General features: G+C 40.0%; 1 protein-coding gene and 2 long non-coding RNA genes across 12 annotated transcripts; 2 read left to right on the forward strand and 1 right to left on the reverse strand.

Annotated features, from left to right (window-relative positions):
* Positions 1-3,442: 3,442 nt before the first annotated feature.
* On the reverse strand, positions 3,443-86,919 carry SMAD2 (SMAD family member 2). Of its 10 annotated transcripts, none has more exons than XM_086372386.1 (11): positions 86,675-86,917; positions 54,010-54,298; positions 28,459-28,548; positions 27,219-27,412; positions 26,066-26,200; positions 23,766-23,840; positions 11,588-11,641; positions 10,174-10,386; positions 7,681-7,818; positions 7,220-7,364; positions 3,443-4,157 (listed from the first exon to the last, which is right to left on the reverse strand). In XM_086372386.1, the coding sequence occupies exons 2-11, from the start codon at positions 54,243-54,245 to the stop codon at positions 4,034-4,036; spliced, it is 1,404 nt and encodes a 467-aa protein (XP_086228512.1). In that variant the 5' UTR covers positions 54,246-54,298; positions 86,675-86,917; the 3' UTR covers positions 3,443-4,033. The 10 variants fall into 10 exon arrangements, with proteins under 10 accessions (XP_086228512.1, XP_086228510.1, XP_086228511.1 ...); XM_086372384.1 differs by lacking the exon at positions 86,675-86,917 and adding an exon at positions 86,039-86,116; XM_086372385.1 differs by lacking the exon at positions 86,675-86,917 and adding an exon at positions 85,604-85,827.
* LOC147346236 (uncharacterized) lies at positions 86,537-89,608 on the forward strand. The gene is made up of 2 exons (XR_015153496.1): positions 86,537-88,561; positions 88,665-89,608. It is a non-coding gene; the product is annotated as an uncharacterized LOC147346236 (long non-coding RNA).
* A 38,661-nt stretch (positions 89,609-128,269) lies between these two features.
* On the forward strand, positions 128,270-129,657 carry LOC147346237 (uncharacterized). Its single transcript, XR_015153350.1, has 2 exons — positions 128,270-128,369; positions 128,802-129,657. It is a non-coding gene; the product is annotated as an uncharacterized LOC147346237 (long non-coding RNA).
* The last annotated feature ends 14,522 nt before the right edge of the window (positions 129,658-144,179 follow it).

Raw genomic sequence — 144,179 nt, forward strand, 5'->3', positions numbered from 1 at the left:
AGTTCATGAAGGAAAGAAAATAGGCAGTTATTTGTTATGTCTAAACCTCAACGCGTTGCACCAGAGTGAGAGACAAGATCATGGGTTGCTTATGTCCACAGACTACTTAATTATCTAAAGAGATACTGGGGGAATGGTGGAGGGGCAGCAATCTGTGAATCAGAACCACTAAGCTATGAAAGTCAAGACTGTACATAAAGACAGATGTTAAGAACAGTGAGGATTGTCTTGCGTTATATTACATCCCACCATCAACCAGACCAGGAAGGTGCTGATTATTGAATAAATGCTCAAAGTATTTAATTTTTTTTTTTTTTAAAGATGTGAAAGATATATTTGGACAGTTTTTGGAAGAGGTAGAGAAACGAACTGGGTACATATACTCTTTTATTTGATTTGAACTAGCAAGAGACTAGACTGATTGTTTTTCACCTTCAAAATCTTAGTCTTGATGAAACTGACAATAAAGGCACAAATAAAGTGAAATTAAAATAATTTTAACAAAGAAGAAAATCTGGCAATGTCTAAAGAACAGATGAAGTAAGCAAAAACGTTAAATATGATTTAAGGTTTAAAAAAAAAAACCTTAGATATTAACAACTTGCAAGTACACACTCAGAATACAGAATAAGAATACAGAACAAGAATATTTAGGTTTCAAGAAAAATTAGGCAGGGCTTCTTCTGACAAAGTGACAGGTCCTGAGGGAGAAAGTAACCCCCACAAGACTAAGAGTCAGTACCAAATCCCAGTCATCTTACCACTCAACGTTACACTGGCTGGGTAAAGAACAGGCATCAGTAAGTGTTCACTGAATGAAGGTATATCATAACGCACAATTACAACTAGTTAGTATGGTTAGTTCAAACCCAGTCAGGAAAGTCAACCTTTTATTAAGCAGTGAAACTTTAAAAAAAAGAAATCTATGTAGAACTCCAATACAGGATAAAAATGAAGCTGCCACTGGCCAGCCAGGCCAAAGTCAGTGGGAATAAACTAGCCTCCAATTCCCTAAACCAGCCCTAAGATGTATGTAATCCAGTGTGAAAACCACCATTTATTTTGGAAATGTGATAGAGAGCATGATCCTTCAGTTCTCACGTTGTTAAACTGAGGACATTACCAGCACTGTGTAGAAGAAATTCTAAATGATGTTGCTAATTTAAATAAAGACAAAATTCTACAAAGAGGAGATCGTATCACTTAGAAGAACGAAAACAAACCCTGTAAAGGAAAAAAACAATCAGCAAAAATTAGGCCACAGTGGACAAAACAAAATGCAAAACCAGCATCTCATTAAAAAGCAGATTAAGACCACTGAACATATTCATACAAATGTAACCACCCCCACCATCAAGTCAACTGCTTGACTGGTCTAACTACTGAATACAATAGGGGCTTCCAAAGAGCTGAGTCCCAGCTTCACACTATGTAGAAGAATCCCACCACGACTGTAGAGACGTGATCCATTACTGAAATGCTACAGACGGCACTGCTTTGCTGAACATACCAATGCAAGAGTAACAGCCAGGACTTTCCAGCATTTTGAGTTGTTCTTTGACCCCAGACAAGGAACAGTACTCCCTAACATCACACAACTTCCCAAGTACAAAGGGCAGAGCCTCCACACTTTCAACAGGTCTGAGGGTGGCGATACCTGGGACATTTATACCATCCACAAGACGGGCTGTACAAGTAGTGATCAGTGGGCAGCAGGACGTCTGGAAGCAAGCAGCCAGTTGCGACAACGGTGAAAATTTGCCCAAGGCAGAATTAAAGAAAGGGTTATTCCATTAAATGGTAGTGACCTGGTGCAAGCTTTTTATAGTAAGGACTTGAGGAAGAGGAAACACTAACAAGAATGACACATGAAGCAGTCCATTACAAAATAAGGCCACCATTATAAATTGTAGACCAATCTGATCCTCAAGTTTGGATCTGTGAAGAGGTTTTTGTATAAAGCATAAACACCTAATAAGTGATGAGTTTCCTTTAAAATATGCCTTTGCATTTGATGCCATTTTCTTTGCCAAGAATGCCTATTTTCCCCTGGCTCTCCGCATGGCTTGCTCCTTTCTCACGTGTTAGCTCAATCATCACATTACAGAAGCTTTCCCTCTGCTTTGCTCGATCACAGCCCCCTGTTTATCTCCTTCATAGACAAATACGCTAATTGTTAGAGTAACTGCTATCTCAGCAAAGGTAAGGGCCACAGCTGTCTTGTTCACCTTTATCCAAAGGCTAAGAAAGTTCCTGGCACACGTAACAGGTGAACAATAAATATCTGTAGAACGAAAAACCACTCTACCAAGTTTACACGAACATATACATGCATATACAAACATAGGAAAACGCGGAGTATCTGACAGAAAACAATCAAATGCGGAAAGTACTGAAAATAACACCTGTACATACAGGTGAATGTGGTTATAAAACACAAGTACCAACCAAAGAAAATCTGTCTTTAAAAATATGAAAACTTACTAGAAAGGGACCAGGAGTGGTTACTGGCTGTTTCTATTGAGATGCAAACAAGAAAAGTTTAAACTGGAATGAGTTAACAATAAACTAAATAAAATAAGGATTATCTGCTGTAGAATGACTTCCAACAGAGCTTTTGACACCTCTGGTCGTGCCTGTCCCTGCAGAGCATGAAGTATGGTGGCTTCTAACAGTCACCACATATTCAGGATTAGTTAAGAACAGCTCAGACCACAGGTATTCATAAGATAAAAAACTTGCTAAACGGCTTCTCCCCCAAATTTTACAATTCAGAATTCATAATTATGTAAAATAACATAGATTTTATAAATTTAATACAACATACCTTAAAAACAGATGGCCCCTATCTGCTGATCAGACCTCAGCACCACTTTTCTAGGTATTCTGCCAAAGCAATTACATTTACAAAAGTCCATTTCGTAATACAGTCTGGTGATTAAATCCAATGAAATTCAACTCAAAAGAGGTTTGCTACTGAAATATTTGAAAGTATCTTTTAAAAAGGGGGTTTATATTCTTAGATTGAATTTTCAGAAAGGATAAATATATTGAAGTAATTGCAGTATATCCCTGAAAATAATTATACTGCCACCTGTGCATTTTTTATGAGGTGTAAAGATAAATCAAAAGACTGCCAGGTTACACAAGTCTCTTATTACCTGTTGAAACTGAAATTTGGTGTAAGACAAAGGGACTTACTCCATATGAATTATCACTGTACTCAGAATTAACTGGTGCTGGCAGTATCAGTTCAACCATTGATGATGATGGATGTCATGCTACACTGTTTTGGTGGAAAAGCAGAAATGGAGGAGAGGTTTAGAAAGATTTACATAAAGTTTCCTTATAATGAGATTTAGCAGTAAGTAAACAAACACAGAAAGAATGAATATTTAAGACCCACTGAACACATTAAGGTCAAGGATTTCAAAAGTTAATCCACTTTTCTTCCCCCAAGAGTTTATTTTTGGTAAAAGGCAGAAAAATTAGTTTTTCTACAAGGGAAATCTGCTTCTAAATGATAATTTGAAAATCTTGATATATATTATATATTAAAAAAGACACACAAAAATAACAAAAAAGTGGGAATAACAGATTAGGTACTGTAACTTTATAAAGGCTTGCCTAAATCAAGAAGCAGCACACACACACCTAATTTATGCAAACTAAAGATGTATATGAACAGCACAATACTGTGATACTGGATCATGATACATTACCTGTACACATAACTACTACTGTTATTAATAAACCTTTGGGACACTCAGGTTTATGCCCAACAAGACATCAGTAAGTCTTTAAAATCTTCTCTTCCTCCTTTACGGGAGAGTATTTCTAGACATTAATTTTCCCATCTAATATTCGAACATAGGAAACCACTTCCACAAGGTGCTTTAATTGATGAGACCTCAAGTGCTGTTTTCTCTTGAATTTTTGGATAGTAAACAGTCCACGGGGACCACACACAAATACTATGACAGAAGAGTTGGTACATTAAGTCTTTTGATGGGACTTGATTGGTGATGAAGCTTTATGACATGCTTGAGCAACGCACTGAAGGGGATCCCATCTGAGTTAATACTTTGTCCAACCACTGTAGAGGTCCATTCAGATGAAGTTCAATCCAGCAAGGAGTGCTTGTTACCGTCTGCCTTCTGTTTAAAAAAATGAAAGAAAATAATTACGAAATCAAAAGAATAACAGGGATATGGAAGAACTAAGATAAATCAATAGGCTGTATATACGAAAACCTAGATTCTTTTTTGAACGAGTATTAAGTTTGGACATCTATTATTTTGAAAACTGTTTAATCCTTAACATCTAACAAAGTACTTATAACACTATAAATAATCACTGGCAGGGCAAGAGATATAAACCAGCACTGTCCCAAGCAAATCAGAATATATACAATCACTTTACTTATTAATCATCCGAAGAATAGAAAATACTCAAACAGAAAATGAAGTCCAAATGGAACAGAGTTCGGACTTAAAGTACATCAAAACAAAAATTCTGACCCAAGCTTACCACAGAATGTTCAAAGCTGGGGTCCAATGTCCCCTGACAAAACCAACAACCAACATCCCTTTTAGCAAAATCATGCAGGTTTTTAATAAGAAACACCGCAAGTACTTCAACTAAACAAGCTATCCTCTAAAAATCGCAAACTGTTCAAGGACATCCTGTCACTTTCACATACAGATTTTAGTTCTTATTTATTATATACAGTAAGTCAGTAAGTCTATTTGCTTCAACGTGACAATGCTGCAAACATGAGGAAAGGCCATGATCAACTCTTCACCTCCAAGTGACACATGCTCAGTATAACCTAGAACTACCATTGTATTTCAGAGGATGTGGTTTTCTGTAGCAGCTGGTGTTGGTGCTCTGCGACTCCCTTCAGATTCTCAGTGTTCTCCAGCCCACTTCTAACTGTAGGTATCTGCATTTCTGTGCCTGCGAACCTCTGCTCTGTCCATATATGGAACAGACCAGAAGTGCCAGTGAATTAACATCTCCAGGAACAGACCTCAACCAATGACACAGGAATTGGCATTTAAATGCCCAGTTTCCTTTCCCTCCAAGTGGCGTAATTCTGAGTGTCCTTTACTCTTCCCAAAGTTTTCCTAAGGGAACAGCTCTAGTGGTATGTGTCATATTCCCTCCCTTGCCTCTCTTCTTTACTTCCTCCTTCCTTGGCAGTGTTCCCTCCATTTCCTGAGTAAACGTCTAGCAGGCAAACCCTTGTCTCAGGGTCTGAGCCTCACATTATCTGTGCCCCTGCCTGATTATTCACTTCAGTACTCACTCACTTAACTGAGACATGAATTCTTTACACATCTGTATTTCCCCTTACTGTGTCTCCTGATTTTTATGCTGGGAATCAAGCTGGCACTTAAAGAAACTGAAAAATAGTTTAGAAATCCAAACATCAAATCTATCTCCTCAGCACCTGTGTCATTAAGGGTAAAAGGTTCCACAGTTCACAGATATATGGGTATCTAAGTTATTTTGATCTGTAAATGTTAAAGGAAACTTTATTATCCAAAGTAGATGTACCTGAAACTCCACTATCCATGAATACATACTGTGTATTACTGCTTCTTGTATAGATTTTATATTATCTCTGGGTTAAAGAACAGCAGAGACCACAGTGAATGAAAGACAGTATCTCTTTCCACCAATCAACGTTGGTCTTAGCAGGAGACCCATAGATACACATGGCATTCTCCCTGACCTATGTAACTCATGTTTAATGCCACTCCGTTTCTACCATGTTTCACAACATTATAATCTTTTGAAGGAGAAAAAGAATGTCTGACCTAATAAACTGGTATCAGACAGTACTATCCGAATCTAATTTTAATATCAACTCAATCCAAGTTCAAAGGAAAAAAGAAACTTAGCATTGTTTGAAGTTATCCCATCTCAAAGGGGAAATGATTAAAACAAAAGAGAGCTACAGCAAAGTCAAAAAATGAATTCTTGCACTAACATAACTTGGACAAAACAGTGACAAGTCTCACTTTAGATACAAATATATAACACATTGTATATTTTTACAGAAGTAGTCAAACCAGTAGATCTCAAATCTCATCATCACAAAAGTCATACACCTCAAAATTTAAGACAGGGAATCAAGTTCAAATGAAATAAATTCTAAGAAGGGTGCAAACTGCTGAATGAAACAGGAGTATTATTACTATACCATATGAGTATCTTCTTAAGCAGACATTCAGACTGTAAGTAATGTGAACTGGAGAAAAGCTAAGTATTTTATTTATAGTTTTATTCATTTTATTATGCTGATGAACTATTCCCTTTATTTGATGTGGAATCCAATCAACTGTTTAATCTAGCAACAGCCTAATTGATCTTACTCCCTGATGACAGATTGGTTCTGGTAAAACTCAATTATGTAACTGCTACTACTATCCTTAGAGAAGAGTCAAGGAGAGCTTTCCTCAGGTCCCATCTCTACCACTGAGAACGTGTCCTTGGGCAAACTATTAAATCTCACCTAAGCCTATTTCCAAATAAATATTGAGTTTGGACCTTCTTTTTTTTAAAACTTTACAAAGACTGCAACCTTATAAAGAAAGAATAAAAACAGCGACAGTAATTCTTAGCCATGCCGAGAGGCGTGAGATACTGCATTTAAAACACAGCACAGTGTCTGGTACCCAAATACCCCCTTCTATTACTGAATAATGTTCAATCTTTTAACCTTATATTAAAGTCATCTCAACTTCTTTGTCCAGTCCTATTATTCTTTACTTTCTATACTCCAGTCAAACCGAACTGTATTCTACTGCCAGGATCATCACTTTCCACCCCTGTACACCTATGACTACTGATATCCTAGACACCTTTTAGAACCCAGACTCTGGGCCATCTCTACCTCTCCTGGCCCCAGCAAAACAGCTCTCCTTCCATGAACTGGTAACCCTTCCAATATGCCATTTACGGTGTTTAACACTCTGCATTCTGTGACAGTGCCTGTCCATACACGTTTTAATTCTATGTTCTATGGTGCCAGCACAGGAATTTGCAATAGTTTTGAATCTAGAGGCCTCCAACTTTCTTTTGTTATTTTACATAAAGATTTGCTCTCTATAAACTTCAATGAAAATACGGATAAACTTCAGAAGATTCAAGGAGTGGAAGAAAAAGAATTACACTCTAGAAACTTAAGAATTGAATATGTATTTCATACCGGTATTCTGCTCCCCACCCTTTCACAAAACTCATTCTTATGGTGCACATTCTAGTTAGCTGATACACGGCTTCAAAACCCTGATTAACGGACTGAGCCAGCAGAGCAGCAAATTCCTGGTTGTTGAAGATCTTCAGATTACAGCCTACAATTGAAAAAATATATAAAAACATTATGTATGAAGAAGATAGTAATAAGAGAATCATTTTAAAAGAGCTATAGATATTAGAATGGTGGTGGTGGTGCAGTTGCTAAGTCGCGAAACCCCTTGGACCCTAGCCAGCCAGGCTCTTCTGTCCATGGGATTTTGCAGGCAAGAATACTGGAGTGGGTTGCCATTTCCTTCTCCAACAGACATTTAAATATGAGCATGCAAATCATCTCCTGATTTCAAAAATTAATAGCAAAGAAAAATTCAGCAAGTTGACATGATAGGCCCATTTATATTGCTGGATCCATACCTGGTGGAATTTTACACACGGTTGCAGGGTGCCAGCCGTATCTCTGATTACAGTTGGGGCTCTGCACAAAGATTGCACTGTCACTTAGGCACTCGGCAAAAACTTCCCCACCTATGTAATATAAGCGCACTCCTCTTCCTACAACAAAATATATATGGAATTAGTTTTACAACATTTACTACTTCAACATCACTTCTGAAGGATTCTTAGAGGAAAAGTAAAATGGTATAAAGTATCGTGATGATCTCTCCCACAGCTATGCTTTTCTGAAATCTAACTTTGAAACATACTATTATTTTTCCAAGTATTTTTCAACAATGATTTTATTGATTCCTAAAGATAGTATGTGCTCATTCCAAGTGCTTAATGTAGAAAAGTGGATAAGCAAAATAAAGAATTTCAAACAAATCATATTTTTGAATAAAGCAATTTAATTTATTTGAAGGAATTAACTAATGTCTAGATTAATATGCCTTCATTAAGATACACAGTTTTTCTTTTTAAAGAACCCACTATGCTTAAGAAAAGAAATAATAAAAATTATCATCTGCCCCTTTTAAAACTATATATTATTGTGGTAACCAGATCTCTATTTACAAAAGCAGAATGAGGTAAGAAAAAATTATATTGGGAGATTTTAATATACCTCTTTCAGAATTTGACAAATCAAATATACATAAAATATAAGAAAGACAAGGATTAAAAAAAAAAAAAACTGTGCAAAGCAGAATTCTAAGACGGCACTTAACATTCTCATCCCTGGTGTGTTTATCTTCTCAATTATTCAGTCAAACACTAAGTAGTGCTTAAATGAATTTTTCAGATGTATAGTTCTTAAATCAACTGACCCCAAGAAACGAACAGTATCTTCGGTGGGCCTGACTTAATCAGGTGACAAACCTTAGAGGGACTGGGCTGGTCCTGGCAAGAGAGACTCAAAGTGGGAGGGGAAGAACTTAACAGTCTTCACTGCTGACTGTAAAGATGCAGCAGAGCATGCAGCTGGCCTCTAGTTGCTGAGAGTAGCCTCTAGTGGACAGTCTGTAGGAAATGAGGATCTCACTGCTACAACTTCAAGGAAGTGAACTCTGTAGTAATCACCTGTGAGCTTGGAAGGGGACCTCAAGCTTCAGATGAGGTAGGGTGAAAAAGCAGGGTAACCCTACTTATTTAGAAGTAAATACGGTAAAGTTAACCTCCTGTTACATTTCTATGCAGAGCCCTAATGAGAACATAGAAAAATCAGAACTATTTTAAAGAAGGGTTAAACTAGTTAAAGAAGGGTGGATATTCAGAGGCCTTCGTCACTTACAAGACATCTGAGTACCTCAGTGAGATTATGTAAAGTTTATACATCAAGCAAGATTTGAGAAATTTCACACGGAGCCAACAAACATCTCTGAAGTCACTAGCACTTTGCAGTATCACAGACTCTTCAGTGATCAGCATTACTTCTCATAGGAGGTAATGGTTAATTAAATGAAAACAGAAGCACACTATTATTAAAAGAAGTTTCTTTAAGGTGATGAGAATTATGTTCAGTTATTTTAGTAGCACTCAAACTATTTCCCTCATTGTCAAAAAACAAAAACAAACAAACAAAAAACCCCAATGTGCCAAAATGTTGCTATTCATATGTCTTAAATACATGCAAACTTACCACACTATGTGTTAAAACTAAAGATTCAAAAAAAATTAATTCATTTGAAAATCAAAATAGTAAACTTACTACATATTAACATAAACAAGTTTATGAAAACTATTTCCCAAAGTAAGGAAAAAATTAGTGAGAAGAGTTTTATATCTTTGCAAACCTCTTAATGTCGAGCTTAAGACAGAAGAATTCTCATCAGAGTCTGTGTTTAACTTCTTGCAAAATCGCAAGCCTTGTAAGCTCTGGAACACTTCACTGTCGAGTCACAAGAGAATGAGAGTGAAAATGGCAAACGGCACCTTAGTACCATTACGAAAACAGTTTTCACCTCAAAAACTCCCTGAGAGGGTACCTGGGACAACCACATTCTAAGATCCTCTGAATTATTTCTGAACAAGTTAATGGTGGTTTTTGTTTTAGATATCTTGCTTTAGATTAATAGTGTACAGATCTATGAATTCACTGAAGCGGAGAAAAAACTAGGAGATGTAAACAAACTGAAAAAAATTCATGATTTGCTAAAATTACAACCCTAAAATCTGAACATGACAACTTTATGACTGGTAGAGGCTCAGCAAAGGAATTTTAACACATATTTACTGACGGACTTCCCAGTGTCGAGGGTGCCAAATAAAGAGAAACTCAAGATAAAAGTTCGCAGAGAGAGGAAGGATCACCAGAATCACTATTGAAGGCGGTGAAGCTGTGCAACCTGACTGCACTTAAGCTGACAGAGAGAAGGCAGGCTTTCCTGCACACAATCTCTTGATGTGGTAAACCACGCAGTGCTCACGTTATGAGTAAACGGCACTGGTTTCTCACAAGGAAAACAAACATACCTATGTGTCTTCTTGTCATTTCTACCGTAGCATTTCTGTTTACGTTGGAGAGTAAACCTAGGCAGAACCTCTCAGAATTTGATGGATCTGTGAAGCCGTCTACGGTGAGCGAGGGCTGTGAGGCATGGAAGGTCTCTCCAACCCTCTGGTTTAATTCATAATATGCTATTGAACACCAAAACGCAGGCTCTGAGTAAGTAACTGGCTGCAAGTCTGGCAGAGGGGAAAAACAAACCCATAAAAGAAATGTTGTGTGAACAATTCAAGCCATGTCAAGCCAAGAATAGACTGAATATCATTATCTTTACATGTTCTATGCCAGCCTATACTGGCAATAGCCCAGGAAACAGACTTAACATCTACATCACGAACCCCAGATTCCAAAGATCACAGCAGATTTTCAGTTTCTCAAATTTCCCCTATCTCCTTAAGTCATCCAAATCTTCAAACATCTTTTTTAGGCTTTATGGTGCATAACTTGTTCCACTAGTAATTCTACCCCAATTGTACCACATGTAAAATAAGTCAATTTGCATTATACAATTAATTTTGGGTAGGATCGAGTAGAACAAAGCTAAAGCAAGGATTAATACATCAACAGCCCAAGATTAAAAAAAAAACAAAAAAAACCTGTCATGACAGGATACAAAACATGACATATTTTTGACATTTGTCGATTTTAACATGAGTTTCTCACTGAGTTACCCTAATTACAAAAAGAGAAAGCCTGCATATACACAAGAAATAAAAATACAACACAAAGTATGCAAGTGGAAACACAATGTAAATCGAAAGAATCTACGTATTTCACGGGAATACAAAGACCATATATATTTAAGTGCTGTAATTTTGATTAAATTGCGTAAGGAATACCACAGGAAAAAAATGACAATTTTGCAGAATAAATTCCAATGTGTAGAAACTAAAGAGAAATTGTGAAACTGTATAAAATGAAGACCAAGGTGCATATACACCCACAAACATACATATGCACATGTATCAATACAAATACATACACATTAGCAATCACACATATGTATCTCCCATATCACATGTATATGCGAGCAATAAGTCTCTGTATTTATCACAGTCTCATATTAACAACTGCTATTATAAAATATAATAGAAACTAAATATACCCATAAAGTCTAGCCATATAGGACATAAAATTCCTCATGAACAATGCATATGATTTCCATGAATAAAAATTAACTTCTTATATTCATTATGTGCCAGGAGAAAGGTGTTTTAGTAATATTGAGGCACATTATCAGTATCGTTTTTAAAAAAGCACTAATTTGAACAAGCATCTGTTATTCATTGAGCTCTCTTTCTCCTATATATGGAAAGTAATTACCAGAAAGGACATTTAAATACAAAGGTGGAAGAGTACCTCTAAGTATCTGCAACTTACCCAAACTATGATTAACAGGGGAAAGAGTAGTAGGAGATAATTCTGCTGGAGATCCTGAAACAAAAGGGTTCAATTTTAAAACAGCTTATGAAAGAAAGTATTTTCAAAACCTTTGACCAAATAATAAAATTTATTGTATCTAGCTGTATTAATAATCATAAATAATAACACAGATAATTTGCCAGGAATTCAAATGCTTAATGGGACGTTTAATTTTGGGAGCTTCAATATATAAAAGATAGAAAAAAGTCCTGGTTTCAAGTTACCCTCTTGCAAAGGCATCTAATGTTGCCAGTTCTTGGTGTACCTTTCCAGAAATATTCTACAAACCATACAAGCAAATGTATTTCTGTGCCTCCTGCTTTTTATGTACAAATGGTAAACACAATTCTGAACTTTGCTTTTTTATTACATATTCTTCTGTATCAACATCTAGAGATGCTGGTACATTTCCTTACTATTTACTTACACATCTATCCATAACATTACATTATGGTATATTATGATCCCATGTTGACAGGTGTTCAAGAACCAAGATTCCAATGAGCAACTAATCTTGCACATTTTGCATACTCTGAATTGTATCTGAAGAATAGACTCTAAAAGGGAAATTGCCAAATCAAAGGGCTTTCCATCTGTAACTTGGATAAGTTTTGCCGAAATTGTCATCTACAAAGGTGGTATCAATTTACACTCCCAGTCACAAAATAGTGAGGGGAGGCTCATGTGTTATTGCTGATAAATGAGAACAAGGTCTCAACAAGTATAGTTTTAATTTGCATTTCCCTTATAAATGACACTCAGCAGCTTGATATTTGTTTATATTTTATTTCCTTCCTATAAATAGTCTGTTCTTTTCTTTTGCTCAATTTTCTATTGTGGTGTTGATCACTTTTCTCACTGATTTACAGAAGGCTCTTTATGTTTTAGCAATATTAGTCCTTTCATTGTACGGGATGCAAATACTTATTCATCTGTCTTATTTTTCAGCCCGATTTTGATTAAACAGTATTAAAAAACTTCTATGTGACATAATTAATCAATCATTGGGGGGTATGTGACATTTTGATAAAAGTGGTGATGGGGAAATTCTTATCTTACTCTTAACTTTAAAGAAATACTTCTAGTATTTGCCCGTTAAGTATGATGCTGGTTTTGAGGATAAGAGATAAAATTCTGTATTTAGAAATTTTACATAAATAATCATAAGCAGTAAAGATCTGTAGATTTATGTTATAAGCACAAATGTTATGCTGCTTCATAAAGTCAAGCTAGAAGCTTTATGTCTTTTCTATGTTCTGTAACAGTTTAAATAGTATTGGAATAACATATGCTTTAATAGTTCGGTAGAACTCCTGTGTGAAATCATTTACAGTTAATCATTTTCTAGGGTTTATTCTAAGACATCACTCTATTTCCTCTACGAAAGATGACCGTTAAGACAGCTCTACTCTCTGGAGTCAGTTTCAGCAAACTATATTTTCTTAGAAAAAAGTATTTGTTTCTTCCAGTTTGACGTAAACTGGTTAAATCTAATCAAGAAAATAAGGAAGGAAGGGGCACAAACACAAAAAGTTAAGAAGAAGAAGGAACACCACAGACAGAAGAGTGAGACATTACTTCACTCAATTTCAGGCAAATTTTGAAACATGTTTGCCGTAAACTGTCGTTAAATAATCATAACTGTAGGATACACTTTGTTTTCTCATTATCCTCTACATATTTTGAGAACGTTACCCAAAAAAGCAAGACCTACAGCTCCCCAGTTTTAAAATTATAGCAATGGCGCAGATGTAGAGTAAGGCCAGAAGCCCCCTGATGTGCCCCTCCCTCTCCACACGACCGTGAACTAGAACACCAGGCACACAGGTGAAACGGCGGCCCCCACACGAACAAACGAGCCAACAAATACAGAACAGGTGATGATTTCTGAGAAGCCAGAATAGCCTTCTACAACAAAGTTCTTGTGTTCTTTTTTGTTCCTCAGTTTGAAAAATCTGTTGGCAAGTCATAACAGGTACAGCTATGAAAGGTCAAAACATATTTAGAACAATGAACTAAAACCCACTGCTGTTTCCTGAAGCTAAGATAAAATAAACAGAGCCACTATTAGAAATGGAGGAAACGGCCCAATTTTTCATATCTTTTAACTGCTTACTCTCTCTATTAAATACTTATTAGAAATGACCAGTAGAGTCATGGTTTATTAATTTTGACTGAGTCCAGTCGTATGTGATCAAAGTTAGAACTGAAGATTATGAAAAGTTGGTTATAATCACATACAAAATTTTTAGAATTAAGATAAAAATGTATTAGGTGGCAGAAGTTTTTAGAAACTTAAAAAAAAAAAAAAAAGAGCCAGGTTAAATCATGATTACTCTGTTAGTTATTCATATATACATGCTTCTACTGAAGTCTGGGACTCGCAGTTATGAGAAGCAATAATCTCACTATTTAAAGCTAGTTTCTATTACTTGCAGCTAAAACATCTAGAGAAATCCTTGTGCACACAAGTTTGCATATATTTGTAGGATACATTTTTCAACAAGCACATGCTGAGCAAAAGGAATGTGAGGTTAAATTTTTATAAGGACCCTCCCAGGACGTTCAGTCCCACCAACAATTTATGAGCATTTCTTCACGCCATGTCACTACCTTTTGACATACAACAATTTGAAAGATTTAAATGGGGCAACTCCTACATTTAAAATTTTTATTTATTTTTATTTTGTTATAAATAGTGCACTCATGTCCTTTATGTCCATTTATCTATTAAGCACTGTCTTTAACCTCTTGATTTGTAGGTTTTAAATCTAGAAATCAATTATGAGACTTCTTATACATATTTCCCCCAAGTTTTTTGGTTTTATCTTTCAAAATAAAAAAAATTTTAATAACATTATTTTTTAGAGCAGTTTTAGCTTTACAGTAAAATCGAGCATTAATAATGTACAAGAGTTCCCATTTACCCACAAATGTACAACCTCCCCTGCCATCAGTGTCTCAGATCACAATGTACATTTACGACAACTGAGGAACCTACACAGACATTATTACTCAAAGCCCACAATTTATATTAGGGTTCATCTTTGGTTGCTGTACATTCTATAAATTTTGACAAACGTATGATGACTTGTATTCACCATTATAGTAGCAGCATACTGAATACTTATACTGTCCTAAAAATCTTTGTGTATTAATCCCTCCCTCCCCTTGAATCCCTAGCAATCACTGATCTTTTTACTGTTTCTATAGCTGTCTGTGTCTTTTCCACAACGTCATATAGTTGGAATCATAGAGGTATATGTCCCCTTTTCAGATAGAGTTCATTTGTAATATGCATTTAAGGTTCCATGTATTTTCATGCCTTTATCTGGCAGATTTCTTTTTAGCTGAATAACATCCCATTGTCTGGATGTGCCATCGTTCATTTACTCATTCACTTACTGAAGGACACCTTAGTTGCTTCCAAATTTTGGCAATTAATGAATAAAGCCACTATAAACATCCAAGTGGTAGTTTCTGTGTGTACCTAACATAAACTTTCAACTTTAGGTGACTACTGAGGGGCATGACTGCTGATTGCATGCTAAGTATGTGCTGCTTTGTAAGCAGCTGTCAATCTGTCTTCCAAAGTGGCCATACCATTCATTTTGCATTCCCATTAGCAATGAATCAGAGTTCCTGATGCTCCACTTCCTTGCCAGATTTCAGATTCTGGTCATTCTAAAGGTATGGAGCGGTAATGTTCTAAAAGTCATTTACTTAAGTTTATCAACCCTTTCTTCTGTGGTTTTATATCTTGCATAATTCTTGCTCAGATTATTTTAAAACTTCAAGTTCTCTCCAAATGGGATTCATGTTGATATGACTTACATATTTAGTATCTATTTTATAACTTTTTGAGAAATATTAAAATTAGTTTGAATTTCTTGAGCAAAATTAATGGCAAAAAAATGTATATTTTACTTTTTTTAAGTTTCAGTATATAAACTAACCATAATTATCATTCAAATAAAAAAATAGACTTATTCTTCCAAAAGGAATACATGGGAGGACAGAAAAGTTAGTTAAAGGCCTTAAAATAATTTCATTTTATCATCTTTAAATTCAAATTACAAAAAAACAGTCCCAAAGAACTAAAATTATCTATGATTTTGTTTTTATACCAAAAAAGGCTTAAACATATGATTTTTTAAAAACTCATTTACTGAATACAGAGACCAATCACATTCACAAACCTTTCAAAAAACTGATCGTCATGCTGGCTTACTCCTTCCACCATATCCCTACCTGATCACCAACCAAATCCTACCTCAGCAAATACTGCAAAAGCAGGCATTTTTCTCCATCTCTTGAGAAACACGCCAGAGGAAGCCTATTGCAATAGTCAGGAACAGAATTTCTAGAATCTGAGATCCTAGGTGCAAATTCCTCTCTTTCTATCTATCCTTCTATGACATTAATTGTGGTACTGCTTTTTATGAATTAAATACCTGCTTTTAATTTTTCATAATGAATATCCACTTGTTGAATAATTCAAAATGCTGCATCAGAAGTTTAATCTGTAAAACACTGTCGAACTTTTGACACAGAATGGTAAAAATTTGAGATTAAGCAAAAATAAGACATAGAAACTACGTAAATCCAGTTTAAAAACTACATACTTCCTTCGTGTTTCTTTATTATGTTCTATGTGTTTCCAAGTTTTCTATAAGCATGACTTGTGTTCAAAATGAGAATACAGTTGCTCTCCTTTTGTTTTTATTAGTAATTTGTAGAGGGTTCCCCTTATGGTTAGAATATAGAAGATGTTGGAAAAACCCTTACTCCTACAATAAGAAAATAACAGAAACACTAAAAAATTGTATTTTTACCAAAAGTGACCCCAAAACTACAGACTCATTTAAATTGTAAGTCATTTACCGAAAGGGATGAGCTCTTCCTACATTAAGTAGGGAGTGGTAACCATTTTCATTGCTGGGAGTATCTGCCAAGTTAGCACACACAGGACTATTCTTGCCAAAGGACAAACCAGCTAAAAATGTAATGGCCACACACAGGCAACTGGAATATGAGAAGCTCAAGCACAGATACAGTCCTCTTCACTAGCCAATTCTAACTCCCATATCTGACTTGTTGAAGGCAGGTGAAAATTCCGAGTAAACCGCACCCTCTATCAGACTAGAAATGAGGGAAGGCGTTCACAGTCTATGAGGTTGGAATGCGGACGTCCCATCTGGGTCCCTGATACACGAAATAGAGATACGAAAACAAGCAAGATCTCTGAACCAATGAAAGCTTGGGTTCATCATTTATACACAATGTTGATGGATGTTTATGTTTATATGAGACACATTTTATAACAAGAGTCACTTCATCAGAAGGATGTAATTCGAAATGTGCACCATTTAATAAGAGACTCAAAATACATGAAGCAAAAACTGACAGGACTAAAAGGAGAAAGAGAGAAACCCAAAGTCACATTTAGAACCAAGTCAGAGTTAAGAAGATTTAAACAGTATCAGCAATGACCTCAACCAACAATGACACCTAGAGGAACACTACAACTGCACAAAATTCTTTTCAACTGTAAGTGGAACTGTAAATCAAAGTAAGTATACCACACCACAGCATAAAATAATTCTTAGTAAATTCCAGAGGCCTAAAATCATGAAACATAATGGAATTAAGCTAGAAATCAACAAGCTATCTAGAAAGCCCCTACACTTCTAAAAAATCATGGATCAAAGAAATCAAAGAGGAATTAGAAAATACTTAAATGATAACAAATAATAATGAAAAATAACATTAAAATTTGTGGTATGAAGCTAAAATAAGGGTTGGAAGGCAATTTTCAGTTTTAAAAGCTTATATTAGAAAAGAATCAATGGGAAAAAAATAGAAAAGAATCAACTATCTAAATTTAAACTACAATGCTCTAAAAAGACCAAATTTAATGCAAAGTTAAGTAGAAGAAAATAATGAAGAATAGAAACAAATCAAGTAGTAAAAAGAGAAACACAATAGAAAAATTTAACAAGCCCAAAACTGGGTATTTAAAAATATTAACTGATACAGCCCCTACAAGATTTATCAAGAAGAAAAAAAATAAATTATCAGTATTTTAAGTAAATAATCAAGATTTGCATGATCTTGCAGACATCAAGGGGATAACAAAACATTAGAAATGACTTTATAGCAATAAAATTTACCTCTCAGATGAAATGAACAAATATCTTTTAAGACACAAGCTACCAAACCTACATGAAAAATAGAAAATAGAGAATCTAAACAACTCCCAATTTTAAAAACCCTTCCCTTTAAGAGATGGTTTCTCTAGTAGGAGCTATCAAGTAGTTAAGGAAGAAATAACAATCCTATGCAAAATTTTTCAGAAAATAGGAGAAAATCTCATCCAATTTAGAGTCCATTACTGATATTGAAGCTACACAAAAACATTACATGAAAACTAAAGACCAAAATCTCTTATAAACATAGATTTGAAAATCCTTTTAAAAATTATCAAATCAAACCCACAAAGATTTTTATTAAAGTGCAATTTATCATAACCAAATAAGGTCAAAATTGGTTTGTTATCAGAAAAATCACTTTGTGAAATTCACTTCAAAAAGGAATAAAACTGTATGATCCTCTCAGGAGACGCAGAAAAAGTATGGACAAAATTCCACGGCCATCATTACAAACATTCAAAGCACCAGGAACAGAAAGAAATATCTTCAGTCTGATAATCTATTAAAAATCCATAATTAACATCTCACTTATTCAGGAATTATTAAATGTATTCACCCTATGATCAAGAACAATGTAAAAATATCCCTTCTTAGTATTTTTATTCAACACTTTACTGTAGGTCTTAGCCAGGACAGAAAAAGAAGAAAGCGTAAAAATGAGAAAGCAAGAAGTAAAACTGTTTTCAGAAAATCTTAGGAATCTACAGAATACTAGATATGAAAAGTGACTTTAGCAAAGTTCAGGAAAAAAAACCAACAGACAATAATCAAATTTTACTCTATATTCTAGGGATAAACAATTAAAAAATAAAATTGAAAAATAAATTTATAATAACAGCAAAAGGTTCAAACAGTGAAGTATGCATCTCGTAACAGCTATACATCTATGCTAAAAACTATAAAACACTGCAGAGATGGCACACCCAGTAAGACCATTACTCTCAAGTTCACAAACCTGACCCTTTTTTCCTGGCAAATTACTTTCCTATTTTGAGAAGATCCTAATCATGACAATCAACTGCTCCTGCTCTGAGATCTCAATTCCCTCAATTTATTTCTAATCTCCATGCAGTCAACTTTAATGGTTAATTCACCTTTTTTATATTTTCTCTAAATACACTCATACAGTATTTACTATGAGTTAGGTTCTATAATTATCCCTAGTTTACAGATAAGGAAACTGGTGCCTACATCATCAAGCAGAGAGCAGAGGGACAATTCAAGTCCAGGCAGTCTAGTTCAGAGGCCAGTCATGCTATCCAGCAGCCACGCATCTGGTTAGAGATGCTGTCTTCTGAGTATAGCATGTGAACCTTATCTAGGGGTACACAAAATGACCAGGTTGCAAGAAGAAAAGGTTAGAACTAAACCAAACCTGTATTTCTTATGATGTTCATTCAGCCTGATCCCTAAAGTCCACAAGCTTTAAAGAATGAAGGCTTGACCAGAGAAATTAAAACACAAAGCAAAGCAAAAAATAACATGTACCTGCTCATACAGTTCTGTATTTTACTTTATTTGTCCTCTGGCTTTATTATTTTTTTTTTTAATTTAATTTATTTATTTTGGCCCCGAGGCTTGCAGGATCTTAGTTCTCCCAACAGAGATTAAACCCGTGCCCTCTGAAGTGCAAGCACAGAGTCCTAACCACTGGACCACCAGGGAATGCCCCCAACTATTAACTCCTCCTATTCCAGAAGGGTTTCAAAGATTAATTTAATCATGTCTTCCCTCAGGAAAAGCATGGACCAGAGTTTAAAGAGAGGTCAATTTTGTTCTAAATTGGGATCCTGCAGCAGTCAGAAAATTCTTGTCATTGCACTAAGAGAATAATAGATAGCAGGTGGAGGACTAGTATTGAGGCAACTTTTTAGCATCTCATGAATCAAATATTCACACTGTCACTGTCATTAGAGTAAATACTTTTAAATGTGTCATTTTGAAAAAGATAGTAACATTTCCTCCATTGAAACAGAATTAGAAATATTAGGTTATGTTCAAAGCTAGCCCCAAAACAATGAATTCATTTTGATTCAGCTTATTCCCCCACACTGGATTTTGACCCATTACCATAACTAAGTCATGTCCGACTCTTTGGGCTCCCATGGACTGCAGCATGCCAGGCTTCCCCGTCCTTCACTATCACCCAGAGTTTGCTCAAAGGCACGTCCATTGAGTCGGTGGTGACATCTAACCATCCCATCCCCTCTGCCACCCCCTTCTCCCTTTGCCGTCAATTTTTCTCAGCATTAGGATCTTTTCCAATGAGTTGGCTCTTCCCATCAGGTGGCCAAAGTACTGGAGCTTCAGCAGCAGTCCTTCCAATGAATAGTCAAGGTTGATAGCCTTTAGGAAAGATTGGCTTGATCTCCTTGCTGTTCAAGAGACTCTCAAGCGTCTTCTCCAGCACCACAGTTTGAAAGTATCAGTTCTTTGGCTCAACCTTCTTTACAGTCCAACTCTCACATCTGTACATGACTATTAGAAAAACCATAGCTTTGACTATAGAGACCTTGGTCGTATAGTCATGTCTATATGACACGACTACAGACGTCTCTGCTATCTCTGTATACGCTGTCTAGGTTTGTCACAGCTTTCCTTCCAAGGCAATCATCTTTTAATTGCATGGCTGCAGTCACCATCCACAGTGATTTTGGAGCCCAAGAAAATAGTTTGTCACTGTTTCCATTATTTCCCCATCTATATGCCATGAAGTGATGGGACCACATGCCATGATCTGAGTTTTCTGAAAGCTGAGTTTTAACTGAGCTTTTTCACTCTCCTTTTTTCACCTTTATCAAGAGGTTCTTTAGTTCTTCCTCACTTTCTGCCATTAGAGTGGTTTCACCTGCATATCTGAGGCTGGTGATATTTCTCCCGGCAATCTTGATTCCAGCCTATGATTCATCCAGCCCGGCTTTTCACATGATGTATGTGAGTTAAACAAACAGTGACAATATACAGCCTGACACAGTCCTTTCCCAATTTTGAACTGGTCCGTTTCTAACTGTTGTTTCTTGACCTGCATACAGGTTTCTCAGGAGACAGGTAAGGTGGTCTAGTATTCCAATCTCTTTAAGAGATCACAGTTAGTTGTGATCCACACAGTCCAAGGTTTTCTTACAGTCTTGTAGTTAGGGATGTCCTTGGCATAGATCAGCTTGTTGGAGGGCAAGTCTTTGCCCAACTTGTGCTTGGATGTGGAGCAAAAGTTCATGAAGGTCTGGGCCACCACCAACAGGCAGTGGCTACCACCATCACAATGGCTATCCGTGAACCTGGTCTTGGTCAAACACAAAGTGTGTTTTTGATCGCATTCATTCAGAAGCACAGGGAAAGCTGCGGGCAGGTGGGCGCATGGTCAGCCGGGCATCGGCAGCCCTTGGGACATGGGGAGAGGAGCTGGCCTGTGGCCTCCCCATCCTCCCAGCTCTGGCCTACACGGTGACCATGGATTTCCATGCAGCTGGGGAGACAGGTCCAGAGAGCCAGGCAGTGAGTGAGGGCTGTTCCCGCTGCACCATTGCCCCACAGTCCCAAGATGAGGTGTGCATACGCAGAAGTGCTCTCACGTGGGGTCACCCATGGGCATGGCCATGGTCCTCTAAGCCTGAACACTTGCTCAGGACTGGGTTGGCTCCGGGAGATGCAGCCCTGCAGACAGCTGATCTCTGACCCCAAACACCACCTGTACGACAGCCATCAGCTGGGTTACCAACAGCCTCTAGCCACGTGTCACTGTTTAAATCAAATGAAGATAAAAATTCAGGTTCTTGGCTGCACCAGTTATGTCAAGTACTCCTAGAAGCATGTGGCCACGTGGACAGCACACACCTAGAACCTTCCACCATTCCAGAGAGGTCCCTGGACTGTGGCCCACCAGGCTCCTCTGTCAATGGGATTTTCCAGACAAGAAAACTAGTATGGGGTGCCATTTCCTTCTCTAAGGGATCTTCTAGATCCAGGGATGGAACCCAGGTCTCCCACACTGCAGGTGGATTCATTACCAACTCAGCCACCACGGAAGTGCCTAACCAGTGATTATATTCATCTTACTGCTCTTTGGATGTTTCACCTATATTATCCAATGGGCACTAATTGGAATCCTTATGCCCTTTTGTGCCTGGCTTCTTTTACCTAATATAATGCTTTCAAAGTTCATCCATGTTGTAGCATGCACCAGCATTTCATTCCTTTATGTGGTTGGATAATATTCCCAAGTATGGATATAACTCAATTTATCCATTAATCATCTGATAGACAATCTGGGTCATTTCTACTTTCAGACTACTATGAATAATGCTTACATTTATGTGCAAGTTTAGTTTAGAAATGCTTTCAATTTTTTCGGGTGAAACTGCTGGGTCTTATTGTTATTCTATATTAAACTTTGAAGAACAGCAAATCTTTCCAAGGCAACTGAACCATTTTCCCACTAGCAACGTATGAAGACTTTTAACTTCTCCGATCTTCATCAAGACTTCTTCTTATTCTTTTCTGATTACGGCGCTTCCTTGGTGGCTCAGTGGTAAAGAATCTGCCTGCAATGCAGGAGACCTGGGTTCAATCCCTGGGTCAGAAGATTCCCTGGAGAAGGAAATGGCAACCCACTCCAGGATTCTTGCCTGGGAAATCCCATGGACACAGAAGCCTGGCAGCTACAGTCCATGGTTTCACAAAGAGTTGGACTTTTTGATTACAGCCATTCTAGAGGGTGTGAAGTGATATGTCATGATTTTATTTGCATTTTCCCTGATGACTAATGATGTCATCAGAGTATATTTTTATGGTATTCATGTCTAAGTGTCACAGAAGCAACTGTCTATCACAGGGCAAAAAGGAACATGGCTGATTTAGGAATACAGTTCTGTGAGGTCCAGTGGTTAGGGTTCTGTGCTGAGGGTAGGGAATGAAGAACCCCATAAGTCATTCAGCCACAATTAAAAAAGAAAGAAAAAGATTCACAACATGCTATATCAAATGATCATCATCTACTTTTCTTCGTTATTTACTATTCTGAAAAGCTATAAAGTATGATTAGCTATAGCAGAATTTCTTAACTTGGAAATCGAAATAATGAAAGAATTTAAGCAACAGAATTATTGTAAAGCCAACCACCCAAGCCCTTGCCATTTAGAAAATCACTTAGATTATCATAAATATAGAATGCCTTAGTATAAACTGCGTAGAAAAGCTATGCTATAACTTGGCAGGTTGTGATATTAAGGTGTCCAATCCTTAAGATGCAACCAAGATGGAATAGATCAAGATACACAATTACAGGTACATCACAGCTACTTCACTGGTAACCTACTAGTTATGATGGGTTATACACATTCTATTATATAACAACTTTTCTATGTGTGTAACATTTATTACATGTAAAAATTTTTTCTTGTGTTTAAAGTTGACAGCTAAGTATTAGAAATTGAAGTAGGTCAAGTACAATATACAAGGTACTTTATGTAAACAATCTACTATAAGTCAGAACTATTAAGTTAAAAGAGCACTAAAAAGCTGATCCCCCTATCTTACTTCCAAGTTCCTCTGAAAACCTGTTATTGGGTTAATTAATTAGAGTCTTTCATCACAAAGACATTTATTCATAAAGTCCCTAAAACTTTAAACAGAAGCACACTTGAAAACACTTGAAAAATATCTGAGTGTTCCCTGATTTTTATTTAACTCTAATAAGAGAAAATCTTAACAATTATTCTGCAGAGTAGTACATGTTAATCTTTCACTGACAAAGAGGGTCCTCTCTCTGATTGCTCAAATATGATTAAATCAAAATAAAAGATTCCATTTTTTTGGACAGGCGTCCCAACTTTTCTAAATATAAGGGTTAGTAATAATTTTAGTGAATTTCAAACACGACAAAATTGTGTATTTAATTACTGAGTAATTTTGAAAATATTTTTTACCTGTATCCATACTTTGGTTCAACTGTTGATCACTTGTTTCTCCATCTTCACTGATATATCCAGGAGGTGGCGTTTCTACAAAAGTTTAGAACAAATCAAGTACAGCTTCAATTTAATCTCAATGCCTTTTCTCCCAGCTACCAAAGATACCAACAAATCACTCCAAATAACATATGAACGTTATATAACATCACTATAAAAAGCAGTACTGGATACTGAGGGCTTATGATTCAGGTTCTGACCCAAACCTTATAGGTGAATCCTTAAAACCCACTTGTAACACAATTGAGCTCTCTGTGCATATTTTCTTAGCATTATTTACATATCTGGCTCATTCTCATTTGTATATTTTCTGGGGCAAGAGCCAAAAATATAACTTCAAAGATGCCTGTTCTTAATCAGAATGTTTAAAAGAAATTAGTAACCAAAGAGAATTTTTTAACTAATGGCTGTCGTAAATGGGTACTTAGACACACAACATAGGCACACAGGTTTCAGGATTACAAAGTAATACAGGCTGACATACTATACTAGGTTCTATAGGGCAAAATACGGTAATATAGTTCAGGAATGGTCTAGCCTGAATTCTATCTAAAAAGTGGATTGCTTGAGTGATTTCCAGACAGTAAGTCCTGAATGCTTGAGGCAGAAAATAAAATTCAAGTAAGACTGCTGCTACACAAAACTGAGGTCAATTACTTTCTGAAAATATGTAAGATTCTAATGTGTCATTTCCAAAATGACAAAATGTTTATATTCAGAAAGTACTCCAATATCTGAATAAGCTTCATGTAAAATACAAAATTTATACAATTTTACCAATCATAATTCCAAGCAGGAAAAAAAAGTTTAGGTGATACAGGTTAAAGGTCTCCTTCATGAGCTCTTAACAATCTCTCTTCAATAAGTTAATTTTAAGTTTTAACTTAAGTATCAAACTTTTCATTTTAAATGTCAGTGCCCCCCAATTTTTAATATGAGAATAAAATAAATTCCTTCATAGTAATACTCGAACAACAAAGAATATAAAAATAAGAATATATACAGTATGTGCTATTTTAAAAGTTAAATAAAATTAAAAACAGCTAAGCTTTGCCAGTTTAACCACAATGTCTCAAAGGTGTAAATAGGGAAAAATACTGAACTGATAAATATGCTATTCTTTTTCATTTTTCTCCATTATTATTTATATATAAAATAGTAAACAACAAAGGTATAATACTAGTGTCTTGGAGGAAATGTTACAATTTCTTTCGCAGTGGAATAAAAAGTGAACACCAAGGTTTTGCTCTCAGTTGGAGCTGGGTAAAGATCCACTGTCCAGAAAAGCAGGTTAAGTATAATCCACATGTGATTTTCCACTTTGTAAAAGACCCATATTTAAACAAAGATGATGGAAAATCAGCCCAAATACCTCCACAGGTAAAAGTCAAACATTTTGACTAACATCCTTCTACATAATCACTGGGTAGGTGTCTTACAAGAGCGAATGCTTACACCTCAGTTTCCTAAGGATTGCTGAATTATACTAATTTCCACATCAGATTTAAGGACTCCCTCAATCCAACACACTACTCACATGTAACTACTTACAGCCAAATTCCTCTCCCTACAAAATGCCTTGTGTTCACCTTGCTTCCACTTGTCCTAGCCCCCATTTTCCACAACAAACTCTTTGCCCCATACTAACTCCTCAAAATGTTTATGTTTCCCAATAAAAGCAGCTTTGAATCTTCTTTTGGAATAAATAGTAATAAAAGAAAAAAGCATTAAGATAGTCAGAAAACACTTTTTAACCTTAAAATTAGCTGTTTTTAAAAAGTCTTTATTTACTTTATGTTTTCAAAATTACCTCCAATGAACAAGCATTATTTCCATGATGAGACACATTAAGACAATTTCTCACTATAGCTGAAACTTGAAGCTCCTTACACATCTTCAGTGGTATAAATAAAACATAAAAGTGGAATAGATAAATACTACACACGGAGAAAAAAATTCAAACACCAAAAAATCCCATATACAGCTAAATGCTCATGCTTACACCTTTAGTTTATACTGGACATGTAATGTAATAGAGCGGAATTTGAGAATCATGTAGTTCATTTATTTTTCAGCATTACTGAGTCTCAGATGAAAAAGAACTAAAATATAAGTTTCCTCTACAACATACATGTTGCTATGTCTGCAGAACTAAAATTTTTTAAAAGCCAAACCATAACTTATTATTAATAGATGAATGTTTATGAACAAAATTTGTATCTATCTCACAGTTTAGGAGACTCAGAAGGCAAAAATACCTGGGATATAATTACTCTGTGGCTCGATTCCTGCTGGGAAGTTAGTGTTTTCTGGAATGGAGTGGGTGTAGTCATCCAGAGGGGGCAGTTCCGTTAGGATCTCCGTATGCCGGGGCACCAGCACCGGGGGCAGAACTGAAAGAGCCAAGAAGTCCAAGTCAACGGCAAGCAGGTGAGAGCGGGCCCTGCTACCAGAAGCTTCCACACACAAGGAAGAATTAGCCCGATTACTTTCTGAAGTTTAGGATCGACTTATTTGGTATTATTCGGCTGCTGAGAAACTGACAAACCTGATTATGATTTTAATTTACCACGAAGTCCACAATCTAAATCTCCAAGTTCTGATCTACCTCGTACTTCTGGGGAAAGAGTGATCCTGATCATATTATACGACCACAGAAGTTCATAAATCCTCATTGGAAAGGTTGCAGAAAGATTTGTAAAATCAAGTTTTTTTTCCCCCTAAATATAGCAGCATTCTAGTAAGTTTCAAGTACTAAGTAAACTGAGTAAGTAAACTGTAAGTCCTGCTGAGTTTTACTAAACTGCTTAGTTACAAATGGTATCATTAAAGTACATCAAAAAACCAAAGAGCAAAATGAATTAAAACAGTTAATGCAGCAGATAGGTAATGAAACTTACTCAGTTCTAAGCAGACTGCTATCTATAGGATTAGAATTTCCTAGATATGTACTTTGATGTGAAATGTTATTTCAAGAAACTAACATATCTTTCCCTCTAAGATATATTTTCCATAACATATAATCAACATTTTTTTAGTATTTTTAATTACTGCCAAAAAATATACTGAATTCAAGGTAACTTTAATTAGAGTTTTACGCTCCCCTGGTGGGTCAGATGGTAAAGAATCCCCGCCTGCAATGCGGGGGACCTGGGTTTGATCCCTGGGTCAGGAATAAAAGGGAATGACAACCCACTCCAGTATTCTTGCCTGGAGAATGCCACCGACAGAGAAGCTTGGTGAGTCCATGGGGAAGTAAAAAGTCAGACACAACTGAGCAACTAACACTTTCACTTTTCACTATTAGAGTTTTATACCAAAGTTTTCCTGGGTCAATTAGGTGTAAGAGTACCTAATATACTTAAATTCAAGCATTTAACTAAAACGAGGGAAAAAAACTAATTTTCCTACCTGGTGTCTCAACTCTCTGGTAGTGGTAAGGGTTTACACATACTTCATCCTTTTTAAGATTAAAAGCATATTCGCAGTTTTCAATTGCTTTGAGTTCATGATGACTGTGAAGATCAGGCCAGCGCCATAATCGGCAATATATTACATGAGGCAGTCCTTTTCGATGGGACACCTGAAGACGACCATCTAGAGACCTGTTGGGAAGCAAGGGGAAAAGAAAGATGGGAACTTTTAAAAAAGTAAACATACTCAACTGGGCTAAACTAGTACATTAAGAGCATAAAGAAAGGAATGACAGACATTTAGTTAGTTTTAGTGAGTACAAGGAAGAAAAACGGACTATCTTATGGATCTGACATAAAGGTAAGCAGCAGCACTAGGGTATTTTTCTTATAAACATGCTACATAAATGACTCAAATGTCAATCAATGAACAGGGAGCCGCTTGGGGAAAAAATGTTTTTTAAAAAAAGTCTCAAACAGCTACACTTGAAAAATGTTATCAACTTCTATCTCTAGTGACTCAAACTCTTACTTAGGGAGACTTAAGGGCATTACTTCTGTAGGTGACTGAATTATCAAAAAAAGGAACTAGTGTGAAGAATGATAAATACCAACAACAATGTAAAGTAACTTACTAAAACTAACGTAGTTCATTACCCAGTTGTGACCGTTTTGAGTACTGAGGTATATTTTCTATAGCTCACACATAAATGCAGATGGTGATGAAAATGATGAGATGAAATGGACAAATACCAATATGCTCAAAAAGAGAATAAGGTGATTAAAAAAAAATAAAGAACCAAAACGAGTCAGCCTAGCATTAATTGTGACATAAGGGGTTCAGTAAATAACCATGTACTTATTAGTATAAAGATGAGATTTAGATGACAGCAAGAAATTTAGCAAAAACTGGTTATGTATCTACTGGAAAATTAGGCCAACAACAGATTATAATCTACCCTCACACTAAAATGAGAATATAGTTATCGAAGCTCCTATTCTTTAGGGGATGCAGTAATTTAAAGAAGATTCAAAACTAGAATTTCATTGATCAACACATCAGCGGAAACATTTAATATATTTTTAATACTGGCAAGCAGTTATTTTAAATGCCATGCCTTATTTTACATTAAGGAAACATCCTAGGCAAAATCATACTAAGCAACCCACGTTAGGTCTTCCAAAACACCCTCCCTCCCACAAGATCTCTAGGATTCCATAGAGGGCAGAATATTCACCTGGTTTGTTCAGAGAAGCTGTAAAGGCCTGTTGTATCCCACTGATCTATCGTATTTGGTGTACTCAGTCCCCAAATTTCAGAGCAAGTGCTGTGCATAAATTGAAAAACAAAAAATTGATGTGAACATGGAAGCATGGTTATTCAAATTACCATGATGTAAAACATGGAAAATGTACAGAATACTTCCTTCACCCAGAAAATATACACTGCTTCACTTTTTCACGGGCATTTAGTGCTGATTTCTATATTTTCTATATGAAGGAAGCCAATAAATGGAACATGTGACTCCAGATAAATTATGATTATGTTTTTAAAATGTGAACACCAATGCTCTCTAGCTTAATGAAATCATACCTGTGCCTTTTCCAATTTCCTCTACTCACAACAGAGGATCCTATGCCATTAAGTCTTACTAACAGTGCTTCATTTTATAATGCAGTTTAAAAAAAAAAATCTAAAAATGGATGTCAACTGGTATTTTTAACAAAGATAAAATTTCAATTAAAACAGACATATATCCAGTTAAAATTTCAAGCTTATTTAAGATACATACATATTCAGTTTTACTGAAAATTATTATTGCTCTTAAAACTACAAAGGACAAGGAAATGGATTTTGACATCATCCTAGCGTAGCACACTACCTGAAAATTTTTAAGAAATTGCTACAAGGATTAAAGATATGTGAAAGCACAAAATTTGTAAAAGACACTATGACTAAGTTGCTGTATCTAGTTTTTTTCATCAATTCACCTGAAAGACATACACCAGAAAGATTTTTTGAAAAATCTTATTTGAAATTTCAAAAATCAAAATTTTTCTTCCACATTTCTTTCCAGAACAACGACAGTCCAGATATCAGTCTGCCTATTTTCCCTGCCACCACTTCATCTGTGTGAGACGAGGAGAAAAGAAGAGCTTAATAAACAGTCTGGAATCGAAGTACTGACTGCCAAAGGGGTCTCAGATAGCAAGTCGTACTTTTTAAAAAATGAGAGTCAAAAGACAATTTCTGAAACTCCATTCCAACTTCTTACCTGTTACAAAATCATCAAAACTTAAAGGAAGAGAAAGAAACATCTCAAAACCACTTTTGAGCATCCTTTGCTAACGAGCTCACTCACTCAACATTTCAAAGGGCACTGGTGAAAAGCGCTGCCTTCCTGAGGCTGGGCAACTCATCCAGGCCGGCGGGGCTGCTCAGGGCCTCCTGCAGGGTTACTGAGCTGCACTCGGGGTGGCTTTGCAAAATGCATTTTCAGACACTTTGGAGCAGCTTGTTGAGACATTTTTACAGATTCTCTTGGATTTTTTAGGCTTCACAAGTTTAACTTCCACTTCTCAGACTACAAAAGTCAGAAAAGGCCAAACTGGAGGCTAATTCAGACCTTTTTTTTTCTCCCAAAGGTGCACTGACTACAAAACCATGACATAAATGGTTCTTTTATTTAAGATACTTATCAAATATCTACTGGAAACATATAGCACCAAGTGGTTTACAACACAATGAAACCAACCCAACTCTGGTGTTTCATGAATCTGAATTCAAACCTCCGAAGGAACAGTATACACCTTCCTCTCTTTAAAAACAGCCGAAGGAAAATGCCTGAGAAGAGTACATAATGTGGCTATTCTGCTCTTGAGGCTAAAATAAATATTTCACTCAAGAAACTCTGGAACTGACATGAGAAGCAGAAATATAACAGGGCATGAAGAGCTTAAGCTGTGCTTTATTCAAGCCCTGAAATTTATCAGAGAACAATAAACAGTAGCTGTTAAAAGCGTGCAATCAATCTAGAGGCAGACAGAACTACGTCCCAACTCTTAACTCGGCTACTTTTCCACTGCCATCATGGGGCATTTAAGCCTCAGTTCTACTGACCATTGCAATCAATCTCTCTCATGCAAACTGGAAGGTTTATTTAAAAATAATAAATTTGCTTCTATCAAGTAAAATTTTTCCTCATTTATATATGAAAATTTTCTTAAAGAATCAATTTATATCAAAATATACAAGATACCTAGGATAAATGTAATTATAAATGTGTCAAAACTACTAAAATAAACGCTTTATTACTAAAGAACATAAAAATCAACCAAAGAGAAAAACATACATCTTCCTAAATAGGAAGCTAACATAGCAATATCAGTTCTGCCTAATTTCTATATTTGATGGACTCTAAACAAGAATTTAAAAAAAAATTTAAGACTCAAACAAAATTGCCCAACATATAACATATCAAAAAAAATTACAAGAATGACCAAGAAAATATCCACGAAGAAGCAACTGGCTCTACTAGTTCCTGAAACACATTATAATCTTCAATAGTGGGAACTGTATGAAATTAATAAAGGAATACACAAACAAAACAGAATGGAGGTTCTGCAGTAGAACAGCCTCAATCAGGCAAACCTTCCTGTGGATAAAAATGACAGCCTTTAAACAAAATATAATAAAATTAACTATTTGAAAACAAAATAAAATCAACTAGTTGATAACAGTGGAGAGACAAAAAAACAGACACAAACTGAAGGAAAGTCAACGTCTCTACGGGGGTCCTGCACCAGGTGAGATGCATTTGCGTGGCTCCGTATCTAAAGGCGCCCCACAGTGGACGCTACCCAAGGGAACCAGACCTGAAGCAGAAAACAGCGCTTTTAACGAGCTGCAGAATCAGAGGGTGGATTTGGGGCTACCGGAAAGGCTGGAAAAAGAAGAGGGAAATCCCATAATGAAGGAAAGAAGCCACAAAGGAAGGGGGGGGACATCAAAACAGGAGTGTGAATTCTGGCCAGACCCTAAACTGTCCCTGTGGGAGAGGCTCTGGAGGCCTGTTCAAAACCAGCACTTTAAAGTCTAAAAGAACTAAGCTCAGATTTCAGCTACTCCTTTCCTCAGAAGCAGTTTGCACTTTAAGGTCACCCAAAACTATTTGTAAGAACAAAAATCAACACTCTTTAGAGAAAGATAAAGAGAATTTAGTCTCTATGATATTTTGTCCCAAATATCCAATACAAAAAAAAAAATCACAAAATACTAAACATGTGAAGAAATAAGAAACTGTTACCCTCTGGTTAAAAGAAAAAACAGCCATTAGAAACAGACCCACTAAGATGAATCAACAGACAAGAATCTTGAAGTAACTATTATGAGCATGCTCATGGACTTAATGAACCAATAGGAATCTCAGGGAAACTATTAAAACAAATGAAAACTCTAGAACTGAAAACTACAAAGTCAGAAATTAAAAATTAACCTGATGGAGGGAGAAGACAGAAGAGTCAGTGAATTTAAAGATGGATCCATAGACGTTATCTAATTAAAATTGAATAAACTGAATAACAAAAGTCTCAGTAGCATGTGCAGTCCCCAAAAGAGGACAATTAAGAACAGACAAAAATATTTGCAATAATAATAGCTGAAACTCTTCAACTTCAGTGAAAAACTAAACTTATACTTCCCAGAAACTCAGTGAATAATAAGCAGTTTAAAAATAACACCCATGAAACAACCAAAAACACACTAGGGCATATCACTGTCAAACTGCTAAAAACAAACGCTGAAAAGAAAATCTTTAAGCTGGTGAGAAGTATGAAAACTCTTTCGAAACACAAAGGACTCCATCCAAACCTCTGCAGTAGAAGACTTGACCAAACTCTAACATGGCTTCTAGAAACCTAAGGCCTTGTCGTGTGACACAGACCCTTTGGAGTTCCTGTCTGGAAATGCTCAAGACTGCCAAAAGAATTTACCATTTATCCCAGCCAATACTGATACACAGGCTTCTGACCTCCTTTTCCTGCGGAGCATCTATTTAAAAAAGCTTACAATTGTAAATCCTTCCTGTCTCTTTGAAATGTATATATGACTCCTACAACTCAGGAGGGGAGGACCTGAAAACCATTCCTTTGAAATGTAACTGATCATCAGGAAAAAAGGGCCTCTGTCTGCCTCCCAGTCTGCCCTCTAAGGAAAGGCAGAAGCCTAACTTCTGATAAACGCCTTTCGGCAAACACAGATGGCCTACATCAGTGACACTGACCAAACCTCTAGCCTACTTGTGTATATAATTTTTCACTTCCCTGACTATGTTGCAGACCCCACCCTTGACCCCCGTGCTACTCATTATTCCAGTCACCTCTGGGCAAATTGGAATTGGGCTCCCATCTTACCACCCCGATGGCAATAGTTACTGAATAAAATTTGCTTTTTATCACCTTTAACCAACGACACGCAGCTTTAACTTTGACAGCGGCCTAACCACAACAATTCATACATGGAGAGGCATAATAACAATTTCTCATTAGAAACAATGGAAGCCTGCAGGTAATGGAATAGCAGCTTTAAAGAGCACCAAGGGAAAAAAACCCTCAACCTAAAATCCATAATCAACAAAATTCAGGATAAAGAGAAATGACAACAGATGTAAGTTAAACCACAGGGGAAATTTTTAAAAAACTAGAAAGTAGAGGTATGTAAGCAAATATAAAAGATAGTATTCATTTCAGCTCTTCATTTCTACAGAAAGATGACGACGAACAACAGAAAAAAACCTATAACTAAAGGCATGCGGGTGTAATTTAAATGACAAGGGCAGCAGAAGAAACAGGAGGCTTTTTAGAATTACTACACTATTGCGAAGCTAAAAATACATACTATCACTGGGAAAGCAACCCCCTACTTAAACAGCCAGTAGAAGACCTGACCAAACTCTAACATGGCTTCTAGAAACCTAAGGCCTTGTCGGGTGACACAGACCCTTTGGAGTTCCTGTCTGGAAATGCTCAAGACTGCCAAAAGAATTTATAACTAAAGAGCATAGAGAAAACTATTAATAAAACAAAATACTAAAAAATAAGTCCAACGGAAAGAAAGAATAAATAAGAGATGATAACTGAAAGCAAAGTGTAAAGAGTGAAGCAAAGCACAGGTCCAGCCTGTCCGCGTTAACATTATACATGAACGCACCACACACTCCAGTGAAGAGACACGTGTCAGAGGAATACAGGATGCAAAATGCCTACCCAAAGGGTGTGCTTTACACATACAGATGGGCTGAAAACACAAGAGTGGAAATACAGTTCATATAAGCAGTGAGTTTAATAAAGCATAGTCCCAGAAATAGTAAGACTCATGTCTAAAAATATTACCAGAGATAAACAGACATGTTTCATTGAGAGGGCCAATTCATCAGTAGACCTGTATGCATTTAAAAGTTCAAAATACATGAAGTAAAAACCGACATATCTAAAGACAGAAATGAACAAATCAGTCATCAGAGTTATCTCACTAACTCTTAGGACAGTCAGACTATCAAAAAAAAATCTATATATCATAATAAGAGCTGTACAATACTATCAACGACCATCTAACTGACATTTATAGAATCTGCTTCAAGTACACACAGCATATTTAACAAAGAGAGCAAAACAGTGCCTGACAATCAGCGGGTGGGTGGGTAAGTGCCTGGTTGTTTAGAAGAGGTTAGAAAATTGCCGAAATTTTTCTAGAAATGCTAATTTCTTCCCAGAAATGGCTTTCAATTTACATCACTAAAAAAAAAACCAGACCAAACTTAGGACAATTTTCTCTTTCCTTCTAGTCTTTATGTTCGGGGACATGTAGTTCAAGACCTCCCAAGAGGACTCCGTCACTTTTCATCATCATGTATTTTAACAAGAATGGCATGTAATGAGAAGTTATCCACAGATCTACGGTATGTTGTTGTTTAGTCACTAAGTTGTGTCCGACTCTTTTGTGACCCCATGGACTGCAGCCTGCCAGGCTCCTCTGTCCGTGGGATTTTCCAGGCAAAAATACTGGAATGGATTGCCATGCCCTCCTCCAGGAAATCTTCCCAACCCAGGGGAACTCTCGTCTCTTAAGTCTCCTGCACTGGCAAGCGGGTTCTTTACCATTGGAGCCACATGGGAAGCAGAAGATCTTCAAAAGCAAAACATCTGGAAAAAGAAGAATTATTGACACAACATGGATGAATCTCAGAAATATTTGATTCAGAGAAGCTGAACATGAAAGACTAGATTCTGAACAATTCCATTTACATAAAGTTCGAGAAGGGACAAAACCAACTCAAAGTGCAAAAAATCCCAACAGTAGTTGCCTCTGGAAAGAAAGAGAAGGAAGAACTTCCCGAGTGACTGAACGAAACCTTCTTTATCTTGATATACTGTAGCGATGGACAGGGAGGCCGGACGTGCTGCAGTCCACAGGGTGGCAGAGTCGGACACGACTGAGCAACTGAACTGACTATGTGCATCTGTCAAATCAAAACCTACTGAGCACCGTGATTTGTGCACTTTATGATCTGAAAATTTTACCGAAAAATACAAGCAAGGGGGGGCAAAATTCAGACACTGAAATAATAAAAATGGAAAGTAGCAACAAAAAAATTATATATTAATTTAGTATATAATAAAGTTCCCTATGAATTGACAAGGAATGATCTCTCAAATAAAATATTAAGTTGAAAAAATGTACAGTATTTTTAAGCTACTCTGTTTAAAAAAGAAAGACAGTAAAAGTATCTTCCAATGTCTGTACAAGCGTACAGGAAAGACACACACACACACACACACACACAGAGTGAACTGGAGTTACTTGAGGTGGGGAGAGGGAGGGAAGAGAAAATTTTTCAATGTTTGTTCATTCTGTTTTTACATATGCATGCATATATATGTTTACACATAAAATATATACAGATTTTAAAACTATGCCAATGTATTGCCTTTTACCAAAATTAAACAAATCAAACAAAAGAACACTGCCACAGAATTAACGTAAGTCAAGTTGTCTTGACATTTCTATTAAAAGATATGCTTCTAACCTTAGATAACTAAGAATAAGAAGTACAGATTGTTATTTTCTATTCTGCGCCATTTCAGCTCACATAGGGCATTATATAGGAGATAACAAATGCCAGTCTGAGGCCTGTTTATTCTAGCCAAATGTCCTCTTTATCTAACATGAGCCTTTGGTACCCATTTTCTTCCACATGCATTTATGTCAATGGCCTGCACCTAGCCCCCTTTTAACCTGACTACTAATTCTTTAGGTATGCCTAGCAAAACAGGTTAATTTTTAAGACCTAGTAGTCTAGGGGATTTAAATCAGGCAGTTTTAATTACTCCCTCTTCTTTAAAGAGTCTTTCTACCCAAAGTTTTAATTTATGAACAAAATAAACCCCATAAGACCTTGAGCTTCCAAAGGTCTCTGTATCCCTACCACATAGCAAGCAAGGTAGCTGGTGACTAAATTAGTATTTTTATAGCATAAAACTGAATCAGAATGTTCCTGGGCACACTAAATCATAATACTTTAAATAACAGTGAGGAAAAATGGCTCTCTCAGGTTTTCAGTTTGTTAACAAGGAGTGGCAAGTTATAACTGCAAATATGGACAGTTCCTAAAAGGTATTAAAAGAAGTAAATGCAGGAAAAATGTCAGAAAAACAGCACTGATTACAACTACTTTATAAAACTCTTGTACACTCTCTATTTCAATAAGTCCAAAATGCAACATTATCTTATACTAAATAAGGAAAAACTTCCAATTTTATTTATATGATGTGTCCCAAAGTGAAGAAATGTACATCTGAAAACCAGTGAAATAAGTAATAACAATTACCTTTGTAAGTTAGCCAGGCCATATGCCAGGCATAATTAAGACTTTAAATGTATTATGGACCTCATAAGAACCTGCAAGCTACTTGCTATCTCACTTTAAGGTAACTGAGCCTCAGAGGGACAGTAAAACAATCTCCTAACAAGTGGCAGGGCCAAGATTCCAGCCCACTCTTGTCCAACACTTTCCACTTCACCAGGAGCTTTCTGAGTTTTTGTTTTCACAGCACTTCTGTCAGCATTTCTGTGACTAAAACCTGGGGATCCCTGGGCACCTCAAATACAGTACAGTCGGGAGTCTCCAATAATTTTTTTAAGTTGTATTTTCATCCCGAGTAAACAGTAACATAAACCTTCTAGCCACGTGTTCTGGATAACCTGGTAAACACCAATCTCGCTCTGCTGCATCATCTCAGTGCCTCAGTTTGGATCAGGGTTTGACAATCACCTCAGCACCAAAGGTAAGCAGAGAGACTGACTTAACGTGTGAGTGATGAGACCACACCAAAAAGGCCAAATGGTATTAGGATGTGCTACATAAACTATGCTTCCTAGTACTCTTAGAGAAAAGAGGTGCAGAATTTAGTGATACAGGGCAGATGATAATATGCTGACCTTAAAAGAACCTTAGTCATTCAGCACCACAATCACAATGGAAACAAACAATATTAACAAATCATTGACTTGATGCTAGAATTTTCTGTCACGGAACTCAGTATAAACTGGCCTTTTGATAATCATAAACCTTCACTAAATTATGTTTCTACACATTTAAACAACACTAAGAAGTCCACAAGAAATGTCTACATATCACTTGAAAGTGAAACATATCAACGCTTCACTGTTATAAGGAAGAGAGATGGGTCTGAAAACATTAAACGGATAAAAATACTTGATAGGAGAAATTCATATGTTCCAAAGCAAGTATTACACTTTATTAATTACAAAATAAACTGTAGTAATAGCACTGTCCCATACACATTAGCTCAACATCTCCTAAATTTGACTATCTGACTTTAGGACAGTCTAAATACTCAAAAGTTTAAAAAAATTTGCATGCTAATTGGTTAAAAACAAAAACTGGTCTCAGATAAATTCAGCCTGGTCAAAATTTGATATAGATATAGTTCACCAATGCAATTAACATACAATAATATGCTGAACTAAGACACAAGAGACCAAGCGTAAGTCATTTACAAAGCTGTCCTTGCATAGATTCAGTCAGATGAGCAAGCATGTCCATAGCAGAATCTCATGCAAAGTCCTGCAGACCTTGTACCAGAGATTTCTCCACAATAAACCTCATTATGTTTTACTAATTCATTATTTTTCATGACTTTATTGCCTAAAGAGTTTATTTCTTCTACAAATCAAAAGGAGTAAGGATCTAGACCGTCATGGGGAAATCCATATATACAATGCTGAACACTGAGTTAAATTAACAGAATGGCATCAACAAAAGAACTTTTCTGGAGGCTCCAGTTCGATTACTGATGTACTCATGAGATAACGAGGGGTTTCCCAGGTGGCACAGTGGTAAAGAATCCACCTTACAATGCAGGAGACACAGGAGACACTGGTTCAATCCCTGGCTTGGGAAGATTCCCCCAGAGTAGGAAATCGCAACCCACTCCAGTATTCTTGCTTGGAAAATTCCATGGACAGAGGAACTAGTGGGCTAGTCCATAGGGTCGCAAAGGGTCTGACGCAACTCTCAGCATGCATGCAGGATATATGAACGCGTATGAAATAATTTGCATTGACCCATCTAAAACTATTTCTACTTACAATAGAGGAGGTCCTTCCATTTTGTATGTGACTAAAAAAGGCTAAAAGTTTATATCAGCTCAGGAATCAAGAGCTGATAACTGTAATAAAAAAATAAATTCTTGTCTCTATAATTCTGTATACTGTATGTATCTGTATACTCCACTTTATCACCATTATACAGCTGAAGTGTGGGATCAGAAAACAGGAAAACGCCTACCTCCAGATAGTTTTTAACCTTCCCTCCATCACCAAGAAAGGAGCTTTAGGAACAACCTTGTTCTTAACAAATTAGCAAAGGATATAAAGGAACAATTAAGAAATTTTCATTGGCTACAGAAAACTTAAGGAAAAACTGCCAACATTTATTTTAAGCATTTGCTATGTACCTGGCACTATTCTTCATATGTATTACATAATTTATACTCGTACCAACCCTATAAAGTGAATTAACATGAACATTGTTTTCATATAAAAACAATGAATGTGAGCAGTTAAATAACTCAAAAGGTCACAAAGCTACTGAGGTAACAGCCAGGATTTGTATCTACTTCTGGCTGGCTTAAGAGCCTAAATTTTTCAAGGTATACCTTTGCAGAATGATGGTTTAAAATCTGTAGTTTTAAGCTTTTATATGAACATGTATTAACCATATTTTCTCATTTTCTGTATCCTTGACACGCTGGCATCTGGAGCTTTGATTTCAGAGAGACTACCCCCCTCCCAGGTCTAGAGACAGCAAGGGACTCCGTTGAGAGCTCACCTTTCAAACACAAATCACCAGAGCTCACACCTCTGCTATTAATCAAACTCTGACACACCAAGCTAATATTCTTCCTGCCCTACATCAACCTAGGGGTATGTTCCTAGACATCTAGGAATCACTCTGTAGCCCACAGACTGACCAAAATGACTAAAACTTCCTAATCCTAAACTAACTCAGCATGTCCATCCAGCACTGTCACTCCTTCCCTGGAAAACTGCAATGAAAGCGCGGAGCCACGCTGTCCTTGCCCCAGTATCTATTTATCAGTCCATCTTATTTTTGATGTATTCAAAATTAAGTTGTAGATACTTTAAATCTAGACACTGAAAGCATACATATATCGCACTGTTCACTCTTTCTTAGAGGTAACATTTACACAGAGTCAAACAGATCTTAATGGTACCATTTTGTTAAGTTTACATTTTATCAAATACATAAATGGGTAACTGTATCCTGACAAGAAGTCCCCTCCTACCCCTTTCTCAGTCAATCCCTGCCATCCCCTCCCCACCCCCAAAGGCAATCTTTTTTCCACTGCGATGGCGGCTGTGCAGTGGTATTTCACTGTGGTTTCACAATGTGCGTTTTCCCAATGACTAACAATACCACACACTTTCTATTTGCTCAGCAGTCCTTTCCATATCTTCTTTTGTGATGCATCCAAATCCTTTGTCCATTTCTAAAGTAGGCAATTTCCTTCTCACTGCAGAGTTAAGAAATACTTTATAAAGTGCAGATACAATCCTCTTTTTAGTTAGAAATACGTTCTGCAAATATTTTCTTCCACTCTGCGACTTGTTTATTCATTTAATAGTTTTTGATGAAATGCTTTTTAATATTGATGGAAGTCTAACTGAATGTCCTCTTATTGCTTTTCATATCCTTTAAGAAAAAAAACAAAACAAAACAACACTTTGCCTACGTCCAGGTCACAAACAGCTGAGAAAAGGAGAGAAGAGAAAGGCAAAGGCAAAGGAGAAAGGGAAAGATACACCAACTGAATCAGAGCTCCAGAGAACAGGAGAGATAAGATAGCCTTCTTATGTGAACAATGCAAAGAAAGAGAGGAAAACAACAGAATGGGAAAGACTATAGAGATCTCTTCAAGACAATTGGAGGTATCAAGGAAACACTTCATGCGAGGACAGATATGGTAAAGAAAGGACAGAAATGGTAAGCACATAACAAAAGCAGAAGATATTAAAAAGAGGTGGCAAGAATACACAGAACTATACAAAAAAGGTCTTAAGGACCTCGATAACCACAATGGTGTGCTCACTCACTAGAGCCAGACATCCTGGAGTGTGAAGTCACTGGGTTTTAGGAAGCATTACTAGAAACAAAGCTAGTGGCGGTGAGAGAATTCCAGCTAAGCTATTTCAAATCCTAAAAGATGATGCTGTTAAAAAGCTGCATTCGGTATGTAAGCAAATTTGGAAAACTCAGAAGTGGCTACAGGACTGGAATAGGTCAGCTTTCATTCCAATCCCAAAGAAGAGCAATGCCAAACAATGTTCAAACTACCATACGATTGTGCTCATTTCATGAGCTAGCACAGTAATGCTCAAAATTCTGCAAGCTAGGCTTCAACAGTACATTAACCGAGAACTTCCAAGATGCACAAGCTTAGAAAACGCAGAGGAACTAGAGATTAAACTGCCAATATCCACTGGATCACAGAAAAAGCAAGGGAATTCCACAAAAGTGTCTACTTCTGCTTCACTGACTAAGCTAAAACCTTTGTGTGGATCACAACAAACTGTGGAAAATTCTTAGAGATGGGAATACCAGACCACCTTACCTGTCTCCTGAGAAACCTATATCCAAGTCAAGAAGCAACAGCTAGAACTGGACATGGAACGACTGGTTCAAAACTGAGAAAGGAGTTTGTCAGTGCTGTATATTGTCACTCTGCTTATTTAACTTATGCAGAGTACACCATGCAAAATGCTGGGCTGATGAATCACAAGCTGGAATCAGGATTGTGGGGAGAGAAACATCAACAACCTCAGATATGCAGATGATAACCATTCTATTGGCAGAAAGTGAAGAGGAACTAAAGAGCCTCTTGATGAAGGTGTAAGAACAGAGTGAAAAAGTGGGCTTAAAACTCAACATTCAAAATACTAAGATCATGGCATCCAGTCCCATCCCTTCATGGCAAATAGATGGGAAGAAAGTAGAAACAGTGGCATTTTCTTTTCTTGGGCTCCAAAATCACTGCTGATGCTGACTGCCTGCAGCAATAAAATTTAAAAGATGCTTGCTCCTTGGAAGGAAAGCTGTAACAAACCCTTGTGTGTTTAGTCGCTTCAGTCATGTCTGACTCTTTGCGACCCTATAGACTGCAGCCCACCAAGCTCCTCAGTCCATGGGATTCTCCAGGCAAGAATACTGGAGTGGGCTGCCATTTCCTCCTCCAGGGGATCATCCTGACCCAGGAACTAAACCCACCTTTCTTATGTCTCTTGCACTGGCAGGCAGGTTCTTTACCACCAGAAAGGTTCTGAGAAGCCCTAGACAAACCCAGACAGTGTATTAAGAAGCAGAGACATCGCTTTGCCGACAAAGGTCCGGACAGTCAAAGCTATGGTTTTTCCAGTAGTCATGTACAGATGTGAGAGTTGGATCATAAAGAAGGCTGACAGCTGAAAAACTGATGCTTTTGAACTGTGGTGCTGGAGAAGACTCTTCAGAGTTCATTTGACAGCAAGGAGATAAGCCAGTCAATCCTAAAGGAACTCAACCCTGAATATTCATTATAAGGACTGTTACTGAGGCTGACTTGGCCACTTGATGGGAAGAGACGACTCTCTAGTAAAGACCCTGATGCTGGGAAAGATGGAAGGCAGGAGGAGAAGGGGATGACAGAAGACGAGATGGTTGGATGGTATCATTGACACAATGGACATGAGTTTGAGCAAGCTCCAGGCGATAGTGAAGGACAGGGAAGGCTGGTGTGCTGCATTCCATGAGCTCGCAGAGAGTCAGACATGACTTAACTGAACAAACGTAATTCAATTTGTTCACAACAAATAAGTCAAAACAAGGTCACAAATTATTTTCCTATACAAGCTTGACAGTTTTAGCTTTTAGATAAGAACTCTGATTCATTTAGAATTACTTTTGTTGAATGGTACAAGATGGGACCAAGGTTCCTTCATCCACATGGACAGTCCAATTCCCCCAATATTATTTGCTGAAAAAGACTTTCCTGTCTCTATTGGATTGCTTTGGCAAACCTGTCAAAAATCAATAACCATTTGTTGGTTGTTCAGTTGCTAAGTTCTGACTGACTCCTTGTGACCCCACCGACTGCAACACGCCAGGCCCCTCTGTCCCCCACTATCTCCTGGAGTTTGCTCAAATTCATGTCCATTGAGTCAGTGATGCTCTCTAATCATCTCGTTCTCTGCTGCCCCCTTCTCCTTTTGCCTTCAATCTTCCCGAGCATCAGGGTGGCCCCAATAACCAAGAACCCACATCTCTTACTGTTTTATAGAACCATCTATTTTAAGGTTCTCTATTTTATCCTATTTATCTGTTTTCATGACAGAATCACAATATATTATTATTGGAGCTTCACACACAGTCAGATAATTTAAGTCCTCGAACACTGTTGATCATTTTCAAAACTGCTTTGGACATTCTAGGTCCTATGTATTTCCATGTAAATTTTAGGCTAAGTGTGTATATTCTATGAAAAACAAATACATATATTTTTAGGGTTTGATGGAGATTGATTTGATTCAGATTAAACTGGAAGAGAACTTAATACTACTGAGTGCCTCAATACACAAATATATGTCAGTTTACGGCATGATAGTTTAACAGGAAGGTTGTCTCAGAGGTGTCTCCATCGGTTTCCTCCTGAGAAAAGGTCCCATTTTCTTTGTTCCTCAGAGGTTGAGTAACTTAAAAGACTGTATGTTGGACGCTGAACATCACATGATGGGGATGCTAGATTCCTCCAAGTGTTAACTGGGTTTGTTTTGGCAGGTAATTAACTTGTTTGTACTCAAACTGCAAACTCTTAAGTCTTCAAGCAATTTCCATCAGTTTTTACCTTCAGCCAGACTGCACTAACTCAACCCCACACACATGTGGGTTTAGGGGTCAGCCTAGTGATTTCGGCAGTTTTACAGGAAAACCTGAGACTCCCCTTCAGTGGCTCTCTCCACGCTAGAATTCTCCGGTCACTCATCAGCAACTCTGGTTGTCCTCAACCCTGATCTCTGCTTTGTCAGGCCAGAAAACGTGAAATTCATATTGAAATTTTAGCTACTCTATCCATTCTGCATGGATAAAAGCAATAAAAACAGAAAATTTGCCTGTCACTTCCACCCAAGGGTCAAATCTCCTTCAAAATGTCGATTTTGTTTACTCTGTAGTGCCTTATTTTTCTTTGTATTCTGTGCAGAGTTGATAAGGCTTATCTGAGGGAGTGTGAGTCTGATAAAAAGAATTATCTGACTATGTGAGAAGAATTCTCTCCTTACTTATTTAGTCCTTAATTTTTAAGATTTTGAAATTTTAATATACAGATCTTGTCTTTAAAAAAAATGTATTCTTAGATATTTTAATTGTATTGATGCTATTTATAGAATTGTTTTAATATTAATTCCACTTGTTTGCTGTTAATGTATTGAGTATTTAATGAAAATACAACTCATCCTGTAAAATGCAGCCTTGTTAAATTTACTCATTTGCTTTAGTGACTGTTTTTGTAGATCCCTTGTTTCTTACATAATCACGTCATCTACAAAATGTAAGTGCTCTGACCCATTCTTTGAGCTCTTTATGCCTCTTACATTTCATTTCCCTGCCCCACTGCACTGCCTAGGTCTTCAACTATTGATAAAATGATGAACTGAAGAAGATATAAGAATGGATATCCTTGTGCTCTTAGGGAAAACATGTTATTTTGTAAGTATAATCTTAAGCTGTCAGTTTTTCTTAAATGTGCTTTATCAGACTGAGGAAACGTCTTTACATTTCTCATTAGCTGGGAATGTTTGTCATGAATGGATGATGAATTTTTATCAAATGCTTCTAACCAAGTACAGTGATCACATTGCTTTCCCCCTTTGTTATTGCTCTGAATTACACTGATTAATTTTTGAATATTATAAACTACCCTCTCACTGTTGAGCTAAATCTCACTCAGTCATGACGTGCTCTTTGTATATTGCTGGAGAATATGTGTTTTGTTAATTTTTTATACCTTTGCTCATGACTAATACTAATCTGTAATTTTTCTCCTTTTTGTGCCATCTTTGTCAGGTTTTGGTATTGGGGTTACAATGACCTCATAAAATAACTGTTTTTCTGAGTTTTTGTGAGACTGATGTTATTTCTTGCACAAATGTTTTGAATTTACCAGTAAAACCATCTGGACCTGGAGTTTTCTTTGTGAGAGAGATTTTGATTTTGAGTTCAATTTCTTTTTCACTGATACAGGGCTATCCAAATTTTCCACTTCTTCCTGCACCAGCCATAGTAACATGTTCTTAAATTTGACCATTACAAATTACTGGCATAAAGTTGTTGAAAATATATTCATAGTATGCTTTTAATGTCTAGGATCTAGCACAGTATCATCTCTATCATTTCACACATAGCTGATTCGTGGTTATGGGCTCTTTCATTCTTACGTCATCAGTGTTACAGGAGAGTTTATCAGTTCTACTGACCTTTCTAAAGAATCAGCTTTTGGATTTATTATCTTTATTGTCTCTTTTCTAATCACTGATTTTCTGCTATTTTTTATTTTATCTTCCTTCTACTATTTTCTTTGACCTTTTCTCATTTCCTAGGTGACATCTTAGATAATTTTTCTAATATAATTATCTTAAAGCTATAAACTTCCCTGTAAGCATTGTTTTATCTACATCCCACTTATTTTACATGGTGTAATCTGATTATCCTTTAGTTTTGATATACATTCTAATTTTGCTCACAGTTTTCTTCTAAATAACCCATGGGTCAAAGAATTATGATAATTTCCATTTTTTAATACATGTCTTATTGGTATTGATTTCTAATTTTGTTCTGCTCTTGGCAGAGAACATACTCTGTTGACTTTTAATCTTTTAAAATTTACTGAACCCTGCAAATAGTCTTTCCTGGTGAGGGTACCATGAGTACTTGAAAAGACTTACTACACCGATTTAGATCTACTTTTCTATAAATACCAAAACAGTACTGTAATTTAGATCTTCCATGTCTTTACTCACTTGTTTGGTCTTATTTAACTCTCTATAACTACAAATTTGTGATTCTGATACATTAATTCTATCAAGTTTTACTCATATATTTCGAAACTTTTATTAACTAGATACATGTTTATGGTTATGGCTTCTCAGAGATGTCATTTTATCATCTTCTGGCCCCACTGCTTCTACAAAAGGTCACATGTCCTTCACATCATTATTTCCTGGTATGTAACATGTCACACTGTTCACTGGTTGCTTTCAAGACCTTCTCTTGCATGGGTTTGACTATGCTGCACTTGGTGTAGCTTACTGTCATTTACCCCTAATGAGTTTAATGAGGAATCTGACTATATTTTGATGTTCAACTGTGGAGAGTTTCAAGTTCCACCATGTCTTCAACCCTCTGCCTCAAATGTGAGCAAACTGGTAAGGAAATCCTTGTGGCTGGTTGGAATTTTAAACCAAGAAAAGTTTGGGTACACACAGGAATGCGGGAATTATCAACCCAGCCCCACGACTCCCATTACTTCTTTCTCAAGTAATTTTTGGACCAGTCTGGAAGCCTGTCCTGCTTTTCCCGAAAGCTTTATCATATGAGCAATAATCTTTTTCATTCCCTTTTAATATACGTTTGGCTTCATCAGTCTCACATCAAAATCAAATCTGAGGAGGGATCCATCCCATGTACAGCTCACACAGATCAAGCACTTACTATGTATCGGGCACAGCACTAATCTGTTACATACACTAGATCACTTAACCTCCCAACAGCCCACAAGTAAGGCAGTTCACCCACTTGACAAATGAGATCATCAAAGCACAGAGATAAAGTGACACGTCTAAGGCTGCACAGCTAGCAAGTGGTGGGGCCAGAGGCTGCATTCTTAACTACCAACTCTATTCTGCCTCTTACACAGTTCAATAAAAATAAAAACATGGCAGATAATTAAACCAATAACTTTGGAACAGCATTTTAGATAAGTAAAGCATTATAGAATGTGCTTAACTATAAAAACTAGAGCGGTCACTGCAAGAGTTAATTTCTCAGGAAAAAAACATTCTTTGGACAATGAAATTAGTAGAGTCACTCCCAAATCAAAACAGGAGGAGACAACACAATTTCCATAGAGTCTAATAAGATAAAAGGGATACTTCTATTCTTCTTGGTTTGGAACAGCTCTTCTTAGAAACAGAAGGACCAAGAAATGACTGAAAAAGTTACTGACCTTTCTCTTTAAATGTTATGTTGAAAATACTCTTTGAAATCTTACTAGGTGCTTCTACTGCCTTTGAAAAATAGCAAAATATCCCCCACACAAATAAAATAGTCCCTATAATTGGAAAGATTTAAATATCAATTCTAAAAATAGTTGCTCAAAATATTTCAAGTTCTTCCAAAAAACAGAAACTATTACTTAAAAAAAAAAGCCAGCACCAAAGTAGGCTCAAGGACATTTATTTTAATAATACAGCTGATGGATTTTTAAAATTTATTTTAATACATATTCTGTTTTTAACAATTAAAAAAATAGTATCCTAAAAGACAAGAAATCCTAACAAAATATAACTTTGTGGTCATTTCAATCTATTAAATGCATAAAACTTAAAACAAGAATTACACTACAGAATAGAGTTCTGTAAAAAACTCAACTTATTAATCACACATTATTGTGATGCTGTATTTGGCTGTAAAGAAATGACTTTCTAATTTGACAATTTTAATATTAGCATCCTAGAAGATAAAAATTAACTCACATTCGTATACCACTTTGAAGTTGACAGTGGGATTTTACATGTAGAGGTTAAAATGTTTTACATGGTTAATGTAAATTATATAAGCAATCACATAAAACTTATGGGAAAAATTACTGTAAGTTAATTACTTTTCATTATAAATTTCTGTTCACTATCTAACTCTGAACTTTTACATCATCCTTAATAAAAATACAGCCTCCCTTAACTTCCTCTCCCCCACTGGCCTAGCAAACTTAGGGTAAACCAAGTTACGGAAAAATTATATCCTCTTAATACATAAAAAGCCATAAACATAAGCAAGGTTCATAAAAGAAAAAAGTCTGGGATGAGGGAGATAATCAAGAATTTTACATGTTTTAGTTCTAATTTAAGCATTATTCATGATAAGTTTCATACGAGTCTCAAGACAACCAATTCACATTGTTCATAACAACCCAAAAGCAAAGCTAAAATAATACTGGATTTTGAGAACAGAGATTGAACAGTTCAAGGGGGAAAAAAAATGTGATGGTAATAAAAGAAAACTCTAGTTGTAATAAAATCGTTCCTGGGGGAAAAGCATCACTGGATAATTTAACAGCTATACAGTCAGATTTTTGTAAAAAAAAAAAAAAAAAGTGTTAAAAGGCTGTGCACTTCATGTAGACATACGTAACATTCCTCCATTCTCCCCACTCAGTTTGCTTGTCCCCAGTGTCACTAAATGTGGATTCCCTAGTTTTCAAAAGGAGAACATAGACAGTTTTTTGAAAACCTGTTCAGTATTCCCATATCATTACCCTCAAGCAAGCTCCTTTTCAAACTGTTTTCCTCATTTCTGCATAAAATCTCAAAAAGGTCACATGGCTGTTCTAGTACACAATATATATAAAGTATATATATATATATATATATACACACACATATAGTATATAATACATATAATTAAAAACTTCTTTGAAAAAATTTATATTTTACTACTCTCATCTAAATCGAAACTTTTATTCTCTCATTGAATTTTGCTAACTTCAACTCTTCCAGAACTCTCCAGCTGTTACTTTTAAGGGCCCTGTGGGTTCTGGAATAGCAAGAGGGGATTTTAGAGGAGGAGGGAAGAGCCCTATAAGGTCAGAAGCCCAAATGCTACCTTTCCCTGCAGTTAGTTTCTACTGGAAGAGTTTCTCTGGCTGTCCGGTTTGGGTCACTTTGACTCTCCAAGTTGAGCCTCTTGATCTTTTCAAGATAAGTCAACTTCAACTACCTTAGAAAAGTCCACCTGGCCCATGGGAAACTTCCACTGATACAGAAGCAGCTCAACTGTTCTCTTACTTTTTTTTTTAGGCTTTTTCAGGTGACAGTCAAGTACCAGTCTATTTCCCATACCTCAATTCAAACTGAGGAGTTCCCTGACGCCCCTCAATCTGGATAAAAGGAGAAGGGAAATGCCAGAGCAAAAACCTACTCTCTCCAAGTTTTCATATGGGATCTCCCTCACGAACTCTTTATCGCGGGAAGCAGGTCAGTAATAGGTTAAACTTAACAATACTTGTCTCAGCTAATCTTTCCTGCAATTCCTGCATAAATGGTATAGCACCTCAATTCTGATTGTAGGTTACTTGTAACCAGTTCTCACATTTGGGGGGGTCTCTGAATACATATCATAAGAAGTCTCACTTTAATTAGCTGTTACAATTTTACTTCCAGGTAAGATATAAGCAGGTCATACATAGCAAGCTAATGTTCCCTGTTGCAAAAACTAGAGGGAAAAAGGTTAACAAAAAAAAATGTATTCAAAGACAACAGTAAGCACAGCGAGCAATTAAAGCAATGAGATCCAAACGAACAAAGACTGAGAGAAGAGAAAACACTTTCTGGTGAACAGAAAACTGTCTGCGCCATTTCCTTCCCTGGAGTCACTTGTACATTCCAGGTACGAGCTGAGCACCAGGTTCAGTCTGGGAAAACAAACTCTAATGAAGAAAATGAACACGGCCAAACTTGTGACAATCACAAGATTCTCCTCCCTCAAAGATGTCTGCCTAATTTTAAAAATGCAACCATCAGGAGGATCAAGCACCAAACTCAAATTATGGAAGAAGAGTTGATATGAATCTCCCACAATGCTAATGACGGAAATAAATAAATAAAAGGTATGTGCCAGTGCAGACTAAAACAAATTAAAATGGCAACCAAGCCTCAGCCCAGATCAGCCACGAAGATTAAAGTGATCAGCCTGTCTACCTAAGAAAAAGTTAATGACTCTTTGGGGAAGACATCATTTGTAGCATCTATAAACATGGCTGCAATTTTTTAGATGCGTATTATTTTAGCTAGGTTGATTCTAGGCAGTTAAGTGAATTCTTCAAAGCAAAACATCAAGTGAATGGGACAAGAAAAGTGAGGATGATGTTTACTGTTAAATTTAAAATTAAATAGATAATAATAAATCTGGGTAATAATTCTGTAATTTTATAAAGGAACCTAGGTTCTAGGGCAGGTATGTTTTCTCTGATAAGGTAAATGATAAAAATGCCCCATGGAAGAATGTATTATATACACACACAAAAGGACTTTGAATACCAGGATCCTACAGCATGCGCTACCTTAGAAAAAATAAAAATGTAAATGTAGGCATCAGATAAAAGTTAAGGATCTTAACAATGTGTCTTTCAAACTGTGTTTCACAGGAGCCTAATGAAGTGTTCATCAGAAGTGCTTTCACAACGTATACACAAATATTGCAGAGAGAAAATGACAAGCTGGATGCTGAGGCTGATAGTCTCAAAGTTCTAGTTTGCATTTATACACTGTTTCACTGTTTTGACTAACTGATTTTATATTTTAATAGTTATACTAAATCATGATAATTATCTGGCAGAAGTGTTTACTAAGCAAAGACGGACAATTATAATTCAATATGAGTTCTCTGAGAAAACCTGGAAGGAAAATGAAGACATGGAATACCTGGGAACATTTCAAATAAATCATATTCATGACTATAGTGCTTTATAGCTTATAAACCAATAGTTATAGTATTTCAAAAGACCCCAAAAGAGTACTGTGAAAGAACTCAAGATAGTACTAACCCCTTTCACAGATGAAGAAATAGTAAAAAATACAGTTACACGCCTCAGGATTCACATTCATCAGTACTGAAGCAGCTTACAAGTCACCAAACTTAAAATTCAGAGTTCTTTCTGTCATAGTACTCCATGTATATTATCTCACACACACATCTATGTATGAGGGAGGAAGAATCATTCTTATTTTCTTCCGAAATAAAAAAGCACTAATTTAAGAAGAACGGAAGGATACTATAGTTCAGTTTTTAAAGACTTTTCTTTAATTCTTTCTGGGTTATCCAGAGAAGCAAAAGAGTAGGAATATGAAAATAAAAATAAAAGCTGACAATCTGCATAAAGTTTACTTCAATTACTCTGATGCTTTAAAAATTTGCAAGATGGAAAACAAAATCCCAATGTCAGTGACAGTATTAATGAGATACTCAGTATCCTGGAAGGATATATAAGACAGTAGTAATACAACAAGGTGAGGATATGGGTGATGACAGGAAGGAGAGGGAGGAATTTTCCCGCTGTATAATCTGTGTTCGAATTTGGAATCATGTACAACACATACATACTACTTTTATCTTTTTAAGGAACATACTTTTTAAAGGAAAAAATATAAACACGTGTATAACATGTTAAGAAAATGAAAACATTGTTTCTCTGTAACAGGAAAGTTGACTTAATTTAAAGGATTTTAAAAAATATATAAGAATAGTCTAAGTATTGCCAAAAAAGTTCTTCTTAAACATTTAACTGTGCTGACTACAAAAGTAAAGCATACCTTCATAGATAAATACCAGGGAAAAATTATAGGACATTTCTCTTTTTAGGTAATCCATAAGTAATCACTATTAACAATTTGGCATTATTTCTTCTAAAGTTTCAAGATTAAGCATTAACATTTTTATACTTTATCAACTTATGAAAATTCCTATTCCTAATTTGTTAACATGAGCACTGGATTTTATAAAAAAGCTTTCTAGATCCATTAAGATCAGAGCTTTCATAAATACGAATACGCAGTGTCTCATATTAATGGACCTCCAATAGGTCAATCATACTAGCATTTCTGCAGTAAACCTTACCCACTCATGATTTGGTGGTTTTGTGTTTATAATTTGAGCTTTTTTATTTATAATTTTTGGATCTATTTTTACGAGTAAAGTTGGTATAAACTTTACTTTGCTATTCAATTTTACTTTACCATTCAATTCTGGTATAAAATGAGTTATGTAAGTTTCCTTTATAGTTAAGGGAATTATGGGTTATGATTGGATTTACCTAATTCTTTGCTATTAAAAACAATGCTGAAGTGAACACCAGATATCTTTGACCATATTCCTGACTTTCTTTAGGATGAACCATCAAAATGTCATAAATGGTCAAACACAAAGTATCACCTTAGGAAAGTCCTTATAATTGATGTTTATAAAAAAAAATTCTGTATTCCTGCTTATTTACGTACAACGACCATTATCAAATTAGCATTCAGACCTCACAGCCTCCTGTTTTTAACTTTACAAGCTCTCCATCTCCACTGCTATCTGGATTTTGTTTTTCTGTAGATAATATGCACTGAAGGCCAATTTTTCTTCTTTTGACTGATTCGTTACCTAAACATCAATTGCCATTCTGATTTCTGACTGAGTTGTCTCGCGATGGAAAAGCTTCATGAAACTTTATTCATACAATTCAGCTCACTGTAGCTTAGTAGGTTAAGTTTTACCCATGAATCACTTTGTGTCACCACATACAACAGTAGGAAGGAAGCAGTGACACATATGTGCAGCTACAGCTATCGCTTTCTTCAGAGACAAAGTGATGAAGGCAGAGCTAATTATATGAGGGGGATGGGAGGGACATAAAGTCAGGTCTGGGTTTCTTTCTACCCACAATTTAGTCCCACTCTAACATCAGCAGATGGAGGCAGAGGGAAAGAAACGGTTGAGAGTCAACGAGACACTAACCATTTAAGAATATCTGCCATTTTAAAAATTAAGTAATTTATGCTTCATGTTCATCAATACATGATGAAAACATCAAGACATCAATACCTAAAGGTATTTTATTAACAACTCACTTGCAATTTTAAGCTAACAGACTTACAGTAAATCCATTTTGCATTACATCTTAAATAATTTTGCTTAAGCTGCGGTTTGGATTCCTCCACAATGGGCCCTTTCTGCACCCACTCTCCCTGTTTTACAGTTGACACCATGACGAGTTGACCAAATGTTTAAGGATATTCAGGAGTTAAGAAATGACTAATAACCTGATACTATTTTCAACTATTAACAAGAAAGCAAACTTCAAAAAATATATGGTTCCAAACAGTACAAGAAACTTAAATTTTTCAATAACAGCCAATATTAAATCTACTTTTCTTGCAGTATTAAAAAAAAAAAAACCCACCAAATTAGACAAGCAAGTTTCTAAGCTTCAATGAACTTTTATTAAAGAGTGAAAAACAAGATACTGGACAATCAACACTTCACTTTCATTAATCGGGTAAAAGTGTTGGGGGAAAAATCTTTAAAGAAAAAGAATGTAAAAGAAAAAAAATCTCTGAAACTAGTGCGTAAAATGAAAAATGGACAAGAAGGAAAAGAAATCTGACTAAGGGGACGTCCACGGTTTAAATACAAAGTCTATACATTTCAATCAAGAGGCTGCTACCTACTGAATCTCCTTAAGAGGCAGGACTGCACGACTCTCCTTGCAGCTCCGCTCCGTCAACACTTCACTGCACTGGCAGCAGAGCCTTAAATGAAGCCGTGCAGAACCACGGCCCCATGTCTTCCTGGACCGGACCGCACCGCTCCCTTGGATGAGGAGGAAACATACTAACCAGTCTCCCACCTCCACTCTTGACAGTCTCACAGCCCTTTTCCTCACGTCTTTCCTAAGACTCTCTGATGTCTCCCCCCTCACCCAATCCCCAGGGCTCAGTGTGAACGGCCAGCATGGGATGCAGCGCTTCCTCACTACCATGCAGCCTCTGAGGCAGGCCGTCTCCCGTCTCCTCCCCTACACTCCCAGGACTCCGGTGAGCAGCCCTCCCCACCCTCCCCACCGCCACTCTGGGTGAATCAAGCTTCTCCTAACTAAATTCCTCCTTAACATCCATCCAACTCGGCCACCAATCTTTCTTCAGGAGGAAAATTTTCACAAGCTGCAGAATAGGGAAGGCTTCCCACTTTGGACACAACTCCCTGAGTATACATCTTTCAGAAAGCCTACTGTATGTTATAAAACTATCTTTCTTGTTTTTTCAAGTTTACCTCCCTTACTAGGAAGTAAGCAACTCAACAGCAAAGACTATATGTTGATATTAATAACTGTTTACTGAATTGAAATGCCAGGCATCTATAAATATTTCTAAAATGAAAGAATAAACCAGGAAAAGTGACACTTACTTAAGAAATACATGAAACAAGCAAGGTAAAAGAAATGGATAATTAATCTACCAAACAAGGCAGGAAACATTCTGTTAGTATTTGCAAGTAGATAGGCTGGTGTTCTATGTCTATTATCAACAAGCATCCACAGTGTATTTCCCAAAACTCATTAGAAACATGTCAAGTAGAATGGCTTCACGTGCCATGTGCTAGCCTGTGTGTGTGACACTGCAAACATTTTAGAAAATGCGATAAACTGACACTCCCTCACACTCTGTAATGTGCACAACTATGGCAGGACAAATTAGAACCACTTGCTACTTTATTTTAAAACACTGTTTCTGAGAGTGGTACTACTCTGAAAACGATTAAACGTACACTAATAAAACTTCAACCTCTTAGGTAACACATCCTTCTAATACAAGAGGCAGGTCTTCAAGACAGGTTCTGACCAACTACAACACACAGGAAGCTGTCTTACATACGGTTCTTTGTTAGAAGTAATGTTGTAACTCAAATAAAAACTATACAAAATTCATCACAATGTGAGCTGTCTCTGTTAACTCCTTACTGAAGTTTTGACCAAAGGAGGAGAAAACGGCCAGTCACTACTGCGCTAGTGATAGAAAATATTTGACTCTTTATTCAAATTCGATCACAGAAATTACAAAAGTATACAATGAAGCATTTAGGCAATGAAGGTAAAGGAAGATAGTGAAGACAAAAATACAATCTAAGTATTTTATTTTGCTTGATTAAACCATCTCACTGTTCAAGAAAATGATATATAAGTCTTAATGAGTCAAACAAAATTAATGTGATAGGTTAAGAACAGCTATCTTATTTTAATAATCACTACTGATTTGAAACTAAAAAAATTTCAGTAACGTTCCCTTAGATTCCTTTAAGCAACTTTCAACAGTAAGGCCCTCAAATTTCTTATTTAACAACACTTACCTTGGTATGGTAACACATTTAGTATTACAATTCTGAGTGGTGATGGCTTTCTCAAGCTCATCTAATCGTCCTGTTTTCTTCAGCTTCTTCACCAAACTTTTAACTGCTTTCTCACACCACTTTTCTTCCTGTCCATTCTGCTCTCCTCCACCAGCTCCTCCAGATCCACCAGCTGACTTCTTCCATCCCAACAGTCTCTTCACAACTGGTGGAGTGAATGGCAAGATGGACGACATGTTCTTACCAAAAGCGGTGGTCCACTCTAAGAAAATATCCTCCTTAATCTAACCTAGAAGAGACACCGAAAGAATAGTTTAGAGGCTAACTTTACGATCAACCACTAGTTTCAGCACAGTACCAAAAGGCAATTATGAAACAGAAATTCAAATTATTACTTTCACAACAGACGTTCAAAAGTTATCTTTTTCACCCTTGAAAATATCTTTACTAATTTAAATGAACTGTGAAAAAAACAAATTCTTCTAAAAACAAGACAATGTTGTAAGTGGATAAATGTAATATTTTTGCAAGTGAAACCTTGCATCTTTATCAACACTGGACAAGTTTCTCATCACCCATGTGACTTTATGTTTAATTTTTAATGGTATCAATAAAACATTTCACCAAAAGAAAGTTTTCCTCACCTTTTGGCATTTCAATCTATTCTCAAAACTTGTTAACAAAAGATACTTTTTAATTTACAAGCCCAACAACCCCAAAGTTTTAAACTTTCATAGCGAAGTATCATAAAGGAAAATCTAAAGTTAAAACAATGGAAAAGGCATCAAGTGTGAAGTAAACAAGAAGGAAGAAATAAAAGTAAAAAGAGTCTGTGAAGAAAAGACTTGGTTCACTTTTACCATTCCCTGAGACTTTTAATTAAGCTTCTTTTAAAAAAATGTTCATTTTTATCTAAGTAACAATATGTATAGGGAATAAAGTCAAATACAGCTCCTCTTCCTACACCAAGGTACAAATTCCCTAAAATCTTTTAAATTTATTCTTGCTATTTATACCTCAGTAATGACAGCCCTTGAAATATCAAGTTGAGATATACTTATCGACTTTTCTACAGGAAAATCAGGATTTACACCACAGCCACTTGCTTTCCTCCAACTTTAAAAATAACCATCTCCCAACTGTAGCTTTGTACCTGATGACATGAGCAGTAAACTACTGTATCATCATGAGCTCCTTTCTGTACAACTCTCTTCCCTACAGCTAACTATGTTAGTTTTCCATTTGCCCAGTTTTCTAAGCAGCTACTGCAAATTCTTCCCACACTCTCCACAAGCCCCTCAATTACAATTTAATGTCAATGGCTTTAATCTCAAAGTAAGACATAAGATAATTTGCCACTTGAGGACAGAACTGGAGAGTTCAGATTTGAGAAGAATGGAAAATATTTCAAAATCTAGCTCTGAGAAATTCAGTAGAAAATCCAACTACAGCAAAGTGAAATAACAAACTTTATCAGGTATTTGCTAGATTATATACCAGAAAGTATTCCATAAAGGAGTTCCACTTCTAATTAGGATGTAAAAGATCACAATAGATCATCACTTTCACCCTAACAATCCAAACAAGACAGAAAAAGATATAAAATCATGGTTTTTCTGAACCCATCAGGAAGTTTAAGATGCAAAGTAACCTGAGTGGAACTAAATTCCAAAAAGTGTGTCTTGATAGAAAAAGGAACCCACAGATGGTCTCTTTCCTGGTGGAGCGGCTATGGAGGAATAATCCCATCACAGTGAGAATAAGCAGAAATCAACCTAAATTTTAATACATTTTAACAGCAACATGTAAGCTGACAAGATATATTAGAATTCCAAGGATTCCACAGAACAAGTCTGCACTACTCAACCACTCAATCCCACAGACCTGCACCAAGTATTGGCCAAAATGTGCCAAAGGGCAGAGGACAAGGCTGGAGAGCTGAGCTAACCCAAGAAGCTAAAGGTCCTCCTCAAAGGCCTTGCAGAGGAGAGGTAAGAGAAATTAATCCAAGAGACTCCAGACATTGAGCTAGGCTGAGGTGGGACAGGAGAGCTGAGACAAGAACTTCTACGGAGATACTCTGTAAATTGAACTACCAAGGCTAGGGTAGGAAAGGATTGCTGAGAGAAAGCACTGGAAGATATAAGAGCCTGGGGCAGCACTCCAGAATCACAAGAACCCAGAGAAAAGCAGAGAAATCACCCACAGTTCAGAAAGCTGATGGCTCAAAGCATAGGGAGAGAACTAAAATTACAATAAGACAACAAATCTTATAGAATGTGAAGTCTTAACCCTACTCTTAAAACACTTGAGCTTATCAAGCTAAAGTTGCAAACAAGCCGAGAACTAGGTCAACTACACACACATCTTATCACTTAGCCTCACAAGAAATGATGGGCCATTGCATTGATTTTACACAAACATTCAGCATTCACTCAAAAATTACAAGACAGAGAGAGTAGCAAACCACAGTCAAAAGAGGACAGTATTAATATAATCAGATCAGACGGTCTAGATTTGGAGATTATCAGACATACTTTTAACTATGATGAAAACTGATGGAAGAGACAGCATGAATAACGAAATAGAGATTTTCATCACAGACACTGAGCTATAAAAAAAGATCACGGGGAAATGTGAGAAATGAAAAATACAATATCAGAAATTAAAGATCTCTTTAGATGGATTTAGAAACAGACAAAAATAAGCAGTGAATTTGAAGACAGGCCAAATTAAAGTGCTCAGATTTAAACACGAAGAGAAAAAAAAAGTGTGGAAAAAAATCCCAGAACATCCAACATCAAATGTGAACTTGGGTTTAAGTGGAGTTAAGTGGAGTATAACTGGGGTCCCAGGAGATGAATGGGACAGAAAAAGCATAAGAAGAGATAATGGCCAAGAACATTGCAAAAATGATATCAGACATCAACCCACAGATGCAAAGGAAACAGCTAACAGTCAATCTGCTGAGTATTTCAACCTACTGAATATTAAAGATAAAAGATAATGGAGAGCTCCTCCCCTATAAGCGGCCATCTCATAGGAAACAAAGGCTTCAGCCAGGAGAGGAGATGAAGGAAAGCCTCCCACTTCCCAGGCCCAGGGGAAGATCCCCTGCCTCAGAGGGAGGAGCAGAACCCCATCTGGGAGGGTGGGGGGAGCCAAACCTACTTGTGCACCTGCCACGCGACAAGCGGCTCACGTGTACCATCCCTACGGTCTACTCCTAGAGGAAGGCAGGAAAGAGCCCCCCCACCAGCAGCAGACAACGTGCCCTGATGCTGAGGAATGAGTACAAAGAAAAGCTGTCTGAAAACGCTTCCTAAGACCTACTTGACTTCACACTCAGCATGCCTGGCTCTAGATGAGTGACCACACCATCATGGTTATCCAGGTCATTAAGACTTTTTAAATATAGTTTTTCTGTGTATCTTTGCCACCTCGTCTGCTTCTGCTAGGTCCTTACAATTTCTATCCTTTATCATGCCCATCCTTGCATGAAATGTTCCCTTGATATCTCCAATTTTAAGAGATTTCCAGTGCTTCCCATTCTACTGCTTTCCTGTATTTCTTTCCATTGTTCACTTAAGAAGACTTTCTTATCTCTCCTTACTATTCTCTGGAACTCTGCATTCAATTAGTGTATCTTTCCCTTTCTCCCTTGCCTTTTGCTTCTCTTCTTTCCCAAGCTATTTAGAAAGCCTCCTCAGACATCACTTCATGGCAAATAAATGGGAAAACAATGGAAACAGTGACAGACTTCATTTTCTTGGGCTCCAAAATCACTGCAGATGGTGACTGCAGCCATGAAATTAAGACACTTGCTCCTTGGAAGAAAAGCTATGACAAACCTAAACAACATATTAAAAAGCAGAGACATCACTTTGCCGACAAAGGTCCGGATAGTCAAAGTTATGGTTTTTCCAGTAGTCATGTATGGATGTGAGAGTAGGACCATTAAGGCCGCTGAACACCAAAGAACTGATGCTTTTGAAGTGTGGTTTTGGAGAAGACTCCCGAGAGTTACTTGGACAGCAAGGAGATCAAACCAGTCAATCCTGAAGAAAATCAACCCTGAATATTCACTGAAGGACTGATGTTGAAGATGAAGCTTCAATACTTTGGGCCAGCTGATGCGAAGAGTCAACTCATTAGAAAAGACCCTGATGCTGGGAAAGACTGAAGGCAGGAAGAGAAGGTGACGACAGAGGATGAGATGGTTGGATGGCATCACCGACTCAATGGACACGAGTCTCAGTAAGCTCTGGGAGATGGTGAAGAACAGGGAAGCCAGGTGTGCTGCAGTCCGTGGGGTTGTAGAACAGTCAGACAAGACTGAGCGACCAAACAACAACTTCAGACAACCACTTTGCCTTCTTGCAGTTCTTTTCCTTTGAAATGGTTTTGGTCACCACTTCCTGTACAATGTTACGAACCTCCATAACACTGTAGTTCTTCAGTCACTCTGTCTACCAGATCTAATCCCTTATACCTATTTGTCACCTCCACTGTACAACCGTAAGGAATTTGATGCAGCTCATACCCGAATGATGCTGTGGTCACTCACCTAGAGCCAGACATCCTGGAGGGTGAAATCATTGGGCCTTAGGAAGCATTACTACAAACAAAGCTAGTGGAAGTGATGGAATTCCAGCTGAGCTATTTAAAATCTTAAAAGATGATGCTGTTAGAGTATTGCACTCGTATGTCAGCAAATTTGGAAAACTCAGCAGTGGCCACAGGACTGGAAAAGGTCAGTTTTCACTCCAATCCCAAAGAAGAGCAATGCCAAATAATGTTCAAACTACCATACAACTGTGCTCATTTCACATGCTAGCAAGGTTATGCTCAAAATCCTTCAAAGCTAGGCTTCAACAGTATGTGAACCGAGAACTTCCAGATGTACAAGCTGGATTTAGAAAACGCAGAGAAGCCAGAGATCAAATTGCCAACATACACTGGATCATAGAGAAATCAAGGGAATTTCAAGAAAACATCTACTTCTGCTTCATTGACACTAAAGCCTTTGATTGTGTGGATCACAACAAACTGGAAAATTCTTAAAGAGATGGAAATACCAGACCACCTTAGCTGTCTCCTGAGAAACCTAAATACATGTCAAGAAGCAACGGTTAGAACTGGACAAGGAACAACAGACTGGTTCAAAATTCAAAAAGGAGCTTGACAAGGCTGTATATTGTCACCCTGCTTATTTAAGTTCTATGCAGAGTACATCATGAGAAATGCTGGGCTGGATGAATCACAAGCTGGAATCAAGACTGCTGGGAGAAATACCAACAAACTCAGATATGTGGATGATACCACTCTAATGGCATAGAGTGAAGAGGAACTAAAGAGCCTCTTGATAAAGGTGAAAGAAGAAAGTGAAAAAGCTGGCTTAAAACTCAACATTCAGAAAACTAAGATCATGGGAACTGGTCCCATCACTTCATGGCGAATAAATGGGGAAAAAGTGGAAACAGTGCCAATTTTTCCAAGGAGCAAAACTGGTTTACCAGTTTAAAAAAACAAAAAAACAAAAAACCAAGCACCTCATTTACAGTATACAAGAAAAATCCTTATGATTCTCTTAACAGATGCAGGAAAAGAAAAGCATATGACAATGCTAATTTAACATCTATTGCTGTTTAGTCACTACGCCGTGTGTGACCCTTCTGTGAACCCATGGACTATATGGGCCACCAAGCTCCTCTATCCATGGGATTTCCCAGGACAGAATACTGGAGTGGGTTGCCATTTCCTTCTCAGCAATCTTCCTGATTCAGGGATCGAACCTGAATCTCCCTCATTGGCAAGCCGGTTCTTTACCACTGAGCCACCACAGAAGCAATTTAATATCTATCCATGATCAAAAACTCTTAAGAGAATTAGAAACATAGATGAGCAAGAAGTTCTTCATTCTGGAAAAGGATAACTATGAAAAACTACAGCTGGCAACATATCTAATGATGAAACATTAAGTCCCTTTCCCTTATGACTAAGACAAGGATGCCCACTGCCACCATTTCTATTCAATAACGCACTGGATGCTCCAGCCACTGCAATAAGGCAAGAAAGAAGTAAAACACATAAAGACTGGAAAGAAAGACGTATGTTCTCTGCTGATATGACTGTCTCTATTGAAAACTGCATAAAAATCTATAAAAACACAGGTAAAATTAGTAAGTGAGCCAGTAAGGTTTTATGATAGAAGGTCAACATATAAAACTAACTGTATCTCTACATACAAGTGAAGAACAAATGGAAAAGGAAATTTAAAGAAATACAATACACAACTGCAACAACAAAAAAACCTATAGGTCCATCTAAATTAAGATACTCAGGACCTTTATACTAAGAAATGCAAAATACTGCTAAGGTAAATGAAAGAAGACTGAAATGAATAGAGACCATGTTTATAAACAGGAAGACTCAATATTATTTAAATGTCTATCCTTCCCAGTTTGACATATAAATGCAAGCCCTGTTGAAATTTCAGCAGGATTTTTTTTTAAAGAAACTGATATGTTGATGCTAAAATTCCCATGGAAACAGGAGATCTAGAACAGTAAGACCAATCTTGAAAAATGAACGATTTTGGAGGACTTATACCACCTTATTTCAAGACTTAGTAGTCAAGATCATAGAGTAGACATAAGAAAAATAAACAGAGTGAAATACAAGAGTTCAGAAATAGACACACACGTATTCAGTCAACTCATCTGCTAACAAGTGAAGTGAAAGCCACTCAGCTGTGTCTGACTCTTTGCAACCCCATGGACTATACTGTATAGAATGGAATTCTCCGGGCCAGAATACTGCAGTGGGTAACCTTTCCCTTCTTCAGGAGATCTTCCCAACCCAGGGACTGAACCCAGGTCTTCAGCATTGCAGGCAGATTCTTCACCAGCTGAGCCACAAGGGAACCCCAATACTGGAGTGGGTAGCCAATCCCTTCTCTAGCAGTTCTTTCTGACCCAGGAATCGAACCAGGGTCTCCTGAATTGCAGGCGGATTCTTTACCAACTGAGCTATCAGGGAAGCCCTTGCTACAAACATTACCAAGGCACCAAGTCAATCTATTTTCAACATTTTTTCAACAACATGGAAAACAGTAAGCCTCAATCACTATCTTATACCATTTTCAATGTGAAAGGAAAATCTGACCTCCAGAGGGAAACAAAAAATACTTTTATGTCCTTAAGATATAAAGTGCACTAACCATAAAAGAACTGTAAGTAACACAAACCTCATCAAAACTTAAAATGTTTGCTTACCTAAAGACACCTTTAAAAAAACGAGTAAGTCACAGATTAGAGAAAAAATGTTATAAATATATTTGGCAAAGGACTACTATTCAGAATATATAAAGAACTGAAAGTCAAAGAAAAACATGAACTCTGTTTCTTTAAAAAATAGGCAAAAGACAAATTACAGATATTTCATGAAGAGGATACAGGAGTGCAATAAGCACATTAGGAGATGTTTAATATCAACATTCTTCAGAAAAATACAAGTTAAAACCACAATGCATTTCACATCTAAAATGGTTTAAAAATACTCTGACACCACCAAATGCTGGTGAAGACACAGAATCTACTAGTTTGCTATTGCTGCTACAACAAATTATCACAAACTTAGTGCCTTAAAACAATACAGAGTTACCGAAATGAGTTTCAATAAATTAAAGAAAGTCAAAGTATTGTCAGGATTGGTTCCTTCCGAAGAGTCTAAGAGGAGACTTTGCTTCCTTCCCTTCAGCTTCTGTTGGCCTCCTGTATCCCTCGGCTTTGCCCCGTTTCTCCATCTTCGAAGCACATCACTCCCGTCTCTGCCTCCACTGTCATACTGCCTCCGCTTTCTGTAATCAAACGTCCTTCTACCCTCCTATTAGGACACTTGAGATTACATTTAGGGATCATCCAGATATTTCCCCCAAACCTCCACATCTCAAGATCCTGAACCACACCTGGCAAGTCCCTTTTGCCATATTAAGTAATATTCACTGGTTCTGGGGATTAGAACATGGGTGTCTTTGGGGACCATTACTCGGCCTGACATGTGTAACAGGCGGAATGCTCACACCCTACTGACACAAGTGTAAAATGGTTCTGTGCCTTTGGAAGACTGGCAAGCTCCTACGAAGTTCAATATACATCTACCCTATATCAAAATAATTCCACTCCTAGACATATGTTCAAGAAAAATGAAAACTCAGGTTCACAAAAAAGAGACTTGTACAAGACTGTTCACAGCAGCCATATTCACAATGGCCCAAAACTGGAAATAGCCCAAATACCAAGAAAACTGGAAAAAAAAAAAAAATTAAATTGCCGTATATTTGCACAATGGAATACTGCTCAGGAACAAAAATGAGCGAACTTCTTATACACTTCACAACACAGATGAATCTCAAAATGATCATGCTGGGAAAAAAATAATAAAGTTATTATTTAAGAACAAAATATACAAGATATACACTGATTCCATTTATGACTTCTAACAAGTGGGGAAACTAATGTAGTGACAAAAGTCAAAATAACTGTCTCAGGAAAAGGTAGGCGCACACAGCGGAATGCTTAGCCAGAGGCACAAATACCTTTCTGGGGTGATAAAATTGTTTTCTATCGTATTTTGAGAAGTAATTACATGTGAGTACACAATTACGAAAACTCATAGAACTGAAAATTTAAGGTTTGGGCATTTGTCACATGTAAATTACAACTCAAAAAAATTAAAAAGCACCTAAACAAATACACTAATAAGTTCCAAATAAGCAAAGTTAAAAGGATTTCTTAACCAAAAACTTACCAAACCTTCAATATGCCAACTCATACTGGAAGTTTCAGAAGCGAGGCAGTGACAGCTGCCCAACAGTGTAAGGAAGCCTGCGTGTGTCTGCCCACACCCGGAGGTGAGCCTCCACGAGCGCTTCTAGCCGTATGCTGGGGACAGGGACAGGTGGGGTCGGGGGAGGGGCCGTTGTCTAAGAACAAAAACTGAGAGCCCAAATGACATCCAGTCACAGACTTAATTGGGGCAGTGGTGGCAAGGCTGCTGTACAAGGGGAACACATTTACTATTCAATAAATAAGTACAACTCTCAAAAAAGGACTCTGAATTCTCAAAAGGTCATCCTCAAAAATGATCTTCCAGCTAAAGATACTGAGGCCTCGGTATAGTTTGCTAGAAAATAAAGGTCACAACCTAATTATCAATTATTATAATCATATTCATTCCCCTCAAAAGGAAAAAACAATTAAGTCCCCAACCTAATTCAGGAGACTGTCCCAAGGGTCCCAAATTTCATAAATTTACTTGGCCATAGTAACTTTTTTATAGGGACGTCTCTGGAATTCTACATAGCAACACTGCCCCGACGTCCTTGATAGCCCAACTGTGCTTTAGATGCTAAAAATTTGAAAGAAGTAAAAAAATAAGATTATGTGACTTCCTTTAAAGTTTTCCCACTGTGAGGTAAGTAAAGAACAATGAGAACTGCACAGTAGATAGCACCATTAAGCTGTCCATAGAGTGAGATGCTGTAAAAGTGCACATAAATAAGCATACATACAAATGCTATATATTATAGTATACCAGAGTAAATATTATAATTGAAAAATACTATAGCATATAAAACCACAACCTGACAAAATAAAGCAGACACATAAAACTTCACCAAACACAAGTAGACATTTACAAACCAAAGCAGACATTTGCAACTAACAGGCAGCAAAAAGCGTATTTGGCTACGTTTTAAACTCTGCTGAGTTCCTACTGTGTGTCACAAAGCACGCTCTAGTGGAGCCAGCTGCATAAGCCTCAATATCATGTGACAGTCTTGTCCGAGCACTGAGAATATGCTTATTAATTCAACCTCTGGAAGGGAGACATATCACAAAAGCGACAACAAAGCAGAAGTGTGAAGAGAGAGAGAGAAAACGAACAGCAGGCACCAAGTTCAGTATGTTTGAGAGACAGGAAACATTTTAGGAGTTACAAAAAAAGAAGAAAAACAAATGCAGGTATTGCTGGAACACAGAGTACAAGGAAGCAACACAGTAGGAGAGAGAGAAAAGCGAGGCCGGTCCAATTTAAAACACTGAAGACAGAAGTTACCGCTAATATTAAGAGCATTACTTCAGTGATTGCACAAACAATTCACATGTGTTTCTGGCCAAGTGGATACGGACAGTTTAGGGAAAGGGAGGATCTGAAGATAATGGTCACTAACCAGTGTAAACCAAGCAGCACGGAATAATGCATTAATCACTATTCAGAACACAGAAACAGAGGCCAATCTGAAAACTAAGGTTACAGGGTCTGTATTAACACATGGCCTTACTCGTGTTCATCACATGACCGGGGGCAGCAGAAAACACAGCAGAGGCTCAGCAGAGGGTAGTCAGTGGAGGAGAGTGCACACCCAGGCAAGGCACAGCACGCAGCCCTGTGGAGAAGGCGTGCGTTCAGAGGACCCTCCAGGCACCGTACAAGCTCCACACCCATTTTATCCTTAGAACAAAACTCTTATTCCTAAGTAACAGGAAAGAGCCCTGTTCCTTGTGAAAAACTGCCAGAACAAGCAAATACAGCAAGATGCTATCTAAGAGTGCCTATACCTCTAGTTCAATTAGTTCAGCCGTAAGAATTACAGCTAGGAAAATGAATAAAAATCAAACTTTTCTATTACCAGCAAAATGAAAGGGATTCCCAGCGTCAGGAAGAACCTGAGTAAACAGGGTCTCTGTTTCACTTTTGTTAGGAAAAATGTTTCTTGTGAGTTAAGCTGTATTCTTAGGGATCTGAAAACTTTCTATAAAGTCTTTTATAAAAACTTTTTTCTTCATGGAATTGAAAACATGAAAAGTTTAAGCCTATTCTGGGTCATCTGAATGACTTCATGACCTAGTACGGCCATGATGTCAGTGCCCCATGTCTTAGAAAGAGCAGTTACGATCACTTTGGAACTACGTCATCACTTAAAGTTACCAGTCTTTACTTGTCATGTCTTAGTAATCATGGCTGGTTAACTCCTGGCTAATTATCTCTGGAGAATTTTTCAATTATGCAATAAAATAATTTTTTCAGTAATGCTAATATAATTAGTTGGGCATTTTAAATAGCTAAGGTATCATATATTTAGCCAAAAGTTTTGAAATGTAAACAGATTGAGTTTAGGTTTTTATAAGATATCGATTTCTGCATGTTCCAACTTGAGGACAAAATAGAGTAAGAAAACAAGAAAATTAATTTATGATCAAGTTATCAAAATATGAATGAATCTTTTACATCATACAGATTTCCTTCAATAGTGTGGTAGCAAGCTCTGTACTCAAGTCAGAAATGTTTTTCTCAACATCTGCAAGAATTGAAAAGTTCAGATACTAACCCTGCTTCTAATTCCAACTGTGATACTTATATAGTGCAAATTTCAACAGAATAGGAAAATTTCACTTCACAGCCATAGAAGAAAGCTTATCAAGTGATATTTTAGTAAAAGTGGGATTCCAAGATTACTCACTGGAAAGTTTCAGTTAAGAGGTCTGATTATCCCGAACTAGCAAATAAAGCCAAGTTATTAATAACTGTAAAACAGTTTTGCAAATGGCATTCCCTACATTTCTTCAGTCTTCAATTTGCTATTCTTCGTATACTGTTTTTTATTACGATAAAAAACCCTATCAACTGAATGTGTACTACCAAAAAAAAACACCTCGAAATCCTCAAAATGTTATTTTATTTCCTTACATTGTCTTTTAACATACAAATTTATACTTAAATCAAAATCTTATGATACAATTTTGTTAATTTCTAAAGAAATCTCTTTCTACATTCAAATATAGTAGCAAACATTTACTAAGTGCTTACTCAATGACACAACACATTAGTCTAACAGGTAAGCATTAACTCATTTAATTCTCTTAAGAATTCAGTGGGGTGGGTACTATTATTTACAAATGAGGAATCTGAGACACAGATACCTTGATTTTTTAAAGATACTGCTCCTTCTAGTTATTCTTATAGTTTACATTTGCTTTTCACATTTAGGTTTTAACTTAGCAGGAATTTCCATTTAAGGGGTGAGATGGTAATCTCAGTATCTCCTTTAAGAATACCTATCTTAAAGATATGTGTGTGTGTGTGTGCATGCTCAGTCTCTCAGTTGTGTCCAACTCTTTTCGACCCCATGGACTGTCAGCCCACCAGGCTCCTCTGTCCAAGGGATTCCCCAGGTACGAATACTGGAGTGGGTTGTCATTTTCTCCTCCAGGGGATCTTACTGACCCAGGGATGGAAACTGCATCTCCTGTACTGCAGGCGGATTCATGACCACTGAGCCACCTGGGAAGCCCATCTTATAAGCACCGTTTATTAAATTAGTTTATCTTTTACTAATTCAAAATGCCACTCCTGCCACATACCAAGTCCCTGTAAATAAATGTCTCACTGGGGACTTCATATTCTGCCCCCTGGCGGGCTTATTCACACCTACACTCCTGCTACTGCTCTCAGGCAGGCTTCGATATTTGAAAAGCAAGTCCTCCCTTACTCTTTTTTTTAATATGGATGTTACTTTTAATTTGATGGACTTCCCTGGTGGCTCAGTGGTAAAGAACTGTCCTGCCAATGAAGGCAGCTCGGGTTCGATCCCTGGGGTGGGAAGATATCCTGGAGGAAAAAATGGCTCCCCACTGCAGGAGTCTTCCCTGGGAAATCCCCTGGACAGAGGCGGCTGGTGGGCTACACCCACAAGGCTGCAAGAGTTGGATGCAACTTAGAGACTGGGCTTCTCCAGTGGCTCAGCTGGTAAAAAATCTGCCTGTAATGTGGGAGACCTGGGTTTGGAGGATCCCCTTGAGGAGGGAACGGCTACCCACTCCAGTATTCTGGCCTGGAGATTTCGACGGACAGTAATATAGTCCATGGGAGAGTCGGACATGACTGAGAGACTTTCAATTTCACTTTAGTGACTAAATGACTTTTAATTTGATGTTGTCAAATTCCACCACAACCCTAAGAATTTTCGAAGTGTGATGAATTTGTATTAATTTATGACACTAGGTTGGAGAAGGCAATGGCACCCCACTCCAGTACTCTTGCCTGGACAATCCATGGATGGAGGAGCCTGGTGGGCTGCAGTCCATGGGGTCGCTGAGAGTTGGACTCAACTGAGCGACTTCACTTTGACTTTTCACTTTCATGCATTTCCAGTGTTCTTGCCTGGAGAATCCCAGGGACGGGGGAGCCTGGTGGGCTGCCGTCTCTGGGGTCGCACACAGTCGGACACGACTGAAGCGACTTAGCAGCAGCAGCATGATACTATGTATTCTTATTTATGCAAATGAAACATTTCCACTTATTTTGGACTTAATACCCATCAGTAAGCTAATTTTCTGTATAAAGGTGTTACACATCTCATTAAATTTACTTTTCCCTCCAGTTATCTTGAATTTTATTGTGGCTAGAGTGTTAATTTTTTTTAAAAATAAGTATTTCAGTCATACAAATATATTTAAATACCCCTGGATCTCCCATCCAGCTCTGTCAACTCTCAGCATTTTGTAGTATATGATTAGATATAAGACATGACAGATGGATTTAGCTAAAGTCTCCTATGAACACCTTTATTATCCCACTGTCCTTCCTCTTGCTTCTCAAGAGATAGCCATGATTTTGACTTTCCTCCATGATCATTAAAAGGTTTTGATACACATGGTATCCGTAACAATAAAGTTTTGCACACTTCCATAAATTTGTGTCAAGCTTTGACACTACTCACGTCACTTCACTTTTTTCATTCATTATTAGAACTGTTCATGCCAATACATAAATAATCTTCAACTCTAGGGCATTCATTTTAGCTGTCATATAGCATTCCACTGTATGACCCCAACAGTTCAGTGTCTGCTGCTGCTGCTGCTGCTGCTGCTAAGTTGCTTCAGTTGTGTCCGACTCTGTGCGACCCCATAGACACCAGCCCACCAGGCTCCCCCGTCCCTGGGATTCTCCAGGCAAAAACACTGGAGTGGGCTGCCATGTCCTTCTCCAATGCATGAAAGTGAAAAGTGAAAGTGAAGTCGCTCAGTCATGTCCGACTCTTGGCGACCCCACGGACTGCAGCCTACCAGGCTCCTCCGTCCATGGGATTTTCTAGGCAAGAGTACTGGAGTGGGGTGCCATCGCCTTCTCCAGTTCAGTGTCTAGTCTCCTTCTAAAGAGGAGGTTGTTTCCAATTATCCACTCTTACAAACTCCCGTCAGTAAGTAGTTTGGCATGTAACTTCTCATTCATATAGGAGAACTCTTTAAGGACAGAAGCTTCTGAACTTCCTGATCAAAGAAGAAACCCCACAGCAAGAAAAACGGTTTCTCACTGTAGCCTCACACACACACTTAAAACAGGCATTTTTATTATATGTTACCCTCTGCCATCTAAATTGAGGGTTGTGAACTACCGATGACTATGAAATCAACTTAGTTGATCCTGAGCAGTATCTTTTTTAAAAGAACAGAAAAGAAAAAAATAAAAACAGAATATGTAGAAAACAGATCATACTCGATTTCAAAATTTTTAATTCAGCCGGTGTCTCGTATATCAATATATTTCCCACCATGGGTCTGTAAAAAACGAATGAAAAACAATGCCTTAGGACATATACCAACGAGTGGAAATGCTGCCTGGCAGGACATGCACATATACATCTTTACCAAGTACCAACAATATGATTACACTAATTGTCATTCCCACCATGAAAAAATGAGTTCCTATTTTACCATCAACACATTATTTGGTCCCTCAAACTTTCATCAAAAGCATGAGTGCAACAGAGGGGAGGGCTGTCAACACTTAGCATCTCCCCAATTACTAGGAAATTTGAGAATATTTTCATGTTTACTGACTTTTCAGCTTCCTGTTCCTCTGAACCATTTGTTCACATTCACCATCTCTTTCTTGCCCCTGTGCTTAGTCACTCAGTCGTGTCCAACTGTTTGCGACCCCACGGACTGTAGCTCACCAGGCTCCTCTGTTCATGGAATTCTCCAGGCAAGAATCCTAGAGTGGGTTGTCACTTCCTTCTCCAGGGGAACTTCCTAACCCAGGAATTGAATCAGGGTCTCTTGCATTGCAAGCGGATTCTTTACCAGCTGAGCTACCTGGGAATTCTTCATATAATCATCTTTTGTTAATTACACAAGCCACATATATCTTCACCTAGCAAGTGACTTTTAATGGTCTTTTTTTAATAAAGTATTTCACTTTAAAGTGCTCAAGTTTATCAGTATTTTAAATCATGTATACAAAGAAATAGAGAAAACAACAGAATAGGACTAGAGATCTCAAGAAAATCAGAGATACCAAGGGAACATTTCATGCAAAGATGGACTCGATAAAAGACAGAAATGGTATGCACCTAACAGAAGCAGAAGATATTAAGAAGAGGTGGCAAGAATACACAGAACAACTGTACAAAAAAGATCTTCACGACCCAGATAATCACAATGGTGTGATCACTCACCTAGAGCCAGACATCCTGGAATGTGAAGTCAAGTGGGCCTTAGAAAGCATCACTACGAACAAAGCTAGTGGAGGTGATGGAATTCCAGTGGAGCTATTTCAAATCCTGAAAGATGCTGCTGTCAAAGTGCACTCAACATGCCAGCAAATTTGGAAAACTCAGCAGTGGCCACAGGACTGGAAAAAGTCAGTTTTCATTCCAATCCCAAAGAAAGGCAATGCCAAAGAATGCTCAAACTACCGCACAATTGCACTCATCTCACATGCTAGTAAAGTAACGCTCAAAATTCTCCAAGCCAGGCTTCAGCAATATGTGAACTGTGAACTGCCAGATGTTCAAGCTGGTTTTAGAAAAGGCAGAGGAACCAGAGACCAAATTGCCAACATCCTCTGGATCATCAAAAAAGCAAGAGAGTTCCAGAAAAACATCTATTTCTGCTTTATTGACTATGCCAAAGCCTTTGACTGTGTGGATCACAATAAATTGTGGAAAATTCTGAAAGAGATGGGAATACCAGACCACCTGACCTGCCTCTTGAGAAAACTATATGCAGGTCAAGAAGCAACAGTTAGAACTGGACACGGAACAGACTGGTTCCAAATAGGAAAAGGAGTACGTCAAGGCTGTATATTGTCACCCTGCTTATTTAACTTATAAGCAGAGTACATCATGAGAAATGCTGGGCTGGAAGAAGCACAAGCTGGAATCAAGATTGCTGGGAGAAATATCAATAACCTCAGATATGCAGATGACACCACCCTTATGGCAGAAAGTGAAGAGGAACTCAAAAGCCTCTTGATGAAAGTGAAAGAGGAGAGTGAAAAAGTTGGCTGAAAGCTCAACATTCAGAAAACGAAGATCATGGCATCTAGTCCCATCACTTCATGGGAAATAGATGGGGAAACAGTGGAAACAGTGGCAGACTTTATTTTTTTGGGCTCCAAAATCACTGCAGATAGTGATTGCAGCCATGAGATTAAAAGACGCTTACTCCTTGGAAGGAAAGTTGTGACCAACCTAGATAGGATATTCAAAAGCAGGGACATTACTTTGCCAACAAAGGTTCGTCTAGTCAAGGCTATGGTTTTTCCAGTGGTCATGTATGGGCGTGAGAGTTGGACTGTGAAGAAAGCTGAGCGCTCAAGAATTGAGACTTTTGAACTGTGGTGTTGGAAACCCTTGAGAGTCCCTTGGACTGCAAGGAGATCCAACCAGCCTATTCTACCTAATCAGTCCTGGGTATTCTTTGGAAGGCCTGATGCTAAACCTGAAACTCCAGTACTTTGGCCACCTCATGCAAAGAGTTGACTCACTGGAGAAGACTCTGATGCTGGGAGGGATTGGGGGCAGGAGGAGAAGGGGACAACAGAGGATGAGATGGCTGGATGGCATCACTAACTCAATGGACGTGAATCTGAGTGAACTCCGGGGGTTGGTGATGGACAGGGAGGCCTGGCGTGCTGCAATTCATGGGGTGGCAGAGTCGGACATGACTGAGCGACTGAACTGAACACACTTATACCTTCTTAAAGATCCTTGAATATGCTGTCACTTTTTAAAAGTCAAATTGCAAAGTTTTGCTGTTCACCGTTGCAATCTATTTTGGTGTGTGATGTAGGGTAGGTATCTTCTCCCCAACAGAAATAATCAAGTACACCAGTACCATATACTGAATCACTTCCCTAGTATTTACAAATGCTACTTGTGTTTCTAGGCTTTTTTTTTCCTTTCCTTCCATTAGTCTATATCTGAAACAAATACCATCATGTCTTAACCATGAAAGCTACAGATTATGTCTTGGTATCGGACAAAATGAATTCTCTTTCACCTTTCTGCAATTTTACTTGGAATGACACTGAATTTATAAATAAATAGAGGAAAATTGATATTTATGATACTGTATCTTCTATTCATAAATAGAAATATATTTTCTTATAATTGAATATTACATGGGTCTTATAATTTTTTCCATTAAGATCCCACATATGCTTTTATTTTTTCCTAGGTATTTTGTAGTTTGTGTTGCCATTTTAAAGGGTGTCTTTTTTAAATTCAGATTTTGCTTGTTGCTGGCATATAGTAATACATTGGTTTTTATATACAATTGAGCCTTGAACGAGAAGATTAGAGATGCTGACCCTCCACACATTTGAAAATTCACATGTACCTTTACAGTTAGCCCTCTATATCACAGTTCTACATTTGAAGATTCAATCATGAATGGGGTAGTACATAGTTTCTGGGGGGGGGAAAAACACACACACACAGAAGTAGACAGGCACAGTTAAATTGTCAACTGTATTAACTTAAAAAAAAAAAAATCAACTTTATTGAGGCATAGCTTATATACAATAAAATGCACAAGATGTTAAATATGTAATTCAGTGAGTCCTGATAAATACATACCTCCATATAATCACCATCCCTGTCAAGATACAGAATATTTTCACTGTCTGAGAAAGTTTCCTTGGATCCCTTCTGAGTCAATATACCCTTCATATTCCTGATTTATATCAAAGTAATTTTCACCTGTTACATAAATTCAGAAAGTTGTAAGCATGCCGCAGGTACACTTTTATTTTTTTTAACAAAGACCATTTACTCAAATTAATGTTTCCTTATATTCCTAATATTCTAAGAAGTTTTGTCAAGAATAAGTACTGAATTTTATCATATGCTTTCCTTCACCCATTGAGATTATCATAGAGCTTTTTCCTCTTTTGATGTGTTAATGTGATGAATTTCATTTACAGGTTTTCTAATGTTTAATCATTTTTACGTTTTGAGACAAACCCTAATTAATCACAGTGGCTTTTTTGTTATAAGCAAATACTAACATTTTATCTAAAATTTCATTGCTGTGCTTATTATTGAGGTATAGCCTGTATGTTTCCCTTCTGATACGACATCTGTCCTGACGGCTGGTGGTACTAAAATTACAGTAGCCCAGCAAAATGATTTTTTCTCATATATTTATTCACTGCATCTCTTCTCCTATCAAGACCAGACCACATAACATTTTACATGACACTGGAATTACTGGTTCTTCGTAAGTTTTGTAGAACTTGTCCATCTGGGATTTTCACTTGGGGTTTGGATTTTTTGAAATTTTTATTTAATTTCATTTCTTTGTATTTTCTAACTATGAATTAAGATTTTAAAATTATAATCAAGTTTCATATCCTTAAGCCACTTTTGGTAGTTTATTTTGCTGCTGCTGCTGCTGCTGCTAACTCGCTTCAGGCATGTCCGACTCTGTGCAACCCCACAGACGGCAGCCCACCAGGCTCCCCCGTCCCTGGGATTCTCCAGGCAAGAACACTGGAGTGGGCTGCCATTTCCTTCTCGGAAAAAGAAGGCACACATATATTAGAAATGAAAAAGGGATAGGACTGCAGACAAACTGAGGTTTCAGAACTGAGATACATGAACAGCTTTTGCCTTTCGATTGGAAAACAGGTTGAATGGAAATTTATTTTGCTAGAGATTTCCATTCAACCTGTTTTCCAATCTAAAGGCAAAAGCTATTCACGCGTCTCAGTTCTGAAACCTCAGTTTGTCCGCAGTCCTACCCGTTTCATTTCTAATATATTTGTGCCACTTTTTCTCCTCTGTCAATCTTGGCTAACTTAGTCTTTTCAACTTAGCACCTTAAGTTTAGTCATTTCAATTATATTTTCCCCCATTAATATCCCTCAACTTTATTTCCTTTTGCTAACACATTACATTGTATAGTTAATGCATTTATTTTTCTTTACTAAACATTCTTAATTCTTCAATAAACACTTGAAATTCTAAATTTCCCAGGTAGGCAAATGAGCTTTTGTTGTCTCCCAGTTTTGATGAGTAGCATTTTCATCACCCTAAACATTTCTCATTGTTTTCCAGCATCCACTATGGATTTGGGAGCTGGCACTGTCCTCCTGCTGTGTTTCTGACTTAACCGTGCTAGGGTCCCAGAACATGACTCGCAGGGTGAGAATTCTTAGCCATTTGTCAACATTTGCTTTGAGGTTTGATACATAACCAAGTTTTAAAAATTCCACAGGTATCAGAAAAGAATATATTGTCTGTAACTGTTGCATGCTTGCTAACTGCACATTTCCAATCCTGTATAACCTTATTTTTAATCTATCTTTTCTTAAATCATTGTGACGTATACTAGAATCTCCTAGTATGATTATTACACATTTGTTTGTTTATCCTTGTAATTCTGCCAATGTTACCGTATAAATCGCTACAGACCGTCCCTATCACACCCACCTTGCCCTGCACCCAAATTCTTAAGTACTCTGAAGCTGCTCAGTCACGTCCGACTCTTTGTGACCCCATGGACGGTAGCCTACCAGGCTCCTCCGTCCATGGGATTTTCCAGGCAAGAATACTGGAGTGGGTTGCCATTTCCTTCTCCAGGAGATCTTCCCAACCCAGGGATTGAACCTGGGTCTCCCGCATTGTAAGCAGCCGCTTTTACCGTCTAAGCCACCAGGGAAGCCATCAAATTCTAGGATGACATAATTTTAAAGTAAAGAAATGCAAAAAGCTGTGCTAGGCATAATCCCCATTCGAGCTGCTGTAACGGAATTCTGTAGACTGGGTGCCTTATTAAACAGTGGAAACCTCTATTTCTTACAATTCTGGAGGCTGGGAATTCCAAGTTCAAGGTGCCATCAGATTTGGTGTATGGTACGGGCTCGCTTCCTACTTCATAGACAGCTGTCTTTTTCCTGTAACCTCATACAGCAGAAGGGGGCAAGGGAATTCCCTGGGGTCTCTCTTAAAAGGGCATTAATCCCATTAAGGAGGGCTCCACTCTCATGATCTAATCACTTCCCAAAGGCCCCATCCCCAGATAACATCACACTGGGAATTAGATTTCCACTTAATGCCTAGCACAATTTTTTGCATTTCTTTACTTTAAAACTACATCATCCTAGTTTAAGAGGCATTTAATTAAACTTTTTTAAGTTTTCATTCTCCTTTAACCAGTAAGCTTAATGTGAACTTATGTACTGGTTTATGGACATACTGAAGCTAACTTTCTATCATCTTATTTTGTTTTCTAATTCCTAAGCAGTTTCTTCGATTCTTTTTCCCCTTTCCTGGCTTCTGCTTGATTGATCACATACTCATCATTTCAACCCCTTCATCCCCGCTGATTTGGAGTTACACATTCTATTCCAATTCTTTCAGGAGGCACTCCTTAAATTTTTAATGGAAAACTTTAATCAGTGGTTGTAGGTGAAGACAGCAAACAAAAACCAAAATAACACACAAATAAAGGAATTTAAAAAGAAAAGACTCTCATGAGGATAGGGTGAAGAGTAAGAAGAAAAGCAAAATTTTTTAACTGGAAAATGGATGGATGAGTAATAACTGTGAACAGATTTCAAAAATTACTACTAACTCTAAGCTACCTGTGGAGAACCATTCTATTTACACAGCAGAATTCTCAAAAGGTTAAATTGTGGACACTACCAGGCATCGCAGGAGCTGAGGACCGTGAGGGGGAAGGAGATAAAAGAGACAGGATTGAGTGAGGATATCTGAGAAGCAATCACCACCTACTTAGATCCGCTCCCCCGCTGGGTAACTAACTGCCCCTTTCCCTCTGCAGAAGACTAAACCTTTATTCTTGGCAGAGAAGAAATCAGTCTACCTGGACTGGGGAACGGTCTGGGTCCTGTTAGAAGAGATGGAGTAAATGAACACAAGGCATGCTAAATGCAGACACTCCCCAGCCCTTTCCTTCACTGAGTTCTGGTTCCCAAAAATACTAGAAGCCAGACCTTTACCCATTTCGTCAGAACACGACTCCTCTCTGGGGTACCTAACCAACCTAGGAGGAAAAATATACAGAAATTGAAATCAAGACTTTACCTACAAACAGTCCACTCAGATTATTCTTCAATGAAACTGAAAGGACACATGCCTCACCCAAATGCATAGTTTCCAATCAGCTTTTCAGACCCCTACTTTCTTAATTAAGGATTACTTGGATTATTTGAGGAAAAATGAAGCAAAAACAGAAAAACGCAGCTTTAAGAAGTTTATATAGAGAAAGAAAACACTGTCAAAATCATCACTACACCCAGAGAAACGAGAGACTATAGCAACCCTGACCAAGAGCGCATGTTTTACAGAGGAAACAAGCTTTACAAAGGGAACCATTCAAACAGTAAAAGAAGAGCTCTTGGACTGCCCAATGTTCAAACATCAGAGATGACAATGGAAGGAGGGGGAATTATCAAAGAAATCAAGAAATATCCCCTGAACTGAAAGATGGGAGCTTCCTGATTGAAAAGGTCCATCAAGACCCCAGGCCAATGGATCAAACATGCCCACATAAAGGCTGGTGGCTGTAAAACTTCTGAATGCTGAGAACACAAACGAAGAGCCAAAAGTTCCCAGATATAAATTTTTTAAAAGGTCATATAGAAAAGAATCAGAATGGATTTGATTTTCGGAACAGTAAACTAAGTGAAGCCAACAGATCAATGCTCTCGTAATTCTGAAACACAATTATTTTCAACCAAGAATTCTATTAGCCACCCAGGATTGAATAAGGGTATTTTCAGACATACAATATCTCCAAATATTTTCCACATACACTCTCTCTCAAGGAAAGTCCTGAAGGGAAGGATACGTTTTATAGAAAGAAGGGAGAGCAAAAGAATAAGAAATCTAGCAAAGGAGAAAGGCTAAGGAACCCCATGAGAGCGGAGGGGGATCCCAGGACAACTGCTGCATCCCAGTGTCGGCAAGCAGTGCAGAGTGGAACGGGTTCAAACAACATGCAGCAAGAATGATACCAGGCTTCTCTCCAAAGTGGACAGACATTGTAAAAGTCAATGGAAGCATGACTGTCACTGATGAGACCCACTAAATGTTGAGAATGAACGTGACAATAAATAACCACCGGGTCTTTTTTAACTATCATCCAGATTTCTGATCCTATAGATTAGAATGCAAAGGAAAAAAACCTGCCGGTTAAGAGGAACTCTCATACGTTCAGACATGTTTATATACGTATGGAATTTTAGACCCAGTGCCGCTCAACAAAAATAGCATGCAAACCACGTATGTATTTGTAAACCTTCTATCAGCTACATTTTTTTTTAAAGTAAAAATAGTTGAAAGTAATCATAGTTAAAAGTCATCCGCCAACAGTCGGACTCAACTGAGTGACTGAACTGAACTGAATCATTTTAGTAATGCAATCAGTTCAGTCTAGTCACTCAGTCGTGTCCGACTCTTTGCGACCCCATGGACTGCAGCATGTACTAATTTATCCTACCATATCTAAAAAGGGTTTTCCCAGGCGGTTCAGTGGTAAAGAACCCGCCTGCCCATGCCAGAAACATAGAGACAAGGGTTCGATCCCTGGGTTGGGAAGATTCCTTGTAGTAGGAAATGGCAACCCACTCCAATAAGCTTGCCTGGAGAATTCCATGGACAGAGGGGCCAGGCGGGCTGCAATCCACGGGGTCACAAACGGTTGGACATGACTCACCATACACACAAGCATCTAAAATATTATCTCAGTGTGTAATCAGTATTAAAGATGAAAATACTTTATTTACAGTAATTTTTTTTTTTTTACTTAAGTATTATAAATCCAGTGTGTTTTATACATGCAGCCCATCTCAGTTTGGACTAGCAACATTTCAGGTGTTCAAGTGCCACACACAGCTCGTGGCTATCTACTGAACACAGCAGCTCTAGAAAGATACAGAACTGGATAGTAGGAGGTAACAGATCTGAGGGAGAGTTACTTTTCATCATTTACTATTTTGTTCCTTTTGAATCTGGCATCATGTGCTCTTATTATTCAAAAAATGAATAAAATACATTTCCTAAAATATACTATAAATGTAGATATCCTCTGACCTACTTCTAGAAATCTCTTCTATGGATGTATATAATGATGCAGAAACAGTTATTTGTTGCAGCACTATTTTTAACACAAGACTGGAAATAAACGTCCATCAACAGAGGACTGATGAAATATAGACACACATACAAAAAAATACTGTGCAACCAAAAGAAAGCTAAAAAGTACTTATTACATTCTGACAAGGAATAACCTACAGGATGCATTATTAAGCAAAATACAAGACCATTTTTTGTACTAAAAGGTAATGCATGGACAAAGTTGCTCATATATGCGTAACACTTTCAGAACAACACAAGAAAACCTCATAATGCTACTTGCCTTTAGAAAGGCAACTGAGTAAGGCGTAGCAAGAGACTTTTCAGTGTGTATCTTCTGAATTTCAAGTTTGAATACAATAATGTATTACCTACTTAAAAAGCCCACTCTTCATAAAAAACCCCCAAAACCCAGTATTCTACATCTAACTAGTGTCTGCTTTTTATTTACCATGCTTGGCATTCATGGGATACTTAAGCCCACCTACAAAGACTAGTGTTTTTCTAGTTTTTCCATAGAGAAGCTTGAAGCTTGTTTTTCTCAGAGTCCATAGAAGTTTCAATGTTATTGGAACAGATGTATATATATGTGTGCGTTTTAGTATACAGTTTCCAGAATTTTATCTCCTTTTCCCAAATGGCCATAGAACCCCAGCCCAAGCTACTGGATTATTTATCTAATAAATTCCCCAAGGCTTTTCCTTGACACTAACTGATTTTCTAAGCTTCTGATACCTGGAGACTTTTTTCTCCTTTGCTTCCCTCTCTAGATCAGCTATATATATATATATAGCTGATAAAAAAAGTTGTGCATTTTATTCAATATTTGAAGGAAAAGGAAAGGGCCTAATCTGTGTCTCTTTGTATGATTTTAAGAAATCTAGATAAAGGGCGTATACAGTCAATGATGGCAAACACTGCAGCAGTATGATAATGGATGAAGACTGCTAAACTGGGCAGTTCAGAATTCAGTGATGACTTTTTTAAGGACAGCAGGAAGGCGATATGGAAATGGGTGACAAAAAAACCACGAAATTCAAGTGTCGAACAAAGAAAGTCATTCAGTGCTGAAAGTAACCGTGGATGTCAAACATCTTCAAATTGCAAATATGAAATATTCCCCAAATATCTATATATTTATTTCAAAAGAAAATCAAGTTAGACATTTCAACATAAAATACGTGAAATGTGATGGTGTTGCCTCAAAAAGAACACCTAAGTTCCTGCTGAAATAATAAAAAATCACTATGAGATTTTTGGCAATCCACATTCAAACATGTATCACACAGGATAGGGAAAAAAGCAAGATGTATTAATGACCTGGATTTTTACAACTGTTTTAGTCAAAGAAACCAGGACAATAGAAAGCATTAATGAACACACACACACATAAACGCCAGTTGTACACTAGTAAGGAAAGGCACTGCCAACTGGAAACCCAAGTTGGCCCCATGGAAAGCCTTTTAAAAGGTAATGTGCCTTTTAAATAAAAGCAAAGAGAAACATCCATGTGTTCAGTTTTACGGAGTGTTAAAACGTAATGTCAGAGCTTGAATTTAACCCTAAAAAGCAGGTCATTAGTTGAGAGAAAATCCACATTAAAGGAGGACTGCTGAGCAGAGTCTATCTGTTCCTCAGTTCAGCTACTTTCCTTTCACTTTTAATGAGTTGTGTGGAATCCATAGGCCTATATTCAGCTTATAAACATAAAATTACATACTCGTTTATCATCCCCAGATTGTAAAAAAGGATGCAATTATTGAGACTACACAAGCCCAGACTCAAATCAGCATAAATATTCAGTACTCCAACTTCTCTTCAAATTCCCAGAGTCTGTATTGACCTTCTGCTGAAGCAACAACTTACGCCCACATCAACCGGGTGCAAGTCCTCGGGGTGTAAAAGTCCAACTAAAACAAAAACTAGAGGATGCCCGACAGAACTTTCTTTAAAATTAACTAAAATTAAATTCAATATTCATTTCCTGTTACAGTAGCCATACTTCAAGTGCTAAATAGTCACATGTAGCTGCCGCCTATGGGGTCGCACAGAGTGGGACACGACTGAAGAGACTTAGCAGCAGCAGCAGCTGGTGTATACTATGTTGAATGGTGTGGGTCTACACCAAAGATCCTTCTCTACAATCTATTATTCCTCTAGAGCTTCAAAGGCTGCCTGGGGGTAAAAGAATGACAGGGAAACTGCACAGGCAGGACTTCAGTAACTGCCACTTGGCTCACATTCTGAGATTCTGCATAATGTTGCTGTTGCTGGCAGGAGCCTTCCTTCTGGTTGCTGCTGAGTGTACATAGGTCCGTGTGAGGTTTAAAAAGTGGTTTAGAGCAAAAATGACCAAGGCACAACCCTCAGGCCAAAGCAGGACCCTCCTGATACTTAAAACATTACATAAAAAGTTTAACTGGCCAGCTTACCTGAACTACAGCCTAACCACCTGTCTATAAAGTAAAACATGGTCTAAACAAGGAAGATTTGCATTCATTGCCATAGATAGAGCAACTCTAGTCAACAAAAAAGTTTCCATAGTTCATTCAAATCAAGGGAGAAAGCCCATGTGCTCAGCTTCCACTGTACCATTTATCAGGAGTTTATTCTGTGAACTTTGAACACCAGATTCACCACCCTACATTTTGTAATGAAGGGTGTGATTAAAACGGAGCACTTCTTTTAATATTTACAAATCCGTAACCATTATCTCTTTATAGAATTTTTGGAAAAAGCTGAAGTAACATATGCAAATGTACTTTATCTTAAACAGGCAAACTACAAGATCACAGATTTACTACACTACGTCCTCAGATGGAGTTTCTGAATTCAAAGACTCAAGGTAATAAATTTGATGAACTTGCAGTGGCTCCTCGCAGTTATTCTTCCTTACTAGCTGAATACTTTAAACCTGAAGCTAGGCCTACCCCCTCCAAGAGAAGAGAGGTGGTGGGAAACGGCACTACAGACTGTTTAAGGAAATGCAGGTTTTCAGATGCAAACTGGACATGGGTACTGAACAGATCAAAACTAAAGTCTGCACTCACATTCCATTGTTCCAAAGTGATCCCAAGATTTTGAAAAATTACAGAACTATCTGGAAGAGTTAGTGACAATTTCATAGTAAAATTTTAATGAGAATGAATCACTTTAGGATTTGTTTTCTTAAAAGCACAAACCTAAAGACAGATCTAAATGACCAGGTATCTGTTCTCTATCAGTGTGGCTCACTTATTATCCAAAAGAAACCCGTACACTCTAGAATGTATGGCAAGTGTGTTAGTGACAATCACCTTAACTACCTTAATATTTCTGGCTAACTAGCCAAACCAGAGGCAGGGTCCAAACCCATCTGACTTGGCAAAATTACATTCTTTCTACATGAAACTACTGAAATTGAAACTCAGAGCTATCCTTGAGATGCCTACCTATAATCAGTATTGAAGTATGTCCTAATTGAACAGATCACAATTATACCAATCTGGAGAAATGATCGAAATTAAATCAGAGATAAGCAATAAGCCTCAAACTGCATTTTTAAACAAAAAGGGCTGGATTACTTTTGTACCACTAGTTTTTTTTAAAGTCCCTTTTTTTTTTTTTCCCAAATAGCTAAGGCTATAATTACAAGGTCACCAATTAATATTAATATTTGATGGAGTAGATGGTTTAGAAAATACAACCTGGAGATAGGAAAGAGGAAGATTCAAAAAAGTTATCAAGGCTAATATTGAACAGAAGTCACTTATAAGAGGCATGAAACCCTCAATAGACAGACCAGCCAACTGTCCACACTGGTTCTAGAAATCACTAGCATACTTACTTTACCTTAAAACCCAAGTGAACAATTGTACATGACATCCCTGCAGATTGACAAACAGAATGACTTCCTCTGAAGAACAGGTATGGGTGCTATACCATTCACATCACCTTTCTTTACTACTGGCCTAGCAGGAAAGATTTTTCAGTCTGGAATCAAGGCTCCCAGAAAGGCAAAACTAAAGAAAAGCAGCTTGGTCACGGTAGGTACTGTGGATCTTTCATGAAATAAATCATTAGAATCACGTTCTACTCCTTTAAGAACATGTGTTAATCATCCTGAATGACGATCTAAAGTATATTATGTCGATTACCACGCTCTTTAAATAGATTTTCCCAAATATGATTTAAGCTAATTGATGAACATTCATTACTATGCTTTCAGGTCTGGTCCTGCACTGAATGGTTCCAGACACGCTAGTTAGGCTCTGAGTATTTGTTTCTGTGTCTTGCAGATTATCTCCATTATCCTCACCAAGCTGCTATCTGTTTTATCTTACAATGGACAGTAGGCTAACAGTTCCCCATCCTCCTAGTCCACTCCCCATTAGCCTGGCCTCAACCTCCCACATTACCCACAATCTATTTGTCTCTAATCTTCTGTGGGTTAGAAGTAAGATAACTTTGCTTGTTAGAAACATACGAAATAAATGCCAACGGGATCTAATTAAGGGTAGCTACTAGGGCTATAAGGTATGGACTCGGGACAATCTGGCTACCCTTGGCCTTTCTGCTTAGTGTGTTTCTCATATGTATGTTATCATAGGTCAAGGAGAAGAGGGTAGGAGAGTTGTCTGAATTAGAAAGAAAACAAGTGAAAACTACAACCAGAAGAGAACAAAAGAGATACCTGAGAAGACCCTTATGTCTTCTCAGCCACTGTTTTAGATATCTTCATACCCTCATCACAATCATTTACTCTTTCTAATAACCTTAAGAAGTAGGTGCTATCAGCTCCATTTTCAGTCAGAAAACCAAATCCCAGGAGTTAAAAGTAATTTGTCCAAAAAACTGAGAAACTGACTGTAAGCCTTGGTCTCTCTGACTCCAAAACCCAGGGCCTTTCCACTACACAAGATTACAGCCCAATCCTTAGTCTTGGTTGGGTAACTGTTCTTATACTTTATTTCTGGTTCTTTCATTGGAACCTGACCAGTTCAGGTTTGCTTTCTTTCCCTAACCATTTTCTATCAAGTGAAGCAAAAGTCGCTCAGTTGTGTCCGACTCTTTGCAACCCCACATGGAATTCTCCAGGTCACAACGCTGGAGTGGGAAGCCTTTCCTTCTCCAGGACATCTTCCCGACCCAGGAATCAAACCAAGGTCTCCAGCATTGTAGGCGGATTCTTTACCAACTGTGCTATCAGAGAAGATATAAATGGCAGTGGAAAATCAAACCAAGGCCAAATGAGGCTAGCTCGTCAAGTGTTCACCTGCTCAGCAACAAATACTAATGTCTGAAAGACTGGTCATACCTTCAATTTGTAGAGACTGTGCAAAACTGGTGACAAGTTCCCTCTTTCCAAAAAAAATACACGAGCTGTTCCCAGAGACGATGAGTGAACATGTGACCCCTTCCCCAGCGCTGTGCTCTATGCTCAAAAGAAAGCGGTGCAAGCATACTTCAGGAAGTGGCTCAGTCCTGTATTACAATCTCCCTTAATTTGTATCAATACATGAACATGATTTTCTAAACACTGGAGAACAGGGCAAGGAGACATGAAGACTTCCCACTTTTCGAATTCCATTAAGAAACAGGGTATACTTGTTCCCTGTTACTTTATTGCCTAGTTCAAGGCTTGACACACAGCAACACATCATTTTACTGTTTAATAAATGAGTAAATGTTATCTGTTCAATAAATACAAGTTACGTGTTAAATAAATGCATAACCTTCCTGGACTGGTTTTGAAATCTTTTTGTTTCACATTTTCTGACATACTTTTGTGATACTTACTGGAAAACATCTTAGTGGAAAACATCTACAGATAAAAATGGCTCCTCTACTCCCATCAAAAGACATGCCCCTCTCCAGCCTCTAAAAATGACTCTTGTCCCAAGAATATGAATAAGGCTCCATCTGCCAGACTGCACTAAATACAGATTTTATATGCATTACAGAAACACCTGTATAAAAAAGCTGCTACAAGAAAGGAGGCCTCAGAAGTCCTAAAGTACAAAACCAAACAAGAATAAGGAGTGCTTTTGGACTTTTTATAAAAGCCAAAGTTGAAAATATCTGCAAAATAACTATTCAATAGGTCTTTGATCAGCAGGTTATGCAGCTGAACTATTCTGTCACTCAGATTTTCCCTCAGTGTGAAGTAACAAGATGTCAGCAACACGTTTGAGGTATTTACAGTATGAAAATGAAAAGGAGACCTTTTGCCATCTTGAAGTAGAAACAACCTTTGTTCTTACTAAAGAGAATTTCTGCTGAAATATACAAAACTATCCCCAAATTCCTACATAAGAGTTAAAGCACATACCAAGCCTGACAAGCCACAAACAACAGGAAATTACTCTGCACAGTTTCTTGCAAACTATTATTTCATGAACCTTACAGATGTGTGTGTAGAGGTTTGACCATTTATGACTTTAAAAAGCCAAACTTTGCTGAACATTTACAATGTGAAATCACTTTAGAAGGTATAGCTACAAAGTATAAAAACCAAGTTCTAACAGCAATTTCATACTAAAAAAAGCCCAGAATGGATGTTTCCAAACACCTTACATTAATTAAAATAGACCAATGAACTACTTCAAACTCAACTTTAACATTAAGGGTTTAAGTGGGCACTCATCTTAGAAATGCCAATAGATTTGAACTATTCTTATTTACTACAACAACTAATTTTACAGCAGGAAAAAACTTAAGAAACTTTAAAAATAAAATCAGTGTTGGTCTCTGACTTTGATATGAATGTTTGCTAAATGAACTTCTGGTGGAGAAAATTCTATCAATATCCTGTATGGTATTTTTTTTAAGGCAAATGAAAAAAACATTTTCAAACTATGACACATTTATGAAGACCATTTTACATTATTTCTTTCATCTCTGTGAATATTTGCTTCATTTACTTGTTCACAACTTACCAAATTTAACTATTTAGCTTACACATTCCCTAACCCTAACTTTTTTAAGGGATCAAAACTAAAACAGCTAATTTATTATCAAAATAATAGAAAGTGTATTATCTATTAGTCTCAAGGAAAGCATCCTTAACAATCAGTGGTGAAGGTTCAATTCATATGAAATCAAAAGAAAAGATGGAATTTTTGAAAAGATGCAATTACTCCAAGCAAGTTCGCGAGATCACTTATTTATTCACAACAAATTTAGCTGTGTCGTGTTAAAAGTTTAAAACACCACAATTTAGGATACCCCAAACTGTAACAAACATGACAAGACTGATGGAAAAATGCTACCTCATTTTCGTTTTACCTGGAAATGTTTCTTTTTAAATAAAGGGTTAGTTGACAACAAACCGGCAGTATTTAGCTTTTTCAAGGGTCAAGAGGAAGGAATAACAAAACCAACCTAACTACTGTTTTTTCTTTTGTTCAGGATCAAAAGGAAACCATTAACTACGAAAGGATTAAGTAAGTAGAAGACAGAAGTACTCGATCCAAGGGCAGTATTCCCCAGGAGAGAAGAAAACAATTAAAGAGGCAGGATTTGAAAACCAAGTTTGAAATACGTGAAATCAATTAGCGTGCTCTCTAAAGGCGTGTGATTAAAAAAAAAAAACTAATAGGCTCCACTCACAAGAGCAACTTTCACAAGCTAGTAGAGAAGTTATGTGGACGGAGTACCAGCCGTGTGCGTGTTTGTGTGAGAGCACACGCTCGCGATTCTGAACCCCGAGACCAGAATGGTTAACAAAGGTTACAGCACCAGAGGAGGGGGGGGAAAAAGTGGAAGCAAAGTCTCGCATGCTCCTAACTCGGGCTTCCCAACAAGTCCCCGAAACCAGAGCTCCGTCCCTGCGGGATTTGAAAATCACCACCAGAAACTACCGAGGGTGACCGCCACGGAGGAGGAGGGGACGGGCCGGGCCACACAGCCGGCCCCCGCCCCGGGCCGCGCGCGCGCGGGCGGGCGGGCGGGCGAGCGGGCGGGTGGCTCCAGCGCCGACCCCGTCCCCCCGGCCGCCCCGCCCGCGCTCCCGCACCCCGCGAGCAGCCCGGCGCCTCGCCACACCCCGGCGCCCCGGCCCCCCCGGCCGGGCCAGGTGACGCGGCCGGTCCGCCTCACCGACCCCGAGCCCCACAGAGACACACCCCGGCCCCGAGGCCCCGCCGGGCGCCGCGGCGTTACCTGGACCGAGGCTCCGGGTCCCGCCCCGTCAAGAGCCCGGGGGGGTCCGGGACCTTTGTTCCTTCCTCTTCCGAAGGGGATGGAGGGGCCGGGAGGGGAGAGGGGAATGGGCCGACTGGAGGCGGAACTGAAAACACTCTGGCGGCCGCCCCGCCCCCCCAGCCGGAGCCCGGCCGGCGGCCCGGCGCGCGGGGAGGGGACGGGAGAGGGGGCGGCGCGGGCCCGGCCGCCGCCCGCGGGGAGGAGGGGGTGGGGACGCGCGTCCCGCCGCCGCCACCGCCGCCCCTCCTCCCCTCGGGCGCGCGCCCGCCCGCCTCGCCCCCACCCGGGCGGCCCCCGACGGCCGAGCCGTCCTCCCCCGCCGCGCCCGCCGGCCCCACCTCCGCTTCCGCCCTGCGCCCTCCGCCGCCGGCCACAGCGGCGCGGCGCACCCACCTCCGGGCGGCTCGCTCGGCGCTCGCTGGCTGGTGGCTGGGAGCTGCTCCTCCGCCGCCGCCGCCGCGGCCGCGCGGTAGCCCCGCCTCCCACCCCGGGCCGCGAGCCCCGCCGATTCGCCGGCGCAGCCCCGGGGGGCTGGCACCCTGCCGCCCTCTGATTGGTGTCCCCGGACGCCCGTTAGGGGCGCGAGGTACGCTGGCCGAGCGCGCGGCCTTGGGGGCGCGCGCGGAAGACCCTGGGAGCGAAGAAAGGGAAGGGGTTAGGCCTGAGCGCCCGTGTTAGGGCCAGGGCGCGAGCTGTGGGCTCTGAGAGGCGCGGGCCGCTACCTCTCCCCACCTCCTTTCCCTCCGGCCTCCCCGCCCTCCCGGCCGGACCGGCGGCGCACGCAGCCAATCAGCGCTCTGGGTGCTCGGGGTGTGAGCCGCGCGTCGGGGGCCTCGAATCGGAAGGGAGACGTCGCTCGCTGATTGGTCCCGCCTCCCCCGTAGAGCGTGAGGCAAGGCGCGGCCGGGCGGGCGGCGGAGGACTTAGGCGGGGTGGGATGCCCGCGGTTTCGGTTGGCTTCGTCTCTCGCGCGCTCGCACGGGAAACTCTGGGAAAGGGAGTCGGGGGCGGGGAGGGGAGGCGCGTAACCTGCCGTGAGGGCGACCACCCTTCCGTCCTGATCTCGGCCCTGGTCCTCCGTCCCCGTCTCTGGCCGGCACCACTGGGTGGGGCCTGTCGGAGGCCGCCGCCCGGCCCACCTACTCTGTAGTCAAGCCGGGAGTGGAGGCGTACTTATCCTCGGGGTGGGAGGCCCCGACGGTGGGCCAGCTAAGGGGCCGCAGAGGGGTGTGCCGAAGCCTGCGTCCCGGACCCACGCGCGGGGCGCCTAGTGCGAATGAGTGGGCGCGGCCCTCGTGGTGGTAAACGGGGGCGGGGTCCGAGATGTAAATAAGCCCGGGGCCGAGCTCTTTGCTTGGGCTGTAGGGTCTGGTGGCGGGGCGGGGGGGTCACAGGTATTTTTCTTGAACGGGAACTTGGTCCTATCTTCGTGAAAAAATGGTGCTCATCATGCGTGCTCTGAATGCTCCTTGTGAAGTCTAGAACACAAGTGCCTGGCAAGATATCCCTCAACTGCTGAGTTATCTGTTCGGTTCTTCATGTCTGCACTTCTCAGGCACTGTTCTTAGACCCCATCCTCGCACGTCTGCACTACAAAGCCTCTAAGCTGCTAGAAACTTTGGTCGCCTTTTCCTTGCAGACCCAGGGCCTCTGCCTGAAATCTTGAACCCAGCCAATCACATCAAGCGATTATCAAGCATGCACGATGTTAGGCAGAGAACACCATAGAACTTCAAGTTGAGAAGAAATTCGGGTCTCACATAGGTCGTTGGTGGCAGAGACTAGACTTGTAACACGGTTTTGTTGGTTCTTGTCTGGCACTCACATGTACACTGCTTCGTGAATTTAACAGAGGACTCGAGGCAGAGCAGCACTGGCAATACAAATCAGCAAGCAGGAAGTACCAAATGACCGTTACAAATAGAAAGGCTTTCTGAAATGCATTATTTTCAGAAATGAAGGCTTCTCTTAGGAGGATACCTACTGTTGAACCTAGAGAGATTCAACTCAGATCCTCTGAGTGTTACAGATTTTCCAAATATCCTTTTAAAAAAAAATCTCCGTATCTACTATCTCTCTCCTCGAACATGGAAGTACTTTTCTCATCAAAAGTTTGTGATGAAGAGCATGAACCCTGGAGTTGGGCAAATTGTAGTTTTGAATGCAGCTGTGCTTCAAATCAGTGACCTTTTTGGCAAGTAAAATTCTCCTGCAATGATAGCTGCTTAACTATAGTTGTGTGAGGGAGGTGGGAGGAGGGTTCAGGATGGGGAACACATGTACACCCATGGCTGATTCATGTCAATGTATGGCATAAACCACTACAATATTGTAATTAGCCTTCAATTAAATAAATAAATATAGTTGTGTGATGATTAAAGAAAGTAGTAAATATGAAAGTGAATAGCACATGGTTTTGAAGTTCGAAGAAAACCAATAATCGTTATCATTTCTTCTCTTCTGTTGCCTGCAGGCACATAGGTCACGATGAACCCACTCAACAGAAATCTTACCTTCAAAAGTTTACCTCCAGGGTGGCCTCTCCTCTTGTAAATTTAGAGGCAGTTCTACTCACCTCTTTCTAAAAACAGCTTGTGAAGGAGAGCTAGGAAGCCAATTGGTGGAGCTGTTCCACCTCTTAAGACTTCCCTTTCCATTTCCCAGAGCCACCAAGGAGGATGTTCTAGGGCAAAGGCTATTTGATGTGGAAGTAGGAAGGCTGTTTATGGTTTGTGGTCCTTCTTCCTACTAACAGACCACCAGTTTTTAAATGAAATAGCCCATAAAAAGCTACCTGGGTCACACAAGTGTTTTCTCCTATGTGACCAGGGTGTGCACTTGGATGTCCCTGTGAGTGAGGACAAATAGAAGCAGATCTGACTGGAATTCCAGAAGAATCTGCTCCCAGTGTGAGAGGTAGGTACTTTGAGAGGCACATTAATTCGATGGATAATATACTTGAGGTCTAAGACCATCTCTCCAAAGTGTCAGACTTTGAATCCCTAACTCTTCCATTTAGGAAGCCTTCCAGGATTTGTATGATCAAGTAAAGGGGAGGAGGGGCAATCTGGCTACCAATGCAGTCCCCAAAAGGCTTAGGAAAGGAGCATGCCTTCTGCCACTCAGCTAGAAATGCATCTGAGCCGAAGTGGATCAAGATAGAAACTGAAGGCAGATGGAGCAGGGATCGCCGTGGCAGCAATCAACTTGGAAATTCATTAGGGCACCTCAAGATCTATCAGTAGGCCCCAATTATATGTTATATTTTAAATCTTATGTTTATATGAATAGACACCTTGTTTAACACTTTATTTTGCATGATACTGAAAAATCAAATCTATTTAAAAGTAGTAAAATGTTCCAGAAAGACACATAAGGAAAATGGTAACAGTGTTTGCTTCTAGAAAGAGAGCCTTGAAGTCATGAGTGGAAAACTTTTATCATTAATTCTTTTGTAGTTTGAGTTTTAAAGGATATATGTGTGTGTGTGTGTGTGTAATCTCCATGTATTGATTTTTCATAAACTAGAACTCATAAACTAGAACTATTCCTCCTCCTTTCTGCTAAATCTGTTAAGTTCTTCCTTGTTACTCCAGCCCAAAAGATATCACTCACCTATGAATTTTCTCTCATGGTCAGAAAGATTTACATACCATGACTTTGCTTTGATTAATGTCTTGATCTATTAGTTTAGTCTTGAGTAGTTTTTTAACTTCTCATGTGTGTGTTTTGTCTTGCCATTTAGATTGTAAATTCCTGAAGGACAAGGACAGTAAGCATCTTGTTCTCAGTTGTTTCCCCACAATCTGAGATAAAATACCACATAATTGGAGAAATATTAAATACAGCATTTGTATAGCAGAAAAAGGCTGTATGTGTGTCAGAGGTCTGCAAGCATTCTACACAGCTTTGCCCCTTCCAGTTTGTATTTGCCCTCAATAAAACGTTTGAGTATCTTGTGAACATCCAATCTCTATATTTGTTCATCCTCGTGGAACGAAGTTGCGGTATTACATCTCAAAGATTCAGTTATTTGCGACTGAAAGGATACTGATTAATGAGATGACCTGAGTAAAAGTTGTAAAGAACAAAAATGTGGGGTTATTTTTGTTGTAAATGAAGAAACCCGATACCAACTGCATTTTTATCTCAGTATGATGAAATTTCATGTTTTAAATGAAGTTATGTTGAAGATGTGTACACCTGCCTCTATAAACACACATTCACATGCTAATTTTTACTAAAAATAAAAAATATGTAATATCTGATAGGAAATGCTGGAGAATAAAGCATAAACAAGAAAAAAGAATTTCAGCAAGTATTTATCAGATATCTCTTATATGCCTATCATAAAAGCATCGGTTCTTCATGGTAGAGAATTCTCATTCCATGGCAAAAATCACTCAAGAAAATGAAACATGCAAGTGGTTTTTTGATTTAGAAAAGAAGAGATTGGAAGAGAAATGACTGTGGTTGAAAAATACATTTGGAGAAAACAAGTTATATTTATCATCATTATCCAGGCATCTGATAATATTTCTATCTGTACATTGGAAAGCGTAAAGAATCACTGGATAATTTATGGTGAGATAGCTAATGCAATGATTGTTCAAACATTACTTGGAAAATTATAATTCCAGTGAAATGAGCATTCCCATAAAGGCATTTAAATGTTATCTGAGATCTCTGTATTTGAAATAAACTAAACAGGGGCCACTGTCTAAATCCTAGAAGGACAATGGACAAATTATTTAAAGTTCTATTGTGAGAGGGATAATTTGGTAGTCAGTTATCAACAATAGGGCCTTATGCCTTGATTATAATTGTCTGTGTGTGACAATATTGAGTGAGCCAGGCTGCTGCTAGGCAGGATAAATGTATGAAGGTATAATACACTTAGAAAATTTCAAGCTTATTAGCATAATTGTTCTGATGAAGACTGAAGAGCTTACTTAACTGACTGGAGTAGACAATAGATGCATAATCAGTGTCCTAATGATTGAATTAATGAGCCCCCATTGTTTGTCCTTACTGTAAGCAGTCCTCGGCTATGAAAAAGACATTTTGCTAAAAGAGTCTGACAATTGTGTTAGCTGATGAGTGGCCAGAATGTAATTAATGATGGAAGAGAGCTGATTACTATTGGGTCCTAAAGACTTCAACGGTGGATTTCAAGGGGCGAATTACATAGCTACGGAGAAGTTTCCTATCAGCTCCCCCTTGCCTTCATACAATAATGGAACCTGATCAAAGCTCTTATTTGCAGCTAAGGAAACTGAAGCCCGGGCTTTTCCAAAGTCCTGTGACCACTTTAGGGGCTATACATACATTGCCTCTGCTGCTCTGGCACTGCCTGCCGACTTTGACCTGCCCCTGGTCTACGCCCTCCCCTATGCCTTTGCTACCCTCTTCAGTCTCCCTTTTACCTTCTGTGCACGTGTCCTAACCAAACTTCACAATGAATATGGGACAGGTTTCTCCTCCACACCTGAACCTCAACACTAGACAAATGTGTCTGTCTCCAAATCTATTCTCCAGACATTTCCTATGGAAAACCTGCTCCTCTGCCCGTGGAAAAAGCTTCTAGCTATTCTCTGTTCTAGATTAGAATCAACCCTTCTACACACACACACCTATGACACTCTCATATCACCTTTAAACTTTTTTCTTCAGAACTCTTATCATTATCTGGAATTATATCTATTTATTTCTTTACTGATTTATCATTTGTCACTTCTCCCTGCTGAATGTAAGCTCTGTAAGAGCAGAAAACTTGTCTGCTTTATTCACCAGAGTATCCCCTACTCAAGCATGCCTATTTCATTCTCCATATTGTCCCTAATTTAAGCATACCTGGAGGTACTCAATACATATTTTTGAATGGATGGATAATTTCCCCTCACACTCAAAGCATGTGAACAGTGAACTCATTATCTTTTGTTTTACTCTCTGGTTGTGTTCTATCCCAGTTCCCTAGAAAGCAGAGCCTGAATCAAGAAGGCTGACGCTTTCTTTAGGAGATATTATTCCAGGTCAGGGACAGGGAAAAGGCAAGAAAGAACGGAGAGCAGCATATAGCGATGCATGACTGTGCTGAACACCGCTTCACAGCAAGCCTTGACAAGCGCAACCACTTGGCCAGACAGACAACATGGAGCACTCATGCCTTGGAACATCTGAGGAAGGAAGGAATTTTATCTTATGTCTCTAGTTGCCCACTGGTCACAGCTTGCCCCACAGGGGGCTAACTTTCCCATACTTCCCAGGTGTGTGATCTGTTTCCTTTGGCAGCCACTCAGAAAGCAGGTCCCTGCCCTGGAGGCCAGAAGGGGTAGGAAAAAAACTTGGTATGTGGCTGGTCGGCCTTAGGCTGTCAAATCACGAGGGACTTCACTAAGTCACTCATGGTAGCAGCTAAGACAGAGCAAGAGGCCCAGAAAATCTGAGAAGACACATGAATGGGGCCTGCTGTAGAGCAGTTGTTACCACAAGCATAAGAGCACGTCAGCTTCCTTCACTGCATTATAGCAGCGGCCACCCACAATAAGTGATAAATATTTGTTGAAGGAATGTGTGTAAATGGCATCACCATCTCTGACTAATGTAAGCCAGAACCTTGGAATCGTCTGTGATCTTTCTTCTTCTTGCCTATATATCTAATTGACACAAATTCCTCCATCTCCTTAATACATCTCCGATCCAATACCTCTTGTCCAAGGTCACTGCCTTGATTCAGACCTTCAGCATCTTTCATTGGAATTCTTGCTATAGCTCCTTAACCGGTCTTCACATCTTTAGTCTTCCTCTCCAATTCAGTCTCCTTCCTGCTGCCAGGAATTTTTTTTATAGCATATTTTCTGAATGCAAATCTGATAATGTTACTATCCTGATTAAATTGATAGTTTTTTTTTTTTTTTTAAGATAGAATCAAGCCTCTTTAGCATAACCCAAAAGATCCTTCATGATCCGTCCTAGGCTACTCTCTTTAGCTTTACACCTCCTCCCACCCTGCCCTTGTACCCCAGCCAAGCGGAATTCCTGGTGTGTTTCCCCACACACCATACTCTTCCATGCCTCAGTGCCTACGTTGTGCTCTTTGTTCTGTCTGCAACGCATTTGTGCTTGATGAACCTCTTGTTGTTCTTATTTAGTTGCTAGTCACTAAGTTGTGTCTGACTCTTTGCAACCCCATGGACTGTAGCCCGCCAGGCTCCTTTCTCCATGGGATTTTCCAGGCAAGAGTACTGGAGTGGGTTATTTCCTTCTACAGGGTGTCCACCCGACCCAGGGATCGAACCCACGTCTCCTGCACTGGCAGGTGGATTCTTGACCACTGAGTCACCTGGGAGCTCTGATGAACCTCTACTCGTACTTCAAAACACTGTTTCCATGTAACCCCAGTTCATCCATTGAGGATCCATCCACCCACCCACTCATCCATCCAGGGTTCACTGTAAACAGGTTTCTTAGTTGCAAGCAGCAGCAGAAGCTGATATTTGCTGAATTAAGAGAAAGGCAGTTCATGAAAGGATACTGGGTGACTGACAATTGCTGGGAAGTCTGCAGAAACAGTCTCAGACAGTAAGCAAGAATAAGGAAGTCTGGGCAGCAGCCAGGATCACAACCAGTATCGTGGTACAGTGCTTCGAAGGAGGTGACCACCACCATTCAGAACAGGATACCGAAGCTTACACTTGCAGTCCAGCAGCACTGGACACAGTACCATCCATTACTGGCACAACCAGCACTCTTGGTCCTGGAAGGCAGATGTCACTGCAGTGCCTGTTATTGCCGCCAGAATGGATTCTCCACCAAACCTACTTTGTATTTCTCGGGCTCTCTCTTTGAAGTCTGTGGCAGACCCATTAGGCTTGCTAAGCTTAACACATATTCCTTGCTCTAATTGCAGGCAGCTTGGGAATGTAAAGAGGTGACATTTTTGGACATCTGTGTTGTAAATGGGATCTGCTTCTCTCCAGTAATCTTTAGATTACCCCCCCAAAAAGGAAAGGGGATCAGATTTTGGGAAACCCCAAAGACAAATATGCTCAAGTTCTGTCAACATATAAATTGACATCTGCCTGTATTAGGTTCTCTTGGAGGCACTAAGGATACAAAATTGACTGAGGTGACTACACCCACTGGCCTGGTCAAAAAGAAAATAGCAAGTGTTAGCAAGGATGTAGAGAAATCAATGGGAGGAATGTAAAATGGTGGACTTCGGAAAACTGGCAATTCCTCAAAAGATCATACAGAGTAACCATGTGCTTAGTCTCAGTCGTGTCCAACTCTTTGAGACCCCATGGACTGTAGCCCACCAGGCTCCTCTGTCCATGGGGATTCTCCAGGGAAGAACACTTTAGTGGTTTGCCATGCCCTCCTCCAAGAATCTTCCCATCCCAGGGACTGGACCCAGGTCTCTTGCATTGCAGGTGGACTCTTTACCATCTGAGCCACCCAACAATTCTACTGTTAGGTATATATCCAAGAGAAATGGCAACATATGCTCACTTAAACACACACACACATGTTCATAGCAGCATATTTATAAGTGCCAAAAAGTGGAAACAAACACCCATCAACTGATGAGTGGACAAAGTGTGGAGTAGCCATACAATGTAATATTATTTGGCAGTGAAAAGGAACGAAGTCTGAAGCATGCTACCACATGGATGAACCTTGGAAACACTGTGCTAAGACAAAGAAGCTATTCACAGAGGACCACATACTGTATGATTCCACTTATATGAAACATCCAGCATAGGCAATTCTATAAGGATAGAAAATAGATTTGTGGTTGGCTAGGTCTGAGAGCCAGAGATCCTGGAATGTGAAGTCAAGTGGGCCGTAGAAAGCATCACTACGAACAAAGCTAGTGGAGGTGATGGAATTCCAGTGGAGCTATTTCAAATCCTGAAAGATGATGCTGTCAAAGTGCTGCACTCAATATGCCAGCAAATGTGGAAAACTCAGCAGTGGCCACAGGACTGGAAAAGGTCAGTTTTCATTCCAATCCCAAAGAAAGGCAATGCCAAAGAATGCCCAAACTACTGCACAATTGCACTCATCTCACATGCTAGTAAAGTAATGCTCAAAATTCTCCAAGCCAGGCTTCAGCAATATGTGAACCGTGAACTTCCTGATGTTCCAACTGGTTTTGGAAAAGGCAGAGGAACCAGAGATCAAATTGCCAACATCCGCTGGATCATGGAAAAAGCAAGAGAGTTCCAGAAAAACATCTATTTCTGCTTTATTGACTATGCCAAAGCCTTTGACTGTGTGGATCACAAGAAACTGTTGGAAATTCTGAAAGAGATGGGAATACCAGACCACCTGACCTGCCTCTTGAGAAACCTATATGCAGGTCAAGAAGCAACAGTTAGAACTGGACACGGAACAGACTGGTTCCAAATAGGAAAAGGAGTACGTCAAGGCTGTATATTGTCACCCTGCTTATTTAACTTATAAGCAGAGTACATCATGAGAAACACTGGGCTGGAAGAAGCACAAGCTGGAATCAAGATTGCCGGGAGAAATATCAATAACCTCAGATATGCAGATGACACCACCCTTATGGCAGAAAGTGAAGAGGAACTCAAAAGCCTCTTGATGAAGGTGAAAGAGGAGAGTGAAAATGTTGGCTTAAAGCTCAACATTCAGAAAACGAAGATCATGGCATCCGGTCCCATCGCTTCATGGGAAATAGATGGAGAAACAATGGAAACAGTGTCAGACTTTATTTTTCTGGGCTCCAAAATCACTGCAGATGGTGACTGCAGCCATGAAATTAAAAGACGCTTACTCCTTGGAAGGAAAGTTACGACCAACCTAGATAGCATATTGAAAAGCAGAGACATTACTTTGCCAACAAAGGTTCGTCTAGTCAAGGCTATGGTTTTTCCTGTGGTCATGTATGGATGTGAGAGTTGGACTATGAAGAAGGCTGAGCGCCAAAGAATTGATGCTTTTGAACTGTGGTGTTGGAGAAGACTCTTGAGAGTCCCTTGGATTGCAAGGAGATCCAACCAGTCCATTCTGAAGGAGATCAGCCCTGGGATTTCTTTGGAAGGAATGATGCTAAAGCTGAAACTCCAGTACTTTGGCCACCTCATGTGAAGAGTTGACTCATTGGAAAAGACTCTGATGCTGGGAAGGATTGCGGGCAGGAGGAGAAGGGGACGACAGAGGATGAGATGGCTGGATGGCATCACTGACTCGATGGACGTGAGTCTGAGTGAACTCCGGGAGTTGGTGATGGACAGGGAGGCCTGGCGTGCTGCGATTCATGGGATCGCAAAGGGTCGGACATGACTGAGCGACTGAACTGAACTGAGATCTGAGAGCAAAGAGGGATGAGATAGAGAGTAACTGCTAGGGTTACATTTTTATCCCCAGCAAGAGTTTCTTGCTGGGGATAAAAATGTTCTAAAATAGATTGTGGTGTTGATTGTACAAATCTGTGAATATACTAAAAATTATGAAATTGTATACTCTTAACTGGGCTTCCCAGGTGACACTAGTGGTAAAGAACTCACCTGCCAATGCAGGAGATATAGAGCCGTGGGTTTGATCCCTGGGTCGGGAAGATCCCCTGTAGGAGGGCATGGCATCCCACTCCAATATTGTTGCCTGGAGAACCCCAAGGGCAGAGGAGCCTGGCAGGCTATAGTAAATCGGGTCGCAGAGTCAAACACAACTGAAAGGACTTAGCACACGTGCACACTTTAAGTTGTTGAACGTGTGGTCTGTGGCTATTGTTTTTTTTTAATGAATGAGATAGAAAGCTCTCTCCTCAAGGAGCTGACATGCTTGTGGGACAGCAAACAAGCAGGTAACATACAACTTAAACTAAATGGTCAGCCTCTTCCTCGTTCCTACCTCTTCTTTCTTTATTCCTCAAAAGAGAATAGATCCCGCCCCCTTCCCTTCACAACACTTATTATACTTTTTAAAATCATCTTTCTCTGAAAAATAAGATCCTTGAGATAGGATGTGTGCCTTTGAACTATGAGTCAACAGGAGTAGGCGCAGTGCCTGGCATGTAGTAGGCCTATAATAATTGTTTGTTCACTGGAGAATAAACGACAGAGCCAGGACTAGGAGGTGGGTGTCCTGAGTCCCAGGTCAGCACTCCTTCCAGTCACAGCGGTGTCTGACATGAAGGCTCCCCAGATTGGACAGCTAGCCGGGAGAGTCTACACGGAAGCAAAGGTGCTTTTACAGGCGTCAGTCTCCAGGTACATGTTTATGTTTTACGCTCTAAGCGTAATTGTGCTGTTTCCTCCCTCGTTCCACATGTCCTTCGAATAATCTTTCTACTCACCTCATTCACAGCTTTCTCCCTAGAGTTCATCACACTATAGCAGCTTGGCTGGCATCTTTAGCATCTTGTAATCCTGAATACTCAGCAGTGACTGGGGCTCCCTGGACTATGCACGCAGGAGTTCAGAAGCCCAGATTTTGGTTTTTTAATTATTATTATTTATTTTTGGCTGCAGTGGGTCTTCGTTGCTGCCTGTGAGCTTTCTCAAGGTGCAGTGCACAGGCTTCTCACTGTGGTGGCTTCTCTCAATGTGGAGCACAGGCTCTAGAGGACAGGCTCCGAAGTCATGGCACACAGGCTTAATTGCCCCATGGCATGTGAGGTCTTCCTGGACCAGGAATCGAACCCATGTCCCCTGCATTGGCAGGCTGATTCCTACCCACTGGACCACCAGGGAAGCCCTGAGGCCCAGATTTTAGAGATTTGGTTTTTCACTTATCAAGAACCACCAAGTAGAACTTTTACAAGTAAGGATTACCTTTAAAAAATTATTTTTTTCACAGCCTACTGAGATATGATTTTGCAATGAATGTTCTCTACTTCTTTTCCGAAACAGCTTTTTTTGGAGACATAATTCACATACTATGCAACTTGCCCATTTAAACTATACAGTTCAATAGTTTTTAGTATGTTCACAGAACTATGCAGTGATCATCACAACAGAACATTTTGTCACCCCCAAAATAAACCTCCTACCATTGCATTCACTTCCCTTTCTCTTCGCCTTGCTGCAGCCCTAGCCAACCACTAATCTAGTTTTTTGCTTTTGTAGATCTGCCTATTATGGTTGTCTCATGTAAACGGACTGGCTTCTTTCACTGAGTACAGTGTTTTCAAAGCCCATGCATGTGGTAGCATGTCTCAGAACTTCATTCCCTTTCACGGCCAGATGATACTCCATTGTATGCATATGCCACACTTGTTTATTCATTCACCCGTTGATGAGCATTTGAATTGTTTCTGCATTTGAGCTTTCATGAATAATGCTGCTTTGAGCATTCTTATATGATTTTTTATACTACTGCGTAGATCCTAACTTTATTCTCAAATTTCCTCTCCCTTTCTGATCAGCTCTAAATATGCTGTCCATCAGTCTACAAGATTCTGCCAGGCTTTTTATAAAGAATCATTCATGGATATTGAAAGCTTGGCAAACATACAGCCTTGCTGCTTTTGGAGTTGGCTGCCAATATATAAAGTATTTCATTGAACTAATGAAACAATTATCTCTCAAATGACATTTTGTGACTTCTGTTTGGAGATGCCAAGAAGCCAAGTTTTCCTTTCATTCGACAGAGCTGTGTGTTCCTGGAGAATCTCCCCTGTATTAAGGACTGTGCACTGTGCTGGGAAGAGAAGGAACAGGGCACAGTCCTTGCCCTACAAGATCCTTTATTCTGTTAGAGGAGGCAGCTCATTGGGTTTGGTCAGGGTAGGCTTCCCAGAAGAAGAAGCAACTGTAGCCAAGATGGTACCATCAGAAGTTAACCAGACAAAGAGTCAAGACAGCAAAGGGAAGCAGGTGTGCAGAGGTCCACATGTGAGAGGAACATGTCTAGATGGGAAGGAGGAAGGAAAAGAGAGAGAGAGGAGGGGGCATGAGGAGGTAGGGAAAGAGATGAAACTGAACAAGAATGCCAAGTAAAGAGAAGATCACTGCCTAAAGGGGAAGGGTTAAAAATTCCGCAGAAATGAGCAGTCACAGAATGGTTGACTCATAAAACAAACAAACAAACAAACATGAGAACTTGTTGGAAAACATACACTATGAAAAAGAAATCACGATTTGTTATTTTTCAATCCTCTTTTGGGGGAAACAAATATATTTCCTTTTAATCAAAAGGTTCAAATTTGGTATCAACTTGTAATACTAGTAATGTTTTAAATCACTTTAGTAAATATGAACTCTTCATAAATATGAACTCACTTTTAATAAATATGATTACTCACTTCTCTGAGGCTATAAAATGTTTCCTAATGCTTGAATTTTCACTTCCAGGCATTATATGGTAAATCAAGTAAGACATGAAGAAAGTGAAAGGAATGCAAAAATATTTTATATATTATATGTATTACTTAGAAAAACAGCACTACAAAATAATTCAAGTCTGGGCACTAATCTCTCTCCTTAGCACAATTATAATTAATGAAATTTAAAAATAAAAGAGCCCTACACCAAGAGGCCTTCAACTAAGAGTCTTTTAAATATTTTTGCTTTGGAAATCTTTCTATTCTCTAGTTCAATTCAGGGTAGAACAATGGGAGTGTAGTAAATACACATTTATTAGATGTTACAAGCAAAGCACTATTCTGTGGGCTATGAGGATAGGAAGGATACAAAGGATAAAAGGGTCCAAAGCATGGCAGGTGTGGTTCCTTCTCCCAGTGACCTTCAACTGAGAACAAGGGAGCTCAGGACAGGGGAGACAGCGAATGTTTATTGCTAGTCCTATCACTGGATGGCTCCTAAAGCTCGCTTTATCTCCATTAATTTTCAAATGACCCCAGAAATACGGAATTTTTCTTCTAAACAGCAAAGTTTCCAAAGAGGTAAAATAGCTTGCCTAAGATCAATAAGCTACAGCGGACATTTCCAGTTGAGCTAAAACCCAGGAAATGTGCACCAAGTGCAGACATCTGGGCAACCTCCTTGTTTTGCTGAGCCAGAATGAGGCTGGGTTCTCTCGTAATTGACCTTCGGGGGTCTTGTTTGCATATCTACCCTTTGTGGAAGGCAATGAAAGGATGTTCTGAGACCTGGGGATGGGACCTGGGCAGCCACCCAACACATGTGGGTGTGTTTCTGCAAGGCGTTGATTCTACTTCCAGACCTAGGAGGAAGCACAGGGGCAGGCACATTGCTGCTCATGCCTGGGTCACCCCAAGACATTCTACCTAAATCTCCTTGGACCCCCAAGATGTGACTGTATCCTTGGGTGCAGGTAACTCAAGGAGTAGGGCCAGGGAGCCCAGAGAGGTCATGAGTTGTAGCTGGGAGCAGGATGCTTTCTCCTGGATACAGCAGGAATGTAGCCCAAAGGCACCAAAGCCACAGGGCTATGTGGTCAGTGGGCTGCATTTCAGAAGGACTAGAGATGGAAGTGTTCCCAGCAAGAAGACTGGGGGACAGTCAGGCTTACTGATGCAGGGGGTTTCTGCTACAGTGTTTTAGCATGGCCTTGCCTGGAATGGACTTCCCTTGTGGCTCAGTTGGTAAAGAATCTGCCCACAATGAGGGAGACCTGGTTTCAATCCCTGAGTTGGGAAGATCCCCTGGAGAAGGCAAAGGCTACCGACTCCAGTATTCTGACCTAGAGAATTCCATGGACAGTATAGTCCATGAGGTCACAAAGAGTCAGACACGACTGAGCGACTTTTACTTGCCTGGAATGGAGGAGCTCTTCCCTAGAATGGAGAGCATCTTTTCCTATCATATTTACTAAGCATATGCTGTGTGTCAGACACTGTTCTAGACACTGAGCTAAGTCACTTCAGTCGTGTCTGATTCTGCAACCCTATGGACTGTAGCCTGTCAGACTCCTCTGTCCATGGGATTCTCCAGGCAAGAAAACTGGAGTGGGTTTCCATGCGCTCCTCCAGGGGATCTTCCTAACCCAGGGATTGAACCCACATCTCCTGTGGCACCTACATTGGAGGTGGATTTTTTACCGTTGAGCCACTGGAGAAGCCCATTCTAGACCCTAGAACACAGCAAATAGTATTAAACAAACAAACAAAAAAATCTCTATCCTCTTGGGGTTGCTGCTAAGTCACTTCAGTCGTGTCTGACTCTGTGCGACCCCATAGACGGCAGCCCACCAGGCTCCCCCGTCCCTGGGATTCTCCAGGCAAGAACACTGGAGTGGGTTGCCATTTCCTTCTCCAATGCATGAAAGTGAAAAGTGAAAGTGAAGTCGCTCAGTTGTGTCCGACTCTTAGCGACCCCATGGACTGCAGCCTACTAGGCTCCTCCATCCATGGGATTTTCCAGGCAAGAGTACTGGAGTGGGGTGCCATTGCCTTCTCCATCCTCTTGGGGTGCTGTATTCTAATTGTGGGGGCAGGAGGTAGAACATAAGAAAAATGGGCAGTAAATATCAGGGAGTTAACTTTGGAGGAGAGAGATAAAGCACGGAAGGAGAATAGGACATGCTGGGGTAGGGGAAGAGGGCAGCTTGCAGTTCTCAGTAACACAGAAGCTGAGACCTGCTGGAGGCGAAGGAGCCAGCCGAGTAGACGTGTGGGGAGGAGGTTCTCAGGCAGCAGGGAGTGAGGGCAGTGGTCCGGGGGCAGGGGCAGGCCAGGCGGACCAGTTAAGGCACAAGGAGGGCAGAGTGAGCAAGGGAGAGAGTGGGGAAGGGGCGGGGTGGGGCTGTGGGTAGGGGCCATTTTAGGGACTGTGCCTCTAAATAAGGCACAGAATAAGATGAAGATCCTGGGCATATTCAGCTTTGAGGTTGTAGGGGTGGAATAAAGAGATAGCTGGATTGGCCAGGGTTGGGCTATTGCCACCCCAAAATAAAGAACTGGGAGCAGACAAAGGAATGAGGGGGCTTCTCAGGTGGTGCTAGTGGTAAAGAGCTCACCTGCCCAAGCGGGAGACATAAGAGGTGTGAATTCAATCCCTGGGTCGGGAAGATCCCCTGGAGGAGGGCATGGCAACTCACTCTAGTATTCTTACCTGGAGAATCCCGTGGACAGAGGAGCCTGACGGGCTACAGTTCATAGGATGGCAAAGAGTCAGACACGACTGAAGCAACTCAGCACTCATGCAGGCAAAGGAATGAGGAGTAATTACAATGATGAATTATTCCACTTACCACTGTTGTGGAACCAGCTACCTTAAAATACAGAAACAACCACAGATGCTGTGTGTCAGGAATTGGGGTAGGACACAGTGGGGATGGCTTTTCTGTATTTGATGATGTCTGGGGTCTCACCTGGGAAACCTGAAGGTTGGAGGGTGGGCCAACACGGTTCATGCTGCCATAGCGGGGCAGCTTCACTTCCATGTCTGGCGGCTCACGCTGGCGGCTGGCCAGCACACCTACACACGGTCTCTCCCTGCGGCCCAGCTCCTCACAGCCCAGGGGCCTCGGCAGCCTAAATGGCCACTCAAGGCTCCCAAGGCGAGTGTCCTGAGAGAAAGTGGAAGCTGCCAGTGTCTTAATGGGCACAATGTCACCATGTTCTACTGGTCAAGTAGTCACAGAGCCCAGATTCAAGGAAAGGGGACATAGGTTCCATCTCTTGACCGGAGAAGTGGCAGAGAAGAATCATGTTTAAAATACAGGACCAGCTGAACTCGTTTAAAGAGAAAATGTGGTTAAAGGGCAAGAAAAGGCCATAACAACATTCTTAGAGTGAACTCTATCATTTGGAAGTAAGAAATATGAGGAGAATCCAGCCAAGGAGAATATAATGGTAGTGGGAAAACCGAGATAATGTGATGATTGTTTCAAGAAAAGGGAAATGATCCACGGTGTGTGGTGTTGCTATTAATAACAGGTCAGAAAGATAAGCCTGAGAAATGCCCCTGGGCATGGCAAAGTGGAGAATGTTGATATCATGACAATGACAGGCTTAGTGAACCCATGGGGATGAAAGTCTGATTGGAATGGGTTAAAGATAGAATGGGGGAGAGAAGGTAAGGACAGCAAAGATAAGACATGTCTTTTGAGTTATTTTGTAAAGAGTAATAGAAAAATGGGACAGACTAGTAAAGGGAGTTGCAGATTAAAGGAAAATAAGATGGAACATAAAAGATTTTATAGGCTGAAATGAACGATCCAGTAGAAAGAGGGATAGTGGTGGGAATGATGTCCTTAAGTTGGCGAGAGTGGATGGGACCTGGTGTACAGTGGATGGTTTCATGTACAACATGGATGGGCCACCTGATGCATACCTTCTCCACGGGGGTGAACACTGGTTCTTACTCTTTTTATGTATAGACTTCAGATATAGTATAGAAACAGATATGCAGAGTATCTATAGGACTAATATTTCATGGGGGGGGGCATATTTAGGGAAGAATATATCTAAAAAGACTTCTTTAAGGAGTGTGGTAATGAAAAGAAGGGTTGAGAAATACTAGTCTATTATAATCGAAAAGAAGGCAGGACGTATGTATAGATAGTAGGTATTTGGGTGCTGTGGTAGGGAAGGTGGAAGCTCGCTTCTGATAACCTCTATTTCCTTAGTGAAATAGGAACAAGAAGAATCAAATGTTAGGAGATAAAAGGGAGTTCTGCAGGTTTGACAAGAGATGAAAAAGTTTGAAATTGATGTTTTGGCAGTTAGGAGTGGGAATTAACTAAGGGCTCACTTGATGCCAGTGAACATTTTAATATGAGACTCATTGGCACATTTGTATGCGTTTCTCCAACCACATTTAGCTGCTCAGTTTAATCAGAGGTTGGGGAGGGGCCTATCCCAAAGAAGGACTCTACCTGTCATCATTGTCCCACCCACTCTCAGTGGTCCCCATCACAGTGAACGTTGCCGGGTTTCACACCAAGCACCTGCAACTCTCCATCTGAGAACTTCCCTTTGGCCTGTGTTCCAGGCAGGCCAGGAGTGCTGGGAAGCCAGTGCCCTCAGGCGTCATCTTCAGCCAGTGATAGATGGGATGCCCCCATGTCCTTGCCCCTGGGTATGGCAGGGAGGGAATAGCCTCATGAGTGTTTGCATACCTGCTTAAAAAACGCCCTTTATTCGCTTCCTTCCCTTTCACGTCTGACTTTCACATATCCCTACCAGTGCTTTCTGGGATCACTTCCCAAATATACTGCTTACACTCAAATTCTTATCTGAGGGTCATCTTCTGAGGGAACCAAACAGGACAATGATGAATCATAGCTTTTAAGCCAGGAAATGAGATAATTAAGTACATGATGGAGGGCGTGGGGGATAAAAGGGTTGAAAGACAGTAAAAGGTGATAGGACCAGCACGTCTGAGGAGCCAATGAGATTAAAGATTTGGAGTCGGGTTCCAGACATAGTGATTAGAGAGTAGGACACTTGAAACTGAGATTATGAAGTTATTGGTGAAGACAAAGTTTAAGGTATGACCTTGGGGATGTGTGACTTGGTAGGGTGGAGAGTGAGATCGTTGCAGGTAAAGGATCAAGGAACTGAGAGGCCAAAGACTAGGCAAAAACATGTAGGGAAGAATGATTATCTTTCATTTGACTTCTGCCTCTCCCATAGAGTTATTCTGAAGATTAAATAATATAATCCGCCTAAAGGTGTTAGTATAGGGTTTGGCACATAGTTAGTGCTTAATAAATGTCTGTAGAGACCCACAGATGAGCACGTGATGTAAACCACACCAGTCAGTCCTTCCCAAGGAGTGTTACAACTCAATCCGTTGAGGAAGCACTATCTTTCCTCTTTGGTTATGAGGCTGGAAGTTTGCAGCTGCCTAAGATAAAGAATCTGCCTGCAATGCAGGAGACCCAGGTTCAATCCCTCAGTTGGGAAGATCCCTTGGAGAAGGAAATGGCAACCCACTCCAGTATTCTTGTCTGGGATATCCCATGGACAGAGTAGTCTGGTGAGCTACAGTCTGCTGCTGCTCCTGCTAAGTCGCTTCAGTCGTGCCTGACTCTGTGCAACCCCATAGACAGCAGCCTACCAGGCTCCGCCATCCCTGGGATTCTCCAGGCAAGAACACTGGAGTGGGGCTACAGTCTATGGAGCTGCAAAGAGTCAGACATGACTGAGTGCCTAACACAATATGGCAACCTTCAGACCTCACAGGTGGCACGAGTGGTAAAGAACCTGCCTGCCAATGGAAGAGACAAAAGAGATCCCTTTTGGGTTGGATCCCTGGGTTCGAACCCTGGGAAGATTCCCTGGAGGAGGGCACGGCAACCCATTCCAATATTCTTGCCTGGAAAATCCCATGGGCAGAGGAGCCTGGTGGGCTACAGCCCATAGGGTCACAAAGAGTCAGACACGACTGAAGTGACTGAGCACACACGCACACGGACATGGCAACCTACACTGCCCCACAGAGAGAAAGACAGATTTAGGGCAACACAAAGACAGAAGCAGAGAGAACATGGAGAGAAGATCCTAGCAGTGAGATTCCCAACAGTCAGTTCTCTCTATAACCAGATCTGCTGCTGTTGCTGCTAAGTCGCTTCAGTCGTGTCCGACTCTGTGCAGCCCCATAGATGGCAGCCCACCAGGCTTCCCCGTCCCTGGGACTCTCCAGGCAAGAACACTGGAGTGGGTTGCCATTTCCCTCTCCTATGCATGAAAGTGAAAAATGAAAGTGAAGATGCTCAGTCGTGTCCAACTCTTAGCGACCCCATGGACTGCAGCCCACCAGGCTCCTCCATCCATGGGATTCTCCAGGCAAGAGTACCTGAGTGGAGTGCCATTGCCTTCTCCGATAACCAGATCTACCTTCCCTCATTTACAATGATTGCTTGATTTCAATAAAACTTTTGTAAAACTTTTCATTTTGTTTGGCTTGAACTAGTTTGAGTAGAGTTTCTATCATTTGCAACAATAATAAAAAAAAATAAAATAATAGAAGAATTTGCCTCTTGCTTTATGCTAGCCTGAGTGATCAAACCCATGGTTCATACATGGAGATCTTTCAGAGCCCTAGAGAGGAAGAAGTATGGTGAGATTCGAAGAACATCTGACAAAGATTCATTCCTGAGTTTGTCTCAACTCTGCCATTTGCTAACTGAGTGAACATTATACCTTGAGATTTCACTGGGAGACTAGCCTTCCTAACTTAGGTTTAGCAAAGTCTTTGTCTGCATCATCTACTTCAACTCACATAGTAGATGATGCACACAGGAGACATTTGTTTTAGAATTCGTTGCCAGAAAAAAACTTTACTTCTCTCAAAGAATTGGCAAGGCTTTTCTTCATGGAAAGCGAGAACTACATAATCAATTGTGTTTGTTCACTTTGGCTTTTCTGGAAGCTCAGAGTACAGCTCAACATGGAGGACCTTATACTCTGCATATGTGAATATGTGAATTTTATATTTTCCTCCTAATCTTAGTATTCTATTCTTCCCATGTGGCACTAGTGATAAAAAAAAAAAAAAAATCTCTTCTTCCAATGCACGAGACGTAAGAGATGTGAGTTCAGTCCCTGGGTGAGGAAGATCCCCTGGAGGAGAGCGTGGCAACTTATTCATGTAGTCTTGCCTGGAGAATCCCTCGGACAGAGGAGCCTGGTGGGCTATGGTCCATAAGGTCACAAGGACTCGGACACGACTGAAGTGACTTAGCATGCACACAATCTTAATATTCAATTCTAGTCTATTTTTCTTAAAGCATATTTATATGTGTTATATAAAAATTTTTATATGTGTTATATAAAAATTCCTCAAATTATTTATGGAATAAAGCATAAATAAACAAGTGAACACACTAGTATTTAATCTGAGGGATGTTCCTTCTCCCTTTACTGTAAAATGATGGAGTTAAAATTTTCAGCGGAGATGGCAAATTCTCAAGCCTCCATTTTACTCCAAATTATAGTAGTCATACATGGCTATAAAAAATGAAATGAAAACAACACAACCAGGTTCAAAAACAAGATAAAAATCTCCATTACCCAGAAACAAAATAGAAACATCAAGAAATAAAAAGGGCTGAAGCCACAGCTTGCTAGGCTTTGGGTCTAGAGGCAGCAGCCATGGCTAGGAGTTCCACCTCTGCAGAATAGTGAGCATCAAATGTGCTGCACATGCAGTGGAGTGTTGCAGCCACCAGCACTTACCTGACCAGGAAGGGAAGCTGAAAAAGCAAACTGTTTTGACCAATGTGTGAGCTTACAGCTTTTATAGAGGCAGGAGGGAAGTCTAGGGAGGTAGGAGACAGACACACAGGCCCACAACCAGGAACAAAAACAAGCAGCTCACTGGCCTGGTGACTGGATCTGAAGCATCCTCAGTAATGTTATAGGGCAGAACCCCCAACTGCATATATATATATATATGGTGCTCAGTCGTTCAGTCATGTCTGACTCTTTGCAACCCTGTGAACTGGAGCCCACCAGGCTCTTCTGTCCATGAGATTTTGGGATTTTACAGGCAAGAATCCCCAAGTGGATTTTTACTTCCTTCTCCAGGAGATCTTACCAACCCAGGGATCAAACCCATGCCTCCTGCATCTCCTGCATTGGTAGGTGGATTCTTTATCCTTGAGCAACCTCGGAAGCCCCTGTGTATATATAAGACCAACATTTCTAAGACCTAGATTGAGACACTGGGTTGAGGGTGGGGGGAAATCATAAGAAGTAACCACAAACCTGCTAAATAGGGAAGAGAGAAAAAAAACAAATATCCCTCTCAAAATGAATTTCCAAACTAAAATTACTGCAAGGCATTTGAAGACATTTAAGGCTAAGAAGACTATAATCATAATCAGTAATGAAAATACAAATTTACTCCATTAGAAATGCATTTTAGAGGCTGTTCTAAAGAAGACTTAAACGTAAGTATTTCAGCATGCTAAAATCACATCCATAATAAGAAAGATAGGAAAACAAACAAGCAAAAGTAGGAACAGTTATATGTGGCAAAAAAATGATTCAAAATTTGAAATAAAATTACAGATTTTGAAATTAAAAACCTCATAAGCTACTGAGTACTTTTTAAGAACAAAATAGTAAATTTGATGACAGTATCACAAAATTTCTCAGAATGCAGCACAGAACACATAAAAAGTTTTAAAGAAGAGTTAAGAAACGTGGAGAATAAATTGAGAAACTACACAATACATCTAATAAAAGTTCCAGAAGAGAAGAATGCAGGGAATGAAGGAGAAACAATAGGAAGTGGTAACTGAAAATTTACCAAAATTAAGGCATAATACAAGTTCTTGGTTTAAAAGTATGGAATACCAAGGAAGAGAAAGAAAATTAAATCCACACTTAGATACTTTAAAGTAAAACTGCAAACTATTAAATGAAAAAAATTTTAATTGTTTGAGATAAAGACAGATCACCTAAAAATAAATGACTACTAGAGGTTTCTTATTGGCAACAATACAGGACAAAAGGCAATGGAATAATATCCTCAAAATGCAAAAAACTATATTTGGTGACCCTGAATTTTATACCTAGACAAACTGTCATTCAAGATGCAGCAAAATATAGACACACCCACGTAATCTAAGAGACTTTACTACCTGCAAATCCTCACTAAAGGAGAATATTTACACTTTTTAATTTAAGGAAGTAAAAAGTTGAAGAAAAGAAAAAAGGAAGAAAATATTCAAAGAAAGTAAAGCAAAGCCTTGAAATATAGGCATACCTTAAATGGCATGTGATGGGTTCAGTTCCAAACCATGACAAAAATAGGGAGATCACAATTGAGCCACATAAATTTTTTTGTTTCCCAGTGCATATAAAATCTATGTTTGTGCTATACTGTAGTCTGTTATGTGTACCATAGCATTATATCTAAAAATAGCAATATACATACCTTAGTTTAAATGTCCATTACTGCTAAAAAAAAAAAAAAATGCTAACCTTCATCTGAGCCTTTAATGAGTGTTAGTAGTAACATCAAAATCACTGATCACAGATCACTGTAGCAAATATAATAATAACAAAAACTTTGAAATACTACGAGAATTACTAAAATGGGACACAGAAATGAAGTGCGCAAATGTGGGTGGGAAAATGGCACTGAAAGGCTTGCTAATAGAATTGCTCTGTAAGGGCTGCCACAAAACTTCAGTTTGTGAAAAATGCAATATCTGCAAAGCACAATAAAATGACATGCCATAGAATGAAGTATGCCTGTACAAGGAGAAATGGTGAGTACAGAATGAGAATGTATGTTTCCATAAATTTCACTACTACTACTACTACTAAGTCTCTTCAGTCGTGTCCGACTCTGTGCGACCCCATAGACGAAAGCCCACCAAGCTCCCCTGTCCCTGGGATTCTCCAGGCAAGAATACTGGAGTGGGTTGCCATTTCCTTCTCCATGCATGAAAGTGAAAAGTGAAAGTGAAGCCGCTCAGTCGTGTCTGACCCTCAGCGACCCCATGGACTTCAGCCTTCCAGGCTCCTCCATCCATGGGATTTTCCAGGCAAAAGTACTAGAGTGGGGTGCCATTGCCTTCTCCGTAAATTTCACTAGTACTGACTGTAACAAGAATAAAATATGATTATACATGTACAAAGGGAGGGTAAATTAATTAGAAGACTGTGGGCACAGTGTGCAATAGCTAAAGTGTATTCATGTTATCATTTTTAAAGAAGGATATAAATATTTAAAAATTAGTTAAATATGTACAAATTAAATATTTAGAATGATCACTTTAAAGAATAAAAATAGTATCTCTAGCTTCTCAAAGAGGGGATTTAAGAATAGAAATATAGAAAATTTTATCTATACACAGAAGTGTGGAACGGAGATGAAGAAGCAAAGGAGAATATAGTAAATAGAAAACAAAGTAAGATGGTAGAAACAAATATGTTAACAATTTTAATATATAGAAAAGAAATTCACACAATAAAAGATAGATTATCAGATTGGATTTTAAAAATTCAACCATATGTTGCTTATAAGACACACCTAAATGAAACCATATAAAAAATGTTAATAAAAGAATGGAAAAAATATATACTGTGCTAATACTATCCAAAAGAAAATAAGGACAATAGCAATAACACCAAACAAAATTTACAGCATGAACTCCACATAGGGCTAAGGGGTATAAAGTTAAAGTTAGTTACTCAGTCATACTTAAATCTTTGTGACCCCATGGACTGTAGCCTGCCAAGCTTCTTTGTCCAAGGAATTCTCTAGGCAAAGAATACCGAAGTGGGTATCCATTCCCTTTTCCAGGGGATCTTCCTGACCCAGGGATCAAACCTGGGTCTCTTGCATTGCATACAGATTCTTTACCATCTGAGCCACCAGGGAAGCCATATAACAATAAAAGTAATGATCTTAAAAGGATATACAATATTCATAAACATATGTTTACTAATCATGTAGCTTTTAACTACACAAAATAAAAAGTGATACATTTATAGGGAGAAATTGACAAATCTGCCACCCCAATGTAGAACATTAACCTGTCTCTTTTAGAAATTCCTATATCAAGCAGACAGAAATTAGATAGGTTATGGAAAGTTTGAATAACAATAGTAAGAAGTAAGACCCATGGATTGTTTAGAAAACCCTGCTGGTTGGAGGAGGGTTAGCAGGCTCATTGGGAGAAGATTAGAGCAAAAACTCACAGGCTTGAGCCCTGTGTCAAGACAGCATCTGCAACCAGCAAGCTCAGGCCTACATATTTTGAATTCAAGGGCAGGGTCCCAGAGGAGCACACAGTAGGACAGGGACTTGTGGGGAGGGGATGGCAGGGAAGGTCAAGACATGGCCTCTACCTTGACTGGGCCACTTTGGGCAAATCACTTTGATTTATCTGCTTCAGTTCTACAAAACAGAGATAATAATTAAGACATATATCTCCAGGTTTTGTAATGAGAATCAAGTCAATGTGCTAAAAAGAAATTAAAGTGGCTGGCACATATTGAGTGCCTGCTATATGCAAAACATGGTAATAGTTGTAAAAATTATAAAGGCAATCACATAGAACCTGCCTTTAAAACTGTTCAATTCAGTTCAGTTCAGTTCAGTCGCTCAGTCATGTCCGACCCTTTGCAACCCCATGAATCGCAGCACTCCAGGCCTCCCTGTCCATCACCAACTCCCGGAATTCACTCAAACTCACGTCCATCGAGTCGGTGATGCCATCCAGCCATCTCATCCTCTGTCATCCCCTTTTCCTCCTGCCCCCAATCCCTCCCAGCATCAGAGTCTTTTCCAATGAGTCAACTCTTCGCATGAGGTGGCCAAAGTAGTGGAGTTTCAGCTTTAGCATCATTTCTTCCAAAGAAATCCCAGGGCTGATCTCCTTCAGAATGGACTGGTTGGATCTCCTTGCAGTCCTAGGGACTTTCAAGAGTCTTCTCCAACACCACAGTTCAAAAGCATCAATTCTTCTGTAAGATGATGTTGTCCAGCAACAATTTACCAGGGATTTTGCTTCATCACTTAGCCAGACAAGCACCTGCTTTGGTATCAGACTGCACTCAGCTCCACGATTCTCTGTCCATGTGCCTTTTTTCCTGCTCTGTCAAATGGAGGTGATGACAGTGCTTACCAGATTGGATTTTGGGGAGAATTAATTGGAATAACACAGTAAGCATATTTTCAGACACATCAAAATATTCAGTAAACAGCTATTAATATTACCTGTAGGATTCAGTAAATAACTATTGCCATTAATAATGTTAATAAGATTAAAATGTGAAAAATAATGCAATTAGGATAAATGAAGTTGAAGAAACAAAAAGAATTTAGTTAGAAAATGTACTTCGTCAATGTACCCAAGTCCAGAATGACAAAAGAAACAATATGAGTTGGAACTAGAAAAGTATTTATCTCCCCTTAGTCTAACACTTTTTATGTGATATAGGATTATGAAATCTAACCAGTCATTGTTTTTAATTCCCCCTAACAATGGCCACATCACAGTTATTTTCTAAGAGCCAACTGATAGAAGCATAAAAGCCTATAATTAGGGATCTTACTTGGATTTCGAAATCAATAAGAAGAACCTGTCATTTTCTGATGAGGGAAGTGATGTTACCAAATAATGCCTGAAGATTAATCTTAATTTTCTAGCACATATTATTGCATTTCCTATGTTACCGACACTTTTACATTGTTAATTTTGCTCTTGTGGCTTTACAACACCTTTCTGAAAGAGGTCTGGGCACATAGAATTTTCCCTATGTGAAGAAGAGATGGACGTAGAGAGTTGAAGTACCATCCTAAGGTAACTGCTGCTGCTGCTGCTGCTAAGTCGCTTCAGTCGTGCCCAACTCTGCGCGACCCCATAGATGGCAGCCCATCAGGCTCCCCCGTCCCTGGGATTCTCCAGGCAAGAACACTGGAGTGGGTTGCCATTTCCTTCTCCAATGCACGAAAGTGAAAAGTGAAAATGAAGTCGCTCAGTCGTGTCCAACTCTTAGCAACCCCATGGACTGCAGCCTACCAGGCTCCTGCATCCATGGGATTTTCCAGCAAAAGAGTACTGGATTCTTCACAGAGCTAGAACAAATAATTTCACAATTTGTATGGAAATACAAAAAACCTCGAATAGCCAAATCGATCTTGAGAAAGAAAAATGGAACTGGAGGAATCAACCTACCTGACTTTAGGCTGTACTACAAAGCCACAGTTATCAAGACAGTATGGTACTGGCACAAAGACAGAAATATTGATCAATGGAACAAAATAGAAAGCCCAGAGATAAATCCACGCACATATGGAGACCTTATCTTTGACAAAGGAGGCAAGAATATACAATGGAGAAAAGACAATCTCTTTAACAAGTGGTGCTGGGAAATCTGGTCAACCACTTGTAAAAGAATGAAACTAGAACACTTTCTAACACCATACACAAAAATAAACTCAAAATGGATTAAAGATCTCAACGTAAGACCGGAAACTATAAAACTCCTAGAGGAGAACATAGGCAAAACACTCTCTGACATACATCACAGCAGGATCCTCTATGACCCACCTCCCAGAATATTGGAAATAAAAGCAAAAATAAACAAATGGGACCTAATTAAACTTAAAAGCTTCTGCACATCAAAGGAAACTATTAGCAAGGTGAAAAGACAGCCTTCAGAATGGGAGAAAATAATAGCAAATGAAGCAACGGACAAACAACTAATCTCAAAAATATACAAGCAACTCCTACAGCTCAACTCCAGAAAAATAAATGACCCAATCAAAAAATGGGCCAAAGATCTAAATAGACATTTCTCCAAAGAAGACATACAGATGGCTAACAAACACATGAAAAGATGCTCAACATCACTCATTATCAGAGAAATGCAAATCAAAACCACTATGAGATACCATTTCACGCCAGTCAGAATGGCTGCGATCCAAAAGTCTACAAATAATAAATGCTGGAGAGGGTGTGGAGAAAAGGGAACCCTCTTACACTGTTGGTGGGAATGCAAACTAGTACAGCCACTATGGAGAACAGTGTGGAGATTCCTTAAAAAACTGGAAATAGAACTGCCTTATGATCCAGCAATCCCACTGCTGGGCATACACACTGAGGAAACCAGAAGGGAAAGAGACACGTGTACCCCAATATTCATCGCAGCACTGTTTATAACAGCCAGGACATGGAAGCAACCTAGATGTCCATCAGCAGATGAATGGATAAGAAAGCTGTGGTACATATACACAATGGAGTATTACTCAGCCATTAAAAAGAATACATTTGAATCAGTTCTAATGAGGTGGATGAAACTGGAGCCTATTATACAGAGTGAAGTAAGCCAGAAGGAAAAACACCAATACAGTATACTAATGCATATATATGGAATTTAGAAAGATGGTAACGATAACCCTATATACGAGACAGCAAAAGAGACACTGATGTATAGAACAGTCTTATGGACTCTGTGGAAGAGGGAGAGGGTGGGAAGATTTGGGAGAATGGCATTGAAACATGTGAAATGTCATGTATGAAACGAGATGCCAGTCCAGGTTCAATGCACGATGCTGGATGCTTGGGGCTGGTGCACTGGGACGACCCAGAGGGATGGTATGGGGAGGGAGGAGGGAGGAGGGTTCAGGATGGGGAACACATGAGAAATAAAGGAATAAAAAATTAAAAAAAAAAAAAGAGTACTGGAGTGGGGTGCCATTGCCTTCTCCACCTAAGGTAACTACCTAGTTAGAATTTTATATGATAGTTTAAAACCAAAGAAAATAAGTCAATCAATCCAATGAAGATGTTGCCTGCTTAGACTAGCCATCTAAAAGATGAACTGATGTATGTATTCTTTTAACAAATAGTATTTGCCCTGGGTCTGGGAACATACGGAGTCTCAGTCATTGCCCTATCAGAGAAAAGGACCTAGAAATACTTTCACAGGAGAGAAAAAAGGTACAATAGACTCACAACACTGCTCTTGTGGTATAGTGAACAATGAATATCAGTATTTGCCTGCCCATAACATTCCTTTCCAAACTACTCCTCTTCCACTTACGAGGATCTCACAAGGGCTGCCATCTTCTTAGATTACCTCAATCCTATGGCCACAGTTGACTGGCCTGGAGGTGAAGAGCATCTGACTTCATCTGTGGCAATCAGAACCCTACCTAGGACCACTACCAGCCCATATGGCAACTTTGTGGGAATTAGAAAAGATGTCCCTTCCTCAGGACTCTTTTTATGGCCATCTGTGAGGAAACTGGGAGAAGGAAATGGCAACCCACTCCAGTATTCTTGCCTAGAGAATCCCGTGGACAGAGGAGCCTGGTGGGCTGCTGTCCGTAGGGTCGCAGGGTCAGACACGACTGAAGTGACATAGCATGCATGCATGTGAGGAAATTATTGAAATCTACAATGCTTACAGTATGAACAGTGCCCCTGAGTTTGTGCAGTGACTTCCTTCAGCAGGATTTTTGAACGTCAAACTAAAAACAGTATGACAGGCAATGTCTTTGATGATAACATTCAGGAGCCAAGGACAGTCATCCACTCTGACACATGGAGAAGGCTGCTCTGCAGTGAGACAGAATGAAGTCAGTTGGTGGAAAGAAGCCAAATACAGAACAGAGGGAGGTGGTTCTGGTCATTTTGGGGCCACGATTCCAATTGTTCCTGGAGGCTCCACTGCCTCCCTGCCTCTCCCATTGTTTAGATGTTCGACTCTTTCTATTTTTCCACAACCAAAACATTCCTCTTTTCTGCTTACACAAGATCAAACGGAATTTTTTGTTACTTGCAACTAATGCAGCTGTGAGTTTCATTCCACTAATTTCCACATCCCTCAATTTTAAAAGCTAATGCGGGAGGACACTTTAGCTTTAATCTCAACTTGATCAAGTATGATTTTTACACAAAGGGAAATGGCTCTGTCTCTATCTATTCCAACCCAGTAAGTAGTTTCTCATTCTATGTCCATGCCTAAAAAGAAAATTACATGTTGGCTGCCCACTTTAATTGTTTGTAATCACTGAAATTTGCAATCCCATCCTGTGGTGTGTTCTGAGACCTCTCCTCATGGGGCAGTCTTTCAGTGTGTTCTGTTGGCAGTCTCTGTAGCAATTAGAAAATTGGGAAATGTATAAAATCCAGAGGGATATCAATTTTGACATTTCTTTTCTTCAAACCACGTTGTTGTTAGACATGTGTGGAGCCCTTAAAAAAATTAAGTGGAACCATAGGTTTTACTACTGACTGCATATAGAGCTCATCTTGGTCCACGAATTCTTCGTTGCCCCACTGGTAAATTCAAGTCTCTTACGTTGGTGCAAAAGTAATTGCCACCTTGCATTGTTGAACTTTGCCATTTGATTAATATTGGAATACATTCTTAAATACAAGTGGTTGTGTTATACATCATTTTAATGCTCATTTCTTGCTTTATGTTTTTTTTTTTTTTTTGCTAATGATTTATTACTTGCCATGTATTTTATATTTATTTTAGACTATGGAAAAGTTGTTAGACAAAAAGCAAATTCAAGCGATTTTCTTATTTGAGTTCCAAATGGGTCATAAAGCAGCAGAGACAGCTCACAACATCAATAATGCAGTTAGCCCAGGACCTGCTAATGAGCGTATGGTGCAGCGGTCATTCAAGAATTTTTGCAAAAGAGACAAGAGCCTTGAAGATGAGGAGCAAAGTGGCCGGCCATTGGAAATTGACAATGACGAGGTGAGAGGATCACTGAAGCTGATCTTACAACTGTGTGCTGAAGAGTTCAACATCGACCATTCTATAGTTGTTCAGCATTTGAACCAAATTAGAAATGTGAAAAAGCACAATAAGTGGGTGCCTCATGAGCGGTCAGAAAAAAAAAACAAACAAAAAACTGTCGTTTTGAAGTATCATCTTCTCTTATTCTACACAACAACAACAAACCATTTCTCTATTGGATTGTGACGTGTGACAAAAAGTGGATTTTATACAACAACCAGTGTTCACCGGCTCAGTGATTGGTCTGAGAAGAAGCGCCAAAGCACTTCCTAAGCCAAAGTTGCACCCAAAAAAAAGTCATGGTCACTGTTGGTGGTTGCACAATCAACGCTTCAAAAGTTGAGTGAATTGGACTATGAAGCTTTTCCTCATCCACCATATTCACCTGTTGTTGTTATTCAGTTGTGTCTGACTCTTGGACTGCAGAACTCGAGGCTTCCCTTTCCTTCACTATCTCCCGGAGTTTGGTCAAACTCATGTCCATTGAGTCAATGATGCCATCCAACTATCTCATCCTCAACTTTGTTTAGAGGTCAGTATCTTTATTAGACTTTCTTCCCCCCAAGGGTACATGACTCTTTCTTATGCTTCTCTTTGTCAGATTGGATTTTAATTTTTAGTTACAGTCAACAATGCAAGGCAGGAAGATTGAATCTCTTTCGTGTGCATGCATAAACACATCTGGGCTTCCCTGGTGGCTCAGCAGTAGAAAATCTGCCTGCCAATGCAAGAGACCCAGGTTTGATCCCTGGGTTGGGAAGATCCCCTGGAGAAGAGAATGGCTCCCCCAGTTTTCTTTCCAGGGAAATCCCATGGACAGAGGAGCCTGGCGGGCTATACTGTCCATGGGGTTGCAAAAGAGTCGGACACGATTTGGTGACTAAACGACAACAACAAATACATGTATCTAATTAAATGCAACTGTAAATCATAAGGCTAATTTTAAAACAAACGTAGAAGAACTGAGGTCCATTCTTCTGCCCATCTTCAATGTGCTTCAAATGTGTGTTTTCTCTTTGGAATAGGAAGGAGTTATTTGGAACCATGTTATCTGGCAAATCATGCCACAGTATGCAATTTCAGGTTTGAGAAAAGCATTATTAAATTATAAGACCGATTTTCTATGTGGCTTAAAAGCTGCTTCCCAAAAAAAGTTCCAAAGGAAATCAACAAAAAACTTTCCGGCAGTGGAAGCATCCTTAAAATAGTTATGTAATCTTCTAAAGAGATTACTCAGAAGGGGAACCACTCATTTGGATAGAAAAGGATGTATATGCTTGCCATTTAAAAGAAATTAAGAGATAAAAAAGCATAAACAAATGCATTTGCATCAAATACAGCAACATATATATTTATGTTTCTAGAATATTCACCAAAAGATTCTGGAAAAATTGGCTATCTATAGATAATCAAATTAGATCTTCACCTTACGCTATAGCCTAAAATAAATTCCCAATATATCAAAGTGAAAAAAGTAAAGTCATATGACTTTTAGCGATTAAAAATGTGAATGAAGTATAAGCAAATATTTTAAATGGTCTTGGGACAGATTTTCTAAGCATAAAATTATGAAAGAAATGTAAATGCAGGAATGATATATCTGTTTACATAAAACATAAGACCAAAAAACATTTTATAGGAACACTGTACATTACAGAGTGAAGTAAGTCAGAAAGAGAGAAACAAATATTGTATATTAACACATATATGTGGAATCTAGAAAAATGTACAGATGAACCTATTTGCAGAGCAGGAATAGAGATGCAGGCATAGAAAATGGACACGTATGCACAAGAGAGGGTCAAGAGGGATGAACTGGGAGATTGGCATTGACATATGTGCCCTGCCATGAGTAAAACAGACAGCTAGTGGGAACCTGCTATACAGCACAGGAAACTCAGCTCTGTATTCTGTGGTGACCTAGATGAGTGGGATGGGGAGTAGGGTGGGAGAAAAGTTCAAGAGGGAGGTGACATTTGGGCACATATTGCTGATTCACTTGCGCAACACTATAAAGCAACTATACTCTAAATTTTGAAAAAGAGAGAGAAACACTGTGCATTAAATAAAGCAAATATTCAATACCCTTAATACTATATAGAGCAAAAAATTTTTTTTAATTTATATAAATATGAGATGTTTTTTTAAATGTTCAGTTTTACTAGGCACCAAAAACATTGCACATTAAAAGTTTTGTAACTGGAGTAATATTTCTAAGTATCTGACTAATGTGGGGTTTGTGGGGCTTTGGATGGGTTTTTTGTTTGTTTTGCTTTGCTTAATGGTTCTTAATTTTGCTTAATGAACACTTGACGTTCCCCAGCCTAAGAAACCCATCTGTATTGAGTTAAGGGGAAGGAGAAGAGCTGCGAGAGTGGGAGGCAGGTAGTGTTCTTACCATAAGAAAAAGGAAGAGTTAATAATTTGCTTTCGATACCAAAATAGGTTTGTACAGCATGGTAAAAGTCTTGAGAGACAGACTTTGTCAGGAGAAACAGGATTTGTAAATTCCTGTAGTTCCTATTTAACCAGACTAGGGACTAACCCAGGAGGGCTCAGAGCATTCAGTCTACTCTCCTGTAGAAGGAAGAAACTTCCGTCTCTGCCCATGATGGCTAAACGCTGAGATAGGTTGACTTCAGGACAAGAAGGATATAATATTGAAGCAGCAGGGAGAACAAAGAGACCTTTCCTGCTCAAATGAAGAGAACACCAGAGAAAGATTGGTTTTTTCCCTTACTACTTATGCCAGGCAGATACTTAAAAACATCCAAATAAATTTTAGGGAGCCCAAGGCCATTGGGGCTGGCAGTTTCCTTGCCCAGATGCGACACAGGAAAAACCCTACCTATAGCTGTTTCAAGCCCACAGAGAGGCTGAACAGGGGGTGCACAGTTAGACAAACTGCACACTCCTGGTTCTCCATGGCCAGCTTGCAGCAAGCGAAAGATTCATGTGAAGTCACATGCCTTGGTAGAGAGTGCAACAAGGCTGACAGGGTCAGAGCACCACAGAAGCAAGCTCAAAAACCCCAGCAGCGGATGCTAGAACATCATCCCAAGAGGCCGGGTGGGGGCAGGCGTCCTTCAGCAGTACCAGATTCAGGTAATGGATCATTCCAGTGTCCGAGAAGTTGTTGCCTTATGGGGGACTGGTTTCTGAAAAGTCTGAATTTGTACATCAAAAATACGTGTTTAACCAGAGGACCGGGAATACTGTTCACAGGCAAGTGTAAAGGCTCCCACCATCCAGAGGCGAGGCGCTCACAAGGAATACCAGAGCATTCTCAAAGCACACTGAAGCTACGCTTCTAACACGCACAAATGCAACTTGAGTGACTGACCCTGCTGCTAACATCATATCTTTTTTTTTTTCTTCCGTGAGTTTTATTTTTTTCTGTTGTACATTTTGGTACTGTCTTTCTTTTTTCTTTTTTTTTTTTCTGAAAATTCCAAGAGCAGAAGAGCCTGGCAGGCTACAGCCCATGGGGTCACAAAGAGTCAGACGTGACCGAGAGACTGAGTGCATGAACATTGTCTTTCTTTTTTTTTTTCTTAAACCATGCATTGCCTTTGAAATAAATGAATACAATAAACATTTTAAAGATATGCTTTTATTTTAAACAAGAAGAGGAATCAACAGAATGAAAGAGAATTAAGCAGAAGAAAATCTAAGCTGATGTCTTAGCTAAAATTAATTTCTCTGAAGTTATGTACAATTGGCTCTGCGCATCCCACATTCACAGTGGGTTGAATCCCCCAATGTGGAACCCACAGATATGGAAATCCCACTGTCCCCACACCTTGTATTAATATACAAGGGACTCGAACAGCTGTGGAGTTGGCTATCTGGAACCAGTCCCCCACGGATACCGAAGGGTGACTGTACACAATAAAAATTCAAAGGTTAACAAAATTGCTTTCCTTAATTTAGACACACCTTACTTCATATATATCTCTTTAAAAAAATTTTAAGATGAAAATGAGCCAGCTCCTGCACTGACTTTCATCATCTGTATTGGGGAAGTCCGGTATATCCCTGCCTAATTAAGCGTATGCTTACTGGGATTAGCGCTGGTGAAGAGATTTACCACCTAGCGAGGCTCACGAGGCTCCCAGCACCATCTGTGCAGTGAGCGGTGCCTGGAGGAAAGAGTGGGACAGAGATCTGGTGACTCACTGGACCCGGTAAAGATGCTGTCGAGACTCACAGAAAACAGGATATGATAATTCTCTCGAGGCTTAGCCCAGCTCTGCTGTGGTTTCCTTGATATGCTCTCTGATTTCCCAAGACCAGACTTCGGTTTTTATTGCTCTTGCGGTGGTTTTTCCACACACACCCTGGTTCAGAGCAAATGATGTAATGAACTCGTGAGCTCCTTGCTTCTCCAGGAGGCCGAGAGGAACACGTGCCCAAGGTCATATGTGGGCCGGTGGCAGAGTGAGGACCGCACTTGGTTGTCCTGACTGCTCATCCGGGAGTACCCGAGTTTGAGGAGAATGCTCACAATCAAGGCTAGACCACTTGTTTACTTATCGACACTCATGAAACCCTTTACATTTTTATGATCCACTTGAGGGGGGCTTAAATTCAGACCCATCTAGCTCTCACTTGGAATTCTCCACAGATGACTTCTAAACTTGGGCAGGGATGAATTATATTTAAATATGAACCATTCACCCCCCTGGGACCTTCAAAGATTCCCTTTTCAGAGCTCCCTGCACCTGCCGCTAACTGGGTTTTCTCAGTAAAGCAGCTGAAGTTTATCATTATCATCATCATTTTGATAGTAATACCAGCATACTGTGCGTGCTGCCTCTTCAGTCACATCCAGCTCTTTGCAAACCCATGGACTGTAGCCCGCCTGGCTCCTCTGTCCGTGGGACTCTCCCGGCAAGAATACTAGAGTGGGTTGCCCTCCCCCAGGGGATCTTCTCGACTCAGGGACTGAACTCACATCTCTTTTGTTTCCTACACTGGCAAGCAGGTTCCTTACCCCTAGAGCCACCTGGGAAGCAAGCACATTGAACAGAAGTAACCGCCTCCCACCAAATTCCAGTGGAAAGCAATTCTCCTTCACACACTCAACCACTCAGTTTTCCTGAGACACAACTGCTGTTATAAGATTTTCGGGTATCTTCACAGAGTTGTTCCATGAATACAGAGTTGTTCCATGAATACACAAGTGTATGTGTACATACATATTATACCGTTGCCTCTTGCTTTCTCTTTTATATTTAATCTTTCTTGACTGGTGTTCCATGTTAGCATGTATGTAGCAAGGCAGCTCTTTATTTTCAATGCCAAATATACCTAGCGCTTAAAGATTTACCTCTAAAACTGTGATATTCTGTTGATTACATTCAACCAAAACTTTTCTTTCTATTCCTTTCAAGATTAGAATTGGGAAGATTTTTAAACAATAAACGGTCAGAAGATATAAGGTAAATTTCTATAGTACCGAGCCATAGAATCTAATACCTCAGTGTTGGAAGGGACCTCAGAGTCCTACGGTCTGATATTTTGCCAGTAAAAGACCTCCTTCCATGCTCCTCCTGACAGTGTCACACAACTTCTCTCTGGGGTAACCTCCACGGGCAGCCCATTTCCTCCCCAAATAAGCCGTTCTACCTCCAGAGAGTCTGAGGGCTTCTTACATCAAGGTGAAACTTGACTTCCTAGTGGTCCTTTCCGGAATCTGATGACTGCTGCCCTGGCACCTCCAAACTTACCTTCAGACTGCTCTTCTCTGGGGTCTTCCACTCCTCAGGACCACCCTCCTCCTTGGCAGGCACCTTGCTCCCATTTGTCCGAAAAGGAGGCAGTTAGGCCAGGGCAGGGCTGCAAAGCTGAGGCCAACACAGACCGAAGGCACACAGTTGTGTCTAGGGACAAAAGGATATCACCTGTGATCTTGCTCACCTTTTCCGAATATTTCCCTACTTTCCCTGAAAACATTCTGAACAAATGATATCCCGTGGGTTGAGTAGCCATATTTTCTGGTACATGCATCAGCCACCAGCCAAATGTTTGCTTGCTCTGCAGGGAAGACCATCCCATTTGCAGCAGGCTCAGAAAGGAGCAGGCACAAGCATAGGCCGGCTGGTACTCCGCCCAAGGGCTCCCTCTGGTTCTTGGAAGTTTAGGGAAAAGTGTGGCCACCATTTGCAGTTGTGCTGTTCTTTGAAGACTATGAAGTCAACTTGGGAAGAGCTAAAGTGATGTTTATCCACATTTGTCTTTGGTTCATAGGAATATCAGTAATACAGTCCCTGATTTGGTGAACTTACTGGGTTAACAGTTATTGCTTGAAAGTAAAATGGTACTAATCATGATAGATGAGAATAACCAACTACAGAAGTCTCTCCACCTAGCTATAGCTGTCTATATTTATGTCTATATGATATTTCATATAATACATTGTATAAATACATAAATATATAATTATATGGGCTTCCCAGGTGGCTCAGTGGTAAAGAATCCACCTGCCAATGCAGGAGACGTGAGTTTGATCCCTTGGATGGGAAGAGCCCCTGGAGTAGGAAATGGCAACCCACTCCAGTATTAATGCCTGGGAAATTCCATGGACAGAGGAGCTTGGCAGGCTACAGTCCACGAGCTCGAAAATGCGTGTTTGTGCATACTAAGTTATTTCAGTTGTGTACGACTCTGTGCCCCATGGACTGTAGTCTGCCAGGATCCTCTGTCCATGGGATTCTCTAGGTAAAGAATAAATAATGTAATATATTTATTTATAGCTAAATCATTACTGAGATGACAAGGGACACGCCTGCATCAGATTTGCCCAGTGGATAGCCTTACACTCAGATCACAGCGTGAGGAAGGCCATAGACCAGGCAGCCCTGAGGGACTCTGTATGAAGAAAGACTAGGGGACCAGAGTTAAGAGATGTGCACGCAGCCAGACAAAAAGAGGCAGGAGGGGATTCATCTGAACCACCACTCTGGAAAAAGCATGCTAATCTAAGCAGGAGTGCTCTCGTCTTAGTGCTGGGCTCATTAAACAATCTTCTGTCTGTGGATCTGATTTCCCAGTTACCTGGATACGAGGCAAAGGGGACCAAGAAGAACAGACATAGTTCCGAGTGTGCTGATCCAAGAAAAGGCATATTTCCCACGAAGTCAAGAGGCACATGGGTTTCTGGGTCTAACTTTATTAATCTGGAGAGCAGTGTGGTTCCTGAGCACCTGGCCAACTATAGATAAAATGGAAACAAACTGTGATGCCACCAGAACAAGACTGACTGGTGAGACCCTATCTGGGGGCCAGCTGTCACTCTCTTTAAAGGCAACATTAGTCCTCCTCTAGGGGGCCCATTTCTCAGCTCCTAGATAACTCTTTGGCATCTGATTCTCATTCTTTCTTTCCACACACCCATCATCCCAGTAGCTTTCAACATTCATGTCAACAACATGAGGAATGTGTTGACTTCTGCCTCCTCGACTCCACATAGAGCTGCTCTGACCCCCTCACCATCTCACTCAGGGCTTGGCTTTGCTGAACTTGTCCTTAGAAGGCCCTCTCTGCATGTGGCTGATTCTACAACCACCAGCAAATGACCCTCTTTGGTGCAAACTCCTGGCCTCTGAGATGCTACACTTTTTTGATTTTTGGCTATCTGACTTTTCCTTTGCTCTCTCTGGTTTTCTTTCTTTCTTTTTCCCTTTGATTTAGGCTGCACTGCGTCTTCATTGTGCCATGTGGGCTTCTCTAGCTGCAGTACAAGGGCTTAGTTGCCCTGCAGCATGGAGGGGATCTTAGCCCCCCGACCAAGGATTAAGCCCATGTCCCCTGCATTGGAAGGTGGATTCTTAACCATTGTACCACCAGGGAAATCCATCTCCTTGGTTTTCTAATCTACTAATATCAGCTAGCAATGGCATGTAGCCTCACATGAGAGTAACCTTACTACAGTGACATTAAGGAAAGAAGGATTATTTTTCTTGTATCACAACAAAGGTGGAGGCAAATAGTCCAGGATGGATGCAGTGGCCCTACGGGGTCCCCACTCTCCCAAGCGACTTCTTTCTGTTCTCCCATCCTTAGCACATAACTTTCATCTTCTTGATTAGCCATGGGTACCTGATGGCTGCTGTCTCTTGCCTCTTGTCCTCTGTCCAGGAGGAATAAAGAGAAAGGAAGGCTGGCTCACGCTGCAGCCTAGGCTGGAAGATGCCAGAAAGACTGCTGTGCTGCTGGACCCAGAGCTCTCCTCCTCCTTCCTCAGCGGTCTCAGAAACACGCAGGCTGCAGGGTCCCGCTGTGCGCAGTCTCCTCCTCCAGATCTAGGGAGCCCTGGATGCCAGCAGCACAACCTCGTCGAGGGACTATGAGGATAAAACTGGGTACCACATGTTTAAAGAGCTCAGCGCGGAGCCTGTCATGGTGAGCACCTGTTCACGCTCCCAGCCAGGACTCTGCCTCTGCCTTGCCATTCACTCCTTAGCTCTGTCCACTCCACATCCTGTTCTCTGGACCCTTGTCCTCCCTGGGTTCCTGGGAGGACTCGTGCAAGGCGATGGGTGTGGAGTGCAAGGGCAGCGGCAATCAGAGGGGCAGATGGGGTGACTTGGGTCAGGAAGTCCCTGCAGTGGCCTCCAAAGGCCTCTCTGCTGATCCCGGCCCGACTCACCCACAAAGTCCTCTCTCTTGAGGGCTCTCTCACCTTCCCAGGCCTCTACCTTCTCTTCTGTCCTGAGGAAGAATTCTAAGACTCTCAAGAAGACAAGAGATTTCAGAGGTCATCTTATCCAACATCCTCCAGGGCGGGCTTGGATTTCCTGGCGGCTCCTTGTACACACAGGATGGAGCACTTGCTACCTCTGGAGGCCCCTGTTTTGTTTGGGAGACAGTGCTGGGAATGTGAGGGTGTTGAGTTGTAACTCCTGCCTCTGGTTCTACCTGTGGGCTCTCCCGGGAGCCTCTTCAGGTCCCTGCAGAGAGATACACTGGCCCCTGTTACCACCCTCTCCCCTTCGTGGGCCCTACAGCCTCCCTCCCTCTGGCCTTCGGTCCTCATCTTGTAGTTCCCAGTCCGGGTTCCTGGGGGAACTACAGTGGAGCGAGAGCTTTGCCATGGCCCCAGATCCCAGGGTGACCCTTGAACTTTTCTTTTTTTTTCCACATAAAAGTTGTAACTGGCTTAGACTTTCAAGTTGAATAAAAGGCATCAAATACTGGAAAAAAGAAAGAAAAAGGAAGCCACGAAGAAGAAAGCCTGTCATGTAGATGAGGGGGAAATAAAACCTTTCAGAAATCCCCAACACACTTCCATATAGGTGTCATAGCTAGAAACTGTCACACGTTTGCCCCTGTGAGGGAACAGGGAATGTATTTTGGGGGCAGACACAGTGTTGCTTGGGGTCAGGCCTTAAAAAAAATCAGATGGACCCTGGGTAGACAGCTATCACATTTTGTTCATCTGTTCATTAGCTGGTGGGCCTGTAAGCTGTTTCCACGTTGGGGCTCTTATGAATAACGGTCACCGCTGTGAACATTGATGTGCAGGTTTTTGTGTGAACATATGTTTTCATTTCTCTTGGGTCCTCCATGACTTTCTTCTAAAATAGGGATTAGCAAATTTTTCCAGCAAAGGATCAGATAGTAAATATTTTAGGCTTTGTGGGATAATCTCTATAGAAGTGACTCAAATTTGCCATTGCAGTGAAGAAAAAAAAAAAAAAAACACACAGATAATATGCAAACAGATAGGAATGGCTATGTTCCAATAAGACTTTATTTATGGACACTAAAATTTGAATTTCCCATAATTTTCACATCATGAAATAGTATTCATCATTTGATATTTTCCCCCCAACCATTTAAAGCATAAGAACCGTTCTTAACTCACAAACTATACAGAAAAAGAAGCAGGCTGGATTTGGTCCATGGGTCATATTTTCCCAGCTCTTGCTATGAAACATCATCATGTTTATTTCCTTTGAAGCATTTATCCCAAACCTTGTATGGCTGTTTACTTGTTTGCTAATGCAGTTCTTCCCACAAGAATGCAAGCTTCATCAGATGGCAGAGGGTCAACATTTTGTTGAATTAATAAATGTACTCTAATTTGTTTGATTGATCCCATATAAACAGATGTTTGAATTGTTTTCAATTTTGTGATGCTACAAATGATACTGCCAGGAATGATTCTGCCAATAGGTATAAATATTTTAAGTTTTGCTAGACTTGACAAATTTTCCTCCTAAAAAGTTATATTAGCAGACATATGATTATACCCATTTTTCTCTACCTTAGCCAATGCCAGGCAAACAAAGAAACCCCATTCTTCATTTATTTGCATTTGTGTTAAAGTTGTTCATGATGTGGTAAACTTCTTCCTAATTATTGGGTCTTGATTTGTAAGAGCTTTCATCGATTTTTATGTAAAGGAAATTAGCCCCTTAGTTGTCAAATGTATTGTAAATATGTTTTAGCACTGTTTTTATGTTTTGATTTTTTTTGACTTTTGACTTTATGAGAATGTCCTTCTTTTCCCATACAAGATATTCAAGTTTTCAAAATGGTCAAACTTAAGTGTTTCCGTTACCGCTTGCGGTTTCCTTCCTCACTCCAAGATTATAAAAATAATTCATTGCTGTTTTCGTCTAGTAATCTTATGGTCTCTCTCTCTTTAATGTTTTAATCTTTGAATTATTGTTAATGAACACTCGGCTATGCTGTTCTTAGTCACTCAATTGTGTCCGACTCTTTGCAACTGCATGGACTGTAGCCCACCAGGCTCCTCTGTCCGTGGGATTCTCCAGGCAAGAATACTGCAGTGGGTTGCCCTGCCCTCCTCCAAGGGATCTTCCCAACTTAGGGAACGAACCCAGGCCTTCTGCTGCACTGCAGGCAGATTCTTTACCATCTGAGCCATCAGGGAAGCCCTCAAAATATGGAACACTTCATGAATGAGAACGAGCCTTTTCTTCTAAATAATGAAGTAGATATCTGTATAAGCCATATTTCCCCCTGTTGATTTGAAATATCAATTTTAGAGGATACTAAATTTCCAAAAATCTTTGATATATTCAAATGTGCTCAGATGCTCAGAAACGTCTGACTCTTTGCAACCCCGTGGACTGTAGCCCACTAGGCCTTTCTGTCTGCGGGACTCTCCAGGCAAGAACCCTGGAGTGGGTTGCCATTTCCTCTTCCAGGGGATCTTTGTGACCCAGGGATCAAACCCGCGTCTCTTACGTCTCCTGCATTTGCAGACGGGTTCTTTACCACTAGTGCCACCGGATTAGGAGGTGATATTCAAAATACTTAAAAACAGATACAACACAGATCCCCCATTCATTTAGAACAAGGCACCAACACGTCAGCACCCAAGTGGGCAGAGTACACAGTGAAGTCTAGCCCACACAGGTCACCTGAAGTTGGCTCTGGATCACTGATTCACCTGCACCTGTCAAGCTCCATCTCTGAGGCCAGCACCCCTGGGGCTGTGGTCTCTAAGGGCCTCATTAAATGTCTGACCCAATAACGAAAATAGGTATTTGGTTAGGTTTCATAATAAATGACTTACTAATAAAGCTACTTTTACTCAAGGCTTCTATTACTTGTAGCTCAAAGCATCTCATTCGATACACAGGTCCGTGTACAAAGGTGAGCATGTGCTCCTGCCGCATCTACCAGCTTTTAACATCACTGTAATCCTGTATTTGTGTGTGTGTGTGGGAGGGAACAGAAAATTTTCCTTAGTTGCTGATGCTCTGCACTCTTTGAATAGTGTTAAAATTAATCTGTTCCTTGAGGTGCTCACCAATGAAACTCTCCAGCCTGGCACTTGGACAGCTTCCTTCTTCAATGTATCCCCTGGTGTGTGTTCTTGCTGTTGCTCATTTGAATTTAACTTCTTTTTATTAATTCATTTTGAATCATTTATATTTCCTTAGGAAATTGTCCATTTCGGTCAGATTTTAAAATTTATTACCATAGAGTAGTGAAAACGATTCTCTAAGAATTACTGACTCACACTATTTCATTACAGTCAGTCAGTGGAACCAACAGAGCTTCTTCCTTTTGGAACTCATGTGGGTTTTCATTGTGGTCTATTTGATTAAAAGATTTCAAATGTTTCAGGTAGTGTAACAGGGGCAAAGAGTAAGCTCTCTGAGCTGAAGCCCAGTTCGCCCACAAACCAGTGAACTCGGGATAGTTGTTTATGTTCTTGTATGTAATATGGGGATAATAGTAGTATTGTTGTGAGTTTTAAATGACTAATACATGTAAAACACTAAGAACACTGTCTGGCACATAATAAATATTCCAGAGATGTTAGATTTTATTATTATCATCCTGTAGTATTATCTCTTCTGGAGCATGTTTTCATAAACTTTTTGATTTTAATGCTACAGAGTTTTATTTTAAAACGTGATGTTTACTGGAGTGATTCTTCTCTTATTCTTTATGTGATTTGTACCTGATATATTCCTTCCAATGTCTTCCTCTTTTCTCTTTGTAGTTATCAGTGTGACGGAGGAGAAGACAGGAGGGGGGCAGACAGGCACATTATTCATCTTCGGATAGAACATTCTATTCCAGCTCATTATTTGCCCGAGAATCGTACGTATGCTTTATCCTTAATTTTCTCCCCTTTTTTTCCGAAGTGGGGTTGTAAGAGTACTTAGAATTTTAGTGGGAAGGTGGGTCACTGGCAGCCTCTGAGGGGGAACCTCTGCCTGCGAGGAGGGTTGGGGAGTGAGTGGCAGTAGCAAGGAGCCTAGTGGACTGTGACTGTCTCCCCCTCACTGGCAGGTAGCACATCCCATGAAATAGGAGCTTTCTTTTGGTTTGGGGTGTTCCCTCACTTTGGGACCAGCCAGTCATCCTGAAGGGTGTTCTCAGTTAGGAAACCGGATGAGATGGCAGGACGGCAGCCTGGGGTTCTTTAGCCCCATCTACCTGGCCTTTCTTTGTTACGGAAATGGGCCCCAAGCAACACATTCCCTTTTCCCTCTGGGTCCTGCTCACTTGCCCCTTATTCTGTATCCACAGTGACGGATTCTGAAGCATGATGGAGCAGGAGTCCACGGGACCGCCCTCACTTCAACAATTGCAACACCAACTTCAAGTTTGGAGGTCCTCCAGAACACTTCTGGGTTCAATAATTCATTAGAAGGCCTCTTGGAACTCACTGAGAGCTGTTAGAATGATAGTTTATTACTGCAAAAGAATACGGATGCCTTGTCAGCAAGGCAAGAGGTCCATAAGGCGGCGTCCAAGAGAGTTCCAAGCACGGAGCTTCTAGTTGTCCTCTTCCAGGGGCGGTGGGGACAGGGCTGCCCTTCCAAGTCATGTGTGACAAACACAGAGAGCACGGCCAACCAGGGCAGTACACCCCAGCCTCAGGGTCCAGAGTTTTATTAGGATGCTGTCACATGGGCATCGTTGACTCCTGTGTGACTGGTCTCAGCCTCCAGTCCCTCTGGAGGTTAAGCCTGTACCATGTGACCAAATCCCCCACCTTCAATCACATCTTTTTAGACTATCTGAAGTGACCCAAGGCCCCCAGACAAACAAAAACATTCCAATCAGGCATGACATTCCAACAGCTTTAGAGATTACCTCCCAAGAGCTGAGGGCAAAGACTGGACTTCTCTTTAAGGGGCAAGATTAAATTTTTTACTTACATAGCCCCTGTGAACACTCTTAATTACATTTCTTAATCTGTACATGTTTTGAATTAGAGGGAAAAGGTGTCAAGACCTTGGTATTCTCCTTTCTCTGGGATCAGTTTTCTTTATATCTGGCTCTTAGGGCTCTTGACATCTCAAACAGTGCTGGCACGTCAGAGGCACTCGGTAACAGTGTGTTGAACGGATGAAGAATGAATGAATGACTGTTTCTTAAATCTGTGTTGTGAGACTGTGGTCGTTACCTAGCATTTATCACAGTTGGAGTTTTTTTTCTTTGTTTTGACCTTTGTTCATTCTGAGTCTCAGAGAGCATGCTGGTGCAAATATGTGTTTTGCCATCTCTCTGGAAAGGAGCCCTCTCATTTTACAGAGGAGGAAGCTAATATCCAGAAAGGCTGAGTCACACGTCCCCCGATGAGGGACAGATATGGGCATCAGCACACAGGTTTCACAACTTTTAAAACTTCTCTTAGCCAAGTGCTTTAGTTCCTCTTTTCCTTCCAAAACTGACAACATAACTCCTTCTTTCTAGGAAGTTTGTCACTTCACAGTGAAATTCCCTCATTTGGGGTAGACTTTAGTTGCCCAGCCTGCCCTGCGGCAACAGCATTACTAAATCAGAAATTCGTCCATTCCAGGGCTGGAATAGAATAAAACCACTAAGGACCTGGACACCAATTTCACCTTGAACAACTGGGAATTCACTGTATTTACTTTGAGGATTGATTATCCAGTTGAATCCTTCCAGTGTTTTATGGGCACGCTGTGGGCTCAGTCACTAAGTCGTGTCCTACTCTTTGCAACCCCATGGACTATAGTCCACTAGGCCTCTCTGTCCATGAGATTTTCCAGGCAAGAATACTGGGGTAGGTTGCCATTTCCTCCTCCAGTGAACATGCCCACCCCAGGGCTGAACCCATGTTTCCTGTGTCTCCCTCCTGCCTTGGCAGACTGATTCTTTGCCACTGAGCCCCACGGGAAGCCCCACGTGTTCTATATCATAGTTTAAGAAGAAAAGTTCCCTCTCAGGGATGCTTGGGGCCTGGGCCAGTAACCAAACTACTGGGGAGTTGTACATGCTTCAAAAATACTTTTTAAAGGTAATGTCTGATCTGACAGTTAAGACTAACGGAGAGATAGTAAGACCAAGGTTGGAAGCCCAGAAGAGAAGGCACTAAAATGATGTTTCCTATATGAGTTGCTTCCTTGGAACTGTCAGTATTGTCTGAGCTTCCTGCCACATTTTTGATCCAAGTGTAATTGCAAGATGGTCATTTACTGAGTGCTTACTATGTGTCACGCGTTCTTCACCATGATCTATGAGGTACTGTTATTAACATCATCCCCGATGGGGAAACTGAGGCACAGAGAGGTTAAATAACTCACCCATACTCGCCCAGTTTGCAAGTGGTTCTAGGATTCAAATACCAGCAGTTTAGCTTGAGTCTGATATATAGCCTCTCTCTTCCCTGCCATGCCCACACTCATGATCATAATACCAGTTAACTTAAATAAAAGTGAGCTTTTAGGATATATTAGTTTCTACCGCTGCACGACATGTGACCACACAGTCAGTAGCTTAACATCATACAGATTTATTATTTCTTAGTTTCCATTGAGCTGGGGTCTTGTTATGGTTTAACCAGGTCCTTTCCTCAAGGTGCCACCAGGTTCAAGTTGCCACCCGGGCTGTGATCTCAACCCCGAAGCCTAGGGTTCTCTTCCAAGCTCGCCAGTTGCTGGCAGGATCCAGTTCCTCGTGGCTGTCACACTAAGACCCTACAGAGCCTAGAGACCAGCTGCCATTCTGTCCTGCGAACCTCTCCAGAGCACGGCAGCTGCTTCTTCAAGATCATCAGAAGAGTGTCTCTGCTGCTTTGAATCTCTCTGATACTTCAATACCCTCTTTTAAAGGGCTCATCTGATTAGGTCAGGCCCACCCAGAGTAGTCTTTTTTTTTTTTAATTTCTTTTATTAAAGTCTAGTTGATTTATAATGTTAATTTCTACTGTACAGCAAAGTGATTCAACTATAGACATATATGTATATCCATATCTATACATTCTGATAATCCACTTTTGATTAACTTAAAGTCACCTGATTACCAGACTTCATTACACTTAGCAAATGTCAATCTTAACAACCCATAAGCAAAGGGAATAGATTAGTCAGGGCATATAAACTGGGGGGCAGGAATCTGGAGGGCCAGCATAGAATTCTGCCTCCTACAAAGGAGCATATTTAAGAGGAAAATGTCAGAAAAGGGTCGGAGTGGAGAGAGGGAGAGAAAGGCAGAAAAGGAATCCCTACTCATAGGCCTCTTTAAGCATCAGCTGGTAGAGGCAGTTTTTTCTCACCCTTACCATTGCAAGGTGACTAGTAAGCAGTTACCATCAACGTACCCAGATGTGCCATGTGCTTGCTTGTCCTAGAAACCTTTGCCGTTCACTGCCCCAGTTCCTTCTGCTCTGCCTCAGTTCCACCAGGAGCGGCTGCATCCTGAGTTGAATAGCCTCCCTCATTCACACCATCAGCGCTGCGTGCCCCGTGGGGGACAAACTACCCATGTCATCTCGGAGGTCCCTTCGAGGTATGATGTCATTGAGAGCTGGCTAAAAGCAGTAAGATTTCAGCTGTGATAGCATCAAGAGGAAGCTAAGAAAAAAGGAGGAGGAAGCGTCGTGCTTATGTTCTTCCTGCCCACTCTGAGGCATTCTCGGGTCTCCAACAGGCGCCTGGGCCTCTCAGAATGATATTCTTAGATGGTCAAATTCCTATCATAGAAGCCCTTAAATCGAACTGTTCTCTTACTAATTCTTTCAACTCCTCCCCACTATTTCTTGCACGCCCTTTCCAGTGTTTGCCAGAAAGCATTCCTGCAGGTCTGGAGGCAGGGAATAGCGTTCTGGGGCCGAGGCTGTAAGACAGCCCTCCCACGTCGTGGGACCAAATCCCTGCTAAGTGCTCTTAGGAGATAAATTCTTGCAGTCATGGATGTTTGCTCAGCGAGCGTGGAGTCAGGGTCTGTGGAAGAGCTGTTTGTTTGTTCTTTAAGAGACAGAGGGTCCCCTCTGTCATTTGATAAGGCCAGAGAGGTAAAAATAAAACCTGGGAGAGATACCATAAGAATGGTCAGAGCTCTTCTTTGTTCAAAAATACCCACTGCCACTGAAGCATCCTGATTGAGTGGAGACTTTGCAAATGACTCAGACTCAGGTGTCACTGACTCCTGTGTCTACACCTAGGATCCAGTCCAACATCATCCCTGCGGAATCTCCATCCAGAGCTTCCATGGCCCTATGCTCTGGAGAGGAATTTTAGCCACTGGAGAGCAGGGGAGCTTACCAATGCTCTTTATTCATTCATTCTTTTATTCACTTAGCCAATATTTATTTATATTGGAAAAAGAATTTGTTTTGGGACTCTAACAATTGACTAGTTTCTACCTTTATCACAGTGAATAAAACAGAAAACAAACACATAATTATATAATGTCATGAAATATAATATATGGAGCTTCCTTGGTGACTCAGTGGTAAAGAGTCTACCTGCAATGCAGAAGACATGCGTTTGATCCTTGGGTCAGGAAGATCCCCTGAGAAAGTAATGGTAACCCACTTCAGTATTTTTGCCTGGGACATCCCATGGACAGAGGAGCCTGGCAGAATACAGCCCATAGGGTCACAAAGAGTCAGACACGACTTAGCAACTAAACAAAACAAAGCAGAAAGCAAACAACCAATTACATAATGTCATGAAATATAGTGTTATAATGCAGGGTAGCCAAAAGTTTCCTTGTGAAAATATGACAAAAGCCATGGTTCTTCAAAAAACGTCAGATTTCTCGTTGCCCATAATTTCCAGAAGTTCATGGACCCTCTGAGCCCCTCCATGGGGCTGCTCCCCAGCAGCGGTTCCCAGGCCCACAGCTAGTCTTGATTTAAGAGGGCTTAGATGAGGTCTGAGAGTCTTTTTCAAAGTTCCACTGGTGACTCTGCTGCACAGGGTTCAGAGTCACTGTTTTAGAGGAACTGACTTTAATCTACATTATATCAAGGAAGAAATATATTAGTGACAAAGGCCTGCAAGGAAAGATAAGCAAAGATACATGACACCTGGCTGAGGCCTGCACTGGGATGGGGAGAGCTCCAGTGTTTGTGTTCCCGTAGTCTATCCTGAAAAGTCTCCAGCCTGGGAAGCTACAGTTCAGAGTGCCGACATCTTTATTTGCACAGTGCTTAGGCCAACTCTTAATCTGGCACCTACCCCTGCCTTTTTTTTTTTTTTTAGGGGAATTTAGTTCCCTGATCAGAGATCAAATTTGCTCCTTTTGCAGTGCAAGTCTTAATCACTGGACCGCCAGGGAAAGCCCCTCACCAACTCTTTTTTTAAAACCCATACTGCTTTGGGATCCAAATGAAAATTTCATCATTCCCTGAAAATTCTAAAATAAAGTCCTGGTGGATGATAATCCTTAAGGAAGGATTGTGTTTTCATAAACCAAGACATTGTTCAGCCCTGTATCCTAAAATGTCTATTATAAAAGCATCAAGATTAAGATGACATGTTTCTGCTCATGTGTTTCTAATACATACGCATACATAGACATACAGCATGTCCTTCCCCATCCCTTCTCACTCCTTTTTAGATCCTCCCACTAAATGTGATGCTTTACAGCTTATGACAAAGGTTAGGCATTTTTGTTTCCACTGTTGAGATTTCTAGGTAGGAGAATAGACAGATGGGAGAAGGAAGGGGGAAGTTGAAGGCAAGGCGTTTTGTGTAAAGACACACATGCTGGATTTCATTCCCTACTGAAATCCCATTAAAATGCTAGCAAAGAGATACTTTTTTAAGGTACAGACCTATGTGAATGGGGGAAATGGGAGAGTAGGAGGCAGCAGCAAAATTTGAAACCAGAAAAGCAGCTAGATAAGGGGTAATTTACTTAGAAAGTTGAATCCTAAGCCAACAGTACAGCATGTGGAAAACCAGCTTGGTTTCTAAGACAGAATTCCCCAAAGTTCCTGGCAGTGCCATGTACTCCTGGAAGAAGTGGGGCTGAGGGCTGATAAAATTAGGAGAACTGCTGCAAGGTCTGTTTATGAAGCAGTCACACCTCCAGATTCCTTCTCCAAGTCTGCACAGCCAGGCAGTAGCCTCTTCCCCGTTCTGGCAAAAGATAGAAGAGGGCACTGCCAAGGGTCTCTGCCAGAGAGGCAGGAACAAGCACTGCTGGAGTCCCCAGCCACCATCTTCCCTCTTGGCTCCCAGCAGTCAGGCAGCCAGACCTTCACCCTTTAGATAGGAGCTTGGTAGAGTCTCCTCTGATAATGTGACCAGCCCCAAAGGAAGAACTTAAAGATACTAATAGGGCAGTTCTGCAAGGAAAAGGCTCAAACTCACCAAGGTGAAGGTTACTGTTGACAAGTTCACTGATAGCTCAGAGCTTCCCACAAGACTTTTTGTCCCCTGGCCCCAAATATGAACAACTCTCCATAAAATGGGGATGGCAATATCCCCACCTCATAAGGATGAGATGAGAGTGTTATCATCTAGTTGCTCAGTCGTGTCCAACTCTTTGGAATCCCATGGACTGCAGCACACTAGGCTTCCCAGTCCTACACTATCTGCCAGAGTTTGCTCAGACTCAGGTCCACCAAGTCGATGATGCCATCCCACAATCTTATCCTCTGTTGCTCCCTTCTCCTCCTGCCCTCAGTCTTTCCCAACATCAGGGTCTTTTCCAATGAGTTGGCTGTTTGCCTCAGGTGGCCAAAGTTTTGGAGATTCAGCTTCGGCATCAGTCCCTCTAATGAATATTCAGGGTTGATTTCCTTTAGGATTGACTAGTTTGATTTCCTTGCTGTCTAAGGGACTCTTAAGAGTCTTATACAATTTGAAGGCACCAATTCTTCGATGCTCAAGCCTTCTTTATGGTTCATCTCTCGCATCCGTACATGCCTACATGAGATGAGATGGTACTTGTGAAATCCTTAAAGCAGTGCCTGGTACACAGTAGAGTATTATCATTATAGAGCGATATACAGACAGATAAATGAAGGATTACCAGAGCTCTAAAAAATCATCTAATATTAACAATAGAGACATAACAAATTAAAAGTAAAGTTGCTTGGAGATTCTATCACTTAGAACAAGACCCAAAACCGACCCATCCCTAACCCATCATTTATTTAATATAGCTATAAAAACTACATTTATGTGGAAATATGTATGTAGAGATAATATGACAGATTATATCTATTTTATATATATATACACAAAGAGTTCTTGGAAATTGGAAATAGAAGAAGTTAAAAGTAAGGAAATTTTCCACAAAGAAAAGTGAAAGAGATGAAAACTTGTACAGAAAAGAGAAGACAATTAAATCAGTTCAGGAGTTCTGACAGTCGAGTACACAAGTTCAAGAGAGAGAGAGAGAGAGAAAGGAGATAAGGGGAGAAAAAAAAATCAAAGAAATAATTCAATAAAATTTCCCAGACCTGAAGTGTTTTCTGAATTAGAAAGGTCATGAGTGCCCAGATGAGCCAACATAAAGGTACATGATTGGAAATTTTCAAACACTGGATTAAAGCAACTTTACCATTTTTAAGGAGAAAAATCAGATATAAAGTAGTTAAGAATCAGGTGGTGGTGGTGGGGTGGGTTTCCCAATAGCAACACTGGCAGAAAGAAGGCAATCAACTCAAACAACCAATCAAACATTTCTCTGCGTTGACTATCCTTCTGGTAATAAGGTTTCACAATGTGTGTGTATACTAAATCTTCATATTGTATACTTTAAACTTGCACAGTGTTATAATACATCTCAATAAAGCTGGAGGGGAGACATGCAAACTAAAAGAAGAAATAAAACGAAATAACAGAAACATTCAGTAATCGGATAACAGGATAAAAGGTATTTTGTTGAAAATATATTTTCCCAAATACATATTTGGAGAAACATGGGCTTATCTAGGAAATATTAGCCATGGATATTGAAAAATAAGACATTAAATGTGAAAGAAAAGAACTCACAGAGTCAAAGTCTAGAGAATTTCTTTCCTATGCACTGTTTTCTGAAGCTGCTAGAGGATGTGCTCCACCAAAATGAGGGAGTAAACCTACAGGAAGGCAGAAGCTGCTGGAACTCTGAAGGCCAGCTCAGGATGGAGAGGGGAAGCCTCAGACGATGGGGAAGGGAGATGCGGAAGGAGAGACGGGCGCCAGTGGCAGAAAGCAGCCAGTCAAGGCCAAAGTAGGTTGGAAGGCTCTGGGAGAGGTGCTTTGTAATAAGCATTGGAGACACAGGTGTGTCTGATCCTCTTGAGAGAAGACATGGATGACCTGCTGCAGAATTTGGGGCTGAATTAAGAAACTCACAGTGACCCAAATGAAAAAACAATAACTCTTTTAGTGAAAACAAAAAGCAGAGAGATGTAATTAAAGGTAGTACCTGGTTCAGCTGTAGGTAGCTTTCATAGCCATGTAAAGAATAAACACTGATCTGATCCAGTTACAGTGTTATTAGATTGGGAGTTTAGGGGCTGGGAGGAAAGTATGTGTGCAGTAGGGGGTGGTGAACAGGAGAGCAGAGTCTTTAAGCATTTATGATAGGAAGTCATTAGATAATGCCTAAAACTGAAAAAGAACAAAGTATAATACAGGTATAGGCTTCCCAATTGGTTCAGTGGGTGAAGAATCCACCTGCAATGCAGGAGACACAGGCTCCATCTTTGGGTCAGGAAGATTCCCTTGGAATAGGAAATGGCAACCCACTCCAGTATTCTTGCCTGGGAAATCCCATGGACAGAGGAGCCTGGCAGGCTACAGTCCATGGGGTTGCAAAGACTCAGACGTGACTAAGCGACTGAGGACACACACAGGGATATTATCTAGAGACATAAATGTAAACACCAAAATAATCTCAGTTGAGAGAATAAAACTGGTTGCTTCTGGGGAAGGAGAAGTTAGGGCTGACAAGCAATGGGCTGCTTTTAGTTTTTGATAGCAGAGCTAAAAGTATTTGGTTTTATTAAAAAAACATGTTGTATGTGTACAACTTCAAATAAGATAGGGAACTTATAAAAAGTTTTACACATGTTAATTCAGTAAGAACTATATCTCTTCCTTTCACACCTAGTGGAGTGGAACAGCCTTGGAAGCATTCAGATTAGCTTTGTTGTCTCTGTGTGGTTGTCATTTTTTTTTTCCTTGCATATATTAAAGGCCAGACTCCTTTGTGTGACCTTTCAAGCCTAAGCAATTACAAAGGCTTTAGAAACCTGGCCTTCCCAGAGCAGACTTGGAACACGGTCTGGAAGAAGTGGCGGTCAAGGACTGCGGCTGTGGAATAGGTGGCCCCCAAATAGTCACCCTTCTTTTAAATTTTTGAGATGTTTTCAGTGCTCTGCTTCTTTCATTTTTATTTTCATTTATTACTTTTATTTGGCTTTGCCGGATCTTAGTCAGAGCATGTGGCATCTAGTTCCCCAACCAGGGATCGAACCTGGGCCCTTTGCATTGGGAGCTCAGAGTTTTAGCCACTAGACCACCAGGGAAGTCCCCACTGCTCTGCTTCTTGTCTTATCTTTAGCCCCCGATTGGTTTTGGCCCTGAAGAAAGGCATGCCCCTGGCACAAGCAGGGGTGTGCGTCCTGGCTCTTTCCCTCTCCTTGGGCTCTCAGCATTTTCATCCAGAAGGCAAGAGACTGTCCAGAGCCCTTGATGCATCTGGAAAGTTACTAACAAGTACAGCACCTTTTTTGAATTCCTGCAGCACTGGCCTCCCCTGTCCCTGACGATTCAGCCTGGTGTTACATCCTTTCCCCAAAGAGTAGTTGTGAATGTGTGTGTGGGAGGAGGGTTGTGCTGGTTGTTTTGTTTTGTCTGGGTGGTTTGGGCTTATATCCTTCAAATAGATGGCAGGTTCCCAGAGGGCCAAGGCCCATCCTGTACTTCGGGGTCCCTCGCACATAGTGCTGAGCTGGGCATCCAGTTTAGGATCGGTGAAAATTCCCTAAAGCGATAACGACATAGGGACTTCCTAAGTGATGGGACAAGAGTAGGTGCTGACCCTTGGTTTTGTTCACTGCCGTATCCCCAGCACCTAGAACAGTGCCTGGCACATAGTAGGGGCTCAAAGAAATTCATAGGATTGATGTGTGAATGCACCTAAGAGAAAAGCTGGAGTGGAATTTATTGGTTAGAAATACTGATTTATCTGGAGGTCCCTGGGAAAAGCTCCCCACTAAGTGATCGGAGTGAAAAGCAGGAAGAGGAATGTGGCCCCCACCTTCTCACCAAGATTCTCCAAGGCAGAGTGTGAATGTTCAGACTCACTGGAGGATGGTTGAGCTAAATATTTAAAGCCTTACAAATATGCATTACCAACTATTCCTGTCTAAGAACACTTTCATTCCAGATATAGAGCAGAGATAGGTAGGCCCAAGGTGGATAAACAAGGGCTTTTATTGAAGCATTATTTGTAACAGAGAAAATGGGAAACGACCTAAATGCTTAACAATAAGGGAGTGATTAAAGAAAACGTTTATTCGGTATTGCTTAACGAAGAAAGGAAGACAAAATTATACGTGCCTTTCTTTTGTGATAAAACATATATGTGTGTGCATATATGCATGTGAGTATATGCTGCTGCTGCTGCTAAGTCGCTTCAGTCGTGTCCGACTCTGTGCGACCCCAGAGACGGCAGCCCACCAGGCTCCCCCGTCCCTGGGATTCTCCAGGCAAGAACACTGGAGTGGGTTGCCATTTCCTTCTCCAATGCATGAAAGTGAAAAGTGAAAGTGAAGTCGCTCAGTCGTGTCCGACTCTTAGCGACCCCATGAACTGCAGCCCACCAGGCTCCTCCATCCATAGGATTTTCCAGGCAAGAGTACTGGAGTGGGGTGCCATTGCCTTCTCCGATGTGAGTATATACATGAATATAAATAGAAAAATATTGGACAGATGCATATGAAATGATTACACTATGAGAGAATTAGTTTGGATTTTGTCATTTGTCTCTAAGCTTGCATTGTTTTCGTATTTAGGGGACATACATTTTATTTCTTTAAATGACTATTTATATCTAAGATTTTATGAGTATGTGCGTTCAGTCGCTTCAGTTGTATCCAACTCTTTGATACCCTATGGACTGTAGCCCGCCAGGCTCCTCTGTCCATGGGATTCTCCAGGCAAGAATGCTGGAGTGGTTTGCCATGCCCTCCTCCAGGGGATCTTCCTGACCCAGGAATTGAACCCATGTCTCCTGAGGCTCCTGCATTGCAGGTGGATTCTTAACCGCTGAGCCAACTGGGAAGTCCATGTATATACACAGTTACACAAAATTTCATTAAGAATTTAAATAGGTCAAAAATAAGCAAGGGTTGAACATTAGGGTAAGATTATAAACTTTGGTGTCTACGTCATTTTACATATAACCCTTTGGTATGGATGTCTTAGGTAGCAAAGGTGCTGAAGCACTTAAGTTTGTCAGGCAAGCAGACAGTGGTGCTGGGGGCCCTCTCTCCCAGGAAAGGCTTGATGGACAGAAGAGATGTATAAAGTCTAAGGACTCAGGGTGCAGAAGCTCTTAATGGGTTTAGTGGGAAGGGAGGGAAGGAACATAGCATTTTAAGGAGATTGGATGTGACAGTAATGGGTACATGAAGGTAAGGACATATGACAGGAAGATGCAGCAAATTCTGAGGGCCTTGGACCCCAATGGGAGTGCTACCAGGGAGTTCGTACCACTTAGTATCCCAGTGGTACTGCCCATTTCTTAGGGCTGATCCAGCAACAAAACCACCATTTGCTCAGAAATTAGAAAGTGTAGAATTAGGATTTTTTTCCCCACTGATGCCAAAGTAAACCTGTTCATGAGATAGTTTAGCCAATAGAGAAAGAGTCCAAAGAGGAAATAAGAATCACCTGTAATCCCCCTACATCTAGGTTTGCCAGATTTAGCAAAGAAAATGGAAATGCAATATTTGAGACATACATGCACAGAAAGTTATTCATCGTTTATCTGTAATTCAAGTTTAATTGGGTGCCCTGTATGTTATCTGGCAACCTTACCGTCAAAGGAGACCAGGATGGCTAGCTTCACCCACCACCCCAGCCCTCTCCCACCCCACTTCTGACAGCCCTTTAGCTTTGGAGCTCTTCCTTTATTTACCACTTTGGATTCCATGCCTTAAAATCAAACCTACTCTGTGGCAGGGCCACTGAGAGATAGGAAGGAAGCAAAAAACAGGTTTATAGACAGACAAAGACTAGACTGGGTTGCTTACAATAAGTGCTAAACAATGAATTTGATGAGTGCTTTGAGAATGGTCTAGATTTTAAATATTTTAAGATGCTTTTGATATGCATATATATAGTTAAGCAGAATTTCATTAAATGTTTAAATAGGCTAAAAATAACCAAGGACTGAACATTAGGGTAAGATTACTAAGAACGAAAACTCCGGGCTTTCCAATGCTGCCGCTCCTCTCAGAAGATGTTCCACGTCACCACCAGCCTCCTCAGGTTAGCAGCAGGGTCTCCCGTCTAGAAGGTCTGGATTTGTCCTGGGCACTGCGCCTCTGCAGACCTCCAGGAAAGCAGGCTTGGGGGGGGGTCCTGCAAAGCTCTGTGAAGGTCCTTGCTTTCAGGCACCATTCCATGGCACTGATGCCCGCCAGGTCAATTCTATCTTCCTAGGAGGAAGCCAGAGACCTGACCCAGTATACCTCCACTGGGCAGAACAGACTCCAACCTGGGCTCAGCCTGGCACCCGATTCAGCAACTTTCAACATTACCAGCCCCTACACTGCCAAAGCCAGAGAACACAAAAGGGAATGAGACCCACCCTGAGCCTGCCCTTGGTCCCCCACGTTCTGCAGCCGATCCCCCATCAGGGTTCCTGAGCCCGGGGTTCCTGCTCTTCCATCCTGTTAGGAGCACCTGATGCGAAGAACTGACTCACTGGAAAAGCCCCTGATGCTGGGAAAGATTGAGGGCAGGAGGAGAAGGGGACGACAGAGGATGAGATGGTTGGATGGCATCACCGACTCAATGGATGTGAGTTTGAGTAAACTCCGGGAGTTGGCGATGGACAGGGAGGCCTGGCGTGCTGTAGTCCATACGGTCGCAAAGAGTCAGACACAACTGAGCGACTGAACTGAAACCACCTCTCCATGCTCCCTCCTGGCTCCACACATCTCCTTTTCTTCAGGACAAACATCTCTGAAGCCCAGGACCTTCCCTGGCGCTCTCACAATGCCCCCTCAGGGGTCAGGGCCCTCAAATCTCTCTTTCCAAAACTTATGTCAAGAAAGGTGCTACTGAGGGCTCCCGGGCTGCTCCAGGGTAGATGGGGTGGGGGTGAGGGAGTAAAGAAGAGGAAACAAATCAGGGGTGTTTTCTCCCTTCTGTCTTCTCCTAGGTGAGGCAAGGCGTATTTATTTTCTTTTATCAAAGAGTTCTGGGGAATTCCAATTTCTTGCCACATTCCTCCCTACAACCTCTCTCTATTTTTTGTATCACCAGATGGTGACTGCAGCCATGAAATTAAAAGATGCTTGCTCCTTGGAAGAAAAGTTATGACCAACCTAGACAGCATATTAAAAAGCAGAGACATTACTTTACCAACAAAGGTCTGTCTAGTCCAAGCTATGGTATTTCCAGTAGTCATGTATGGATGTGAGAATTGGACCATAAAGAAAGCTGAGCACCAAAGAATTGATGCTTTTGAACTGTGATGTTGGAGGAGACTCTTTGAGAGTCCCTTGGACAGCAAGGAGATCCAATCAGTCAATCCTAAAGGAAATCAGTCCTGAATATTCATTGGAAGGACTGATGCTGAAGCTGAAACTCCAATACTTGGCCACGTGATGCGAAGAACTGACTCATTGGAAAAGACCCTGATGCTGGGAAAGATTGAAGGCAGGAGGAGAAGGGGATGACAGAGGATGAGATGGTTGGATGGCATTACTGACTCGGTGGACATGAGTTTGAGCAAGCTCCAGGAGTCAGTGATGGACAGGGAAGCCCTGCGGGCTATAGTCCATGGGGTCGCCAAGAGTCAGACACGACTGAGTGACTGAACTGAACTGAACTGAACAGGGTTTTGTGTTTCCCATACTTATATTTGAACAATGTGTTTTGGTTTTCCTTTCTTTTTCTTTCTTTCTTCTGTAATGAGTGGCTGTGCTTGAGGAAAATATATTACAGAATATCATTTCCTGTTTCCAACTTTAGAAAGGACAGGAAAATACTGCTGAAAATCAAGGTAATCAATAGGGTTAGGAAAAAACTAAATCCACCCAAGGCCTTTGCTAAAGCCGCCTCTGTCAATTCCACATTCAAGATATTGACACATACAAATGCTTAGTAAACCTGAAGCCACTTTCCCACTGAATTAAGTGGGTTCTCACTAAAATAATTACCCGATTTCACAGGAACATGCGATTAACCCCAATCCCAAATTCAATTCTGTTAAGTATTCCAAAATGTAATCCTTTAATCCACCTTAATCTCCACCCCCACCCACTTCATTTGGCTGCTAAAATAGGAAAGTCCATCAGGGCTACAGCTCACGGGCCAGTCCTAATAGGCACTTCCTAGGGAGGTTAATTGGCAGAGAAGGAGGTTTCAAGCATCCCCAGTATTAAATTCATTTGCTCCTGACGCATTCAGGGTTTAGGACCTCCGACAGAAACAGAACTAAAATAAGCAAAATAGCAAACGTTTTGGTACACATGATAATTTCTCTGTACAAATTATTTCTTTTGTTTATTTTTTCTTGTGTTTTAAAACTTTAAAATGATGTACCTACTCTTTGTTCTTTTTTTTAAAAAAATACTCAATTATACAAAAAAAATTATAAGTAAAAAGTAACTATAGTTTTTCAATTGAAAATTATAAACAAAAACAGCCACTTTGTACAGTGTGCAGGTGTACTGAAACCTCTGGTTTTCCAACTGCAAGAGACCCCCACTGGTGCCCAGACATAGGGACTGGAAATTAAGAAAGGGGGCTTTGAGCTTCATGGAGGGCCCTGAGCGGCGTCTGCAACATTCCTTCACCCATTTGTTTCTCTTCCCAAACAGAAATAAACATCAGGGTTTTTGAAGATGTCTGAAGGAGGAAAGCTGAGGAGAGCTGCAGCTGCTACTCAAGGTCAAAGCCAAGGAGTTCCCTGATAAATACAGACTGTGAGGAGTTCTGCTCACTCAAGCCCCCAACCCCTCCTGGTCCACCGCCCCAGCTATGAGACCCTCCCTACGAGCATCTGGACAATACCTTTCTTGTCTTGCCTCCAAACCCTCACCTTCTGGTCGGAGATTGGGCACTGGGTATCTCACTTTTTAGTCTTCAGCTTTGCTGCGCCAAATAGCGAGGATAAATATTTTATATTCCTGCAGGCAGAGGGTTTATAGTAAGAATGCACGCAGGTGGCCCAGCCTTAAGCTGGCCCTTGTAAGAGAAGAGAAGGCAACAGGCATCAGGATGCAGAGGAATTTCAAGCCCTACTCTTAGAGGAATCGGATGACAGTGTTCCTTGCTGTGAAATGCCACACTGCCCCCTGTTGCTGCAGGATGGAGTCCTAGACCCTTTACACCCCTTCCGTACTGCCAGCCCAGACAGATCACCCCTGGATAACCAGGCAATATGTGAGTTTCTTATAGCTTCTCTTCCAGGACCTGTGGCTTGTACCTCCATTTAGTTCTGGAGCTTTCCTTGAGAAGT

This window comes from Bos grunniens, chromosome 24, assembly GCF_055505025.1.
Source record: "Bos grunniens cultivar Pamir isolate PY7600 chromosome 24, Bosgru_T2T1.0, whole genome shotgun sequence".
Lineage (NCBI taxonomy): Eukaryota > Metazoa > Chordata > Mammalia > Artiodactyla > Bovidae > Bos > Bos grunniens.

Coding starts and splice junctions, on each gene's coding strand:
- SMAD2 (XM_086372386.1), bottom strand. CDS start 54,245: ATGTCGTCCATCTTGCCATTCACTCCACCAGTTGTGAAGAGACTGTTG. Junction 10,387..11,587: donor CCCTGTTAATCATAGTTTGG/GTAAGTTGCAGA, acceptor CCCCTCTGCCAG/ACTTGCAGCCAGTTACTTAC. Junction 4,158..7,219: donor GGGTGGGGAGCAGAATACCG/GTATGAAATACA, acceptor TTTTTTAAACAG/AAGGCAGACGGTAACAAGCA.